Genomic DNA, 144,179 nt, shown 5'->3' with positions numbered 1-144,179 from the left:
CCAGAGACATATTATTTCTGGTGTCTGGATAGCACTGGGGTTGGAATGCAGAATTTCTCTCAAGTCTTATTTTAATAGAATTTTGTACTTACTTATAATTTGCATTAATTACTTACCAGTAAACTCAGATTTTTTTTGCCACGATTTCAACACAAACATGCCTACACCAAGATGTGCCAAGCTAAGCCTGTAACCTCTTTGCACTGTGAACACTCCCACCCCTCCTGTAACCCTGACTGATAAATGAGGAGTTGGGATGTGACCAAAAAAAAAAAAAAAAAAAAAAAAAACGTTTCATGGCAAAAAGCATGCCACAGACAACACAGACAATAACTACTATGGTTGCTCAGGAAAGGTCAAAATATTTAGAAAGACAATGTAGTGCCCCATGTGAAGAGCATTGTTCAAACCACCACCTTGGATATAAGCTCTTTAACAAAGACCATTTTTGCTTTATTTTTTAATTATTTTAAAAATTAGGAAACAAGTCATGTTAAATATAAACATTTCTTAATATAAATGGAAAGTAAATATGCAGTAATACCAAAAATACTCGATCTTCAACTGGGGGCTTTTTTCCAAAGATACAAAATCATTTTTTCAAAAGATACAAGATGCAGATAAATCACATTCACACAAATGTTCAACATGGAACAATTCAAATTCACAATGAAGTCTGAATATTTTCATATTTTTCTCCAGCTTGAAATATAAAAAATGATAATGGAATCATTCATTCTCATAATTTTGAGTAAAAAAAGAACTAATCATGTACGTTAATATTATCATTTTATGTATCACTCAAAAGTACAAATAACCCTACAGATAGAATGCCATGCTTATAGTGAGTGCAGTGTGAAAATACTGAGACATTTATCAGGCATTTGTAAATGAACTGTATTTTAGAATATGTTACACAAACACAAGTCCATCTTTCTCTTTGGTTCAAAAAATAAAAGAGGTAGTTTCAAATAACATAAATACCTATTATATCACTAGATTTTCATGAAAGTGTTGTCAATTTATAACAGAAATTACTAGAAATTAAATGGGCACAGGAACTAAATGAAAAAAGTATTAAAAATAACTTCAACTAATAAATTTTGGTTTTTATCACAAATCAGAAAAGATAGTTGACTACAAAAAAATGGATTTAGTAAGATTTTAGAATGTTACCAATATTATAAATCAATTTTTCTATCATGTTCCTAAAACTATCATGTTCTAAATGAAAATATGGATTTAAATGTTTACAAATTGTGTCTTTCAGTTAAATAAGTATCTCATGTGTAAGATTAATATATATTAATACTAATGTGTACTACACCCTTTTAGCTTTGGGCCACCCAAACTGAGAATGGCTAGTTCAAAAATATTCAACAGTAAGGAAGAAATGAGCATGTCACTCACCCATGATCAACTCACTTCATGTCATTAAGAAATTCCAGATTACTAAGAATTGTCCAAAGGAGCCTTCCTGATTAAACAGAATCTGACTGAAAGTAGGAAACCAAGGAGAAACAAAGTAGAGATGCTCTTCAGAAACGGATATAAGAAAATGCTTTTGTCTCCCTGATGTTTTTCAAAGTTATGACAGAATAAATGGACTCTTTCAAATAAATTGCCTATGTTGATGATTTAACAGTATTATATGACAGTGTATAATCCCAGGAACCAAATAATAGTGTAAGTAAAATGGAAATGTGCCCACTGAAATAAATATTATTTCATTGTTCCTCCTTACAAATTCTGTCACTTATGTCCATTTCTACTCTGATTAAAGAAATATTGGGTTATAAGCCCTATATTTATTTAACTGCTGTAAAATAAACTTTAAGTATGATGATTTTCTATTAATGATTCTATGAGAAAAGTCTATAAAGGCATTTAAAATGTAGAACAATTTAAGTCATAAGATTTTCTGATAATTTTTAAAAGACATTTAGGTATAAAGGAATTGCATAAATTTGAATCAACTAGAATAGAGATTGATTTATTAATTCTACCATGCAAAAAAAATTTAGTTCAAGCAAGTACATTTTCAGTTTTAGGAGTCAGGGCACAGATCTGCAGAAGGACTAATCCGAAAACACAAAGTTCAATTTTGTGACTTTCTTAAAACTTAATAAAACTATGATTTTTAATATTTCTGTATACATAAAATTGAGCCCAAACATCTTAGTAATCACTGATATACTATTGTGAAAAAAATATATGCCACTTCCTTTGCCATAGATTCATCACAATTGTAGAAGTCACTCCAGAGACTGTTGAAAATTTCAATAGGCAAATTTTGCGAAAGCAAAAACTTCAACTTGTCATTTCTGGGTTACTCCTAAAGTTTGCTTCATGTTTTCATACACCACATAACTGATGCCTACAGCAGGGAGCACCTTCATGAAGTTTGGGGTGATGCCTCTGTAAAGTCCTGGTATTCCTTCTTTGGAAATTATTCTTCGAAAGAGGCCAACCATATTCAGCTGTGAGGCTCCTTCAACCATGGCTAGAAAATTACAAAAAGAAACAAAAAACAAACCAGGCTAATTTAGAATATTTAAGCATGTTTAATTGTATTATAATAAACACTAGGATTCAGAATCATATTTAGAAATGAAGGATAAAATATATTCCCAAGGGCCCCAAAAAATACCTTTTTAAATAATTCTTTTTATGACATCTAATAGTGAGTGTTCTGACTATAATAATGATGGCAAAAACAGTTCTTTATTGAAAATTACTATGTGCTAGGTATTGGGTTAATTACTTCCCTTGCTAATTCTACAAGGTAAACATATCCATTTTATAAATGAGCTTGGAAAGATGAAGAAATTTGTACTACAACACTCAGCAAGCAAGTGGTAGAGCCATGGTCTGTTGACTCTGAAGCCATATGCTTTCCACCTCAATACTCTGCCACCTCCTACTCCCTCATTAGCCAACCACTCCATAGCAAACAGTTAAATTTTGTCAAGTGGAGGAAGTATGGAGAAACTTTGAGAATCTTAGGAAAACATAGGGGACTTGGGCCTTGAAAATTATCTCAGTAGAACAGAAAAGGATGCAAGGAAACCTGTTTTGCTGCACAACAAAGACAAGGACAGGAACCAATACATTCTAGGGGACACAGACAATTGTTGGATGTGGTCATTACACAGTTGGTACCAAGAGGCTGAAATGGGCAAGGTTGGGGTAGGAAAATGCAGATGAAACTAAAAGTGGGGCCAAATGACTAAAGGTTTTGGGGTTCCCACTAAGAAATCTGGAATTGACTCTGAAGACATTAAAGAGTTACAAAGATGTCTGAGCAGATGTGAAATGATCAGACCTGACTTTGGAAACCACAAACATGGTAGCCATGCAAAGGTCTGTACTGGAGTTAGCAGACAGGAGGGGTAAGCTCATTAGGCAATGGTGTGAATCAGACTGCCTGGGTTTGAATTCTAGTGCCACTATTTACCAAATGTATAACTTTGTAGAAGTTCCTCATCTGCAGAATGTGGGTAATATCAGTGTCACGCTCTCAAAATTATTACAATGGTTAAATGAGAAAACACACAGAAACATTTAGTTTACTACTTTGCGTTCTTCTCTGAAGTCATACAATGGGCTCTCAGCTCCTCCAAGGTGCTGTCTTTGCTCCTGCCTCATTAACTTTACACATACTTTTCCTCGGGCTGCAATGCTGTTTCTTGATCCACTCCATCTGCCTTTGCCCACCCAAATCCCACGTCTTTCCAGTCTCCAGATGGAGTTAGCTTACAGCCTTCACTCTATACTCCCCTAACAAGGGGAAGTGATTTATTAAGGTTGTTCACTTTCTGGACGTGTTCTGCTCCACTCTACAATGACAGGAACCACATCTTACTTGTTGAGTGCTCTAACCTAGCATCCAGCAATGTCTAGCACCCAGAATTGGCTGAAGAAGCATTTTTCAATTAATGGCCCACTGCTTGTGAAGGAGAAATGGATGCACTTGGAAAAGCGGTTGGGGGTGGAATTGTAGATGCCCAGGATGCACTATTCAAAGAAATTACAGTGGATGAGATCGAACAGGGAAAAAAGTACAAGGAAAAGAAAGGTATCAAATGCATACTTCAATAGAGTGAGTATAGCAATAAAAGCCAGCAAATAGTAAGGAGAGGATAATCAATGAGTGGGCAGAAGAACCAGGACAGTACAGTATAATCCAAGTCAAGGAAGGAGTTAGTAACACAGTGAGGAAGAATCCCAGTTCAAAGGTTGTGAGGTTCAAGCAGCAATAACAACAAACAATTTCAGTCACTATTTACCAAAAATTTAACAAGTGCCATGTGCTTTTCATATATTTCTGCTAATTCTTTTCATTCCCATCCACCAAATAGAAAATGGAAACCCAAAGAGATTTAGGGCAAGGATATAAGCCCAAATCCATCCAAATACTAAAACTTATACTCTTAAAACATGCATTCAACAGAGTAAGAAGAAAAAATCTTATTCTGTTTAAATATGAATCATACATATACATGTAGTTTACATGTGACATTAAAATAGTCCAAAGAAAATAATCTTATTCTGTTTATATATAAATCATACATGTAAAAGTGATATATTTATGGCATTAAAATTTCATGAAGTAGAGATACTAAGAACTTCTAAAATGTAAACTTAAGGAGACAATAATGGGGAAAAATTCAAGAAATTCAATTAAAACTACACTCAGCTGTTTCAATTGAAATTGAAGTTCCAAAAGCATGTTACTGATGCAGCACTTTTATCGGTTTTATCCTTTAATCAAAAACTCAAGAGGTAAAAAACCTCTATAATAAAATTTATGTAACACTGAAGAAAGAAATCAAAAGAGATACTAGAAGATACGAGGACATCCCATGTTTATGGATAGGCAGAACTAATATTATTAAAATGCCCAGAGTATCAAAATATACAGATCAATGCAATTCCCATCAAAATATGATATTCTTAATAGAAGATACAGAAACAAGCCCACACAACTACAATTATCTGATTTTTGATAAAGGTGCCCAAACCATACACTGGAAAAAAGGACAGCCTCTTTAGCAAGCAATGCTTAGAAAACTGGATATCCATATCTAGAAGAATGAAAATAGATTCCCATTTCTTACCCTGTGTAAGTCAACTCAAAATGAATCAAAGACCTAAGTATAAGACCAGAAACTTTGCAACTATTAGAAGAATAGTCAAAACACTTCAAGTAGAACTACCATATGATCCAGCTATACAGCTCCTTGGTATTTGTCCAATAAAATTAAAGTCAGCATACTTTAAAGATACAAGCATGTTACTTCAGCACAATTCAAGTTATGGAATCAGCCTAGATGTCCATCAACAGATAAAGAAATGAACAAATAAAGAAAATGTGGTATATATACACAATGGAGTTTTATTCAGCCATAAAGAAGAATGAAATTATGTCATTTTGTAGAAAATAAATGGAACTACAGAGCAATTTTGAGCAAAATAAGTCAGATTCAAAGAGAAAAGTATTATATGTTTTCCCTCATATGAGGGAAGATGGAAAATATGAAGACAAAAAGGATACCATGAAAGCAGAAAGGTGACCATTAAGGTAGGGAGGAGAAGAGGGTGATGGGATATTGGGTAGTGAAATGTATCATATTGTGTTTTTATGTATGTGCAAAAGTGCCACGATGAAACACGTAAATCTATATAATTGAGATGCACCAGTTTAAAAATAAATAAATAAATAAACTTACCTTGGGCTTGCATGCGAGTCCTCACCAAAGCCAAGGGGTAGCTGGCCAGCTGGCCACAGGTGCTGGATAAGGCACCACATCCCAGCAACACCACAACACCAGGGTTTACAGAATCCTTTGCAAAATTATCAAGCCAGTGGGACTTCAAGAGCTGCCCCAGAAAAGGAGAAAAGAATAAAAATAATGACATGCTTGAGAACCACTTTCACTCTAAGTAAACATTTTCACAACTATCCTCATCCTTATAAGAGACTGCCATTTACGGTGAGAGGGGGGCACGTGTTCCTAGGGGCAGCAGACATGGCAGGAGGCAGTAGTTCTACAGAGAGGTAGAGAAGCAACTAGAGATACAGAACATGAGGGGTATGCCCTGGTTGTTCATCTTCTTTTAAAATAAACACAAAGATCAATAACACACCTACAAAATATTGTAGGATCCAAAGAATATTTCTTATGGAAAATACTAATAAAAACATTGTAACACTAATTATATCTAAGTTTATACTCTCGACACATTTATTATTTCATTTGGTCCTTACAGAAACTCTGACATGGATCTATTATTCTGATTTTAGAAATAAGGGAAATTTATTCTGATAGAGATTTTTTAAAAAGGGCTCAGAATCAGGTGTGCTGGTCCCACCACAGAGCCATCTTCTCTCCCCTGTTATTCTAGGCCCCAGTATTTCATTAGAAGGCAATACATAGGATAAGTTGTATTAAATGTATATGTTAGTTAGCTCTTTAAACATAAAATATTTTAAGTATAAAATTTACACTAGGACTGGGGATATAGCTCAGTTGGTAGAGTGCTTGCCTCACATGCACAAGGCCCTGGTTCAATCCCCAACACCACACACACACAAAAAAAATTTACACTAATATGATCTATAATTAATTCAAGTCATTTGGTTTTTAATCCTATAAGATTATCATAGGATTTCTCAATAGAAACTTTGCAGGCCAGAAAGAAGTGATATGTTATATTCAAGGTGCTAGAATAAAAAGCTGTCAACCAAGATACTATATTGGCAAACCTGTTCTATACATATGAAGCAGAAATTAAGAGTTTCCCAGATGTATGAAAGCTGAGAGAATTTATCACCACTAGAACTGCCCTATAAGAAATGTTAAAGGGAATCCTTCAAGTGGAAACAAAAGGACAATAAACAGCAACACAAAACCATATGAAAATATCAACCCTTGGTAAAGGTAAATATAAATTATAAAATACTGTAGTGTTGTACTATAGGATGTAAATAACTTCATTTCTACACTTCTGGTGTAGAATTTAAAAAATAAAAGCATAAAAAGTAACTATAGGGCTGGAGTCATAGCTCAGTGGTAGAGCGCTTACCTAGCATGTGTGAGGCCCTGGGTTCAGGTCTCAGCACCACATATAAATAAATCAAATAAAGGTCTGTTGACGACTAAAAAAACAATTTTTTTTCAAAGTAACTATAAATCTGTTAATGGGCATACAATATAAAGAGAAGTAATTTGTGTCATCAACAACAAGTAGAGAGAAGAGGTCAGAGTTGTAGAGGAGTGGAACTTTCATGTAAGATTGGAGTTACATTGCAATTAGTTTAAAAGAGATTGTTATAGCCTTAATATGTTTCATGTAATTACAATAGTAACCACTAATATATATAGTATATATACAAAAGGAAATGATGACAGAATTAGAATATGTCACTACAAAAAAGTCAACACAAAAGAAGGTAATAAGAAAGGAAAGGAGGAACAAAAAACTATAAGACAAACAGAAAATGATGAACAAAATGGCAAAAGCAAGCTCTGTCATTAACTGCTTTCCATGTAATAGATTAAAGGTCTTCATTAAAAGACATAAATCACTGAATGGGTAAAACATACAGGATCAACAATATCCTATTTACAGGAGGCTCATGTTAGATATAAGAACACATGTCAGTTAAAAGCAAAAGAATGGAAAAAGATGAAGCTGTGTGCTGCTTAATGACGAGGACACCTGAGAAACACGGCTCAGGTGTTTCATCACCGTGTGAACATCGCAGAGTGCACTTACACAAACCTATGAGGTGCGGCCTACTTCACACCCAGGCCATATGGTGCATACATATGGTGCGGCACATTTCCCCCAGGGCCAAGATGAACTGAACAACATGAGATTAAGTCAAACACAAGAGGAAATGCGGTAGTCAAGAGACTCAATAAACATAAGATGTACAAGACTACTGCTGATATAACACAACACACTTATTATAGTAGACATTTTTTTTGTACCAGGGATTGATCCCAGGGGGGAGCTTAACCACTAAGCCACATCCCCAGTCCTTTTTTATATTTTATTTAGAGACAGGGCCTCACTGAGATGCTTAGAGCCTTGCTAAGTCGCTGAGGCTGGTTTTGTACTTGTTATCCTCCTACCTCCACCTGCAGAGCCACTGCCAGTTCATTAGACATTTTTTTAAAGTAGGAGTACACCATGTATGTATAATATGTCAAAATACACTCAACTGTCATGTATATCTAAAAATAACAAATTAAAAATATTTTTAAAAAGTAGGTATACACTCTAAAGTAACATTAAATAGTACAGTAAATACACAAACCAATGACATAGTCATTTATCACCATTACTGAGTATTACATACTGTACATAATTGTATGTGCTATACTTTCACACAACTGGAAGGAGGATGTGTTTTCACACCAGCATCACTCCAAATCATGAGTAGGGCCATGCACTGATGATGTTAAGGTGCCTGTGATGTCACTAGGCAACAGGAATTTTTCAGCTCCATTATAATCTTGTGGGACCATCATCACATATATGTTCTTCATTGGCACAAACATTGCTATATGGTGCATGATTGTACCATATATACACAATGGAATAGTATTTATCCAGTAAAAAGAATGAAGTTCTGACACATGATACAGCATGAAGGAATCTTGAAGACACGTGCCAAGTGAAATAAGTCACTTATGAAACCTCTAGAATACACAAATTCATAGAGACAGAAAGCAGATTAGAGGTCACCAGGGAGTGAAGGGAAGGTGGAGGAGGGAGTTTACTTCTTAATGATTAAAACTTCCTACTTGGACTGATGAAAAAATTTCAGAAATATGCAGTGGTGAAAGCTGCACAATATTGTGAATGTGACTAATGTCACTAAATTGTACATTTAAAACTGTTGAAATGGTACATTTTATGTCATGTTTCATCATAATTTTTAAAAATTAATAATGTAACATACTAAAAGTCTTCAAATTATATGCTTTAAGTGGGTGAAATATATGGTGTATCTCAATAAAACTATTAAAATTAAGAAGTGGCAAAGTCCTCTAAGAAAGTTTTCTTTACACATCCCATCTGTCCCCTCAGCTATAGGTTGGGTCTCCTCCCAATATGTGCACTGGCTTATATCTGTCATGACAAAACTAACCAACCATGTGCTTTAGCTGTTAGCTTGTCTATGTTCCCCCATCAGACCTATGGTTTGTTTGTTTGTTTGGTTGGTTGTTCGCTTAGTTGTGGTGATGGTGGTACTAGAGATTGGATCCAGAGATGCTCTACCACTAAGCTACATCCCCAGCACTTTCTATTTTTATTTTGAGACAGGATCTCACTAAGCTGCCAAGGCTGGTCTTGAACTTGTGATCCTACTAACTGAGCCTCCTGAGTCACTGGGGTTACAGGTGTGCACCACCACACCTAGCCAGACCTTCAATTTCTGAAAGGCAGACACTGAGTCCCTTCAACCCCCAAGATCCTGTGTCTAACCCAGTGGCCGGTACATGGTATGTACTCAATAAATGTTTGTCAGATTCATAAATGATCAAATGATTTAGGTGGCAGGGCTGATCCAAGGTTTGTATTCTGATTTGTCTCTAGTACAACAAATGCATCTGTATTACCCAAATTGGTCACTTGGCTTCATCAATGTCCCATCTTAACAAATCAAAGAAAATGTGATGTTTTTGCTTATTTTTCTCTCCTCTGCCCCAAGAAAATCTCTTATACTATCTTCTAAGCTGAACAACCATATCTGAATTTGAGGCCACTCTTTTGTAGCAAAAATAATTCACAAGGAAATCTAATATGAAAGTTACCAACACAGGTGGGGTTCATATTCAAGGTACTTGAAAAGAAAGATCAAAGGACACACTCTAAATAGCATAGTCAGGAGCTGTTTTCTGATATATGTCTACTTCTTTATATAAAGTCAAATTCTAGCATTAAGAGCAATAATGATTACATTTGCAGATTCAAAACACTTACGTAAACGTACCTCATACACAGCTAGATCTATGCCTGCATAAGGTATGATGCCTAATAAATTGGGAACGTAGCCTTTGTAAAAAGCTCCAAAGCCTTCATGTTTCAAAATCTTCTTGGCACAGTCATATATTCCAGAGTATTGTCCAGTTTTGCCCACTGCCAGCCTGGTTTTCATAACCTGGACATGAAATAATATAACAAAACATCATTCATAATAACACTAACATCATGGAATTCCAAAGAAGCAACTTCATGGAGAACAAATAAATAGCATGCAATGTTATTCAAATGACTGTTTAATTTGCCAATATGTTCTCCTTTGTGTATTATTTCCATTTAAGAGCTAAGACCACAGCTAGAAAGACCCATTTACTGCAAAGAGGATGAGAATGAGGGCAGGGATAGAGTACATGAAGACAAGATCATAATATGACTGGTATGGATGGCATGGACTGGTATGAAGGGAACAGCATCCTGAAGGCTACTCCAGCTAGCCTGGAGCACAGGAGGGGTGGAAGAGAAGGGGAAGGTGATGCTATTAATTGAGATGGAGGATGTAAGAAGAAAAATAAGTACTAAATTAGGATACCTTTTCTGAGGGGTGTGCAGAGTAATGTGAACAATATACATTGACATACATGCAACAAAGTAGTGGAAGTTAAGGGTCTTATCAATTATTACAAACTCTTTGTTATATCAATAAAGATATCCACATCTACAATATTATTTTTGTTCTAAAGCAGGAGTTGGAAAATATTTTCTGTAAAGGCCGGATAATAAATATTTCAGTCTTTGCAGGCCTAAAATGTCAGTTCTCTGCTGCATATTCTTTGTTTTTCTTTTGCTTTGTTTTTACCTGCCTTTTAAAAATTGTAAAAACCCACTCTTAGCTCAAGGCTACATAAAACAGTCCACAAATCCATGGTTTGGCAGCCCATGGTCTAATGGAAGGAGGGCTAGTTAAGATCACCACCAAGCAATCAATCCTGAGGTTCTGTTATTATGTTATGGTACTCTTTGGAGGGGAATGGGAGTTCTTCTCATCAACACGGGGCAGCCAACCTCTGAGATGACCCCACTGATCCTTGACTCCTGGCAAGCATAGATTTGTGTGATCTCTACAACACTCAACCAGGGTTGGTCTGTGTAATGGTTAATTTGAATTGTTAACTTGATTGGATTAATAAATGCTGATGATGATTAAGAGGCTTCTAGGTGGGTCAATGCAGGCGTGTCTAGGAAAGATTAGAAAGCAGGATACTGAACTGAAGTGGAGACCCTAAATGTGGGCAGTACCACCCAATAGGATGGACTAAAAGTTGGAAGAACAAGGAAGCAGATGCAGATGCAAGCTCAGCTCTTCTTGAACAGGTTCTTGATTGCTGCTTAGATCATCTGAGGATATCAGACTCTTGCTTCTTCATTCTTCCAAAGTGGACTCTGCCAGTGATTCTCCAGGTAGTTTCCAGAAGCCTTGGTCTTGGAGGAGGATAGCACTCTTGACCTTTCTTGTTCTGGGGCTTCTGCATCTTGGGTTGTGTAGTTGCTGGTTCTTCCAGCTCTCCAGCTGCCATTGTGGACTCTCCAACTTCTGGTCGTGTAAACCAATCTAATAAATCCTCTTTTTATAATCATACTTCCTATTGATTCTGTTCCTCTAGAGAATCCTGACTAATCTAATACAGTCTGTGTGACCAACAGGGTACAGCATAAGGGACAAAAGAGAGCAGTTTCCCTCTTAAAGGCACATGCTTGCTCTTGTGAGCATGATCTCTCTCTCTCTCTCTCTCTCTCTCTCTCTCTCTCTCTCTCTCTCTCTCTCTCTCTCTCTCTCCCTGCCCCCTCCTTTCTCATCACTTTCTCTCTCTCACCCATTACTTTCTCATTCCTGTAAGGGAAGCCAGCTACCATGTTGGGAAGATACTTGGGCAGCAAGCAGAAAGGCCTACATGATACAGAACTGAGGCCTCCAGCCAGCGAGGCCTGGCAATAGCGACATGGTGAGCTTGGAAGTGTATTCACCCATAGCCGAGCCTCAAGGTGACTGCAGCTCTGGCTGACACCTTAAAGATAGGCGGTGAAAAACCTAGAGCCAAAGGAGCATAGCCAAGTTGCTCCCTGATTCTCAGTCCATAGAAACTGTGAGATAATAAATACTTGTTGTCTAAAACTGTTACACAACAGATACCAATGCAAACACCATCAAGCAGTCCGACTTCACTATGGCGTACTTACCTCCATGGGGTAAATGAAAGTCTGTGCAGTTGCGCCAGCCATGGAACCAGAAATAAATCTCTCAAAGGTTCCTACTTTTTGTCCTTCCTCAGTAAGCAACTTCTTGTACTATATGAGAAAGTTTTAAAATGAACATTAGTATCTGCTATCGACAGAACCATGCTCCCTAAAACTCACATGTTGAACACTAACCCCCAACATGATGGTAGTAGAAGATAGGGTCTTTGGAGGCAATGAGGTTAGATGAGGTGAAACCTTAATGATAGGATTAGCATCCTCATAAGAAGAGACAACAGAGAGCTTATTCGCACCAAGAAAAGGCCATCTGAGAACATGGAAGAAGGCCACTGTCTGCCAGTAAGGAAGAAGCTCTCACTAGAGATCAAATTGGCTGGCCTCTTGATCTTGGACTTCCCAAACTCCAGAACTATGAGAAATAAATTTCAAATGTTTAAGCCATACAGTTGGCGGTGTTTGTTCTGGCAGCTCAAGCTAATTAAAATAATACCAAAATACAAATCTGCTCCTAGAAACAAATTTGCTGACCATGTGATAATGTGTCTCAAAATGCATATATTGCATTAACAATACTTAGCAGAAAAATAAGGCTGAAATGCTAATACATTCAGTATACTGAACAGAGGTTCTCAAGTTAGATTTCCACAGAACACGAATATTCCACAGGCTGAACCAAGTCATTCCTTTGCTAAAAACAGAATAACAACATTCTTTTCCAGATACAGGAAAAAAAATGGAATAATAAAGTTTTCAAAATTTTTAGGTATTTTCCCCTATATTTTTTTAAAGATGAGTTTATTTCACCAGTACAAATAAAACCAATAAGTGACAACCAAATATTAACAAAACAATGTAGAAAACAGTTTTGTCAATAATACATTTAAGTACACTAACACACCAACCCTAGTACTCCTCTGGCCCAAAGCAATCCAACATGGCTGATTGGACCAAGGGTGGAAATATGACCTACATGAAGCCAAAATATTAATTAGTCAGGATGTTAATGTCATGGGTTCCAGAGTCAGGTGGACCTGGGCTGGAACCTGAGTCATATGGCCCTGAGCAAGTTCATGAACATGTCCAGGTTGCACTCAGGGGGCTGCTGATTGGACTAAATAAAATCACACAGACAATATAGTTAACATTTGTACCAGGCACTTGGCAAATGCTCAGCAGTTGTTGTTGTTATTATTATTAACATAATAATAATTATAAAAACAGAGACAATGGCAATTAACCAGGCAAACCCAATTCCTTCTCAGAAATGTAAGGTATCTAGAGGTGGTAGTGGTAAGTCTACAGAGAGAAGCAGACCCATGGGTGGAGAAGGAGAAGGGTCAGGGAAGTTCCACTTCCAGGGCTTCTCTGAGGATCCTTCCCTCATGGTCACGTACACTCCACAGTGACCCCCCAATCCTGAGCCTGCTTATTGCCGATCCTTGGGATCTAAAAAGCCCAATACACCAAAACAAGATTTCTGCTAGCAAAATTGTGTTTCTCTGCTCACATAAAAATTAAATGTAGTATTATTTCATGAAGTTCCCCAAATAGCAGATATTCCCCCAAAAAAGATATCAAATATTTCCAAAGGCTCTGTTCCCTGAACTACCAGAATATTACATAAAACTCACCTTCTGCATAGGTTCTATTAATTTTCCTTTCAGATTGTCATGATCATTAAATCTAATTTATTTAAACCCTTTCTACATAGGAGCTGTAAAGGCACATTTTGCATCTTGTATCCCCCAAAGCACCAATCAAAAGTACTCACTAAATATTTAGTAAATAACAAATAATACATATTCAAAGGGTAAGTGTTTGGGGGCTTCCATGCCCCAAAACCTGATATATATACAAAGAGAGGAGTGAGGACAGCTTGTGAAGGGTCAGTGGCTTAATAAGTCATAGACCTTAACCCCCAACTTAGAGATGAGGGAACAGTCACAGAGACCTTAGGTAGCTTGCCAACGTCACAGAATTTGACTTTCCTAAAGCAGATCCAACTGGGCTCTGCATGTCTCCCTGGAATCCTGTCTATCTCAGTTCTCTCTCCTATTTGTTCTTACACCTGCTTCAATCTCCCCAACTCCTCCAACCTCTGACACCATCCCCCAGGAGAGAGGCTTTCTTGGGAACTCAAAGAATAACAGAGAGGCCACCAGAAAGAATAATTTGGTATTCCTACCCACCACCACAAAATTATTCACAACCACTCTGTCCTCTTTCTTCCCAGGTTGGCATTAAGAGTCCTTCTTGCAGTCAAAGACTGAGCCTTCTAACGGTCTCTGCTATTACCTGTTTCCCACATCCCCTTCCCACTTCTCAACCCCATTCCCACACACTTCCTCTGAACACCTGCTTTATTAAACAGTCTCTCACACTACATTTTATCTTCTTTCTTTCTATTGGTATGCTTCCTTCGAAAATGGACATATTTAAAAACAAAAAGAAAGAAAGAAAAGCCCTCTCTCCACCCTACATCCAAATCCACCACCCTGTCCCTCTTTTCTTTTCTTCCCTTACCATCAAACTCTCTGAAAAATGTGTCTACATTGTCCAGTTTTCTTCACCTTTCATTCACTTTAGCTCATTTCAGTTTCTCATTTCATTGTGTCACTGAAACATTTATACTAAGCTTACCTATCTCCAGGTTGGTAAGTCAGTAAGTCCTAGAAGACATTTTCCTTATTGCACACACCACAGTGTAGCATGAAACCCTACTCTTCTAGGTCATCACTCTCTCTGAATTTCCTTCTGTCCCTCCTGCCCTTCCTTCTCAGTCTTCCTTACAAGTTTTTCCTGCTGCTCCCATTGGGTTCATTCCCAGGATACTTCTCATTCTATGTTTTTCTGCCCATTCCAACCACATCAACTCATCAAACTTTCTGTCAAAGATCTGTCTCTTCCTTTCCAGATGAGATTCCCACTGGCCTACTGGACAGCTCCCTACACACATCACAGATGTATCTTAAACTCAGAATGTCCAAAATGGAACCTGACACTGTATTCTTTGTGCATATAGTTGATCAAATTAGGAACTAGAATATAATCCTTGACTCTTCTCTCTTTCTTACTTCCATATCAAAGCAGTCAGTGAGTTCTGTTGATTTTATTTCCAAAACATTTTTCAATTAATTCCTTTCTTCTCTAGTCCCTACAGTCATTACTACACTCATCATTTCTTACTTGAATAGCTTAAATATTGTCCTAAATAATCTCCTTCCCTGTAGTCCAGTCTCACTGTCCTCTAATACTTTTGCCATTCTTTTTCCAAGGTGGTCTTCCTTAAATGTTAGTATAAGATTCTTAACTGCATAAGATTCTTCAACAGACCTCCACCACACTCAAAATGAAACCTAGACTCTGACACAGCTATTCCTCCCTAGTTGTCCAGGCTTCTTACATCATTATCCTTCCAGAAAAACACCACACTCCAGTTGAGGCATAGGCAACTGCCTTCTTTTCCCTCGATGAGAGATGTTTTCTTGTGCCTACATTTCTGTCCACATATTGCTCCTATTGCCTGCAATAACCAACTTTCCCTTCATCTTAATGAGCCAGAGACTCAGGTAGACTTGGGTTCAAATTCCAGCCCTGGTAATTTTGTCTTTTCACTCATTCAGTAAAGATTTAGTGGTGCTGGGAATACAAACTTGAAAACAAATAGCCATTGCCTAAGGAAGCTTGCAGTCTCACAAACCAGACAGGATTAAATACAGAAATCATCAGAATTCAACATGAAAGAACTGTAACAGAAGGAAACAAAAGGAACTATAACAATGTAGAATGTTTTCTAGAGGAAATAATTCCTTAATAAAGTCTAAAGGGACATTTACCTCTGCATGACATACAGAAAGAGGAATATTGTGTGTGTGTGTGCTTTACTGGAATAGAGAATGGGTATGAGGAAAAGAGGAAGGAGGACTATTGCATTATGGACGCATTTAGTTTGAGGATGTGCAAGCAGAGATGCAAAGATACCCAGGTACGTACAGGGATGCATAGGTATAGTGAGGAAGAGGAAAATGTTAGAACGGAGGTCAGTACAGATGGTAGCTGAAACCATGAGAACCTACATTGCCATCCTATCAATGATACAATGGCACTGCTGTGATCATGACAACAAAGACAAAATGTAACTTTATCCCAAATTGATGACATGTTTGAGAGAGATGCATACCAGGCTGGATATATCCTTTTCTTAGTTTTCTAAACTACAAGATATTCCATGATCAGAACTTGTACAAATCTGGAGGTGAGATTTCTCACCCACAATAGAAAACTGGATATTCTGCAGTTTGGCATTGTAAGGATGCTGGGTAGGGGTAGCACTGGTCTTTTTTTGGGATATCGAGGAAATGCTTCTCACAGCAAGATGGTCTTAAGAGAGCCCTAAGGGATGAACAGAACTACTGCAGGAGGGGAGAAATTGGAACAGCATCAAGGGCCCAGAGATCATAAGAACACTATGCCACAATACCTAGAGAGCTTTCTCTTTATGTCTAAAAAAAGCTAGCATGCAAATATCAGAATACTCGGACAAGGGCTTAGGGAGGAAACTCGGTGGATAGAAGCCTGTTGGTAATATCCACAGTAAGAAACTGATAAATGGCATAAAGTGTAATGCACCATTTGCTTGCAATAACTATGGACTTTCCAATATACAAAACATCCTGTATTTTGAAATAATGGGATTATTTTTGAACACTTATTTCTTTTAGGTTCTGGCTTTCCTATTATAAAAACAAAGTATGTGGTATCTAAAACACCAGCCCTTACTTAGTCATGATTTGAATGGTCAAATATTCACATAAGGAAAATACCTTTCCCAAAGGTGGGTTCTAATTAAAGTCCTGGAAGCTAGATGTTCTTCAACATTATTTTCTTTGCTTCTCTATTTCCTAATCCAACAGCAACACCACTGGACTTGGTAATCTCCTTGAGTCCGCTGTTGAACAAATCACTCTCCCGAATAATCTAAAATCCATTTAAAATAAAATAAAACAAAAAAATGTAGGGTGGAGTTTAATTTCAAGGCCCTTTATAGTCCATGATAAACAATGATGGAATAAATGATGGAAAAAAAAAAACTTCAAAGACAGTACTGCTAATTACCATAAAAAGAAACCAAACTCACTGTGCTTCCTGTTACTGCGTCATGAGGCTGCAGCAATATCCAAAACAATCAAAGTCAACTACAGTCAACAGAGAAGTGATGTGCTCCATTATTACCTCATTCATTCATTCAACAAATAGCACTTATCACGTATGGGGCTCTGCCTAGATGCTGGAGTACATAGGGAAGCCAAGTCTCTGCCTCAATGGAGCCTTCACTCTAAGTTCAACTCCATTTCACATCAATGTTAAATTACACAAAGGACTTCAACCCAAAAGTTTTCTAACCAGAAATTAGACTGGAATATTTGCATAAAATTTGTGCTAGCATGTTGTCTTTCCCAGGAATTTACAATAAATAAGTTAAAATCCTACCTTTCCTTTAAGAGTTCTTACAAAAGTACACAAAAGTCTTTCTCTATAAAGAATATTACAAAATTCAGAATCCCAGAATTTATTGAGTTTATCTAGAAAATGATCTAGTATCATATATATCTAATATATGATAACTGAGTATATGTGAAAAGTTATCATGCATTAAACAAGAATTCCCAAAGCATTATATGAATCTTTATTCAGTTTACTAACTCCTCTTTGTGAATAATTTCCACAGATGATTACCTGTTCATATGCCCAGAACTTAATAGCTGTCTCAGGAGCAATTTTAATGACATTTGTGCCATTTCCTCTCCAAAGGGAACGGACGCCTCCTTCTTTTATCATCTGTCGAAAGCCTCCAAATATGTTCATTGATTTTGAACCATGAACCTAAAATTAAAAGTGAAATAATGTAAAATGCTACTGGCATATTACTGATATTATTTCTAAAATAACCATACAGTCTCTTTTCAATACTTTTTACAATTGCCATAAGATGTATTTGAAAAAGCATATAGACAGTTGAGAAAATATATAGTGATGGGATGAATTATTATTATATTTTTTTAGACAGAAGTCTATATCTGGCTCAAAAACTAAGAATAGTTGGTATCTTTGACATGGGAAAACAGGACAAGCTCAAAATTTAAATTATTATGTTCAATGTTCCTAAGATAACATGAACCAAATGATGTATTAGGCTAGAGCAAACCCTTTGAAACATGAGAAATAACAAAGTATGCTGCAGGTAACAGATTACTCCCTCCCCCAAAGAAGTAGTACTGTAATATACTATAAATGGGTACAAATGTGATTTGGATAATATGTAAATCAGAGGTGTAGACACTGCAGGACACTGGAATACAGCCTGGCACCAAAAAGAAAAACTACCTTCCAGGGCATATCTTGAGGTCTTTCTAGGCAATAAATTCATGACAACGTGTACCAACAGTCTAACCCAGAAAGTGTTGATGGATTATTTGACTTACACTAGAGAGGTGGTAATCATTTAAGTATATTAGAACTTGTGATTGGTTGTATATGGAAACTGATTAATAAACTAAAAATAATTAAAGAACCCAGCTATTCTTCTGGTTGTTTTAGTTTATACAAAATGAGTGAAAATCATTAAGGGTGGGGGGAAGATGGAAGGGGTTGAAGACTAAAGGTCAACCATGTGACCAGAATGTGATCAGGCCCCCACAAAAACACTGGACCCCAAAGGCTCAGGCGAGCTTCCCTGATTGGCCTGCAATACCCTGTGCTTACTGTATACATCAATGACAGGAAAGCAACCCACTGAGACTCCAGGGAGGGGACAATAGAAGCTCCACCTTGGTACTTCCCAGGACTCAGCCCTCTGCACTTCCTTTTTTTGACTGATTTTAATCTTTATCTTTTTCCTGTAATAAACCATAATCACAACTATAGCAGCTTTCAGTTCTTTTGAGTCCTTCTAGTGAAATATTAAACCTAAAGGTGACTTTAGGAAACAGCCTGAATTTATAGAAACTAAAGTTCTATATATAACTTATAGAACTAAAGTTCTATAAATTCCATTTCGTTTTAAATACATAAACTTCACAATAAAAGATGACAAAGGAAAAGATGAATGCTTAATCAATTTCTGTCAAAATCAATTTGCTGTTGCTCCTAAAGAAAAATACATACATACCAATTCCCTCACACCCCCCACTTTTTTTAAAGTACTATATCTCTAAATATATTTTGGAATTTGGGTGAATTCTGAGGGAATGGTAGTTAAAATATAGTCAAATCTTTTTGTACAGAAATCCAAGGACAAATATAAAAAGTATTGACCTAGGTATCACAAACACTACTTTTGAAAATATTTTTAAGCAACTACTATGTTCCAGTAAGTTATTCCAGTATGTCAGGTGTCTCCACAGTCCTTGCATTGTTTAATTCTTACAGTCACCCTTGTTAGATATTCTTACTCCTATTCCAGAATGAAGGAAAATGAGACCTCAGAGGTTTTATGCAGTTTGAGAACCATAAGTTTTAGAGGTAAAGATACCCTGTTCCTCATCTAGTTTGTTATAAAGGAAAAATAAATTTAATTCTCATAGCTTTATGAGCCCCAAGGGTAAAATGAGGATAAAATACCTACTTCACTAGGCTACTATGAGGACTCAATGAGTTATCATTATGTGTGACAAATAAATATTAATCCTTTTCCTTTCCTTCCTCCTTTCTACTCTGACCAGCTGAAGGCTACACTGTTAGTAAATAGCAAAGCAAGTCCATAAACCAAGGTCTTTTCTGTTAACCTCAACTTTATACTAATTTTTAAAATTACATTCTTATCCTAAGATTTTGATAAAGTACAAAAAAAAAAGAAGCAAAATACAAATAATTTAAAGAGAACCCTTCAAAAATGTCTAGAGGTTTTTTTTTTTTTTTATTATACATTGAACAGACATGGAATGCCATATATTTAAAGTTCATTACATACATGAACCAATAATTTAAGGTTTGGTAAAACACTGCCAATACCTACATGGTCTGAATTTTCGGTTAGTAGCAATTAAATATTTTTTTATTACAGTTTGTTAAGAGGAAGTCATCAGTAGCTTTTGTTTAATGTTTCCTTTTTAAAAAGGAGGCAGGGGAAGCAGGAAGGAGTATGGACAAAACAAAAACCTTAGGCTTAAAAGAAACTTTAGTCTTTCACAAGAGCCTGGTTGAAGGATTCATGTTCTTACAGAAAAGAAATAAAATCCAGATTTCTCTAGAGAACTATTGGAGAAAGACTACTTGGGTAGGGGGAGCTATTTCCAAGGCTCAAAGTGATCTGGGGAGGTGTCACAGTGCTAGGTATCCAGTGCTTGGAAGGGATCTTGCTGTCACACAATGCAGGTGAAAGAGAGTGGGAAAATAAAAAGTCATCAAGGTGCCAATCAACATTCTTGGACCAAGTACTCATCAAAAAGCTACAGGCATAGGCAGTGTTGGGGTAAAGGTGTCACAGAGGCTATCAGTCAGTCACAGCCTACAGCAACTCCCCAAAGCCTTGGCGCTCCTATGGAGTGAAGTCAGCTGTTTGGTTTTCCTCTGTGTGCGTCCCCTGGGGTTAAGAAGGTTAACTTCTTGAACTTCTTCATGAAGTCCCCCCATAGCACAGGGGCTTGCTGAAGCGAAGCCCTTCAGGCAGTGGCACTGCTAGTATCCCAGTCTTACCAGACCCCTGCCTGCACTAGGTACACAGGCTGTTGCCAGCGCAACTGTGTCAAATTCCACCTCCATCACCTGGCCTTCCTGATCATGTTCTCCTCACCAATGCCATAAGAGACTTTGCACAAGCACTGGCTGGAAAGTAGACTCACACCACCATATCCTTCCTTGTCGGAAGAAGCTGACCAGTACTGATGAATAGTCCAGGCAGTTCTTGAAGTTCGGCTAGTAGTTTGTTCTGGCAACTTTTGGTCTCTTGGAGGCACAGGTATCTGGGGCTTCCTCCTTTACCGGTTCTACACCTTTCTTCTTAATCCAGGCTGAAAGCCTATTCACATTCCAGATGCAGGTCTTGAGTGTGGCAGATTTGCCACTGGGCAAAGTTTTCTGATCTAGACGATCTTCATACAGGACTGGGCCCTCTTCTGCCTCTTTTTCATTTTTTCTGCTCCGACCTTATTCTTATTGACCTCTGGCGCTGTGTTGGGCTCTTCTCCATTTCTGCCACCACTTCCTTTTTCCCACACTTTGGCATCCCTGTAAGGAACGCCCTTTGGCACATGCACCACGTCACCCACCCAAGCAGTATATATATATTTTTTAACTTGTCTGCTTCAGTCCAAGGATGGCTCCTTCTTGAGATCTTTTTTAAGGTATTAAAGACTATTACTGAGAAAACTTTAAACTTCTATTTCAAAACACCCACACTGTTCATTAGTTTAGAATATCTACGACATGCTTGGATGAAGCTCACCTGCATCATTACTTTCAGGCGATCCAAAGGGGCGGTGCTTGTTCGCGAGACCGCTCCCGCGATGCCTCCTGCCAGAAGCTGCCTCCACCACTGCCCCGACTTTTTCTCATCTTCTGTGAATTCATCTGGAATAGTTAAACTGTCCCCTATGTCAATTCCCTGCGGAAGTAGAGAAAAGGTTATTGTGTTCCTTCAATTAAAAAGACAATCCCATAAATTCTTTTAAGACTGTCTAGTCATCCTAAACATAGTGTTGGTTCACAAGAAATTAAAATTAACAGTAATTACAAACTCCTAAAGCCAATAATGCAACTTTTTATAGATCCAATGACTTCTATTGGGCTAAACCAGAATGAAAGGGCATTTTATCAGTTACAGTGAATTATTTCTAGTTACAGCCACTTTTTCATAAGACTAGAAAACCCTATCTCCAATTGGTGATGATTTTTTTAAGAATTTAGTTTAGGGGGGCTGCAGTTGTGGCTCAGTGGTAGAGTGCTTGCCTGGCATGTGTGAGGCCCTGGGTTCAATACTCAGCATCACATATAAATAAAGATCCATTGACAACTAAAAATATATTTTAAAAAAATTAGTTGAGGACTGGGGGTGTAGCTTCGTGGAGGAGCATTTGCAAAGCATATGCAAGTTCCTGGGTTTGATCCCTCTCACCACCAAAGAAAAAAATGAAAAAGACAAAAGAGAATTGTTTGTTGCTGGGCATGGTGGCACATGCTTGTAGTTCCAGCCACTCAGGAGTCTGAGGCAAGAGGATCACTGAAGTCCCTGAACTGGAGGCCAACCTGGGCAACAAGGGGAAAAACCGTTTCAGAAATAACATCTACCTTGTACTCCATACCACTATACATGGTTTAAACATGTAAATGAAACTATGTCTGTGAATATCCCTAAACTCCTTTCTCATATTGACTATGAATATTTTTGTATGTCTGACTTGTCAATTAAAGCATGCAACAGAGTCAATTTAAAATTTAGCTAAGAGGAACATATATTTCCAAATGATCACTCACATTGATTCTAAACATTATTGTAAGTTACAAACATAGCTTAAGAGAAACAAAGTTCTATTTTATCTTCATTTCTAAATGATTTTGTTGTAAAAGATTTTATAGGCAGGAGTGTAAGGTGAGGAGCTATGCTACAGTTATAACTCTTTTCCTTTATTTCACTATCAATAAAATGGATACATGATTGTAGCCTCAACTTTTATCATATTTCTCCAAAGATACAACAAAAAAGTCGTGTAAGTATAAAATTTATCTAGGCAACTGAACTACTAATATGGCATTATTTATACTCATATTTGAAAAGGTACTAGCTATCACTAATTTTATAATACTCTACATAAGATTAGGCATTGTTAATGGCAGCAATGTGAACTCAAGGCTGCATTTAGTGCATATTAAATTTATTAAAATTCATGAATAAGTACAGAAGACAAGCCCATTAAGAAAAACAAATTCCAGGGCTGCAGTTGTAGCTCAGTGGTAGAGCACTTGCCTAGCATGTGTGAGGCATTGGGTTTGATCCTTAGCACCACATAAAAATAAATAAATAAAATAAAGGTATAAAAAATAAGAAAACATTATTAAAAAAAAAATTCCTTCAGTGTTCCCAATGGTTTCAGGAACTAAATACACAATAATAGAACTTCATTTGTACCAGCATATTTTTAAAATATTAATCAAAATTAAAATTGCAAAGTTTTGTGGAATACAAACAGATGTGAAATGCTAAGAAGATAAGCCAAAAAGATCTTGTACATTCAATAGTTATTATAAATGCCTTAGGCCAGAGGTAAATAGAGGGAGTCTAACTGAACAAGCCCAAGTTTCAGGAAAAAAAAATCATGAGGTGTTGAGATCATTTAGGCAACATAGTATCTATGAAAAGTAAAGGTCTATGACTTTCAGACTTCCCTGTGGCAGAATACTTAAATGCCATAAAGGCTGGGCACCTTATTTATGAAGATGGTACTTCTTCCAAATTTTGTAAATGACTGTTTCTGCAATCCTAGGATTTTAAAAGATATTCTACAAATCTTTGCTACTGGGATTAGGCATCCTGGTCCCATAAGTATTCAGAGTGCTTCTGGGTGCTGACTATATGGCTTACAGCTCCAAACAAGTACAAAGTGTACTTACAGTAGAATGTTTCCAGAAACGGATGATTTCCTCAATGTCTGTAACAGGGTTAAATAGGAAGTAGTCCCTCCATTCATTCCAGTCCACTGTCATTGTCCCATCAGCATCAATGCTGAAAGTTTTAAAAAGTGATTAAAGAACAAAATGAAATTGTTAAATAAACCTAACATTATTGGTCATTTTACAGAATGACAATTTCTGTTCCAACTTGATATTCTCATTAAATTTTTTAAAAATCTCACTCACAATTATACATTGTTGAAAATAGCAGCAGGCATTTTATGGTCCTTTTAGTTAATTTTAAACTTTCATAGATAAACATGGACCCCCAAATTACAGAGAGCTCATTAAAGACTACCTTCAGTACTCTATCAAACTCTAAGTTAATAAGCTATAAAGCACAAAAAACTAGATGATAAAAATAAAGGGAATGTTATGGTTTGGATATAAGGTGCCCCCCCAAAGCTCCTGTGTTAATACAGGAATATTCAGAGGTGAAATAATTACATTATGGGAGATACAACCCAATCAATACATGCTAGTTTGAATGGACTAACTGGGTGATAACTGTAGACTGGTGGGGCATGGCTGGAAGAGTTGGGTCACTGCAGGGATGTCCTGAAGGGTTCATCTCCCCTGCAGCCCAACCCCCTTCTCCTTCCTGGCCACCTTGAGTGGAACAGTTTTCCTCTGCCACACACTTCCACCATGATATTCTACCTCATCTTGAACCCAGAGCAATGGAGTCAGCCAACCATGCACTGAAACTCTGAAATCAGGAGACAAAATTAACTTTTCCTCCTCTAAGTAGTTCTTGTCAGGTATTTTGGTCACAACAACAAAAAACTGACTAATCACTACCTGACAGGGAGGTAGTACTAAATGGGTTCATGATACATTTTTTCTTGCCCTGGCTCAGGAGATATATATTTTTATTAGTGCATTTAATTATACAGAGTAATGGCTGCCATTATGGCATAATCATATGTTCAAATAACAAACTGTGACCATATTCACCCCCAACTATCTTCCTTTACCTTCCCCTCCACTCCTTCCCACCCCTACAGAAGATATTTCTTAATGTTTTGTTACAACATTTGGTATGATTTTGAAATATACTCAAAATATGTTCTCAATTTCTTTCACAATGTCCACCACGTTAAGAAGATTAGCAATGTTGTAAGAAATCAAACTCTTGGCACCTGGGCCTTTTGAGTCTTAAGGAATCCTGGTACCTCATTTTTTTTGGTGGTGGTGGTGGTAGTGCTGGGGAATCTGGTACCCCATTTTTAACTTTAAAATTAACATTGTAATCCTAAACATTTCTCACAAACTTTTTGCTTGTTTTATAAGCTTCTTGAAATAAGGCCATCTGTATTTGTTTTCTCCTCAGAATAACACCAAATTGTGCCAGGATTTTGACTGTCTTGTCCCCTAAGGTTCCATAGCTCTCAAAGTGGCTGGCAGAGAGACAGTGCTCATTTATTTGTTGAATTAATTGAAGTTTCTGAAAAATAAAGTTTTGGTGTCCCCTCTTATTTTATTCTATAATTTATATGGAAATGATACATAAAGATGGTAGTCTGAAAAATAAAGTTTTGGTGTCCCCTCTTATTTTATTCTATAATTTATATGGAAATGATACATAAAGATGGTAGTCAAATAAAATGCAATTTTGAGATATTTATTATTGTGTTTTTACTACCATTGTGTATTTTGAGCTGCATATGTGAAATTACATTTAAACTTTCACTCGTCTCAAAATGTAAGTATTAACACTCCAAGCCTAATGTAGTGAAACATGCCTGTAATCCCAGGGTATCGGGAGGCTGAGGCAGGAGGATGGTAAAATCAAAGCCAGCCTCAGCAACTTAGTGAGGCAAGGCCCTAAGCAACTGAGTGAGACCCACTTTCAAAATCTGAAAAAAAAATAATTATTTTTTAAAGGGCTGGATATGTGGCTCAGTGGTTAAGCAACCTGGGTTCAATCCCTCCTACCAAAAAGGAAAAAAAAAGCATTAACATTCCGTATGGCATGAAAACCCTAGTCACTATTTAGAACATTGTTCTGGGTTGAAATGTCTGTAGCCCTATTTTTATGACTATTTTCTTCTATAATACAATTATTTGTCTGATCCTACCTCCCAACCTCCCACACATGAGTATCCTCCGCAAAGCAAGAATTTTGTTGATTTTATTCACATATGAAAACAAAATATCTAGAAGAATGCCTTGTACAGAAAATATTTATTGAAAACATAAATGAACTTCAAATTCTGTAGTTTAATGCCACAGAATAGTTAGTGTTAACAAACTTCTTGGGTAAGATGTTCTCACTGTGGGTTGAAGTTGTACTTCTCTTCAAATTACAAATGAGGCTGAGCATCTGTTACCATATTCATTTACTGTTCATGTTTTCCCTGCATGAAATGCCCGTTCATATCTTTGGGCCATTTTTTAATGAGTTTGTCCTTTCCTCATTCACAGTTCTTCATATAGTTGATTCCAGTCTTTCAAGTTATTAACCTGGCAAACACCTTCTCTTTGTCTTTTCACTCTATTTGTGGTACCCAAGTATAGATGCTCTTGATTTTAATGCAGCTGAATTCATCAATCTTTTCATTTTTTACTACTACCTTGCCTAATTTTTGATAAATTCTTCCCTACTCTGAGATAAGGATGATCCTTTTCATCTACCCCTAAAGGTGCAATAGTTTAACTTTCATGTTCCAGTTGATATTTGTGCAGTGCGGGAGGTAGGTATCCAATTTCAGGTTTGTCTGGATAGCCATTCATTGCAGTCTCTCCTTTTCCCAGAGATTTGCAGTTTCTTCTCTCATATGACAAATACAAACTATGGGTGGATCTGTTCCTAGAATTGCCATTATGTTCCTCTTATCAACTTGTCTATTTCAGTAGCAATATCATAATTATACCTTAATAATAGCAATTCTTGATATCTGACAGGTCAGCTACCAGTTCCCTGCGGTTCTTCTAGGTTATTCTTTAGCCTTCTCTTTTTGATATAAATTTTAGACTTAGCTTGACAAATTCTTCCCAAAAAACATGTAGGTTCTGAATATTACCAATTTGGAGGAACACATCTCTGTACTAACTCTTCTTTACTGTCAGCTAATAAAATTTTTATCAGTTGTTCATATAATGTATTGATTGAGGCATATTGATTTTTACTTACAGTCAACTCAGTGTAAATTTTTACATTTATGACATAAATCATAATGTCCCATAATTTCCCTCTCTCATTAACTTGTTTGCTTTTGATATTACAGTTATTATGGTTCACAGAAAGGTCAGGCGAGTGCACTTTTACACTCTGGAGAGGTTTGTAGATCTGTTCTTTTATAGTTTTCAAGGACTATCTGGGACTAAATTTGCTTTATGAAAAAAATTTTAATTACTGATGCAATTTCTTGAATTGTTTAGGTAATTTTGGCTATTTCTTCTTGATACAGTTTTGGTAAGTTATACTTATTTTTCTAGATATTTATTTCATACATTTTCAAATTTATTAACATAAAATTATTCATAGTATTTTATATTTTTAAAATTCCTGATGTATCTATTTGCGATTAAACATATTTAAATCTCATTTTTCTTTTTTGCCTCAGTCTCTCCAGAGATTTCTTTTCCAACAACCAACTTTTGTCTTTTTTGATCCTTTCTATCTAGTTCTACTACTCTTTATTATCTCTTCTTTTTTACCTTTGAGATTATTCTGATTTCTTTCCCCTAACTTAGTATATTAATTTTTAGCCTCTATCCATTTCTAATAAAAGTTTTAAGATTATAAAATTTCCCCTAAGTACTCTTAGAAATATCCTTCAAGTTTTAATGTTTTCAAGTCAGTATATCCTTGAATTTCCACTTAGTTTCCTCTTTGACTTATAAGTTATTGAGAAGTATATATAACTGAGGTATTTTGTTATGGCAGCCCAAGCTAATAAACATTGATCTACTCTGTTGCTTGGACTTAAAATTTGCATTATCCCTGAAGTTATCAAAGGGCATACAGGAATATATTATTTCTATTCTTAGAATAAGAGAAAAATCCTCACTTTTCTTTGCGAATGAGACTTTAGAAGCAGATTTTTTTTTTATTGTAAACAAATGGGATACATGTTGTTTCTCTGTTTGTACATGGCGTAAAGGCATACCATTTATGTAATCACAAATTTACATAGGGTAATGTTGTTTGATTCATTCTGTTATTTTTTCCCCTTCCCCCCCACCCCTCCCACCCCTCTTTTCCCTCTATACAGTCCTTCCTTCCTCCATTCTTGCCCCCCTCCCTAACCCTAACTCTAACCCTAACACTAACCCCTCCCACCCCCCATTATGTGTCATCATCCACTTATTAGCGATATCATTTGTCCATTGGTTTTTTGAGATTGGCTTATCTCACTTAGCATGATATTCTCCAGTTTCATCCATTTGCCTGCAAATGCCATAATTTTATCATTCTTTATGGCTGAGTAATATTCCATTGTATATATATATACCACATTTTCTTTATCCATTCATCAATTGAAGGACATCTAGGTTGGTTCCACAATCTGGCTATTGTGAACTGAGCAGCTATGAACATTGATGTGGCTGTATCTCTGTAATATGTAGAAGCAGATTTTTATATGCTCAATATTCCATGGTCAAAACTCTTTTTATCTCGTTTTCATGTGTTAGTTTTTCATTTATTCAGGAAAGTCTTTCTTATCCAGTGCTAACAAAAATAACTCCATGCTCAACCTTAAGATTTCAACCTTCCTATTGGGCAACTGCTTAGAAAAGAAATTCTAAACAGATTGACAGGAAGAAAATGCTACTGTATTTTCCTGTAAGAAATATTATATTTCTATGAGGCAATACACAGATTCAAAAAGAGATACATTTGATAATAAAGCCATTAAGAAGAAACCTGTAGATAGTGTGAAGACTGAAAACATTCATGAGAATATTAATATAAGAATCTTTTCTTGTTTTCTGTTATCATGAAAAAATTGGTACCTGCAGTGTGTTTATGACAAAAGAGTATTTGAAAGTCCCTATACTTCAGAGGTTATGGCTCCATCCTGTGAAATAAAACATTTGAATCTGTAAAGGTCTCTCTTACTAAATATTTGAACTGACTGCCCTGGACAACAATATTCAAATTAGTATGTCTGTGTTCTGCAAGTTTAAATCAGCACTTCTCTGACAACCAGGAAAGCTTTGGAATCTTCCTCTTATCCAGTCACATGTAGGTTAAATAATCTGAAGAATCTGCTAGGGTACTTATCTTGAAACAGCCAGCTCTATTGTCACGTTAAGAATCAAATGGGGGTGAGAAAAAAAAGAAAAAAGAGAAATGCAACACCCAAGCCCTTGGCTCCTCATCTCTGGATTTAATACCTTATTGCTGTCCTGCTGTCCCTGAGGCCTTGCAAGAGTCTACTCTGAGCATCCCTCTTCCATTCCTTCATCGTAGACACAGTGCATACAAATGAACAGGTAGGAAGAGGAATGATGCGGAGTATACATAATGAGGAACGGTGAGGTGCAGGAAGGTGTTTGAAAACCACACTTACAAATGCAGTATATTAGCATGAAAGTCAAAAATAAATGTCAATGTGGTAAAGAGCTTACCTTCGAAGAATCAACTCTGCTTGTTGTTCAGAAATAGTTAGACCCAATATCTTGAGAGACTGGACAATTTCTGAAGCCTCAATTTTTCCTTTAAAAATATTGAAAAGATCAGAAACTCAGAACTAACAAGGACCTTAGAAACTTTGAATTTCAAATCACTCATTTATGAGAAAGCTTTGAAAAAACAAAGGTAAAACTATGCATTAAGTAAGTCATAGATTTGCTTACATACATATTATAACATTGATATGCAAAAGTTAACAAATACATTGAACAAGTATATTCACACTATTTCATCCAGTAATCACAAAGCCTTGTAGATAATAATGATTTTCCTCTGAAAAAGAAGCCAGGTGCTCAAGTGGTCTTAGCAGGTGAAGTAATCAAGAAATAACAGAACTGAGATTCAAATCAGAATTTCTAACTCTCAGATAAATTCAGTTAAACTAGAATTCATTTACAAAGTGTCCATATCCACTTTTTAATAAATGACTACACATTTATTATGCATAAAGTTGTATTATATGAATGAGTTAAAGACAAGTAGAAAATGGAGTATTTTTTGAGAAATCCAGCAGTAAAAATAAAGAGAGAAATGGGAAAGAAAAGTTTTAGCGTTAGGGAAATCAGACCTATTTATGGGCAGGAGAACAATCAGAAGAGAGAAAACAAAGTATAAGCAATACACATAAGCAGGACTGAATTTCCCTTCAACAGCTCAGACCGAGGATCTGGAGACAGATCTGTATGAACTCAGACAAAACAAAACAGAGGTGCTGCTGTCAAAGCAGCATTAGCAGCAAACTTCTCAAGAAGAGAGGAAGACGAAAATCATTGTTAGTGGTGTTAGTGGTGGAAGACTTCATCTAAGACAGGGACCCTGAAGGAATGACAGGATTCTGAGAGAATTCTCCTCGAGAGAGGAATCTGGACAATAAAAGGGCCATAGAAGTCATCAACTGTAGCAGTGAAATTCTTCAAATATCACTCTGATCATTCTCTCTGACAACCACGTTATTGAAGATTTACATTCAATTCTTGTTATTCCCAGTAGTCACTGGTGAATGCTGAATTAGCAACTATTGAACGGTTGTTCCTGTAGGAAGTTCAGGGTTAAGCTCCTATCAGCCCGGATCACATCTTCATCAACTGACCAATACTAACCTTGTCTCATGTGTGTTTCTGTTTAAAGACACCCCATTTAATGGGAAGGAACCCAGGGGCACTTAACCACTGAGCCACATCCCCAGGACTTTTTTATTTTTTATTTTGAGACAGAGTCTCACTAAGTTGCTTAGGGTTTTGTTAGGTTCTGAGGCTGACCTGAACGTGTGATTCCCCTGCCTCAGCCTCCTGAGCCATTGGGATCACAGGCACATGCCATCATGCCCCAGTTACACTGAACTCTTGGAGAAATTTATCTAATATTCATTCTCTCCATAAAGCCTACCACGGCCTTCTGGCAGTTAAGCGCTTCAGCACTACTTTTGGAAAACATTTTGAAAAGCAAAAATATCCCCCTAAAAAGTATAAAAACATAAAATACATTATCCAAAATAGACTTTGAAAAGGACATGTTTACAGTCTGAATTAAAATAAGAAGGTAGATGTCACCTTACTCTACCTTAACTAGGAATGTGCATATTGAAGAGCTCAAAACAATAGTCCACTGCTTTGCGCATGTGCTCAAATGGCTGGGAGTGCTGTGAGTATACATTTCGAGGTTACTTTTGAGGTTAAACTTTAGCAATAGGCAAATTTACAAATACAGAGTTCATGAATAATGAGGAGCCACTAGATGTGCTTTGCTTTAGGAAGTCTAATAAATTAAAATATGAATCTATCATGAGAAATTGTTTCAAAATATACCAAAAAAAGATAAGTTAAGGGACCCTTCACATTTACTACAATTGTATTGTTAAAATTTCATCTTTATTTTCTCTGGTTGACTTAGAATTTTCTGAAATAGACAACTGATGTGTGTATAACTTATATACTGGGATGACTGACTGTGGATTCTCAGAAGGTTGATCCTACAGAAGCTCCATCTCCCTCTGGGTTCTTACTCTACATAAAGAAGCCATAAGGTTTACCAAAAGGTGCTTACCTAAAGGCCTACATGCTATTTTTCTTTGTAATTTTCAGTATTGGAGAGCATCTTCTCTAAATTTTTTCTTCCAAAATGACTATCAAATGTAAGATGATCCAAAAGTTTTTCAAATTTAGAATATTCAATGCTCACGTCTACATATGAACAAAACTAATTCTCTACTATTGAGAAGACAGAAATCTTATTATTTTAACCCATACTTTTAAATAAAATTAGCATAAAGTTCTGTAGTTAACATTATACATCAATAGACAAAGTTATCCACAAGTTTTCATCAGTAAAAATATGAGCTCTACATAAAAGTCACATTATGAAAATAAATATTTACACAGGTAATAATTGATATCTTAAAAGAAGAGAGGCTAAATATGTATCATTTTAGACTCTTGGAAGCCTGAGAAGTAGTTGGTGAAGAATAGAAGAAAAAGACACACCATCATTATTCTTGTCCAAACTCTTAAATGCCAATTTCATTTTTTTCTCATGGTCTTTAAGGTACTTCATAAATTCTTCAAAATCCAGCTTCCCATCCTTGTTGATATCTCCAGTAACAAAAATTTTCTACAAGAAAAAATTAAGAGATATTTTATTGCCAATATGAATTAAAGTACTAAATTAATTATATACATACTTCAAGCAGATTGGTTCTTTTCCTACAAGACTTAAGTAAGAATTTTTTGTCATCTATGTCATTATCCATTATGGCATAGCCTGTAACAAAAGCAATTATTCCACTTGATTTGAAATTTAACATGGAATTTAAATATGTAACATAGTATTTTTCCCTTTGCTTACCAAAATTACTCTTTTCCTAAAGATGATCTTTATAAAAGTTGTCAAATCAAGCTGTCCACTTCTATGTTAATAGAAATCATTGTTTTTGATTAAAAAAATAAGACCTTATGCTATCTGGTATCACATGTATACCCTCCTTACAACCAATTAAGATATTCACAACTGACCACACAGAGATTTCAAATTTTGTTGTACTGATAGTCATGTTCTTCTTGGCAAATAATGTTGCATTTGGCGAGATAGTATAATGGTCAGAATCATAACCCTAGACTCAGAAAGATCTGAACTTGGGAGCTACAACAAAGCTATGCTTACAGGGAGTTTTATAGTTTAAAATGCATAATTAGGAAAGAAGAAAGGCTTCCAAGCAATGATTGATCATTGATGCTCATCTCAATCTCAAGAAACTATAAAAAATAAATTAAAATAAAATAAAAAGAAGGTGAAGCAATGGAATATTATTCAACCTTAAATAAAAATGAAATCATGGCATTTGCAAGTAAATGGATGGAACTGGAGACTATCACACTAAATGAAACAAGTCAACCCCAAAAAACCAAAGGCCAAGTGTTCTCTCTGATATGCAGATGCTAACACACAAGTGGGGGAGGAAAGAATAGAAGTTCATTGGATTAGACAAAGAGGAATGAAGGGAAAGGGGGATGGGAATGGGAAAGACAGTAGAATGAAACAGACATAACTTTCCTATGTTCATATATGAATACATGACCAGTGTAACTCCACATCATGCACAACCACAAGAATGGGATCCTAATTAGAATAAGTTATACTCCATGTATGTATAATATGTCAAAATACACTCTACTGTCATGTAGAGCTAAAAAAAAAAAATTAAAAAAAAATCAAACTAAAAGAAAAGGTAAAGGAAAAAATTAAGAATGAAAAGATCACAATACCCAAAGGACTTAAAATCAGCATACTACAGAGATACAGCCACATCAATGTTCATTGCTGCTCAATTCACCATAGCCAGATTGTGGAACCAACCTAGATGCCCTTCAGTTGATGAATGGATAAAGAAACTGTGGCATATATATACAATGGAATATTACTCAGCCATAAAGAATGATAAAATTATGGCATTTGCAAGCAAATGGACGAAATTGGAGAATATCATGCTAAGTGAGATAAGCCAATCTCAAAAAACCAAAGGAAGAATGATCTCGCTGATAAGTGGATGATGATACATAATGGGGCGTGGGAGGGGTTAGTTTTAGGGTTAGAGTGAGGGTTAGGGAGGGGGGCAAGAATGGGGGAAGGAAGGACTGTATAGAGGGAAAAGAGGGATGGGAGGGGTGGGGGGAAGGGGAAAAAAATAACAGAATGAATCAACCAACATCACCCTATGTAAATGTATGATTACACAAATGGTATGCCTTTACTCTATGTACAAACAGAGAAAGAACATGTATCCCATTTGTTCACAATAAAAAAAAAAAAAAAAAAAAAAAAAAAAAAAGAAGACAATGTGAAGTGTAAGATAGTCCCTTTTGTAACCCCCTCAGTAAAATTCTCTTGGTTTTTACTCCTACTTATCTGGTGTTTGTTGGTGTGTTAAAATTTTATTAATACTTGTACATATTTAATATTAGCACATGTATCAATTAAACAATGCAAGATATAATATCATATAATATCAGTGTGTATAATAATATAGTATACAATATATATATAACATAAAATATATTAGGTACAATAGGTACAATATATATTACATTGTATAGTATTATTTGTGGTGCTTTTAAATTTTATTTAAAATAAATTTTATTAGGTATAATGTAAAAAAAAAAAAAAAAAAAGATCACAATAGCTAAACTATGGAATCAACCTAGGTGGCCTTCAACAGATAAATAGATAAAAATGTGATACATATACAAAATGGAATATTACTCAACCTTAAAGAAGAATAAAATCGTGGCATTTGCCTGTAAATGGATGGAACTAGAGAATATCATGCTAAACGAAATAAGCCAATCCAAAGACCAAAGGCCAAATGTTTTCCCTGATAAGTGGATGCTAATTCACAATAAGGGGGGGAAGGAGTGACAGTAGAATGAATAAGACATTATTACCCTATGTGCATATATGATTACATGACCTGCGTAACTCTACATCATGTACAACCAGAAGAATGGGAAGTTATACTCCATTTATGTAAGTTGTATCAAAATGCAGTGTCATGTATAACTAATTAGAACAAAAGAAAAAAGAAAAAATATTTCTTTCAATTTTAGGTTGCCCCATCCTCTAGGTGCCCCTTATTTTGAGCATTGGCAGTCCTCCTAGGACAGCAGAAAAACAAAGTGAAAAATCTCTTTAGCAACTGTGGAGTATCACCAAAATCTCATCACCTCCTTCATGGTCTCACTACTAGTTTGACATTTTCTAGGCTATCATTCACAGTGTAGCCTGTGTGATTTGCTTGAAATACAAATTTGACAACATCAGAAAAAAAAATACTACTGCAAGGGTCACCAAGGTCAGAAGGTAAGCTCTCTGAAAAGATCAATAAAGTCAACAAACTCTTGATATTGGCAAATAATCAGTGTCAGAAAATAAAGATAGAAATTCCTAGACATGAGAGACACTAGAGTCACTAAAAATATGATGAACAGCTTTATATCAAAGAAAATATAAATGAAATAAGAGAAAAATGCCTAGAAAAAAAAAAAAACTTATTAAAAACTGACCTAAACTAGGCTTGGTGGCATATACCTGCAATCCCAGCAGCTGAGGATCACAAGTTCAAGGCCAGCCTCAGCAACTTAGCAAGGACCTTATCAACTTGATGAGACCCTGTCTCAAAAATTTTAAAAAGGGCTGGGGATGTGATTCAGTGGTTAAACCCCCCTGGGTTCAATCCTCAAAACACACACACACACACACACACACACACACGCACAAAATCAACCTAAGACAATAGGAAATTTGAGTAATCCTATAAATATTAAAATAATTTAACCTATAATTCTAAAGTATTCCCATGATGAAAAATTCAGGCCCACATGTTTTGAACAATAAAACCAATGTCTACCAAACTTTCAAGAAAGAAAGAAAAACACCAATTTTCCAAGAATTGAAAAGGTGGGAATATTTTCAAATCCATTTTATGAGGCAGGTATACCCTTGATAATGATTCTAAAACCTAATGGGGAATCACAAACACACAAAAAAAGAATCAAAAGAAAATTTAAAGCAACATCACTATTAAAATAGATGCAAAGTTCCTAAAAATATGTTAGCAAATCAAACCTAACAATAAATAAAATGGAAAATACATCATATATGTATGTGTGTATACATGCATACATATATTTTTATAGTAGATAGATAATGAACAAGGTAAATATATTCTAGTAAAACCAGGTAGAGTTAATGTTTTTAAAGTTTATCACATTAACAGAAAAAGAAAAAAGTCATATGATCATCTTAATAAGCATCTCATGAATTCAACATCATTCCTTGTTAAAAACTCTAAGCAAACTAGGCTGTTTCCTTAGTCTGATAAGGATATCTACAAAGAATTCTAACCTTTTTTGATTACGCTGTTTGGGGTTCTCTTATCTACATCCTAAATACCCCTGATTAAAATAACATCAATTACTACTAACAGTCTTAAAAGCAAATTCATTTCTATTATGTCAATGGAAAGTAATTATTACAAGTTAATTCATTTTACAAATTAGATTGAGAATGAATATTCATCTAGAAATTTTTTCCTGATTACTTAAAACATATTATAAGATCTATATCATCCAAAAGAAAATGTCACAGCATTTAGGAATCCCACCTGTGTATTTAAGTTTCATCTAAGAAGTTTATAATTTGGTCAAGGGAAATATTAGTGAACACCTATCATTTGGAAAGGGGATTGAAACTGCAACCCTTCTTATGGTAAGTAGACTTTCGGAGTTACAAACACCTGATGACTCTAATTTAACAATACTGTGAAATGTGTTTCAAATAATTGAATTTGTTTATGGCATAATTCAGAATTTCTTATGAAAGGCTATTCTATATCAAATAAGCAAATACAAGTCATATTTTGCAAATCTAAACACAAGAGTGGTTTTAAACAAAACATGAAGAACATTCAACTTTAAAAAGAAAATGAAAAATACTTCAGAGTTTTGTTTTGTTAGGAATTGGGAAACCCAAGTGAACTTTATAGAGAAAATGTTCTGGACACTGAACTGTTCCAGAGAAAGCATCCACTCCAGGCCTCTGTGATCACAGAAGTATTAATCAGTTATCAGCACTGTGACAAAATACCTGAAATGGCCAAGGTGGAACAGTTTATTTTGGCTCAGTTTCGGTCCACGGTCCCTTAGCCCTGTTGCCTTTGGCCTGTGGTGAAGCAGCACATCATCAAGGTGTGTATAGCAGAGTAAAGCTGCTTACCTCCTGATGGCTAGAAAGCAAAGAAAGAGGAGGGACCAGGATCCAAATATCCCCATCCCCATATGGGGGCACACCCCCATATGACTGGAAAACTTCCCAAAAGGTATCACCTTTGAATGGTTCCTCCACATCTCCCAATAGCACCACAGGCCAAGACAAAGTCTTTAACACACAGGCCTTTGAGGGATACTTATCTAAACCATAGCAAAAACTGAAGAAACCAGGATGCAGTGCTTGGTGTATGGAATGTGCTCAAAATACAACTGGTAACAATTAAATGGATGTTTAAAATAAAGACTCCCAAAGTTCACACAGTTAATAGGAAGAGTTTTACTAAATCTTAACATGACAGAACTCAAAAGATACTTTTGTGATCACAAAGTACCAGTTGTCTGAAATAAGTTTGCAGTCTTTAGCCTCATGGATCACCAAGTCTACTTGGTCAAATATCAAAAGAAAAATATAATCAGACAGTAATATAGACAATAATCATTTCCAAAGAGAAAATAAGTTGGAAATACTGTGATAGAATGATCCATAAGGCTGTACATATTGAGGAAGAGACTATAACTTAGCCGGTTAGAAAGAGAAGGGTTCACAAAGGAAATGATGTCCAAGCTCAGTCTTGATAATTAAGGTCTGATCATTAAGGCATGATGTGGTGAAACCCCCAAGAACATAGTCAATCAGACTGTTCGCCTTCCAGGAATAGAAACCAAAACCTAACATAAGAGAACTTCCAGCAACCACTCCACCCACAAAGGTAGAATGATTCTTCCAGTTCCCAAGCCCCAAAGGGAGCATCTTGGGACTAAATGCCCACCTAGGCTACCAAAGTTAGGTGACCACATGGAACAAGTTGATAGCCAACAACTGGAAAGTAATCCCAAACTAGAAATTTTAGTATAGCCAGGGAGGAAACTGAGAAAGATGCCTGAGAAAAGTATTGGCTGCACTGGGTTATTCTTAATAAACAGTAACTTTGATAAACCCAAGGAACACTAAAGGCTCTGGTCAAGCTTGGGAACATGGAAATTTGGCTTTACCACTCTGCCAGAGGCCCCCTCCAGGGCTCCCAGCCACAGAATCTCTCTGATCAAAACCCCAATGAAGCCCACCTCCTCCTCCTCCAGGGATTGAATGACCCCTGGATCCTCCAGGCCCTTCTTAAGTTCAAGGATGTCCAGGGTCCCATTTTCATTGTAGTCCAAGTACCCAAAGAGATCACCATGGAAGCATCCATCTGCTGTGCCTCAGGTGGCAGAATGGTCCACACTTCAGCTTCTGAATCCCCCAGAGGCAGAAGTTCCCAGGAGCGGGACAAGGAGGATGTCTTTCCACCTGGAGACCTAAGGTAGCAGCCTCCTGGGAGGTGCCAAAGACAAAGCACCTCTGCATGTTCCTGCAAGGCATGTGCAAGGCTGGAGTCCACCAGCCAGTGCCAAGGACCAACAGGAAGGGAGGCCATGGGAGTTTGGGCCACATTACCAGGTGAGCTGACCACATGCTCTCTTTCCACTCCAGGTAGAGCTGAGAGCTGAGAGGGTTCAACTCAGTCCCCTCCTTCAGAAACTTCCAGGACCCCAGCACAGAACTGTCTGAAAGTAGAGCTTACTTTTATGAAAAGTGGGGATGAGTGTTGAGACTGGCTGGTGGTGGAAGTTTGCCAACATTTTTTTTTTTTTTTTTTTTTTTTTTTTTTTTTTAGTCAGTAGGTTGCAACTGTCTAGAAATCCTTTTAGGGTTGAGGCACTGGAGAATTGCTGTCAAAAGATTGGGAACTGAATAAAAATCTGCCCTTGTGGGCCTTTCCTTCTGTGATTCCCCCACTCTCCTGTCCCCCACTTCCCACCTCCCACCCCAAAGAGTGGTGGTGTATTTTCTTCTTTCTTTCATCTTCACCCAGTACCTACAATGGTTTCAGGCAAAGTCACTCTGTCCTGAACAGCTGTTAGAGCACACTCGGGGATAATCTCAGAATGGGCAGAAGTTAAGTAAACTGGGGTCCAACACAGTAGGCAGAGATACTCATAAACCACATCTGTGGCTTTTCAACCCCCACCCTTCAGAATCACAGGAGCCCTGGCTTCCTCTACACGTTCCCTTTGCATGCTCCCTCATCCTGTTCCACTGGAAGTGTGGGGGTGCAGAGTTCACTGTAAAAACTCCCCACTTTTTGTATAATTTATTTTCCTAAATAGAATATACTCTTTTAAAAGCTGAATATTAAAATTCATAAGGAAAATTTAAGTCAGCTATTCTCTGTTAGTTCTGGCTCTTTATCACATATCATGTCAAGTATTGGGAACACAAAGAGGACCACTAGTGTCCTTGAAATACTGGTGGGTTTCCCTTTAGGAGAAGGTTGCTCTGTGGTTAGTCGTAAGTATCACTGTAGGCTGCGCAATAAACACTTCTCCCAGAACTGTGAGCAAATGGCTAGTTGTTTCAGAAGATGCGCTGTGGCCCAATCAAGAGCCGATTCTTCCACAAAAGAGGAGCGTATGGTCCACAGGGAACTCTCCTTCCCTGTGCTCTGCAGGGGATGCAGTCAGTGACCAAGAGTTAAGATGACATGTTCAGACAGAGAATAAGCCTCTCAAGGACCAACAAGAAAACACAGAAGTCATGGCCAAGGTAACAAGGAAAACAGACTGACGGCATTTTCAGAATTGATAGGAGAGAACAACCATAAGGCTCACAGTCTCATCCAATAATAAGCGAGTATTTTTGTTGACTACCTCTTCCCACTTTTTGAAATTACCCTGTCCATTATTTGTTTATTATTCTTTAGTCTCCATTTGACCAACTAATACATAGAGACCTAGTATAGGGAGAATTTCAAGAATACAATGGTGGACTCCCTTGGTCTTGTTCACCACTACACCCCCAGTGTATTGAATACTGTCTGGCACTATTAAAAAACATTAATTGAATGAATTGAATATTTGCACTATGTTATTGGGTGAGTTATATGTGGAGCTTCCAGGCATCAAATAACCATTCCTAGTTTATATGTGGACTTTCCAGGCATTAAATAACTTGTCCAAGGCCACGCATGAGTGATACAAATACTGGGATCGTTCTAACTGTGCAGCCTATAATATAACCACCATATATACTGCAACAGTTAATGTGTAGTAAACATGATGATCCATGTTTCAAGGCTTCAAACTCTCTCAACAAATCTTTTTGTTTTTTTCATAAATCCTGTCAAACAGACTCTGGACTCTATTTCAACCTTAAAAAGATAAGATTTCTGAACTCATAGTAATCAAAGGAAGTCAAACAGCACCTTCCAGAATGTTTTCTTGTGGAAACTTATTTATTTGTAAATGTCATAACTGGAATACTGATAAAGGAGATAACTCTGAATGGGCTAGGGTAAAATTATAAAAGTGACACGAGGCCTTAAACAATGATAAAAATCTACTAGGCAGAATGAGAGAAAGCCCAGGCAGAGAAAAGAAAATAAAGGGTAAATGTACACAGTTGTGGCCCTGACAGGGAACACAGAATGTTGGAAAATGGACTGAAAGGTTTAGAATACTGTCAAGACAGAAAGGGCAGAATGCCTTAATATTGAATTCTTCCCCTTTTTATCTTTTTCTTTTTTTCATTTTTTTCAGAAACTTTACTTCCACAAGGAAAAAAAAATCAGATTTTAGAATATAAATCAGGAGAAAAAGGAAAAGACACAGATTTTATATATTCAGAACATCTGACATACATGTAGTTGGAATTCCATTGTTTTTCTTGTACCATAATCCCCCTGCTAGGAAGCCCTAAAATGCACCTCTATGACTTCTGTATCCGGTTCCTTAGTATCATGCCAGAAACTAAAAAGGTTCTGACAGTTGATATATTAATGGATCAAATCCTCCTTTCATGGAATGAAATGCTGGACAGAATTTCCATTCAAAGCAATACATATTTGCTAAGTTGCTGTTTGTGTACATGATTCTATTCCATTTGTGGTTGTAAAATATCTCTTCTTCAGACAGATAATCAAAACTTGTAGAATATAAGAATTAGAAGAGCTCCTAGATCAAAGTACCCAGTACAGCTACTCTGCTGACACTGCCTAATCATTGGGCACATACCATCCCCACGAGAACCCAGAGTCCTCAGGGAGTTTATTGTCTAGTACATGTGATACCACATTTTTTCAAAAAATTTTAAATATTTTTTAATTGTTGATAGACCTTTATTTTATTCATTTATTTATATGTGGTGCTTAGGATCAAACGCAGTGTTTCACACGTGCTAGGCAAGCCCTCTACCACTGAGCAACAATCCCAGCCCTGATACCACATTTTTGAGGGTTTTTTGTTTTGTTTTGTTTTGTTATGTGAACTTTCATACCCCGTCACGTGTGCTTTTGTTAAAAGCTCTGTCCAGGAGGTAGGGGTGATATCAGCATTTTAAGAAAAAGAAAAATAAAGCCTGAGCAAAGTTTAAATTTGACTATGGCTACATGGTCAGTTCACAAAAAGTATGGAACTCTTTGAGCAAGCTACTCCCATTCTTGCTCTTGGCATCGATCTTAGTCCATTTGGACTACTATAACCATATACTTGCTCAGACATTATTGGTCACAGTTCCAAAGGCTGAAGTCCTAGGATCAAGACAATGTCAGATTCAGTATTTGCTGAGGGCATGGTAGAAGAGGCAAGGGAGCACTCCTGGGTCTCTTATAAGAGTTCAAATGCCATTCATGAGGGCTCTATCCTCAGAACCTACTCACCTACCTAGAACCTGTGAGGACCATTACCTCAGGGGTTAGCATTTCAACACACGAATGGGTAGATACAAATATTCAGCCCATTATAGTTATATTCTCAGTTCAAGCATCCTCTGCCTCCTACATCTGCATCTCCCAAGAAAGTCACAGTAAAAATGGTGACCATGAAAATAAGGCAAACAACTTAGTTTTAAAATTGCATAGAATTTCCCAAGCTAATTGAACACATTTTTTAACTAACAAGTACGAACTTGAGTAAAATGATCAGTTGTTCACCATTATTTTATGTTCCTCATGATTTCCCATTTTGGTACATTAAAATTCAGATTATTTCCTCCAACTTAAATATCCTAAACTATGACTTTTTTTTCATCAGAGTACTTCAAATGTTACCTAAAAATTGGGACCATCTTTTAGAATGTTCAAATGTGGTGTTTGATTAAAAAAAAGAAAGAAAGAAAGAAAAATGAAGACTCTCAAAAGGATAATTAGATAATTAAAGAAAAATTGGTAGTGGCCGAATACTGATGTCCTTGTTCCTTATACTACATTGTACTCATTCCATGTTCTTATATTCCTGCATCCTAGGAGAAGTTAATGTGTATTTTCTCTCTTTTATACATTAATTTCACAGTAAGGAGAATTGGAAACACACAGAAAAGAGGGGTCATATCAGCAGAAACTTTAATGAGTTTACTTCCTGCTAGTTCTTAATTTTGTCTCAGGACTTGCCATGAAGTCTTTCCCCTGGACAATCTTGGAACACTTAATAATGGTTAGCTATTTCTTCCTTTTGCTATTTTCTACATTCTTACTCTTAATGAAATATATTCATTTCATCTAAGGTCTAAAGAAACTTAAACAGAAACTTGTGCTCTTTTAAAGGCTAAATTCATTACAAAATCTTGGAAACAGGGAGAGGAGATCAAATCAAACAGAAATTTATAGGGATTTCATCTGAAGTATTTGTCTTAGATGCAAACTATTATCTTGAAGCCTTCTGTTGAAGAGTCATCCCATAGTTCTCACTTTTTTATATTTGATTAGACAACATCATCAATCCTTGACTTTACACAAACCCTTGAACTGTGCCTTGAAAAATTTTTCCCACAAATATTGACTGTGTAATCAAATTGAAGTATTTGATTAGTTACTGTTTCCCAGGCATGAAGGTTAATTTTATGTGTCGATTTAAAGGATGCCCAGCTGGCTGGTAAAACTTTATTTCTGGCTGTGTCTATCAGTGTTTCTTTGGAAGAGATTAGATTTTTAATCAGTAGACTGAGTATAGATTGCCCTCACCAATGTGGGTAGGCATCATCAAGGCCAATGGAAGTCCTAAATAGAACAAAAACATGAAGGAAATTAAAAGAAATTTTACTTTCAAAATAGAAGACTTCATAAAGATTGATATCCTAAATGGATGGAGTGGTGGAAAAGCAGACTGTCAGTCAACAGAGAGTTGATGGTAAAATTTCTTGCAAGGCAATACAAATCTCTATTTAAAGTATGTAACCCTCAGACTCAGCAATTTCCACTCTCCAAAATTTGTGCTATAAGCAGGCCAAAATGGAAAAAAAAAAAAAAATGAATCCCTGTGTAGGGATTCCACTGCAATTTCACTTATAATTACTTTGGAACTATCAATAAAATGATAAACAATAGAGAATTGGTAATACATGATACAACCATGAAATGGAATATCCCAAAAATCAATCCAAAATTCTCAAAATTTTGGTATCAAGATAGTTTTACTATCTTAAAAATTATTAAGGACTCCAAAGAGCTTCTGCATGTTATAGGAACCATGAAGCCATAACCCACAGATCTTCCTTCAAGGCGTCCTTCTCTGGAGAACACAGTTGACTGACATCCTCTAGTCTCTTGCCTTGGCTCCTTCAAATGCACCACTGTGAGTTCCATGGCTATCCTTTCCCTGGGTTGCTTCCAGCCAGTGAGTGAACATGGTGAGAACTTAAGCCGGACCATTTCTGGACTTCCTCACAAATAACTTTTGGCTGGCTCCCTATCAACCTGGTCTAAACTTTCTCAGAACTTCTCTGTTATTTGAAGTTCTTCTTACACAGTCCTTCAGGAAGGAGATCTCTCCTAAAGCTATGCAAAGAAGCATATCTCTTTAGCACAAGGAGTGGTCATGGTGGCCAGGGACATGAGTGGCTCAGCAAACTTTCCAGAAAACCTGGCTGTGGAAGCAGAGTTGATGGACAGCCTACCCCTGCCACATCTTTGAACCTGCAGTATTCATGCTAATTTCACACTTTCCCTGAGCTCCTCCAACAGATGTCTAGGCACACCCTGGGCACACTAGTGCCCACTAGCACTGGGCAATGCAGGACTGCCATAACTGCATTTCTTTAATCACTATCCATTAACCTACTTGAGACTTTCTAACAACTACGCTTGGGTCTGGAGTTCTTCCTAAATTAATTCTTTCTCACATCCTTTTCCTAAATTTGCATCATAGGCCTGGTGAAACAGCTCATTGGTAGAGCACTTGCCTAGCATGCCTGAGACCCTGGGTTCAATCACAGTTCTTTTTAAAAAAACAAACAAAACAAAAAACTTGCATCATGGCCTAAAGTCTAAAGACTCCCCCCTTGTCTTACTATGGTTCCCTCTTATCCTTCACAGGCACAGGCATTTCTCCCAATAAATCTTTTGCACACCCAATCCCATTTTGGTTCCTGTTCCTTGGAGAGTAAGAACTGATGCAGTTAGTACCAGGAGAGATCAAAGACAGAGGCAGTGACAAGGACTTGGGGACTGGTTCACTCATTGCCCTCAGGCAAAGAAATCCCACCCTGAATAGAGTATGGTACACATACCATCCTTTGCACAAAGTGGGACCCAACTGCTAAAGTTTCACCAGAATGAAAATGGCTAAGAGAAAATGGCTAAGAGAAACACTCTGGTTCATGCAGATTCAGGCATATTAAAAATATGGGGGAACTATGCTCTGAGGGTAGGAAAATGATATAATGATAAAAGGAACAATTCACTAGGGAGAGGTAACAATGCCATATTTGACTACACCAGCAGCATAGCCTATAGAAGGAAAAATTGGTAGAATTGTAAAGAAAAGTTGATAAACCCATATAGAGGAAGATGCACACCTGTGTTTCAGTAGGTAATACAGTAACAGAATCAGATAAAGGCTCACAGTTATTGAATATTTATGAGATAACAGGTGTTATTCTCAGTACTTTGTGTATTTTAATTTATTTATTCTTAATTATAACACTGTGAGGTGGTATTATTATTAAGAAAATTGCCACAAGTTAACTAGTAGAAGTAACCATCATAATGAATTTTCCTTATTTTCTTACCAGCTTGGTTATGCATGTAAAAGGATGTTTATCTTATTTTACCCAAACATTCTAGTGATCATACAACATGTTTGGCTATATTATCCTACCTATGCTGGACACAGAAACTCTAATAACTGATTTAAACTTTTCTTTTATATTTTCAAAAATGGGCCACTGCTTTGTTAGTCAGGGTATTTCAAATTATAGCCTTAAATCTTTTTGTATTACTTTGATTAGATGAATAAGACAGGATCCTTACCCATCCTCAAGAGGGTTGATCTCAATGGAAGCCACAATATCGAATAAAAATAAAACCACTTGAAATTTACAGCAACGGAGATATGTAAGACTAAGGACCTACACAAAGCAGCAAGTGACCAACTCTTCTCTGGAGGGTGGCCCAAAGGCACATCAAAGAGGAAATGATATTTACCCAAATAAAAACAATTTTTACCTAATTATAAAAATCGCATTGCAATCATTTTTCTAAATTGAAATAGTACAAAAGTTGTAAAGAAATAAAGTAGAAAAAAGTAACCTAACTCCTATAATCCAGAAATATCCATGAACCTTTGATGGGAATACATACCATAAGAACTCTGGGAATGGCTAGTAATGCCTGGCATGCGCACAAAGAGTGATCAATGTATGAATAAAATACATTTTTTGCCTCTACATTAATTATACACATATAGTACGGTGATAAATATGTGTCATTCTAATCCCTATGGCTGCATATACATAGTTTTATATAACTTATTTTGTAATATGCTATAAACTTTGGGAAATTTAACTTTTTTTCCTGATTTCAAGTTCACTTAATCAATCTTGCCAGAGATTTGCTATTTTTATTCACAGTTTCAAGGAACCAACCCCAAAACATATATTAGGAAATTAAAAGCACACTAAATAATTTGTGAGTCAAAGATGAAGTCATGGGCTGGGGAGATAGCTCAGTCGGTAGAGTGTTTGCCTTGCAAGCACAAGAACCTGGGTTCAATCCCCAGCCCGCAAAAAAAAAAAAAAAAAAAGATGAAGTCATGTTGGAAATCAAAAAGTACCTGAAACTAAATAACAAAAATAAGTAATTCCAAAAAACCTTGTGGGACCCAGCAAAATAAGCGAGTAAAGGGATATAATATCTCAAAATTCATGAGTATTCATTCAATTCAAGAAATTAGAAAACAGGCAAATGAGTAAGCCCAAAGAAAGCAGAAGGAAATAAATGGAAATTAATCAAAGAAAATAATCAGAGTCAGTCAGCAAAAAGGATCAAAAGTTGTTTCTTTCAAAGTGTGAATAAAATAGCCAAATCTATGGTGAGATTGAAGGGGGTGGAGGAGGACAGACATCAGGAATTAAATAACCCATCTACAGATATAGTCACGAATTTTATAAAATCATGGTTAATAGGAACCTTGGGCAAAATGGGCAGTTTAAAAAAAAAGTTTGTAAATAAATGTAAGTCAAGAAGAAATGGAAAACTGAGAGTTCTATAACCACTAAAGATATTGAGAGAGGTGTTTAAAATACGAGTACAGAACAGTTGTTGGCCCTCGAAGTAACCCAATCACTTTCCCTCTTTGGGTAGGGAATGCCACAGTATCCTCTTGCACTCTGGAGGGGCTGGAGAAGTTCCAAACATTGTATCTCCACCCAGCTAAGGGGACTGAACTTCAGGAACACGATTAAAATGACTCAGAGGTGAAACTACTCAGCCACAGGCCAATCCTTCAGAACTATCCATATACTCAGGGGATTAATTCAAGAATGTCTTAAATAATGGAATGTCGCCATTCCTCCTCAACAAGTGGGGAGAACGACTGCTTTCCAAACAGATTTGAAACAGTAAATATCACTGGCTATGTAACAAAGCTGCATCGAGGAGACACAGTGTATCTTTTAACTGAACTAGGGGCCCACTTAAGTCTGATGGCTGGAAAATGATTTTAAAGTTTGCAAAAGTACGACAGGCAACTAAAGAACCTGGGATGCATTCAGAACAAACGTGTGGTGGGACTGGGTTTAAATGTAACAGCGCCCATGGGTCAGAGTATTCAAAACACTAAAGTTTTCAGGAAAAATACTCGAAGTCTTTCGATCCAGACCTGCTTCTGCTCTAGGGCTCACAGGCTGTGCGCCTCTTACGAGTCTCTGAACCCATCCGCGGGCTGCAAGCCACGGTGCAACCTTCTTCCTGGCAGAGCCTCAGGCCGCCGCCCTCCTAGATTCTGGCAGCGTCCCCAGAGTGCCTGCAGCCCTCCCTGCGCTCGGGCAGCGCCCCATCAGGGACCCACCTCCTCGGCGTCCTGGCCCAGCGGGATGCCCAGGCTCTTGAGACCCTGCTGCAGCTCGCCGATGTCCACTACGCCGTCCCCATTGCGGTCCAGTGCCTGGAAAAGGGTCTCGTAGCGCGTCGGCGGCTCCGCGTCCTGGCAAGCCGCCACGGGCAGCACAAAGCCCCTCAGCCAACGCAGCATGGTCCTGGAGGCTTGGGGAGGCCCAGCCCAGGAAAGTCACAGGAGGCCGAGGGCTTCCCGGTTGCGACCAGAACCAGCGCGCGAGGCCTGGCTGGGAGGGGCCCGCGGCCGAACAGCCTTTGGGGCGTCGTCGGGGGCGAGGCTTCGGCGCGGCACCCAGGGCGCAGGAACCCGAAGGCTGCCCGAGCAGGCTCGACGCGCAGGGAGTGGCCGGCCAGCTGCTGCTCGGGGAGGAGCTCGCCTCGCGCGGGCCTCGACCAGAGACGCCCAGGGACAAGGCTGGGCTGGGCTGCAGGCAGGCAGGAAGTGAGAGCGCTGCGGGGTGGGGCGGTTGGGGGAAAGGTGTCCTGCTGTGCTCTGAGTCCAGCCGTAAGGGAGGAAGCGCCACAAAGTCACGGGCTTTCTCGTGAGCGTTTTAACAGCTCGAGGGTAGCAGGGTGGCTTTAAGTGCAGGTTACTCATCTTAAAGTTCCCCTCCGACTTGGAGGCTTGACAAACAACTGCCCAAAGGGGGCTCTCTGCCTGGAAAATGGGCCACGTTGGTCTCGTCTCACATGGATCTCTAACTTGTAACACATCTCTTAACACGTCTCGTGGCCTGTCTTCCATTCACAAAAACAATAAAGTGGCCGCATACCCGGGATGGGAAATCTGCGTTAGAAAGCAGAGGAATCAAATCCGAAAACGTCTTTAAAAAAAAAAAAAAAAAAAAAAAAAAAAAAAAAAAAAAGCACATGCAAAGTCTTTGGCAGAAAAGACAGGCATCCATCCACAGGTGAGCAGTGGTGAAGAGAGGCTGCTTTAGTAAACAGCTTGGTTACTAAGTAACCACGGGTGACCTGCCCGTGATAATGCATGGAGAAGTTGCCCAGGGTCTGTATCAGAAAATCCCAGGTCCCTCCCTTTCAAGATGGGTGTGGTTCTGAGGTTTGGCATTTACTACCCAGGTTGAGTCACAGCTTCCTACTACATAACAGTGGATTTAGAGACAATACCAGAGTCCTAGTCCTTCAGCTGTGTGAACTGGGAGATGTGGCATGGCTTCTCTGAGCGGCCTCTCATCAGGAAAATAAGAATATGAAAAGCTGCCTCACCACAACACGGTTATATAGAGTAAGTGAAAGATCTTATACTCTAAACCACCAACAGTGACATGCCCTTAATGGTAATAATTCTCCAATCACAGATGCTTAATAGAAACTGTGGTTGTATTCCTCGTCTGCAGGAGTGAAAACAAATCTGTACTTGAGGATTAGACTCTCCCACATCCTTTGAATCACTGAACAAAAACCAGTTTTTCCGCAAAAGTCAGGAAAGCAGACCCTGACTTTTACTCCCCTCACACCATTTTGTACATTAAAGACATATTCTTCTTGAATCTAGCATTTGTAGTTAAGGACTGCCAAAATCGTCCTGAAACCAGTTTATCTGCTTATGTTGTTTCCAACTTGTATTGAGGATGAAAGTGAGGCTTGCTGTCAGAGAAGTGAGTTACAAATATGGAAAGTATTTAGCTACAATAAACCTGTAGGGATTGTAATTAGTGATGTTGGTGTGAGTTCATGGTTTTAAGTATTTTCAGATATAAAATACGAAGTTAGGGTGTGTGTGTGTGTGTGTGTGTGTGTGTATACACACACACCAGCTCCGCCCACTAACAGGACCTAGGAGTAGTAAATTCATGTAACACTGAGCACATTTAGCACCAGACTATTCTTTCTAAATACTTTTCTCCAAAAGGAACTAGAGGACTTAGGGAAAATAACTGATTTTATAGTAGGGGCAACAAAGGTAGCAATAAGCCTGGAACATCTTGTTTTACCAGAATGTAAGTGCTCACAGAACAGAGATGTGTTAAAAGAACACAGGGTCAGCTTAAAGGGGCTCTCCTTGGTCAAATCTGTGACAATTTGAGCATCAAAATAAATGGTGTTAGCAGATGATATCCCATTAAATAAAACAGGTATCCATTAGTCCACACAGATGTTCATATAAGTGAGATGAGGGAATTATTTTCTATGATTGAACACCAACCAATAAATGTTGATGGAATGATAAAAGTAGAATGTCACCCATGGCGACAATGATTAATTCAGGCAAGAAATATCAATAACACCACTGGATGAAAGGTGGATGAGAAATGTGATATTTACCTTGTTTCAAACTATCTCCTGATAAAATATTAGAAATGGAAAATGAATAAATTTTGGTAGAGAAATCTTACAAACACTACCTTATTCAAATTATCAGTGAATGCCATTAGTGACAGACATATTACAATCATGGACCACATGATGGGATGAAGAGAGAACATGGCATCTCTTCTATGCTGCTCCCAACAGAATGATCTTAATCTGAGTTCAATCATGAGGAAATAAATAAGCCAAAATTGGAGATTTTCTTCAGAATAACCAGCCTGTCACCTTCAAATATGTAAAGATAATGAAGATCAAGAGATGACTGAGAAATTATTCTGAGTTGAAGGAGACTGAAGAAATATGACAAGGAAGTGCAATATCCAAAGGGTAGTATTTGGACAGTTGTTAACAGAGGAACCTTTACAGGCTTATGGGCTTCACTGAATTGTGCTTACAACTTTTTTAAAATTGTTTTTTTAAGTAGACAAAGTCCTGACACCCTTAAAAAGCCCTTCCTGTCTTCCTCAGATGGTGAGCTCCTTGGATACCCACAATACATTTTTCCCTTTCATGAGCAAACTAAACTGACTCTGCCATAATCAAAACAATAACAAAACAAACTTTATAATATTTTATTTTATTTGATCATCAATGCAATATAGTAAAAGTGGTCCAGATAATGCTGGCCAGAAAGAAAAAAAGTCACTGCTGCCCAGCTTGATGGCCAGAAACAAAGCTACAGCAGGTAACTTGGCTCCCTGCATTCCCTCCACCGTGGAGTTTTCTATGACACTGCCAGCATCACAGAGGAGAGGTTAGGATTTAGTTAAGCAGCTGGCATAGGGTGGCAAGAGTGAGTGAAAGCAATAGTTGTCCCATACCCACAAAATCTGTTAGGAAAAAAGAAATAGCATAGTGGGGCAAAGCATATGACCTACCCTTAGCCTGAGAGGATCACAGGGTAATACCATCAGCATTGGGTTGGAAATGTCTCTGCATCATAGCTTCATGAATCTTCTACCACACACGAAGGATAAAACAGATTCCCCTAATACCCACATTCCTTCCTGTTTATGTAGGAATGCATACAATGGGGACTGAGTTTAACCAGTGTTATTTTCTTACCTACCCACAGGATATATTCCACTGAAAAAGTTCGTTAAGATTCCAAACTTACTCAACTTTCATTTTTACAACATCCTATGCCATGAGAAAACTTGATTTATTCTACTGGTTGGGTGGTATTAAAGGAAAACAACCCCTATATATGAAGGTGGTATTCTCAATACTTAAACCAAGATTTTTGGTCCTTATTCAGAGACAAGTTCAATTTTGTTTAATATCCAGTTCTTGTCATATTTGTTTCCCTCTTTTCCAGAAGAGAACAAAATCAAAGCAGAAAAGTCCAATTGATAGTCAGGGAGTGGTTAACAATGTCTGAGCCATGCACAATGACAGAAATGACCAGTGGGTGGAGGAAAAACTAAAATTCAAGTTAGAATTTTATTATAGTACAGGGCAATAATAAATGTCAAAACAAACAAAAAGAAAGCGTGGTTCCTAGAGAGGGCTAATACCCACATTCTTTACTTGACAACACAGGGGTATACATTAACCACATGTAATACAGAATTATTTAAAGGACAGAGAAACTACAGTTACATTAACACATTACTCCCTACAATCATACTAGATAGAGTATTACTAGAAGTAAAGAGATCCAAACATTGTAGCATTAGATGCCATAATATAATGATGATGATCACAGTTCTAAGAACAGGGTTATAATTAAAATGGAACTAAAAAGACTAATAAGAAGTTCTGTAAAAAACTCTTTTGTGCTTTACGAAATATAAAGAGGGTATGAATACATATTTCTTCCCATATAGTTTGTTCATTCAACTATTAAATATTTATTGGGTACTTGCTAAGGGCCATAATTAGGCCTCCATTTAGGGAAGAGAGTTGTGAAGGAAAACAACTAACGTCTTATCCTCATGGAGCAGGGAGATAAGGAATAACTGAATCATACCTAATCATACCTAAATATGGGTGGGGGAGCACTGAGGATTTAACCCAGGTGTGCTTTACCACTGTGCCACATCCCCGACCCTTTTTATTTTATTTTATTTATTTTTTATTTTGAGACAGGCCCTCACTAAGTTGCTTAGGGTCTCACTAAATTGCTGAGTCTGGCCTCCAACTTGTGATCCTCCTGCCTCAGCCTCCCAAGCCACTGGAATTATAGGTGTGTGCCACTGCCCCTGGCTACAAAAAGTTTTATAAGCAATAAAACCAAGAACCTATAAAACTATAATTATTCCAACATTCATTTTTACATTTACTCTGTGCAGACAGAAATTTCCAATGCACATTTCTTACTTTTTCAAAGTTCTTATTTTACATATATTTTTCATATTTCTTATTTTCTTAGTTCTTTCATACTTCTTATTTTAAAGAGTTATCACTCATTTTAAAAATAGAACTTTTGGGTCTTTACTGTATTTCATTTCATGTCTTATATACACATGCTCAAAACTGAAAAGTTTTGAGTTCTTTAAAGTTTATTTTATTCTATCTTTGCAGTACCTTCAAACTCATGAGACTACTTGTATCTTCGTAGTATATGGATGTACTTGTATATTTTTAATAAGTTTTAAATTGAAAACAACTCAGTTTGACGTTTCAAAGTGTTTATTTCTGAAGGCAAAGCAGTCTAATAGAAAAAGGACATACTGTAATGTTGCTAGCATCTCAGTAGAGGGCGCCTTAACTTAAAAATGAAGAATGATTTGGGAATAAATTGTAGAAGCTAAGAAAGGAGTGCATGAAGGTGGGATAAGAGGAAAGAAGGATGATAGGTGGATCTTTTTTTTTTTTTTAGTTATCCACATTAATAGTTACATATCTTTAAAATACACTAACAAATGATAGAAGAGCCAAACTATGATTTAAAACCTGAGTGTTACACTTTTGTTTTTTAAAAATATTCTGTCCATATTCATTCTCTGTGCACTTTAGTATATGAATCAATGGAAGAAATGTAATATATTAAACTTTTTAAACTATTTTATATAATTCTAAATTATCATATCAGCATCCTTCCACCAATAACAAAGTTAAAGTTTCATGAGTCTGGACTTTTATAATCCTTATAAATGATTTCTCAGTGACTCAGTCATCCATTTAAGCCCTGAAGTATATAATGTAACTTTATGCTGCATAAAAAGGACATGGGATAAAGTTATTCCTTTAATTTAGTTTATAATTGTGCTAAGATGTACATAACCTAAAATTTACTATCTTAACCATTTTTACATGTTCAGTTTGGTGGCATTAAGTACATTTACATTATTGTGCAAACAACTCCACAATTCACCTTGCAAAACTGAAACTTCACCTTGCAAAACTATTTACCCATTAAATACTAACTCCCCATTCCTCCCTTTCCCCATCCTTTGGCAACCACCACTCTATGAATTTGATTGCTCTAGGCACCTCATATAAATGAATCATACATTATTTGTCCTTTTGTAACTAGTTTATTTCACTTAGCATTAATATCCTCAAAGTTCATCCCCATTGTAACAAGTATCCATGTCCTTCCCTTTTTAAGGATGAACACTATTCACTGTGTGTACATACGATAGCTTGATTATCCTTTCATCTATATCTGAACATATGGGTTACTTCCACCTTTTAATTATTATGAATTCATGCTGATATGAACAAAGATCTCTTTGAGACCCTTTGAATTTTTTTAGAAATATACCTAGAAATGGAATTGCTTTTTTTTAGTAACTGCCATACTGTTTTCAGTAGCAGTTGTACCATGCTATATCCCCATCAACAGTACACCAAGGTTCCAATTTCTCCACATCCTCACTGACACTTCCTATTTTGTTTTTCATTTATATTTGATAGCAGTTATTATGGTTTTAATTTTGAGGGTTTTATTTGCATTTCCCTAATGATTAGTGTTGTGGAACAGCTTTTAGTGTGTTTTTTGGTCATTCATATATTTTCTTTGGAGAAAGGGCAAGACCTTTGCCCATTTTTTAATTCTTTCTCTTACATTGTTGAATTTTAGTTCTTTGTATATTCTGAAAATGAACTCATCAGATATATTTTCTTCCATTTCATGGGTTGCCTTCTCACTCTGTTGTGCTTTTAATGCACAGGGTTTTTTTTAGTTGATATAGTCCAATTTATCTTTTTTTTTTTCTTTTGGTGACTAACAACTAGTTGTGTAACCCTTGAAACATTGTCGTCAAAATGTGCCATTTTTAAAGTTGTTTAATCTTGGTTTTTCTTCATTACTGTTGTTACTAATTAGTCATCCCTGTTAATGTCTATGCATGTTCAAGTGTCTTCCACATGTTGATTCTGTAGGGATCATTATGCAGATATATACAGTAAACTATAGTCATATAATATTAATAATTTTATATTTTAAAAATATTTTTAGTTGTAGATGGACACAATACCTTTATTTTATTTATTTATTTTTATGTGGTGCTGAGGATAGAACCCAGTGTCTCACAAATGTGAGGCAAGCACTCTGTCACTGAGCCACAAGCCCAGCCCTACATTATATATTTTATTTTCAAGTAAACCTTTCAAGTAATTTTAGTAGGCTATAAAGAGAAGGTGTTTTACAGGGCCAAGTACCATAAACTCAATTTGAGTGAGCCTGTGCAGAAAATAAAGGACTTGTAGCTGGGACCTGGGAAAAACAAGAACCATGAACTGGAACTGTCTCAAGAGTCTTTATCTTTTATCTCTACTCCTTCTGTGCTCCTGCTTCCATACTGTCTACAGTGCTCAGTTTTATTCACATACTTGGAACAGCTCTCAGTTTTATATTTTACAACTTCAAGCACCAGAGAGTGCTGAGCCTTTCTTAACACTGTCTCTAGTACCACCAAGTTCTCCAAATCCTTACAAAAGACTCACTGACCTACCTGAGGGGTTCATCACTGAAGTGATTAAAAATGTCCAGGTGCCCAGGGTTATGGCAAAGCATTGCAGTTTTCAGTGTAATCAAGAAAAGGAAAAGGGGAAAAGAGGTGTACTTGTACAGATAGGTTTTCCTTATTCATTTTAATTGACTTTAGTTTCAATATATCAGATTATATTTAATTACTCAAATGTTCAAAATTAGAACAAGAAAGAATGAAGTATCTCTGAAATTATTTAAGGCAATGGCAAAATGGGATTCAGTTTTAAAAAAACTGTCTATAAGCAATTTTGGAGAAGCACAGATTTTTTTGTTAAGTAATATAGAACTAACAGACTGTTAACAGAAGTTTAGACAATAGATAGCCTATAAAACATGAAATGCAAAAGAATGCAGAATTTGCAAAATGTCTAAGTCATTTTGTGACTTGAAACCCTCACTCACACTGTAATTTTAAAAAATGTTGGATTAGAAGAGGATGTCTGGGATTCCTGCTGCTCTGAGTCTGCCCACCTTCTCCTTCCCACGAGGGAAGGGATATCTGCCCTTCACCTCCAGCCTTGTGCAAGAAACTTCAGTAAGACTACCTGAAAAGTTTGAGATAGGTCTCATGAGTTTTAAGAACAAAATAAACACAATTAAGAAACGTTAGGCAGCTGTTTTCACAACAAAGTGAAAAAGAAGCTTCTACCTTGAGCAAATTAACTCTCCCAGAGTTTGTGGGAAAAGAATTCACAATTTTTTCTGTTCCACAGGTAAACTTTGTAAGAGAGAAGCAGGGCAGGGTTTTATGAGAGCTTGTCTACAAGAGATGCCTAGAGGGTTAAACAGACTTCAGCAGGAGAAAAAGGGGGTTTCCAAAGAACCCACCAAAGATCTCCAGAAGTGAGCTTTGAAAGCTGTCGGGGAGAGAATCCAGTGCTATAGGCAACAATACGGGTCTAGTAAGAACAATTTTCTCATACTAGACAAAGGTTCCAAAAATATGCAATGGAGAAAAGATAGCCTCTTCAACAAATGGTGCTGGGAAAACTGGAAAACCATATGCAATAGAATGAAATTAAACCCCTATCTCTCACCCTGCACAAAACTTAACTCAAAATGGATCAAGGTCCTCGGAATCAGACCAGAGACCCTGCATCTTACAGAAGAAAAAGTAGGTCCAAATCTTCAACTTGTTGGCTTAGGATCAGACTTCCTTAACAGGACTCCCATAGCACAAGAAATAAAAGCAAGAATCAACAACTGGGATAGATTCAAACTAAAAAGCTTTCTCTCAGCAAAGGAAACTATCAGAAATGTGAAGAGAGAGCCTACAGAGTGGGAGAAAATCTTTGCCACTCATACTTCAGATAGAGCGCTAATTTCCAGAATCTATAAAGAACTCAAAAAACTCTACACGAAGAATACAAATAATCCAATCAACAAATGGGCTAAGGAAATGAACAGACACTTCACAGAAGAAGATGTACAAGTAATCGACAGATATATGAAAAAATGTTCAACATCCCTAGTAATAAGGGAAATGCAAATCAAAACTACCCTAAGATTTCATCTCACCCCAATTAGAATGGCGATTATCAAGAACACAAGCAACAATAGGTGTTGGCGAGGATGTGGTGAAAAAGGAACACTCTTACATTGCTGGTGGGGTTGCAAATTAGTGCAGCCACTCTGGAAAGCAGTGTGGAGATTCCTCAGAAAGCTTGGAATGGAAACACCATTTGACCCAGCTATCCCACTCCTTGGCCTATACCCAAAGGACTTAAAATCAGCATACTACACAGATACAGCCACATCAATGTTCATTGCTGCTCAATTCACCATAGCCAGATTGTGGAACCAACCTAGATGCCCTTCAGTTGATGAATGGATAAAGAAACTGTGGCATATTTATACAATGGAATATTACTCCGCAATGAAGAATGATAAAATTATGGCATTTGTAGGCAAATGGACGAAATTGGAGAATATCATGCTAAGTGAGATAAGCCAATCTCAAAAAACTAAAGGACGAATGATCTCGCTGATAAGTGGATGAGGACATATAATGGGGGTTGGGAGGGGTTAGCATTAGGTTTAGGGTTAGGTTTAGAGTTAGGCTAAGGAGAGCGGTAAGAATGAAGGAAAGAAGGACTGTATAGAGGGAAAAGAGGGGTGGGAGGGGTGGGAGGGGTGGGGGGGAAGGGAAAAAAAATAAACATCATTACCCTATGTAAACGTTAAAAATAAATAAATAAACAAAATAAATAAAGAAAGAAAGAAAGAAAGAAAGAAAGAAAGAACCTGCCTACCGGCCCTTTTACCTCCTCTCTACTCTGTTGTGACTCTGAGGTGCTTAGCCAGCTGGAGAAAGACTCCTAGAAGGAAAAAAGCAAAAGCCCACAAACATGCTCACCTCTCACTGCAAACTTTTAGTCTACAGCAGGCCTGAGCAGAGGGAAAGAAAGAAGTTTTAGCTTTAAATTGAAGTTGAAGTTTTGATGACTACACTGGGCCAAAAATGCTACTTTTTAAAAGAATCTTTTATTAACTGAAAGTGATAGGAAAAACCATGGGACTTGCCCTAACTTTCATCTACAGCAATGGAAGTATTAGTCCCAAAGAATAAATTCAGAGTGACACTGGGAAATAGTTAACATTGTCTAGGAATTTCATCTCCCAGATCAATAAATTTGTCATTTCCAAACATCACCTCAGTTCCCATTTCTTCCTCTTAGACATCTTTAACTTCCAGCAAATTAACAAAATAAATATCTCTAAGCTTCCATTTCTTTGTGTATAAGGTTGGATTAATGCCTTTCCTGCCTTTCTCTAGGGTTACTGGAAGAATTTTGAGACATATACCCTAATGCATATTAGCTCAAAAAACTGTTTTAAATGTTTAAAATATTCTATAACACTAAATGTCATATGTCTTCAAAAAATTCAAAATTGAACTTCTTAAAAACAAGTCTATTGGTCTAAAAATATTAACATTGCTACCAAAAAACAAGGTAAAAAGACCACTTTTGTTATTTTTATCATTAAATTAAAAAAAATTATTTGAATTACTAAATCATTACCAGTCTAATTATGACTTGGCTACAGTAATCTGGATTGTACATGAATGAGTTGAAGTAAGGTTGGCCACTACTGCACCTGTTAGAATTTTCTTTGGCCAGTTGTATTGGTAAAGCACAGAAGAATTTCCTGCTGCCCACAGAAATGCTCAGACTTCCTGGCAGTCTTTTGAGACCTGACAGAGTGAGTAAATAAACATTAGAGACAACAGTTTGCTTTGAAACAATACATCCTCTCCCTAGGAGAACAAAAAAGGTGATGACTAAGAGAATCAACGAATACAAAATTACTGTTTTAAAAATAAATTAAAATACACCTATTTTATCCTAAAAATGCAGTTATAATTAAAAGTTGTCAAAGACAGTTACTCTTATAAAGAGGAGGCTTTATTAGCTAGCTGCATTATATGAAAATGAGTTTTTTCATTCACCTTAAATTTTTTCCTTTGTATCAATTTCTTTTGATGGTTTAGCAAGATCTAGTTTAAAAGTTCTTTTTTGTGTGTAGTGGGGGGCTAGGGTTGTGGCTCAGTGGTAATGTGCTTGCCTAGCATGGGTGAGGCACTGGGTTCCAGTCTCAGCACTACATAAAAATAAATAAAGGCATTGTGTCCATCCACAATTAAAGAATTTTTTAAAATTCTTTTTTTCTTGCAGTACAGGGGGTGGGGGGGTTAGCTTGAACTCAGGGGCACTTTACCACTGAGCCACACCTCTATCCCTTTATTTATTTATTTATTTATTTATTTATTTATTTATTTATTTATTTTTACAGACTGCATTTTGATTCATTGTACACAAATGGGGTACATCATTTCGTTTCTATGGTTGTAAAGATTCATACCATTGTGTAATCATACATGTACATAGGGTAATGATGTCTGTCTCATTCCCTTTTATTATTTTGAGACAGGGTCTTACTAAGTTGCTGAGGCTGGACTGGAATTTGCAATCCTCTGTCTCAGCCCTATGACTGCTGGATTACAGGTGCACCACTGCGCCTGTCTTTTGATATTTTATTGTGATCTGTGTAGTTTTATTTATGATTATAAAAACTGACACATTTATCATATTGTGAAAAATACAAAAAAATCATAGAGGAAAAAACACTCATGGTTCCACTGTCCAGAGATTTAATTTAGGCATATAAACTTTCACTCTTTTGCCTGTGTAAAATATGTGCATGTTATGATTTCCCTCTGTCTCTCCTCCCTCCCTCCCCCACTCTCTCTCACTGTCTTTATCATATAATTCCTTTATTGCATATTTATCTTTCCACTAAAATAATCTGAAATTAAATATACTATTTGGAATACTGCTTTTCCCAGCTGGTTTAACACTATCCTGTTACTTTATATTTTCCTATAGCATCATTTCAAAGAACTGTTTAATATTACACTGTTGGACTTAAACTAGTATTTTGTTAAACATATTAGTTATTATAATTCTTTGCTATTTTGAACAATGGAAAAGATAAACTTCTACTATCTTCACTCTAACTTCTGATTCTAACCCAGAAAATTCATCTCATTCAACTATGATTAACAAAAATGAATAAATCAGCATTTAGGCTAAAGTATTATAAGAAGAAAGCAATAGTAACCAATTTCCTATAAATGTACAAAAAGTGCCTACTACAGGTAAATGAAAATTGTAACATTCCTTCACATATTTTTATGAAGAAAAAATGTAATGAATCCTATTGAAACCAAAAAGACCACAAAATAAACAGTAAAAAACTTGAGAAAGAGATGTTCAAATAACAGGAGGTTTTGACTGGACAACATGAAAATGTGAAGTATAACTTAGAGACTCAAGAAAATAGCAGAGGAAAAGAACCAGGTTGGAATTTTAAGTTGATTGGAATCTTATCTTTGGATTTCAGTAGTTTTACTTTTATGTGTTCGGTTATGATTTGCTTTTATCTTGCTTAAAGTTTACTGAGTACCTTTAATCTGTAAACTTTTCTTCCGCCAAATTGAGTATATTTTGAACCATTATTTATTTAAGTACTTTTTATACTTTATTTTTTCATTCCTCATCTTCTTGGCTCTAATTAAATGTATTCAACCTGTCAATATTGTATCACAGATCACTGAAACTCTTTTTTTCCCCAATCTATTTTCACTTGTTTTGTTGTTTGTTCGGGTTGCTTTGTTGTGTTTGTTTTGTTTGTTCAGTACTTGGGATTGAACCGGGGATGCTTTACCACTGAGCTACATCCCCAGTTCTTTTTATATTTTTGCTTTGAGACAGGGTCTTGCAAAGTTGCTAAGGCTGGCCTCGAACTTGTGATCCTCCTGCCTCAGCCTCCTAAATTGCTGTTATTAAAGGTATACACCACAACTCTTGGTTATTTTCACATGTTCTTCAAATGAGATCATTTTTATTGATCTGTCTTTAAGTTCATTGACTCTTCAGCCTTCACTAATTGTTATTAGCTATATTCAGGAGTTTTTTCAGATATTTTTTCAATTCTAGTATTTCTACTTGGTTCTTTTATGGTTTTCATTTCTCTGCCAGAATTCCCCATCTTTTGACCCATTCTATTTTCCCCTTAAATCCTCTAACCTATTTCTGGTAGCTATCTAATGTCCTTCTCTGCTAATTCCAACACTCAGATTACCTGTGAATCTATTAATATATGATGTTTTTCTCTTGGTTATGAATGATGTTTTCCTACTTTTTCATCTATAATTTTTTAAAATTCTGGACATTATTGATAACTTACTGTAGAGGTTCTAAATTTTGTTGTAGTCACTAACGGCTTTTGTTGTTGTTGTTGTTGTTGTTGTTGTTGTTGTTTTTCTGATGTGTTAAAACCTCTGGCAGATATTTTAATTGTATGGAGGCTAGGATTTAGGATTTGTTAGGGCATGTTTATTTTAGCCCATGATCCTGAACTTACTTCTAAAACATGACCCTTCCAGGGTTTTCAGTGGAAATTGCAAGGAATTACCCATGCCCCAGTAACTTGGCAGGATTTGAACTTCAAACTTTATCTGCTCAGAATCAGGCAGCTGCTGAAATCCCTTTGTCACTTTCTGTTTTACTCACTGGAATATTACCCTCTTATACACAGGTTAGGAATCAATCAAGTATTTAAGAGTAATTTGTGTATAGATTTTGGATCTTCTCACTCTACTTTCTGGATTTTCCTAATTTCCAGCTGGTGTTTAAGTCCCAAGTGCCAACACCTGTCTCTTCAGCCCTGTCTCTCTTGGCACACTCTGCCAGATGCTTGTTGAGTGGTACTAGAAAGAGCCCTTGGCGCAACAATATGCTTTAGAGAAGAGATGATAGTACTTTGGTTAATAATAAGTATTAAGCTCCACTCTAAGTTAGTGACTTTGCATTCTGATCTATATCTCAGTCTTTTGAATTATTGTTAACCTAGCACCAAGAAACTGATAATTTTGAGGAAATTAAGTCAAATGTTTTGGATAACCAAGGCTAAGGATCAAAACCTGGACTTTAATTAGCCTAGCTTAACAATACTTCATTCCATTAGTGGTCAAACAGCCCATTACCACCTTCTCATACTTCAGTGCAATTTCACAGAGATTGTGATTTTTTTTTAAATAAAAGGTAGAAGCAAATATTTAGGATATCAAGGAGTTAGTTCAACCAACTCTTAAGTAAGAATTGCTTCAGTAAGTATTAAAGAATGGATTTAATTTTTTTAATTCTTTTTTTAAAAATGTTTTCAAGGCCGCTGTTGCATGAGGCTTTCCCTAATAACCTGGGTGACAGCTGAAGAGCGTGCTCTACTCTCTCTAAGCAAAAACCTGGCAAACCAAGGCATAATGGAAGGAGTTCTTGGAAATAAGAGCCCAGGACCTACCATCAGAGTGGATATTCACAAGAATTGTCTTCAGTCATGACTTTGGGATTAAAGTTCTTCTGCTTGATCCATCCTGCCTTTTGCAATTACCTTGCGGGCTTGACCAGACCTGTTTCAGGTATTACACTAAATACAGTGAGTGGAAGACAACATAACCATAGGCAATATCCAGCTACAGCAGTTCACCACTTTGCAACCATGGCCTATCCATCTATAGCAGTTCACCACTTTGCAACCATGGCCTATCCAGTTATAGCAGTTCACCACTTTGCAACCAAGAAAGCCAAAGATTTTGTAGAGATGATCTAATGGAAAGTTGGATTTAAAATTAGGCAGATTTGGGACCAAATCTTGACTTTTATCATTTCCTGACCTGTGATATTAGCTAAAGGAAAAGGAGAGTCTCAAACCAGAGTGAATATTAACATTACCTTGATTGAGGATATAATCAACTTGGAAGAGGTGGATGAAGAAATGAAGACTGTGATAGAGCACTCAAGGATAATTTCAATAAGACTCTCAATATAAGGACCTCACCAGGATCCCTTGATCACATTACTGTGGTAACTGCTGATGGAAAGCTTACTGTAAACCAGATTAGCCAGATCTCCATGAAGTCACCACAGTTCATTTTGGTGAATATGGCCAGCTTCCCAGAGTGTTTGGCTGCAGCTATCAATGCTATAAGAGAAAGTGGAATGAATCTGAACCCAGAAGTGGAAGGGCCACTAATTCGGGAACCAATTCCCATAGTAACCAGGGAGCACAGGGAAATGCTGGTGAAACTAGCCAAACAGAATACCAACGAGGCAAAGGACTCTCTACTGAGGGTTCGCACCAATGCGATGAATAAGCTGAAGAAATCAAAGGACAAGACCTCGGAAGATACCATTAGGCTCATAGAGAAGCAGATCAGCCAAATGGCTGATGACACAGTTGCAAAGCTAGACAGGCAACTGGCAGTGAAGACCAAAAAACTCCTTGGATCAAAGTCCATCAGCACCCAGCCACACTCCAGCCTGTTTCTGATGGATCTCATAGGTGGCAAATTGGCCCTCCTGCCCCTATCTCCACCCACATGGAAGTCTGTCACTGTGGTGTCAGTTCAGGGAAGGCTCTACCATCCAGTGGGACACTCAGATTTGCTCATTCTCTTCCTCCTTCCACCTGCTCATTCTACTCTGAGTCTTCTGGCATGGTTACCTTCAGAGAACATCTGCTGCTGGAAAAGGGTCTTTATGGGGCATTTGCCTTGACCATGATGTCACCAAGAGATGGGGATCATTGGCAAGCTTTGCACTACCTGCTTCTCATCTCAGGAGCCTCCTTTTTTAAACAGTAAGTCAGGCCCTGTTTCTAATTTTAAACTCTGTTCAGTCTGATGTGGGCCTCCCTTTGCTAGAAGCCCAATTCCACAAAATGAAAAAATCTAAATAAATTAGAAAGAATAACAGCTACAAAGAAAGGACAGAGTTGGCTGGGGTGGATGGTCTCTAAGTACCTGTATTTAAAGCAACAAGAACAGTGTTTTTGCTGTGGATCAACTTCATACATGCTCCATCTCTGCCTGGACCACTTTTCTACTCCTCACCAACAGGCCAGGCCTATTCACCTTTCTTATCAGGTCCTCTGGAACCCTTCCTTAACTCTAACCTAAAACCTCCAGTATTGATTCTCAGTTCAATCTAATGCTTTTATTTTAAGCCTAAGTATTATTATTATTATTTTGCTGATTAGTTTGTGACTGGCATAATACCTGGAACATAGAAGACATTTGTATTTTTGCATTGTAAATAAATTGCACATAGTAGCTACCTAAAAAAAAAATGTTTTCAACTAGAAGATAAAATTTTTCCAATGCTTTTTCTCATGCCAACTTGCTTATATAAGCTAAAAATATCAAGAAATGAGCCATCAATATTTATATTTACAAACTAAAGTGACTAGGGTAGTAAATAATGTTATCATTATTCTATTTACAATATGATAGAAGAAATTGTGAAAGAGACTTTCCATTTTGCTTAAAGAGAAACAGAGACTCCAGTGATTAACAGAAACATCAATTTTAAATGCACTGATATTTTTTAAAGCTCAGCTTTAAAAAAAGTTTTTAAATACAAAAAGGCTAACATAAACTCTTACAACTGACCAAATGTTTTATGTTATTCTATGATATATTCCAATCAAAAATAAGTCTTGAGTTAGGAATCAAGAGAGAGTGGCAGGAAATGTAAAAAGAATTTGGATTTAAAATTATTAAATTAAGGATTTAAAATTATTAAAGAACTTTACCAAAATTATTGTTTAATTTATATATTTTATAATAGATAAAATAAAGAGAAAATATTTTAAGTTATTTGATACTTCTTTCCTTTTAGAAAAAAGGTTATGGTCTCTTATAACCCAGACATTATCTTATAATTCAGTGATTTTGACAACGACAATAATTTGATATTTCACTTCTAGGTTACTCCCAAAATTGGTTTCACTCTTTCATAAACCACACAGCCGATGACTACTGCAGGAAGCAACTTTATGATGTTAGGGGTGATACCCCTGTAAAATCCTCTTATTCCTTCTCTTTTATATATTTCTTGAATGAGCTGAATCATAGTTGGTGTTTCTTTTCCCACCGGGGCTATAAATTTAAAAAGATCAGCATAATTCAGTATTTAATCTTTACACATTAAGATAGTTCAATGACAAATTAGGATTTACAGAAGTTAAAATTACTTCAGAGTACGCTTCTCTTCCTACATATAGAATAGTCCTGTGCTGTTCAATATGGTATCTACTAAACACATATGACTATTGAGATTTAATTAAAATTTTAAAAAACTACAAACTCAGCTCCTTGGTCACATTAGTAACATTTCAAGTGCTGGAGAGCCAGCCACACATGTTTAATGGCCACTGTAGTAGACAGTACAGATAGAAAATATTTCCATGACTTCAGAAAGTTCTATCAAAGAAGTTGAAAGTCTTTCACAAGGGACCTCCAAGAAGCATTTGGAATTGCATATGACACAGGTAGTTGGATAGATGAATGGATGTAAGGTGGAAGGGATAGGGAAATTCTCCACCTCAGCTGCAATATAAATCAAATCCCAAGGTCTAACTAAAAAAAGAGGAAGAAAGAGAATGTAAAAGAATATCACTTTCCACATAACCCTTTAAATGGTTCACTCAAGAAGATTATAGGATTATGTTAAAAGTTATAAAGGTATTTTCTTAAAATCCAAATCCCTAAATTTCACTCCGAGAGGAACGAAGCAAATACCATCCTTCTGTTTAATAACCTCTCCTTAAGAACACTGAAATACAATGTAACTGAGTTCAATTCCACAAATATATTAAGTTCCTGATGTGGAACATGATGGTGATAGCAGAACCAAGAAAAAACTGTATGTTCCTATGGGGCAACCTTTGATTCAGTTTGAAGTGACAAAACCTTTTCTATTGTTCTACACGGTATTTTTTAATTAAAAAAAGAAAATTCCTCAATAAGATCATCAGTTGCCGAAGAAAATGTGAAGAGTTCCAAACAGAGTTTTGGAGAAGAAATAAAACCTACAACTCACAAAAGCTACTAGTCAATAAAATGATTAATTCAGTATTTATGCTTTAAATCAGAGTTAACTTTTGCTTTATTCATCAGTTCTACAGTTATTCTGTTTTGGAAATCATTAATTTATACTTATTTAAAACATACTTCTTAGTTATTACTTCATCAAAAAGAGAAAACTTACCTTCGGCCTGCATGCGAGTTCTAACAAGATACAGAGGGAAGCTGACTAACTGACCACAAGTGTGAGACAGCGTACTACAGCCCAGCAAAATTATTATCCCAGGGTTTACAGAGTCTCCTGCATTCTGCTCCAGCCAATAATTCTTCAAAAACTGGCAGAGAGAGAATAATAAATATCCTTTAAATACTATGTAACTCTAAGTTGAATAAAACTTTAGTACAGTGGCTCCGGTTGTAGTTCAGTGGTGGAGCGCTTGCTTAGCATGTGTGAGGCACTGGGTTCAATTCTCAGGACCACATAAAAATAAAGAAAATAAAGGTCCACTGACAACTTAAAAAAATTAAAAACAAAAAAACTTTAATATAGAGGGTTACTGCACTGTCATATCAGGAACATGATGCACAAATGTTTTCAAATAAATAACCTGAATTTTGAGTTCTCCTTTGTGTGTGTTTCTCTGTGTTTTATTTTTGTTTTGTTTTGGGGGGGTATTTTGTTTTGTTTTCCTTTGCTTATTTATTTTGGTTTTAAAGATAGAGACTAGAACAAAGTCCTGAAGATTCTCAGGAATTAACAAAATATTGTAGAGAGGAAGACTGCAAAATCTACTACAGGTTAACACAACCACACTTTCTCAGCTTTTAAGAGAGACTACTCTTTTCAAATTCGCTTTCCCTTGAATAAAAGTGGCTAGAAAAATATTATTTAGAAATAATAGGTTTAAAACATCACTGTTTTTCGAATGTTCATTTATTAAAGCATATACCAATAAAAAAAGAAGTGGTACACTAGTATGAAAGCCACAGATATTACACCATAGATGTAAAAGAATGGAGAAAACCCAACATAAACAATAGCAATACACTTATTTTAAGAAAAATCACAGAAACCAGGAAACAAAAAGAAAAGGAAAATATGTGCCATAATATTCAATACTTTAAACATCTACAAAAATATAATTGTATTTGTTAAAGTGATAAATGAGATTAGCTATTTTTCACATGATGGAGGTACTACTTGTCAAAAATACCACAGGCCTATACCTAGACAGCTATTCTTACCATATTGACAATGAATCTGAGTTATTCTAATCATTCACTCCCACCTTGTTCTTATGACCAAATGGTGAATGTTGTTAAGATGATCTTCCTGAGACAAATATAGGAAATGTCTGGCTGAAAGTGGGGTACCCTGGAATCCTGCCTCATCAGGACAGCACTGTCGGGATTTCTGCCCTATCTCCATGCTAGCTCTCATCTCCAACCCTGTTATTTCTCTCCTTACGTCTAATCTTCCCAGCTGGCAATAATATTTTGATTTTCTGAATCTTAGCTGCATATCAGATTCTTTCAGGCAGTTAAAAAACCTGAATCCCAGACCTCTTCCTAGGATAATTAAATCAGAATGTCTCAGGAAATAGTTCAAGAATCTTATTTTTTAAAAGATGTACATGTAGACAATTTCAATTATGCATCCAGGGTTGAAAACCACCATATTATCAGAATATTGATCTATAATCACTGCCAAGAACTAATTCACCAAAAACAAACAACTAAAATTATTAGAATACATATAAAACAAAATAAAAACATTGAATTCACTCCTCAGTCAAAGCTGCTTCATGAAAAGTCATTTATAATCATATTTTTAGAATAAAAAACTGTTGTTGTGCATAGTTTCAAATTTAACCCATAATGTCACATTTTGAGAATGAACTCACCTCATAAACAGCAAGATCTAAGCCTGCATATGGTACAATGCCCAGCAAGTTAGGAACATGGCCTTTAAAAAAAGTTCGGAAACCCTCTTGTTTCAGAAGCTTCTTGCAACAATCCATAATCCCTGAATACTCTCCAGTGTTAGCTACAGTCAGTCTGGTCTTTATTACCTACATGTAAAAGAACATAATGAAAATATATTGATTAGATTCACCCTGGTCATTTGGCAATCCAGTGAGGTTTACTGTACCATGATGTTCGCAAACTTTTATAGAAACCAAAAAAGAAAACAACCATAAGTAATAACTGTAACTTTCAACAGTTAGGTATTAATTAGCAACAACAAATAGAGTATAAAGTTTTTTAAAATATTCAAATAAGAAAATTAAGCAGTATGTTTTTAATGTGCTATAAGGCAACATGTTCTGAAACAAATTCATTTGAAATAAATGTTGTTGGTATAAAATAAAGCAAACATAGCCAAAACTCAGGTTAAAAAATAATGTGGTCATGTTAAAGTGAAGAACTAATATGAAAAATGAATTCTATATATGCTTAAAATGCACACTCAGGGAAACGGTAAGACTTCTAAGCTATAACAATATAACTTGGGTCCATTCTGTGCTCATAAAGTAGTGACATCAACAGAAGCTATGAAGGCAACAGCAGGCTCCAGCTGCTTCTATATGATCAATATTCCCAAGCCAGATACAATTGTAATAGTCTCACTCTTTGTCTTAATTTCCATTAACTTAATTTAAGGGCACTCTACATATGCTTGGAGAAATGGCTCTCCCAAACAGGGAAGACAAAAAAGAACAAATCTTATCTTGATTGGGCAAACTGTGTAACTTGGTGGGGCTACCTCTGTGCAGTCAATAGGAAGTCTTTTGCTTCATGAATCTTTCTACAGGACCCATTCTTAAAATTTTCTGTCCTCTTCAAGGCAGTGTGCTTTCCTCTTACCAAGTAAATCTTCACTGTCATGTTTTTATTTTCTCTTCTTACTCCCTAAATTAAGATCTCAAAAGTTTTCTTCTCAGCATTAAAAAAAAAAAAAAAGCATTTTCCTTAGGGAATATCTCATGACTTCAATTAACATCTCTCTCTGCAGGTGATATACTATGATTTGAATCTCAACTCTTGGTATCACATTTGCATCTTGCCTGTTAAAAATCATAACATGGTTGTCCCACAACGGCTAAAATTAAATATATGCAAATCTGATCTCATTACCTCTCAAGAGTCTGGTTCCCTTTCTCCATCCTCTACCTCTATTAGGAATCTAACCTAGTTGGAACTCTCCTTAACACTCAGACACAGAGCCCATAGAGAGCTTTGCTTTCTTCCTTCCCTGTTCCCTATTTTCCATTTTTCAAGTTGTCCATTCTCACAAGAACTCTAAGAGCCAATTTTTCCTATCATTTGAGCTCTTATTATCATTTCTCTAACTGAGGACAATATCTTGTCTTCTCATCTCTGTATTCTCTTCTCAAAAAACAAGGCAAGACAAGAAAGAAAAAAAGACAATAACAAAGATCATACTGCAGGCTCCAAAGTCATTAATGGCTTCTTATTTTTTGAGGAACTGAAGTTAAATTCAAGAGACTTTCTGATTGTACCCCAACCTTTCACCTATACTATGTCCAGTCCAAAATTAATACTGACTTTTTTTAACTTCTATTCCTTTGCTCAAGCTGTTATTTCTGCCTAAAATGCCCTTCCTCATAATCCCTCCATATCCAAATTCTAAGCCAAGCTCATACATTTTATTCCTGGCTTTCATGAAATTCCTAGTTAGAAATTATTTCTCCCCTTTGAGTTTCCATAACATGGTATATGAATTTCTCTCCTAGAATTTACTTTTTCTATTTTGAATCATCATTACTGATGTATTCATTTTCCCTTCTAGACTATAAATTACATGATCAAAATCCCTGTCTGACTCTTCTCTGGATCCTGCATAATAGCTAGCTAAGTACCTTAAACCTAGTGGGTATGCTATCCAAATTTGCCTGATTACTAAACAAGTGATTCTATCCTTCCATCAATCAAATAATTAATAAAACTGTTTATCTTCTTGTCCATCTACAATACTAAAGTAGATGTCTTAAAAAAACACCTACTAAGATCAAGAGACATAAGGTTTAAAACCTGTAGCTTGAAAATTATTTATTATATTATTATATAAAATGCTGATCTGGAATTCATTCATAAGAAGTTAAAATTTCCATTAAAACATGGATTTAGTTAAAATTTTATAATAATACATACCTCCATAGGATAAATACAGGTCTGGGCAGTTGCTCCAGCCAATGAACCAGCTATAAATCTTTCAAAAACTCCTGTATAAGAACCTTCGAAACTAAGCCATTTCTTATACTGCACAAACAAAAGCATTAAAAATGTGTAGTATTAATGAAATGTAATACAGTGTTTCTAAATTTATAACATTAAGAGCATAAATTTATATTAAAACATATACCAGATACATGATACTAGCACAACCCAGTAGAATACCTGATTCCAATTATTTGTATCCCAAAGTTAAGAAAAAGTCCTCTGTTCAGCCTCCTTTTTCCTTTTCCTTTTCAGAATAAACTAATAGCAGTGTTAAAGTACTTAAGCGTATTCATGAATGTGATATTTCATAAGTGGCATGCAAATGACACAAAGGGGACAGGGATTGTATCCTCCCCCCTCACCCCCAGTACTGAGAATTGAACCCAGGGAAATTCTACCATTGAGTTACATCTCCAGACCATTGTTGTTGGTTTTTTTTTTTTTTTTTTTTTTTTTTTTGAGACAGGATCTCACTACATTGCCCAGGCTGACCCTGAACTTGTGATCCTTCTGCCTCAGCCTTCTGAGTAGCTGGGATTACAGGCAGACCACCACGGCGCCCAACAGGATTGATTGTGCCTTTTATCTCTTTTTAGCATTATGCCTTCCATGTAGAAGACACTTAACATTGTTTGGTTACTGGATAATCAGGAACAGTAAAAACATGAGAGGTTCTTTTTAGTTATAAGGCACAGTTTATTCCAGTTAGCTCAAGTAATGGGTAAACTCTTTAAGAACATGTAGAAAAAAGGAAAACAGAAATCTAAGGCTAAAAGTGAAGCTTCAACAAGAACTAATGTAAATCATAACACATGAATGGAATATGTAATTTAAATGAGAAATGAACCATGAACAAAGCCCACCCCCTTTCACGTCCTTACAAATATGTCTTCAGAATATCAATCAAATGTATTAAAATTCTCATGTCCTGGGAGTCCCCCTATCTTCATAGAACCAAGCAATCATTAGAGGTTAGGGCATGAAGGGAAAAGGGAATGGCTGAACTTTCCTGACAAAGGAAGAGGGCTTTCAGTGGGTGACTAAAAGAAAAAGTCTCTGAAGGGGTTGAAGGGAAAGTCTGAAGATAAGCTTAAATGCCTGACTTTACCACCTACTCTAAAAGAGCCACTTCATCCAACTGAAAACTAAAATGAATTACCAGTAGCTGTTAAGGAACCATCTAACAAAAAAAATTCTACAACTGACCTCTGGGTACCCTTAAGTCTGCAGCCCTTCCAAACAGATTAACACCAGAGTAAATATAGTCAAGAAGAACCTAACCTTTACATTTATGGTTTTATTTCAATATTTCATATATTTTAATAAACCTACTTATGTGAATATAATTTAATTTTAAAGTATTTGGGAAATATATTTAGTAAAGTTTTGCCTGAGAAAAGTAAAGAAGTAATTTTCCAGTTTTACAGATGCTTCCAGAATTCTGCCTAAAGATGAATTAATCTATAGTTACTCAGCCACAAAATATTATTTCTGATCCCCAGACTTTGTATATGAACTATTAAACCCATTAGATTGACAGCAATTCCTCCCATCTACTTTCTAAATTTTTTTCCACATTTTTTATTGGTGCATTATAGTTGTACATATTGATAGGAACTGTTGTTACATATTTGTACATGCACATAATATAACAATATAATTTGGCCAATATCACTCCCCAGCACTTCCACGCTCCTTTCCTGCCTACCACCTCTTGGTCCCTCTACTGATATCCCTTTGATTCTCATGAGATCTGCCCCCACCTTTCTTTTCCTTTTCTTCTCTAGTTTCCACATATGAAAGAAAACATAGGACCCTTAACTGACTGAGTTTGACTTATTTTGTTAAAATGATAGCCTCTAGTTTCATCCATTTCCTGCAAATGACATAATTTCATTTTTTCTTTATGACTAAATAAATCTCTCTTGTGTATGTATACCATATTGTCTTTATCCATTCATCTATGGATACCTAGGTTGGTTCCATAGTTTGACTATTGTGAATTGTGCTGCTATAAACATGGGTATGCATGTATTACTGTAGTATGATGACTTTAATTCTCAGGATAAATACTGAGGAGAGGTACAGTTGGGTCACATAGTGGTTCTTTTGAGGAGCCCCCATACTGACTTGCACAGTGGTTGTACTAATTTATAATCCCACCAACAATGTATAAGGGTTCCTTTTCCTCCACATCCTCTCCAGTGTTTATTATTTTTTTGTATTTTTTCCCCATATTTTTATTTGTTCTTTTTAGATATACATGATAGTAGAGTATATTTTGACCTATTATACATACATGGAGTATAACTTATTCTAATTAGGATCCCATTCTTGTGGTTGTACATGATGGGAGGTTACACTGGTCATGCATTCATATATGGCGTATTTTTTGTTTGTTTGTTTGTTTTTGCAGTGCTAGGGATTGAATCCAGGACCTTGTGCTTGCGAGGCAAGCACTCGACCAACTGAGCTATATCCCAAGCTCCCAAATGCATTCATATATGAATATAGGAATTTCTTGTATTCTTGATGACTGCCATTCTGACTGGTGTAATTTTGATGCAATTCCCTAATTGCTAATGATGTTGAACTTTTTTTCATATATTTATTGACCATTTATGTTTCTTCTTTTGAGAATGTCTGATTCATTTGCCCATTTAATAATTGGGTTATTTGATTTTTGGTATAAAGGGTTTTTTTAGTTCTTTATGTATTCTATATATTAATCCTCTGTAGAAGAGTAGCTAGCAAAGATTTTTTTCCATCCTGTAGGTTCTCTCTTCTCATTCCTAATTATTTCCTTTGCTGTACAGAAGTTTTTTAATTTGATGCCATCCCATTGATTAACTCTTCTGCCACCTACTCTAAAAGAGTTGATTTAATGAGATCATTTTCTTATTCAAGAATTTATGTTTTAAGAAAACATAGTCATATGTGAAAGCAGTCAACATTTCCTCTGACATGACAACATGACTCAAATATTTTGTTATAGTAACAAGAAGCTGACTAAAGCAGAAAATAAGTACTGAGAAACAAGACTACTGTTGTGACTATATCAACTAATGTAGATGAGCCTTTTGAATTTATTTATGGGAAAAGTTTGGAAGAGCTTAAAGAAGCAGGCTAGAGAAAGACTAGTATATTGTAAGTAGAGTCTAATAGGGGATTCTGGTGAGGGCTCAGAATGCTGAGAGAAATGTGGAATATAAAGTAATACTGATGAGGTTTGCAATGGAAATGAAGACTCTGTTCGGAATTGAATTAAAGGCCACTGTTGTTAACTGTGAAAAATAATCTGGTTGCATGTTGCCCATGCCCTTGGACTTTGTGGGAGGTCAAGTTTAAAGGTGATGAACTAGTTCACCCGATGGCAAAATGTTCAAAGAAAGCTTAATGGACTGCTTTTAGCCAAATTTGCAGTGAGACTTGGAATCAAAAAGGAGCAGAGTGGAAATATTTTTAAAATTTACAGATTGGCCAGAAAAAGGAGTACATAAAATAGTGTGGCCAAGGAGGCACATTGCTAAAGAGATTATTGCCATTAACAAATATAAATTTCATATAGTAAAACTTTATTTCCTGAGTTTAAAAAAAAAGAAGCCAGCTAGCCTGCCTATAATATAAGCTACTTGGGAGGCTGAGTAGGAGGATGGCAAGTTAGAGGCCAACCTGAGTAACTTAGTAAGACTCTGTCCAAAATAGAATTTAAAAGACTGGAGACATTTCTCAGTGGTAGAGCTCTTGTCTAGCATGTGCAAGGACCTAGGTTCAGTCCCCAGTACTGAAAGGAGAAAAAGTAGGAGGAAAAGAAGGAAGAGAAATAGAAAACCTGACAGACCAATCATAAATAAGGAAACTGCATCATCAATCAAAAACCTCCCAACAAAGAACAGACAATGACCAGATGGATTTTGGGATGATTTCTACCAAACATGTAAGGAATTAATGTCAATCTTTCTCAAAACTTTTTTTTAAATAGAAGAGGAATACTCCCAAATTCACTTTATGAGGCAAGCATCACACTGATTCCAAAGCAGACAAGGATGCCAAAAAGAGAGAAAACTACAGACCAATATCCCAAATAAACATGTATGTAAAAATCCTCACTCAATAAAACACAAGAAAGCCAAATTCAACTGCTCATTTAAAGTATAACACATTATGATCAAGTGTTATTTATCCCTGGGATTCAAAGATGGTTTGACATACTCAAATCCATCACTGTGATATAACACATTAACAAAACAAAACTTAAGGGCGGTTTCAAGATGGCGGACTAGACGGTGGCTGCATTTCATGTTGCTCCAGGACTCAGGATTCAAAAGAGGAGATATTGAGAGACTTGGGACCAACTCAAAGTCACTGGGTGAGTCTCTCCCGTTGGGGAGGCATCCTGGATGGGGCGGTAGTCCCGGAACACAGGGAACTTTGTGAAGTAGAGTTGCTCGGAGAGACGCCCCTCCCCCTGCTGGAGCAGTAAACACGGGCAACTGGGAGCATCGTGGGGGAGGCAACTCAGCACAGCACTGGGACTCGGAGCAACCACTGGGGCTCCGGGAGGCTGCCTAGAGGAGGAGCTGCATGGCGAGCTGTTTGGACTCAGAGCAACCACTCCTGAACACCCGGGGGCTGCCCGGAGGAAGAGGAGGAGCGTGGGGGGTCGCTTGGTCTAGGAGTGACTGCACCAGAGCTCCGGGGGCTGCTCAGAGGAGGAGGCGAGTGGTGAGTTGTTTGGACTCAAAGCGACTGCTCCTGAACACCAGGGGCCTGCCCGGAGGAGGAGCGTGGTGGGTCGCTTGGTCTCGGGGCAACTGTTCCTGAACACCCGGGGGGCTACCCTGAGGAGGAGGAGGAACAGGGAGGGTCACTTGGACTCGGAGTGACTGCCTAGGGCTACGGGTGCTTGGTGGGAGGAGGAGACGTGAAGTGAGTTGCTTGGACTTCTAGTGACCGCGTCGGAACACCGGGCGGCTATCCGGAGGAAAAGGTGTGTGGCGGGTCGCTGGATCTCGGAGCAACTGTACGGGGCTCCAGGTGGCGGCTCAGAGAAGGGGCCGCATAGCCAGGTGATTAGGTGCAGAGCAGGGTCCCAGGACCTAGGTGGCTTCTTAGTGGAAGAGCCGCATTGAGACACGCTTAGGGCAGAGCAAAGTTTCCAGGACTGTGGGCAGATTCTCTGAGGACAGGCAGCCTAAGGAGACTTGGCTGCAAAGGGTGAGGCTCCCATGCCCAGGAGGTAGGTCTGGGCCCCTGGGAACATTGCAGAGGAACAACAGCCCAGGCGGTTGTTGTAGATTGAGGGGAACTGACCAGCGAGACCTCCCCACCAGGCGAGTCTTCCCTGCTGGGTGAGGTATTCCCACAAGGTCAGTAAAACCAGAGACACAGGCACAAACAGGCCTTGCCTCAGCCTGCAGCCTAGTTCCCCTTTAGATTACCATTGGTCAACAAGTGGAAGCACCTCTGCCCACTATCAGGGAATATACCCCACCTGAAGGTCACTACCCCTATAGAGGCAGCTTCCTTGTGGAGCACCGCATTACCAACTTCCTCCAAGACTTCGGGCTACTGAAGGATAAGAGGGGATATACTAGCAATTTTCAGGGACATTATAAGTCAATAGAAGAAATCTGCAATATCTTAATGGTTCACTGATTCCTGATCAATATGAGAAAACAAGGGAAGAAACTGCCCCAAACAAATCTAGATGTTTCATCAATAAAATCCAATGACAGCATGGCAGAAGAAATGACAGAAAGGGAGTTCAGAATGTACATAATTAAAATGATCAGGGAAGCAAACGATGAGATGAAAGCAAATGCAGGCATTGAATGATGAGATGAAAGAGCAAATGCAGGCATTGAATGATCACACCAATCGACAGTTAAAAGAGCAAATACAGGAAGCAAAAGACCATTTCAATAAAGAGTTAGAGATATTGAAAAAAACCAAACAGAAATCCTTGAAATGAAGGAAACAATAAACCAAATTAAGAACTCCATAGAAAGCATAACCAATAGGATAGAACACCTGGAAGACAGAACCTCAGATATTGAAGACAAAATATTTATCCTTGAAAACAAAGTTGACCAAAAAGAGAAGATGGTAAGAAATCATGAATAGAATCTCCAAGAACTATGGGATATCATGAAAAGGCCAAATTTGAGAATTATTGGGATTGAGGAAGGCTTAGAGAAACAAACCAAAGGAATGAACAATCTATTCAATGAAATAATATCAGAAAATTTCCCAAATCTGAAGAATGAAATAGAAAACCAAGTACAAGAGGCTTATAGGACTCCAAATACACAAAATTACAACAGACCCACACCAAGGCACATTATTATGAAAATACCTAACATACAAAATAAAGACAGAATTTTAAAGGTCGCGAGAGAAAAGAATCAAATTACATTCAGAGGGAAACCAATAAGAATATCAGCAGATTTTTCAATCCAGACCCTAAAAGCTAGAAGGGCCTGGAACAACATATACCAAGCCCTGAAAGAAAACGGATGCCAACCAAGAATCTTATACCCAGCAAAACTTACCTTCAAATTTGACGATGAAATAAGATCCTTCCATGATAAACAAAAGCTAAAGGAATTTACAAAAAGAAAGCCAGCATTACAGAACATTCTCAGCAAAGTATTCCATGAGGAAGAGATGAAAAACAACGATGCAAATCAGCAACAGGAGGCGCTAGCCTAAAGGAATAGCCAAATAAAGGAGAAACCAAATCATGTCAAAAACAAATATGAGTCAATTGACTGGGAATACAAATCATATCACAATAATAACCTTGAACGTTAATGGCCTGAATTCATCAATCAAAAGACACAGACTGGCAGATTGGATTAAAAAGAAAAATCCAACAATATGCTGCCTGCAAGAGACTCATCTCATAGAAAGAGACACCCATAGACTAAAGGTGAAAGGATGGGGAAAAACATACCATGCACACGGACACAGCAAAAAAGCTGGAGTATCCATCCTCATCTCAGATAATGTGGACTTCAAACCAAAACTAGTCAGAAGGGATAAAGAAGGACATTACATGCTGCTTAAGGGAAGCACAAATCAGCAAGACATAACAATCATAAATATCTATGCCCCGAACATTGGCTCATCCACGTACGTCAAACAAATCCTTCTCAATTCCAGAAATCAAATAGACCACAACACAATAATACTAGGCGATTTTAACACACCTCTCTCACCACTGGATAGATCGTCCAAACAAAAATTGAATAAAGAAACTATAGATCTCAACAACACAATCAGCAATTTAGACTTAACGGACATATATAGAATATACCATCCAACAAAGAACGTATACACTTTCTTCTCAGCAGCACATGGATCCTTCTCTAAAATAGACCATATTTGATGCCACAAAGCTACTGTTAGCAAATACAAGATAGAGATACTACCTTGTACTCTATCAGATCATAATGGATTGAAATTAGAAATAAATGACAGAATAAAAAACAGAAACTTCTCCAATACCTGGAGACTAAATAATACACTATTATATGATGAATGGATAACAGAAGACATCAGGAGGGAAATAAAAAAATTCTTAGAAGTAAATGAGAACAAAGACACATCATATCAAAATCTCTGGGACACTATGAAAGTAGTACTTAGAGGAAGATTTATTTCATGGGGTGCATTCAAAAAAAGAAGTAGAAATCAACAAATAAACGACCTAACACTACAGCTCAAAGCCCTAGAAAAAGAAGAACAGACCAACACCAAAAGTAGTAGAAGACAGGAAATAGTTAAACTCAGAGCTGAAATCAACGAAATTGAAACAAAAGAAGCAATACAAAAAATTGACAAAATAAATAGTTGGTTCTTCGAAAAAATCAACAAAATTGATAAACCTTTAGCCACACTAACAAAGAGAAGACGAAAGAAAACCCAAATCACTAAAATTCGGAATGAACAAGGAAATATCACAACAGACACGACTGAAATACAAAACATAATTAGAAGCTATTTTGAAAATCTATACTCCAACAAAATAGAAAATCTCAAAGACATCAACAAGTTTCCAGAGACATATGAATTGCCTAAACTGAACGAGGAGGACATGCACAATTTAAATAGACCAATTTCAAGTAATGAAATAGAAGAAGTCATCAAAAGCCTACCAACAAAAAAAAGTCCAGGACCAGATGGGTTCTCAGCCGAGTTCTACAAAACCTTTAGAGAAGAGCTCATTCTGATACTTCTCAAAGTATTTCATGAAATAGAAGAGGAGGGAAACCTCCCAAACTCATTTTATGAAGCCAATATTACCCTGATACCTAAACCAGACAGAGACACGTTGAGGAAAGAAAATTTCAGACCAATATCCTTAATGAACATTGACGCAAAAATTCTCAACAAAATTTTAGCAAATCGCATACAAAAACATATTAAAAAGATAGTGCACCATGATCAAGTGGGTTTCATCCCAGGGATGCAAGGTTGGTTCAACATCAGGAAATCAATAAATGTCATTCACCATATCAATAGACTTAAAGTCAAGAATCACATGATTATTTTAATAGATGCAGAAAAAGCATTTGATAAAATACAGCACCCCTTCATGCTCAAAACACTAGAAAAAATAGGAATAGTGGGAACATTTCTTAACATTGTAAAGGCCGTCTATGCTAAGCCCATGACTAATATCATTCTAAATGGTGAAAAACTGAAAGCATTCCCCCTAAAAACTGGAACAAGGCAGGGATGCCCTCTTTCACCACTTCTATTCAATATCGTCCTTGAAACTCTAGCCAGAGCAATTAGACAGACCAAAGAAATTAAAGGGATACGAATTGGAAAAGAAGAACTCAAACTATCCCTATTTGCTGATGATATGATTATATACTTAGAGGAACCAGGAAATTCCAACAGAAAACTTTTAGAACTCATACAGTAAAGTAGCAGGATATAAGATCAAGGCACATAAATCTAATGCCTTTTTATACATAAGTGATGAATCTTCAGAAAGAGAAATTAGGAAAACTACCCCATTCACAATAGCATCAAAAAAAATAAAATACTAGGGAATCAATCTCACAAAAGAGGTGAAAGACCTCTACAATGAGAACTACAGAACACTAAAGAAAGAAATTCAAGAAAACCTTAGAAGATGGAAAGATCTCCCATGTTCTTGGATAGGAAGAATTAATATTGTCAAAATGGCCATGCTACCTAAAGTGCTATACAGATTCAATGCAATTCCAATTAAAATCCCAATGATGTACCTTACAGAAATAGAGTAAGCAATTATGAAATTCATCTGGAAGAATAAAAAAACCCAGAATAGCTAAAGCAATCCTCAGTAGTAAGAGCAAAGCAGGGGGTATCGCAATACCAGATCTTCAACTCTACTACAAAGCAATAGTAACAAAAACAGCATGGTATTGGTACCAAAATAGACAGGTAGATCAATGGTACAGAATAGAGGACATGGACACAAACCCAAATAAATACAATTTTCTCATACTAGACAAAGGGGCCAAAAATATGCAATGGAGACAAGATAGTCTCTTCAACAAATGGTGCTGGGAAAACTGGAAAACCATATGCGACAGAATGAAATTAAACCCCTATCTCTCACCCTGCACAAAACTCAACTCAAAATGGATCAAGGACCTCGGAATCAGACCAGAGACCCTGCATCTTATAGAAGAAAAAGTAGGTCCAAACCTTCAACTTGTTGGTTTAGGATCAGACTTCCTTAACAGGACTCCCATGGCCCAAGAAATAAAAGCAAGAATCAACAACTGGGATAGATTCAAACTAAAAAGCTTTCTCTCAGCAAAGGAAACTATCAGTAATGTGAAGAGAGAGCCTACAGAGTAGGAGAATATCTTTGCCACTCATACTTCAGATAGAGTGCTAATTTCCAGAATCTATAAAGAACTCAAAAAATTCTACACCAAGAATACAAATAATCCAATCAACAAATGGGCTAAGGAAATGAACAGACACTTCACAGAAGAAGATCTACAAGCAATCAACAGATATATGAAAAAATGTTCAACATCTCTAGTAATAAGAGAAATGCAAATCAAAACCACCCTAAGATTCCATCTCACCCCAATTAGAATGGCGATTATCAAGAACACAAGCAACAATAGGTGTTGGCGAGGATGTGGGGAGAAAGGTACACTCATACATTGCTGGTGGTGTTGCAAATTAGTGCAGCCACTCTAGAAAGCAGTATGGAGATTCCTCTGAAAGCTTGGAATGGAACAACCATTTGACCCAGCTATCCCACTCCTTGGCCTATACCCAAAGGACTTACAATCAGCATACTAAAGAGATACAGCCACATCAATGTTCATTGCTGCTCAATTCACCATAGCCAGATTGTGGAACCAACCTAGATGTCCTTCAATTGATGAATGGATAAAGAAACTGTGGCATATATATACAATGGAATATTACTCCACCATGAAGAATGATAAAATTATGGCATTTGCAGGCAAATGGATGAAATTGGAGAATATCATCCTAAGTGAGATAAGTCAATCTCAAAAAACTAAAGGACGAATGATCTCGCTGATAAGCGGATGAGGACATACAGTGGGGGGTGGGAGGGGTTAGTGTTAGGGTTAGGGTTAGGTTTAGGTTTAGGGATAAGGAGGGTGGTAAGAATGGAAGAAGGAAGGACTGTATAGAGGGAAAAGAGGGGTGGGAGGGGTGGGGGGAAGGGAAAAAAAATAACAGAATGAATCAAACAACATTTCCCTATGTAAATTTATGATTCCACAAATGGTATGCCTTGACTCCATGTACAAATAGAGAAATAACATGTATCCCATTTGTTTACAATAATTAAAAAATAAATAAATAAGTAAAAAGAATGGCATACTGATGACTGAAGGTCTAGGTCATTTTTCCCCACCTGTCCCTGATCTCACAAATAACAACATTTATGTTCCTGGTAACAATAAGGAATATACAGATTTCCCTGCTTCTTTTGAACTTTTACAACATGCTAGTTTTGTACGCTAAATTGATAGTTTCATTTGGATGAACCCTCCTTAAATTTCAACATCTAATTTTGATAGAAGTAAAGTCTAGAAGAGCAGAGCAACCATTTCTATCTTGTTTATTCATGTAGCCCCAGACTACAGCATAAGACCTAGTTCATGGTAACCACAGAATAAATATTGGAATCCAGGAAATTGCCAAAATTCAAAATCTATTGTAAGCAAGATTTTCTACATCTTCATGCTTCTTGATATCACTTTATATTCAGGACTACTAACTTCAAGTGGATTCTTTGCAGCCAGCAATCTTATTTCCTCAGTCCATCTGCTTTCCAGCTCTCCTAGGAGACAGTTTCAAATCTTATCCTCTTTCCTCAAACTTCCAACATGTTCTTGCTTCCACTTCACCAAAAAAATTAAAGTACTAGGAAGAAAGCTTCAACAAACCTGTACCCACTGAGCAGAGCTGCTCCTGGGACTATGGATGAAGTGCCTAACCCAGGACCAGTTCCCATCTCTACTCATCATCCAAGGACAAACCCCTAGCAAAATTCCTTTCTCTTTCCTGTTTAATCAATGGTTTCTCTCTACTGGATCAGTTCCCTAAGCATACACATCATATTGCTTCTTCCATTTTTAGAAAAGATACTTTTGTTCCTCTTCCCACTCTACCACTCCATTTCCCTTCTCCTCTCACAGTAAAACTTCTTGAAAGAGTTGATCTCTACCCTCTATTTTCCTAGTAGCCATTGTCACCACCTGACATACCAAATATTTTGTTTATTGTCTCCAACAAATATTCCAATATATATTTCATAAAGACAGTGCATTTTCTTGTTTGGTTGATTTGGTTCATTTGCTTGCTTCTGTTATACTTGCTGTCACATCTCCATGACCTAGAAAAGGGTCTGGAACACATCAGTTCTCAAGAAACCAAGAAAATCAGTATTGCCGATGAAAGCAAAACTTGTTAAACAAAGTAAATCCTTTGCTTACCTGTTTAACAAGTTTTGCTTTCATCGGCAACACCGATGTTCTCAGTAAGAGGCAACTGTTTTAAAGATGTGTATTGCTGCTAAGTCCAGTGTCCTATTCATCTATCGGTTTGCTTTTCAACTGTTTGAATTGAGATAGGATATCATCTATCTTTCAAATTTTCTTAAAATTTTGAAGTCCTTTGACCATGTGAACAAGATCCTACAAAAAATGTTTTTTTAAAAGAATTACTACAAGATTTATAGTTAAGATGAAAAACTTGAGTCACATTTAAAGCATTCTTGGACACTTATGTGACACAAATAACATATAATATTCAAAAATAAATATAGCTCATCTCAAATTATCTAAGCCCCTGAAGTAAAATTCTAAATCAGATTAAAAATTTTTATATTCAATGTATATTTCTCATCTGTTAGTCACTTGACTTAATTGAGATTAACCCTTTACTTAGTAATAAATGAACTGAAATATTCAACTCCATAAAACATTCAAATTATTTAAAGTAAAAACCAATTATGAAATGTTTTTAAGTCATGTTGTGACATTAAAATTAGAAGAATTTCAAATATCAGTTTGATGATATAATATATCCATGAAACTTTTTGTAAATCTTAGCAATATGAAATCAAAAAGTCATCAAATGAAAATAAAATTAATGTTTACATTGACAACTATTTCTTATGTACATTCCAGTTTTCTCTTTCATGAAAATCTAAATTGTTATATTACATTAAAATCTAATCTTCATTTAAAATTCCTTAGCCAATAACATTTACCTGTTCATAGGCCCCAATCTTGAGTGCTGTCTCTGGTGCAATTTTGAGAACATTAATACCATTTCCTCGCCAAAGAGAAAAAATTCCTCCTTCTTTTACTAGATGCTCAAACACACTCATCAACCTCATTCTCCTTGTCTTTAAACTATGAACCTAGAAATGATCAGAAAATCTATTCTTCAGCTTATTTTGCTGGCAATATGGCATTGGTATTGCTAAAGACATAAGCATACATATATGTATAAATTCATAATTTTCAACCCCAATTTAATTTTCCTTCAGTGACACATAAAATTGATATATTAATATTTTGTCTACAGACACATATTTTAATCATAGCAGTCCCCCCATATCCATTGTTTTGCATTCCATGGTTTCCATGGTCCAAATATATTAAATGGAAAATAACAAAAAATAAATAATTTATATGTTTTAAATTGCATATCATTCTATGTAGCATGATGAAATCATGCTGTCCAGCTCCACACTGTCCTCCAGGGTCATGAATCCCCACTTGGTCCAGTATATCCACTCTGTATATACTACCCACGCATTAATCACTTAGGTTTCACACCTACTATTCTGGTATTACCATGATTCTTATGTTCAAGTAACTCTTATTTCACTTAATAATGTCCCCAAAGTGTAAGAGTAATGATGTTTGCAATTTGGATATACCAAAGAAATACTGTAAAATGCTTCCTAAGTGAAAGTCACATAACTTTCATTAGAGTATATTATTGTAATTGTTATACTTTATTATTATCAGTTGTTGTTAATCTCTTACTTTACCCAATTTTAAAATTAAACTTTATCCTGGGCATATTACATAGGATATATCATAGTATACAGTATATAGGTTTTGGAACTATCTGCAGTTTTAGGCAACCACTGAAGGTATTGGAATATTTCCTCCTCAGACAAAGGGGGACTACTATAATCTAAGACATCAAAGAGAAGAATAACTTATGGAAGACAAAAATAAATTAACATTATAAGATTGTAAAAGTACATAAAAATATGCACTGAAAAATGAATGAAAATGTATTGAGCTTTTCAATAGTGTATACTTTGGGGTATCACAGTATTATGAATTGAATTGTACCCCTCAAAATTCATATGTTCAGGTCCTAACTCCTATTCCCTCAAAATGTAACCTTATTAGGAGATCGTATCTTTACCGATATAATCAAGTTATAATGAGATCATCATGATAGGCTGTGATTTTTATAACTGGTATCCTTACAAAAAGGAGAAATTTGAATACAAAGATATAACAGATCAGGAGAAGATGGCCATCTGCATGTCACAGAGCAACCCAGATCAGACTCTCCCTCATATCCCTCAGAAAGACCCAATCCTGATAACGCTTTGATTTTGGACTTTAAGCCTCCAGAATTATGAGACAATAGATTTCTGTTGTTTAATCCTATTGTGGTACTTTGTTAAGAATTTCTAGCAAAGGAACACATGAGAATTACAGATCATTTTAATGTCTGCCTTTATGATTTTCTGTATTTTCCTATTTTTCTAATATATTATTTTATAAGAAGAATGTTATTTTTAAGTGAAAGTTATAATAGTAGTAAAGCACTCCCTAAGAGAACAATAATGGGAAAGCAAGGTAAAACGGGCATTCTCATCTTCTGTTAGAACAAATCTGAAAAATAATTTAGCTGTATGTGTGTGTGCATGTACACACGATGCACACAGTCTCAAATATGTTCATCATTAAACTTTCAAGAATTTTTCTGAACAAATAATCCTAAAATGAAAAGGGGTTCATGGACAATGATGTTCTGTCCATCACAAAATTATGAATAACAGTTTTAAAAGAGGGGAATTTAGGTCCATCTACATGTCTAAGAATTTTTTTTTTTTTTTTTTTTTTTTTTTTTTGCGGTGCTGGGGATTGAACCCAGGGCCTTATGCTTGCAAGGCAAGCACTCTAACAACTGAGCTATATCCCCAGCCCTTGTCTAAGAATTTTTTAAAACAACAAAATAAGGTATGAAATCACTTGAAAATCCACTTGAAATAGTGCCTAGTCATTAAAAACTGTATTTGAAGAACATGAAGTAATGTGAACATGTTCATATTACACTATTAATCACAAAAATAACTATAAATTATTTAAAAAATAATTACTATTCTGCAAAAAACATTAAGAAGACAAGAGGTAATGCACTAAGGCATTAAAAATAACCATTTTGAATGATGAGAAGATAGACAATTTCATTCTATTTTTCTATTTTCCAGATTTTTTGTAGGCATATATTTATTTTGTTTTGAAAACAATATATTTAAAGCTCAAAACAAGTAGCTAAATAAAATTTAAAGTAGCTTTGATGAAACAATAATAGTACTATTTTATCATCTTTTTTCTCTACAAAAAATGACAGCCTTCATTTTTTGTGACTATGTGACAGGCATCATGCTAAACACTTCATAAAATCTAATTTATTTTTTCCCTCATTTCTGTGTGTAGGGAGTGAAGAGTGAGAGGGATCCAACCCAAGCCCTCATGCATGCTAGGCCAAGCTCTCTACCACCAAGCTGCCCACCCCCTAGCCAAATCCAACTACCCCTTACATTAAAATAACTCTGGTATGATGATTCTCATTTTATAACCCTAACAGGGAGTGGTCAAATAACTTGCCCACAGATAAAAAGTATCCAAGTCTGAATTCAAACCCAGGACTCTCTAACTGTAAATCCTTGCAAATACGCTGTTTTAGACATGTGTCCTATATTTCAAAGTATTCCTTTTCAGATGCATGAAGTTCAATTAGTAAGAGGGCAAGTTTAATGAACCTATTTCAGTGCCCAATATGTTTACAAATGAAAGCCTAGAGAAACAATCAGAATAGTGTAAAAGGACAGACTTCTTCCTTCCCCCACTTCCTTACCTTCCCCTCCTCTTCCCTTCCTCTCTTCCTTTGCCTCTTATATTACTCTTTTCTCCCCATTTCTAACTCATTTTTCTGCTGTCACCTTCCCTCCTTTTATCCTATTTACTCTCCACTTTCATTTTCTTTTCTATCTCCCATCCTCCTCCTACTCCTGTCTATCCAGCTTCCATATTTCCTTTTCTTTTTTCATTCTTTCCACACCCCCTCTATTTGGTACACAACTTTTCACTCTCCCTAATCCAACCCATTTTCTTCTCAGAGAACTGATCATCACTACTTTGTCTCTATTCTACCCATATATAATTTTCTATTTCACAGAACAAAAACTTAGAAGTGATAATTATTATTTTAAATATCACCATACCACCACCACCACCACCATCATCATCATCATCATCACATAGATATATTGTAGATTATCTCTATCAGGTTCTGGAGGATAAGAAATGTGCTTTTTCTCTTGGCATTTCTAGCACCTAGCATATGATGGGCACATAACAAAAGTATCATTGCTTCTCCTCCTTGGTCCCCCTTATCATCTTTGTCATCTCCCAATATGTCTCAGTTTCTGTGTAGTACTGCACTGTATCTGTATCCATTTACAGCTCATTTTTTTAATTTTCTGATTGGTCAAGTTACTGAGGAAACCAGGATTTTGATTTTTATATGTAATAGAGAATTTTGGAGTCTTGCTCTTTCCTAACAATGGACTGAATTTAGTCACTGACTGAGTAGAATATAGGTTATTGGGAAATCAAATGCTCAGAAGGATGATAGGTTGTCTTACTACCTTACACCATTCAAAGTGTGGTCCCTACACTTAGTCTGTTGAAGTAAAGTTTGTTATTTCTATTGGATACATTAACCAAGATATCATTATATATTTATGTGAGAATCATTATATCAGTATATATTTATATAAGCATAGGGAAAATGGTATTTACGCCCTTTTGATGTTCCCACAGTACTATGTGTATTCTCTAGATATAGAATAACATATACATCACATTTCATTACTTACTTGCCTAATTACTGCCTTTTATCATTACTTGCCTAATTATATATTTTCCCCTATATTCTCTAATTCTTTAATTCTAAACACTATATCTAACTTACTACTGCAGTCCTAATGCCTAATAAGTATCCAGTACACAATAAGTCCTAATAAATATATGTGAAATGAATATTTGAAGACTTTTTTCCCCAAAAGTTATCCTTTGAACAGCCTTTATTTCCTAAAAATGATATATTTATATAAATGTAGTTCTTGAAATGTCAACAAATCTTTGAAATAGGCATAAGTATAAAATAAATTACTTAGCTCTTACTTACATATCATTATAGTTTTTACACAATTCGCATTGTATAATAATAACCATTCATAATCCATAACCAAAATGTTATCAATATTACCAAAAAAAAGAAGACAGTAAAATACCCAGGTATGTAAATTTAATTACAAATTTAAATTCACTAGATTCTGTATTATTTATTTTTGTATCTTTGAAGAGAAAGTATGCACCAAATATTAAATTTAAATTATGGATTTTAATTATGACTTACTAGATTAAATCACACACTATTTCATAACTTCTGCTGATAATATATTACTCATTAAAATAAAGGTAATTAGACAACATATAATAATATTTTATAATTCTTAGAAATATTCTCAGTACTTTTTCATAGGAAAGTATAATCATACACTGTATGGGGAGAGATACAACAAATAAATAGACTAATAGTGTCTTGTCATTTTTCTCATGGATTTAGTTATGTTTCTGAAAAAATCAATCTAATAAGGTGATTCTATTATTTCAAATAAAAATTAAATCTTAGAAGCATCTTCAAGAAAATTAAGAAATATTCTAATATTGAAAATATGAGAATCTATATTTTAAATAAAGCATAAAACCTTAACAATAAGTAGTGTGAAATTTGCCAAAACATTTAAAATATTTCTTGTGAAAATAATCAAGAACTATTCCAGTTACTTTGACTCCGACAGGATAGGAAAAGCATGCAAGCTACCTGCATCATGACTTTCAAGCGGTCAAAAGGTGCTGTGCACGTCCGTGCCACTGCACTACCTATTCCTGCTGCCACCAAACGTTTCCACCAATCTCCAGACTGCCTTTCTTGTTCAGTAAATTCATCTGGAATTGCTATACTCTCTCCTATATCAATTATCTGATAAATGCAAAAAATAGAAAGAAATTGTGAATACTTGATAAATTAAAAGGACAACTTTTTATAAAGACCAAGAATAAATTTTCACAAGGACCAAAAATTCCAGTTTTCTTTTATGTTACCTCCTGTTACTCAAGATTGACAATTTGCTTAGTACTTGTACTAGACCAAATGATTATGAATAACACACCCTACAGATTTAATTTAAAATTATTTCCATTAAATTAGAGTTTTCAACTTAAAATTCTCAAGTCATTTGGATAATCTCTTCCATGAAAAATATAAACCCTGATAGGGCTGGGGATATAGCTCAGTTGGTAGAGTGCTTGCCTTGCAAGCACAAGGCCCTGGGTTCAATCCCCAGCACCACAAAAAAAATATATATATATAAACCCTGAGAGCAGGAATCATGTCCTAGTCACCACAGTTCCTGTCACACCCTAGGGAAGTAATAAATGCTTAATAAATTTCCCATTTTTTTTTTCAAATTCTCTCACACTCCATTGTACAATTAAACCTAAGTCAGAATTCAAGAATAGTATTTTATTCTAAACAGAATAAATTTTTAAAAATTTAAAAAATAATAATAATCCCAAAGGGCATGGGGGAAGAAGAAAGCATCTTATATGCTTCCTTATTATTTACACTGATTTTCTCTTCAAAATCAGTCATTTTTCTTTTTAAAAATCTGCACTATAATGAGTTTTGCATTTCACTTTAATTTTAGTAACCATACCTGATTTTGCTAAGACTGTTTTTTTCTTCTAAATGTTACAGCAATATGTTTCAGTGGGAAGACTACGAACTGGACTCAGGATACAGGTTCCATTACTTTTCAATCATGGTAGATAAGTTACTTCGCTGCTTCTTAGCTTTTCCACCTTCATTTATTCATTCAATTAGTGCCCTCCTTTGTAAATACCTTTCCAACTCAGATCCTTTGTTAAGTAACTTGAGTTTTCCTCTGCCTAGAACATTTCTCCCTGACTCTTTCTGTAACTTTCTCTCCAATATGTAGTACAATCTAAACTGATCCATTCATTTATGTTTATTGCTTAATTACTGCATTAGAAAGTAACCCAGGAAGGGCAGCAATCTGATCTCCTGTGTTCGCTGTTGTAGAACAAGTATCTTGGCCCATGAAGGTAATGATTCTTAACAAATATTTATAGATTAATAAATTAATGTGCTAGGCCCTGGTCTATATATAAGTGACAAAATGATTCAGAAGTTAGTTTCTGCCCCCAGGAGCTTACAGAGTTCTATTACTATTGTTATCTCTGTAATAAAAGAGGAAAATAAACAAATCATAACAAAAATTAATAAATACAATAACAAGGGCAGCAAATAAAGTCTTCTTAAGAACATAATACAGAGGCATTTAATTTCTAGAACATAAGCCTGATTTTTTGCGGGGAGAGATGAACACTTTCTACTTAAAGTAACTTAGAAGTAGCTAACCCTCAATCTAAACCCAGGCATTTTTGACCTCACAGGCTACTTTCCTGTCCATCACACTATACTATCTCCCTGTAGAAGTAGGAACTAATTACCTGGCATGGTGGGACACACCTGTAATCCCAGTACCTCAGGAGGCCAAGGCAGGAGGATTACAAATTCAAAGCCAGCTTCAGCAATTTAGTGAGGCCCTAAGCAACTTAACAATACTTTGTCTCAAAGTAAAATATAGAAAGGTCTGGGGATGTGGCTCAGTGGTTGAGCACCCCTGACTTCAATTTGGTACAAAAAAATAAAAGTAGGGATTTACCAAGGGAACATTCAGGCAAAGGAAATAGTGTGCTCAAACATATTCTAAGAGCCACAAGATTGTATGTGACATGAAAGGAAGGTAAAGAAGTGCAAGACCTAAGAATAATGTTGAGGTACCTGACTTGGGCAACTAGGGAGATGATGAAAAGTGAAAAAGAAAAGGTCAGAGGGAACAATGATGTGTAAAGTTTGCACATGTTGTGCTTGTGGTGTCTCAACTGGTTTCCAATAAATACTTGCATATGCTGCTGGGCACAGTGATGCATGCCTGTAATCCCCGCAATTCAGGAGACTGAGGTAGGAAGACTATAAATTCCAGGCCAGCCTCAACAACTTTGTGAGATCCTATCTCGATATTTAAAAATTTGTTAAAAGGACTGAGGATGTAGTTCAGTGACAAAGCACCACCGGTTCAATCCCCAGTACCAACAAACAAACAAGCCAAAAAAAAAAAAAAATTGCATTATACAAAAGGAAAGTATAGTCTAACAACAAAATGTGGAATTCTCAAACAACCTATATTTGATCATTCAACCTGGGAAAATATGTTGAATTGCCTAGGAAAAAATGTACAGATTGAAAGGAAAAAGAGAGAGAGAGAGAGAGAGAGTGCTAAAAGTAGAACACAGAAGAAAACAAACATAAAGGCAGACTGAGAAAGAAGATACTTGGGAGGAGACAGAAAAGCAATGACTAGCAAGGTGGGAATAAAACCAGGAGGATACAGTGCCAAGGAAGCTGGAGGACAAGAACATTTAAAAAGCTAGACAGTGGAAAGATCAGAAACGCCCATTAAACCTAACAAGAGGGAGGTGGACTTGGTTAGAATCCCTACAGAGTGAGAAAAAGTCATACTCTAGTTGGTTGAGAAGTAAATGGCAAGTTTAGCTGTAAGGAAAAAAAAAAGATAAGGTAGCAGGGAGACATGACAGAGGACTATATTTTATTTTAATGGTACTAACTTAACTATGTAAAATGTTGTGTTTAAATGCATATACTTACATACAGGAAATAAGAGTATAATGGAGAGAATAAATCCTCAGATAAAGAGAGAAAATAGATTCAAGGCATAAGGACAGAATGTAGTTTTAAAAGTAGAAATATCTATTTGTTATAACAAAGAAGGAAAGAAGGATCATAGGGACAGGTACAGAACTTTTACATTTTGAAAAGATCATTTGGTCACTGGGTGAAAAGAGATTATAACCTGGCAAGAGTAGAAGTAGGCAAACTACTTAGGAGGCTACTGTGACAGTTCAAGAGAAAGAAGACAGTGGCTTGAAGGAGGAGAACAGAAGCAGAAATGGCAAAATGATCAGGTTCAGGATAACTTTACCAGCTATAGGATTCCTGACAGCTATGGATATCACGACTATCAAGAAAGTAGCAAGCATAATTCCTAGGCTTTTTGGTCTGTTAAACTGTGTGATCATTGAATTGGAAAAAAATAGATAGCAGTGGATTATTGGAATGAATAATTTTTCTAGTCATTCATGGTGGTGCATGTCTGTAATCCCAGCAACTCAGGAGGCTAAGGCAGAAGGATCTCAAATTTGGGTCCAACCTCAGCAACTCAGGGAGACCCTCAGTAACTTAGTGAGACTCTGTCTCAAAATAGAAAACAAAAAAGGGCTGGAGATATGGCTCAGTGGTAAAGCACCTCTGGGTTTAATACCCAGTTCCCCCAAAAAAAAAAAATCCATCCTTTACTTGCATTCCAGGTTCCTATTTTGGTAGAACAAACTACAAACAATATTTCTTAAGGAGGAATGACAGACTTGGCCATTAACTAGAGACCAAGGTCTCCTTCAAAATTTAATGAATGAAGGCTGGGATGGAACTCAGAGCACAAGGCCCTGGCTTTCTGCCTTCATGTTTATAACTGAATTTCTCTAAGGGAAAAGCATCATTTCATTCTGCCATAAACATCAAAATAATCAAAGTACATTATTCTACTATATTTAACAATGTGGCTGTTCTCATTTCCCATAGAAGAAGGTGCACAATGAAGACAAGCAACATACACCAGATGAGTTTCATGACAAGAACAGCAGGACCAGGCAGCAGAGGTCAAGAAACATCAGGCTGCACAATTGGCAGAAACCGATTTTTCAGAAGATACAAATTATAAACAACAGGAGGATTTACCCTAAGATGGTGCTGTCTCCCAAATGAACACATGCAAAATGATTACAATTTTACCTCAAATACTGATACCCTTGATGTCATTCCAGTAACATAAGCCTCAAGTAAAGGCTGCACATTTTGAGACATAAAGATACAACCCTGGCCATGATATGGGATAAAATTACTACAAATGCTGCCAACAAAAAGTGTGATAAAGAGAATCAATGCACCATGACTCTTCATGTTTCAGCTAATAAAGGAGCTACTTCAAAGCTAGTAGGTGGCAGTTGTGGGATTGGAACCCAAACATTCTCACCCCAGAGTTTATGCTCTTTTTCTTCCCCTATACTGTCTATGGAGAAGAGGTGGAACCCCATGAGGGTGGGTGAGAATAGTAAGTCATGAACAAATTATTAACTTAACCCCTCACACCTGAGAGTGAAAAAGATCTAAAAAGTCCTCAATTATAAGATTTTCTTTGCTCCTTACAACTCCAAGTGTTTGTTTTCCAAAAAATTAGGAGGCTAAATTATATATTTCATTCTGACTCTATGATTTTGAAATTGTAATATTTGACTTTTACATTTCCTACGACAGAAGACCAGACAGTAACATCATACCTATGAAAAAAGAAATACATATTATTTTTTACTTCTCAGGGTAGGCCAACTATTGCAGTAACTGATTCTTAACACAAAGTATGCCCGTTTCATAAGCATCTATTTTGAGATCCAGGTTTCAGCAAACAAAGAAATCTGTGGTTGCTGTGCCTATAGAATACTAAACACCTCCCCCCACCTTACTAAATTAGTAGAACATTATTATGAGGGAATACTGTAACTTTAGCCACTAAGGCAACAAATGTTGTAGGGACTATAAAATGATAATAAGAGCTATGATATTTAGAGAAAAATGAAAACAGTAAAATACAAAGTAATCTTACAGTGGAACGTTTCCAGAAATGAATAATCTCATTGATATTTTTTGCAGGATGTAGTAAAAAGTAGTCTCTCCATTCATCCCAGTCTACTGTCATTGTTCCATCAGTATCAATGCTGAAATAAATTTAAAAATATTGCTTATAACATTTAAAATAAAGTTAGCACCATTATAAAAACTAATCAAATGCTTCCTAAATATTTATTATTGAAGCCACTCCTTTGAACTCCACAAATATCACTGTATTTTCACATTTTAAAAAAAAAGATTTTATTTTTTAGGACAGTTTCAGATTTTTATAAACATTGAGAAGATGATTTGCGGTTCCCATATATCCCCACATTCAGTTTCCCCTATTGGTAACATCTTACATTTTTATGGTACCTTTGTTATAATTAATGAACCAATATTGATAAGTCATTATTAATTAAATTTCATATTTTATTCAAACTTTCTTTTTTCCCCAGGATTCCATTTGAAATACTACATTCTATGTATTTGTCATATCTCCTTAAGATAATCTTGGCTTACAATAAGTTTCTCAGGTTTTCCTTGTTTTTGATAATCTTGACAGTTTGAAGGAGTACCAAACTCAACTGTAATCCATTTTACATTGTTTTTCAATTTTTTACTTGTTTGTATTTCTCTCATATTATCCTGTTATCCCTCAAATAATAAGACTATTTCCTAAATCGCCTGTATATATCTAGTACTGAGCAGTCAATAAATGTTTGTTGTATTAATGAATGTTTGTTGGATACACGAATAAAACTGAAGAGTGACCTTTAACCTTTTGGATCTTCTAATATTTTTCCTCTCACCTTTTTTTCCCTATTTATAGGTTTCTGATAGGCCTTAAAATAAGTTTTTATTTATGAACTTAAGACTCACTTTTATCATACAAAAATCAGCATTTACTCAATTTTTAAATAACTCAAATTTTAAAATGGAATTTGTGTCTGAATAGAAAGTAAAATTTTTTTCAATAGCTTTTTTCAAAGTGGAAATTCTAAAAAACAAAACCTATTCTGCCAACAAAAAGTTTAGTATAATTTCCAATTCCAGCCAAGAAAAAATAATGGGTATAGAACTTATACTTTCATCATCAGCAATTATGAAACTAGACACAACATAAGAAATAACTGTTTTTAGGCATTGGTCTCAGAGTAGTTCTTGAGAAAAGGAAAACACATGAGATGAGCTGCCCATGCACTCTGGTTTCTGGCTGGGGACAATCTGCAAACTGTAACATAGAGGAGTAGGAGCCTAAATACAGAGCAAGTAGGTAGAATAAAACAGAAGTTGGGGTTCAGGGATGGTAATTACAGGACAAATTTTCTAGATAGGTATCCCTTTCAGTCTTTGAACAAATACTAAACTATTGTATGATACCTTTAGCCTGATTAAAATAGCTAAACTGGAGGACTGTGAGTTTAATGGGAATTCCATAGCTGAGCAATGTTTGAGTTCAAAACAGGAAGAAAGCAAGGGAAGGGAAGGAAGGAAAGAAAGGAAAAGAGGGCAAAAAATATATTATATATAGGAGGAATGAAAAAAAGCAACTATTGATTTTTCATCAGAATTTTATTGAATTTTTATCATTAAAGATGTCTGATAACATCTTTAATAATAATTTCAAAGTGTTGAAAGGAAAAAAAAGTCTCCATAGAATTCTGTATACAGGGTTAGGGATATAGCTCAGTTGGTAGAGTGCTTGCCTCGCAAGCACAAGGCCCAGGGTTCAAATCCCCAGCACCGCAAAAAAAAAAAAAAAAAAAAAAAAGAATTCTGTATACAACAAAATAACCACCAAAAAAATGAAAATGAAGACATTTTCAGATAAAAAAATTACTACCAGGGCTGGGGATATAGCTCAGTTGGTAGAGTGCTTGCCTTATGAGCACAAGGCCCTGGGTTTAATTCCCAGCACCAAAAAAAAAAAAAAAAAAATTTACTATCAGACTCTCCAGTGGGCAATATTACCACTTTTGATTATGCTGCTCTATGTAATCACCTGGCATTTTCTCCCTACTGGCTTGAACCCTGAAGCAGAAACTTTGGCTTGTTCACAGCTGCATTCTTTGCACCTAGAGCTATAACTAATGCTTACTCAAATAAATTCTTCTTTTTTTTTTTTTTGGTGGTGCTGGGGATTGAACCCAGGGCCTTGTGCATGCTAGGCAAGCACCCTACCAACTGAGCTATATCCCCAGCCCCCTCCAAATAAAATCTTAATAAATCAATGCTATTGGCAGTTTGTAATTTATCTTAGAATATGATTTAAAAGCATATTTCCAATATACCAAACAGTACAGTAACATATGATTTTCTGAGTAATGGTTTATAAAATACTCCTTGTCATATCATTTAAAAAAAATCCATAGACTGATAAAACTACCAAGTCTCTATCATGTTTGTCCTATTAAATCTTTTTGATAAAAAATTATAAGAAATCTTATTTCTTGTTGAATTGCATTGTGAATAGAGAATATATTCTATATTCCAAATCTTTTTAATTTTTTACATTTCTTTATGAGACAGCAGACAATTCTTTTTTGTGTGTGCTGGGTGGGAGTGAGGACAGGGTGGGTACTGGAGATTGAACCCTTGGACACTCTATCACTAAGTTTTATCTCCAGACCTTTTGCTTTTTTATCTTGGGTCAAGGTCAGGTTAAGTTGCCCAGGTTGGCCTCAAACTTGTGATCCTTCTGCCTTAGCTATGGAGTAGCTGTGATTATAGGTATGCATCACAGCACCCCACTCAGAGTTAATTATTACAAGTTTCTATATGTGCTTTAATATATGTGCGTGTTATATATATATATATATATATATATATATATACATACACACATGTGTACATATATATAAAAGTATCATCATATATTTTATATATATAGTAAAGATAATCTAGCCACAAGGGTTAATGATGGTACTGTTCAAATATTCTATCCTTAATGACATTTTGTTTGCTTGTTCCATTACTGAGAAATATGTGTTAAACTTCCTTGCTATAATCATCCATCAAATCTTTCTTGTAGTCCCATCAATTCTTACTTTACAAATCTGGGGCTATATTATTAGATCCATAAAACTCTAGAATTGTTAGCTCTTCTGGGTAAAATAAGCCTCTAATCATTATAAAATACAATTATGTTAGAAATTAATAACAAAAAACTTAAAATCCCAATATGTTTTGAAAATTAAATACCTACTTTTAAATATCTGGTGTGAAAAGAAAAAGTATGTACAGGTATTTAAATTTAGACCTAAATAAGAATGAAAATACCAATCACATATCAGAATTTGTATGACATATCAAAAGTACTTATAAAGGTAATTGGAGATAATTGCTCTTGGTTATAATAGAAATCTGGAAATTAGTGAACTAATCATCCAATTTAGCAAAAATAATAATTAAAAAGAACAGAACAGTTGTACTATTTTTAGTCTTATGTGCTTTGAGGTTCTCTCATGTTCAAACAATTTCATAAATACAATAGTGTTGGAAGCCGAGAATGAACTATGGGCACATCTGAGGCAAGCGGATGTAGGCCACTCTGAGAACTCTCTCACCCATCTGAGACTGCTTCCTTGCTTTAGCAGACGTCGGACTCAAAGCTGTGATACCGCGGTAATTTATTGGCTCAGACAGCCCTAGGTTCCAACACAACTCCTCAGAGGTGGAAGAGGTATCAGTGCCCCAACTAGCCTTATAGTGCCCACTGCCTGGAGGTGGAAGAATCACTGTGCAAGTGATAAGTCCCCAGTCAGGCCAATTTCCACACAGGCTCTGGCTTCTTATTTACCTGGAAGAACCCCTCCTCACCATAAATTCCTTTGGTGTGTTTCACTATAAATAAAGCATTTCCAGGCTTTTTCTGTTAGGATCAGACCCATCAGGTCTCTTCCACCCTTCAAGCACCCAATCAAACTATATTTCTTGTGGTCTTTGTCTTTATTTCTTCATACTACTTTTTCAGACTTTTTATTTCCAGTCAGTGCACACCTCACACCTCCGAGGGTTAGAAGGCTACCTATTCCCTCCCCACACAGGCTGTGGCCAAGACAATAGGAAGATATGTGAGAGAAGTCAGAAGTTGATTATTTGAAATAATTCATAATACAATGAGAAAAAATTTCAGTGAAATTGTCGATTGCTTACAGAGAATGGGAAAAGGGAAACTAATCTTCAACTCACTCCATGAGGTCAATTTACCCTAAAAATCAAAATTAAATTAGGACAGTGAAGCAAAGAAAAGAACAGAATGATCTCTCCCACAGCATAAAATGTAAACGTTACTAACAAATTTTTGGCAAAGGGAATTCATCAGAATATTTGGGTTTTTTTGTTTTGTTTTGTTTTGTTAAATGTTTTGTTGGTGGTGGAACCTGGGATTTGACCTAGGGTTGTTTAACCACTGAGCCACATCCTCAGTCCGTTTTTGAGAGAGAGTCTTGTTAAGATGCTTAGGGCCTCACTAGTTGCTGAGGCTGGCTTTGAACTTGCAATCCTCCTGCCTCAGCCTCCCAGACTTCTGGGAGAATGTATTGTTAAAAGATGCATACATCTCAGGAATGCAAGGATAAGTTAACAAGGAGAAAAATCTATAAAATAATTTGCATATTAACATGTTAAAGAAAGATACATGAGCATCTCACAAATATAATCCCATTTGTAATTTTTTAAAATCACTTTACAAAACAAAAGAAAGAAGATTATAAGCCATTCTTAATGATAAAATATCAAACTATTCCCTTTAAAATCAGGAGACAGAATGACCATCATTACCACTTTTATTCAACACCATTCTAGCAAGAAAAGTTGATTAATCAAAGGTATAAGGATTGGAAAAGAAATAAAATTGCCAGAATTAAAAGCATTATCTTTGAAGTAATAATATCTTATGTGGCAAATACAGGTTCTGTTCCCCCAACTTCCCCACATTACAATTTATTTAGTTCTTCTCAAGCTTTAAACACATCTCTCATCCTTGCTATAAGCCACAAGACCACAGCTTGAGGCCATTTAAAGTCACATATGCCATCACACATGCCATTCTAATACAGTAAGATTCTCCTCTACACAAAGGATATATCAAAGCACCAGACACTTGGAAGCCTTATAGGCAAATCCAAACTGATATAATTTAAGGAATGGACTGAACAAGTGGATTTGGGAATACATATACTACCTGAAGAGAACTCAAGAGTTCTCAATATGTGTACTTTGCTGTGCTTACTTCTCAAACCCGGGGAAGTTTGAGAATGAGCATACTACCATCAAGCTTCTCTGGGCCTGTGAAAGCAATCCTCTAACAGTTTGTTTTGTGGGGAGAAAATATAGCAGCATAGTAAAGGTGAGTAGGAGGATCCAGTCAACATTAGGTCTCCCTTTCATCTCTCAGACTTCCCCTTTCCTCCTTAAAATAAATTATCTCTGTCCCTTTGGATAAGTCACAGCAGTTTCAACCACAGAATTCCTTCTTCAAAAGAAATCTTCCAGAAAGCTTAAGATGCGGAACAAATAAAGGTGCAACTTTTTGATTCAAGCAATAATGGGAGGCCAGGAGCTCATTCTGACATCTCCCCATTCCTCTTCCCATATATAAACATGCATGTAACACACACATACACACACACACACAGGGCCGGGATAAGTACAGCCTGTGAACTGTTACACTGAGACTATATGAGAGTTCACTTGGTTCCCACTGCTTAAATGGTCAAGCACTCACTGGAATGCCTTTGCAAGTTGCTTTCAGAGGAATATATTCAAAGCAAGACAGAATTAAGCAAATACAAAGTTACAGAGTAAGGGTAGAAATATCACTGTATAATAGTTTTTGACATAAATAATAAAACACAATTTTAAGTAGATAATACAATGTTAAAAACTATTAAGTGAGAATAAGTGCTCACCTTTTCAGAATCTCTTTTGCCTGAACTTCAGAAATATGTATACCCAGTGATTTCACAGTAGCAACAATATCTGAAGCTTCTATTTTTCCTTTAAAAAGTGAAAAAAAATCACATTAAAGTATCTGAAAAGATAACAAAGCAAACTATACTTAGGATACAAGTCTTTTAAAAGGTTCATGGATCTTATAGGTCTATAGTCACAAATCCATAACCCTATGCTTAAGAAACTCTAAAATATCAAAAACTATTTGTAAATTTGGAATCAAAGTTCATTTTGATGACAAGATCTGCTTAAAACTGATGTGAGGTTAACTTTGGTCAATTATTTATCTAATTTAGTGTGAACATTCATGTTTCGCTGCAAAAATATTCATGAATATAATTGCATGGTGGTGATCCAGATCCCACTTGTATTATTACATAATATGTATATACACACTGTGTTACTTTTCTAAAATCCGAATTCTACATTTCAAAATACAGCTGACACCCAAGTAGATCTGTAACAGATTCTTGATTATTATACCTACTTGGAAAGAATTGAAAAAGCTAGTTCTGAAGATCTGATTCAGGGGCATGAAAATAAGGCCACTCAATAAGGACAAAATACTTAAAATACATCTTTCTTAAAACACAACACCAAACAATTTTAAATAACCATACCTCATGTTAAATAACTCAAATCAAAAATATGCTTATTACACATTCACCATGCTGTTCATTCTCACATGGCTGGATGTCAGGAAGGGAAAATTAAATATTCCATATATGACTCAAATTCTAAAACACAAACCTAATCATCATTCCCAAAATCCAAAATATCTTTGATTCTTCTTTCATATAAAGATAATTGAGGCTGTCTGATCTTTTTAAATATGTGTACAATTTTTTGTATGAAGAAAAGTCTTTAGTGTCTCCTAGTTGAAAAATAGGTAATACAAAAAAGCTACCACAAATTCAACCACACTTTTCATTTGTATTTTATGAACAAGGGCTGTTTATGCATACATTCATAAATAATAGTCTACATATATATGCATATGTAGCTCAAGACCTTTATTCAGACACAGAATCTCAGATTCCTTGCAGTGACTCCAAGGCCCTAAGTGTTCCAAGGATGAAATGGACGGAATTTACTGACTATTCCTCAGTCCAGAAATCAAAGTTTCTTCAACTGGGAAAGTTTGAATCCTCTACCTTCTATTTCATTTTAGTCTTCAAACACAATATTTATGAATTCAATTCAGTAATTTTTAAAAATTCAACAACCTACTCTGCAAATCTCTATATTAAATGTGAAAGAATTCAAAGATTAATAAAAACCCCAATGAGTTTATAAATTTGTATTAATGCTCTATTTTTAAAATATATTACACTGTGCTAACTGTATGTTAACAGAAGAATTATAAATAAAATGTAATGGAAGGGTAAATAAAGGAGTAAGAAACGAGAGTCATATATAAAGTATTAGAAAGGATAAACAAGAGACCATCAAAGAAAAAAACACTTCCATAAAAGAAGCAAGGTGAATTATGAGCAAGACACATTTATTTAATAAAGATTTATTGCAAACTTACATATAGTATTAGAAATCATGACAATAGGTACTTTGGCAAGGGGTAGTGATTTGTAGGAGGTACAAAAGAAATGCTTCTGTGATGCTAGTAATATTTTGCTTTCTGTTCTAGATGCTGTTTTCTTATTATATGTTGACCTTATGAAAGTTCATGCAGCTTATATGTATAATTTATAATTTATTATACTTATAATTTATGCACTTTGCTAAATCTGTTATCTATCAATGAAATTTTTCTCAAAAATATTATGTTGGGACCAAACTTGAAATGGGCTTTAACCAGCTCTGACCTTGTAAGGTAACTTCCCAACATGCCTTTGTTCAAGTGATTACCTCTTCTCAAGAACCCCTTTTATTTGTTTATATACTGACCCAGAAAAATCTAAATTTCTTTCATTGCAATGACAGACTTAAAAATGAATTCAATGAAACAACAGTATTTAGATGGATGAAGAGGACTCCAACCTTTCCAGCACTGTAATTCCAGGGAGACCTGCAAATTATTCCATTCCTAAACAAGTAATCCATTGCTATAATGTATCACCTTAATATTTCATGGTTTAAAAAGAATGTATGATCATGAGTATAAAATCTGAACTTAAAATCTGAGCTTGGTTCAACTGGTTGGCTCTTGTATTGGTATTGCCTAGGTTTTCATGTGAATTCACTCATCTGAAGGTCCAACTGTAGCTGGCAGCTGGATGGTTTCAATCACATACCTGTCTGATGAGAATGCAGAACAGCGATGATTAAGTGAGCATCTCTACAGATGGGTAGCTAGACTTCTTTTCTGGTGCCTCAGGATGGTTAAGAGGCAGTACTCCAAAATAGCAAGTTACAATGTACAAGTACTTATCAAACCTTGTTCATGTCTCAATGGCTAAGCAAGTCAAATGATAAAGCCCAGATCAATATGGGATAAAGGGGCATAAATCCTGGCATTAGAACAGTCAATGTAAAGCAAAATTATTTAACCTTCCTAAGGCTTAGTTCTCAGACTGCAAGGACTGTGTGAAATATAAAATGAAATGTAGTAGGTAAAGTAGCTAGAACAAACATAGCAGATAGAAGAGTCCAATAAATGTTAATTCCTTTTCCTCCATTTCCTCAATCCCCACAAAACTCCCCTTAAGAAAGAAAACTTAATGATGAAATTGTTTAATAATTTCTTTATGCACATATTTGCAACAGCAATCCATGAACATTTTGGCTGAACACAGCAGGAATGCAGATGCTTCAAATTAAGCATAACACAGAGGGGAAAGTATATTCATTTCCTAAGGCTACAGTAACAAATTACCATAAACTGGTGGCTTAGTTCACAATTTTGGAAGCCAGAAGTCCAAAATCAAGTTGTATGCAGTCATGCACCTCTGGCATGTAGATGAATCATTCCAATCCTGTGTTCCTCTCTTTTCTACCTAAATTTCCCTTTCATAAGGGCACCAGTCAGAATACGGCCTAGCTATGCTAATGACCTCATTTTAACTTGACTGCTTCTACAAAGATCCTATTTCCAAATAAGGTCACACTGAGATACTAGGAACTGAGGTTTCAAGTATCTAAGCAAGAGAGACAATTCAGCTTGTAACATATGTATTCTCCTTTAATCCTTCAATAAGCAGTCTGGTCAAGGTAAACTGGTTGAACTCTACACAAAGTTGGTTACTGTGACATCAGCAATAACAGCAACTCAGCAACAGAGAGCAGCTCAGAGAGCAGTGCTTCTGCAGGGCTGCTGGAACCTGACCTCTGTAGTCCAGGTGGGCAGCAGCCTGCTGGCAACAGTAGAGATTCAACTCTACCTATGTTACACTTCAAATGCTCAAAACAATGACGCTAATACACTAGAAAAGGTAACTCTCCCAGAATGGTACCTCTGCAGGACTCTGAGGGCTGAGCTGTGATGTTCCACTTTGACTTGTCAAGACCCTATTACTTGGGTCTTACCATATCACTTTGAGATTTTCTCATTGCTGTATAACTTATTCACTTCTGAAAGAGTACTCTCTACTACAATATCCACAAGCACTGATACACAGTTTTATCAGGAACGGTGTGTGTTATATTTTTCTAATGGCATTCTATTTTCACTGATTACCAGACAGGATTTTCAGCTTCACGAATGATGATCAAGGTGGTAACAACAACAGAGTAAAATTCCAGAACAGCATTATAATAGATTTGTCAATCTTAGATCAGCAGATGACCAGGACTAATTCACAGATGTCTGTTAGAACTTCTAAAGTTTTTGAGTATTATTTTAGTTGAAGGGTTCAGAAATGTCTAAACTTTCTTCCAGAAAGTGAATTGAAAGTGGACCACTGAGATTTGGGAAATGAAGGGAAAATTAGTCACTTTTGTATTCACCCGTCTCTAAAGCCTGAGACATTCAGGTTACATCCTGTTTCATTCAAAAATCCATCAGTAGAATTCTTTAAGTAGCTTTACACGACCAAGTAGATTTTTCAGTCAACAAAAATTAGATTTCATAAAACTTAAAACTTAATATGTATTTCTTAAGTAGGGTATAATTAGGTTCTAATTACCCAGGGAGGTTTAACTACATATGAATGCATAAGTAGAATTTTACCTTTTTATTTAGTCTCTCTAAGGATCTGTACAAAATACAATAGAGCAGTGCTTCCCTCTGCAAATCACATGGATATTGATTATACTATTATTTATAAAAGATTTTAAACATTCTAAATATCTAACAATATGGGAATGATTGAATAATATTTATAAATGGAATATTTCACAGTAATTAAAATTTGTTTGCAAAAAATGTTAAATGAAGTGAAAATGCTTACAGTATAACATTAAACATACAAGGTAGAACATAACACTACATATGTGACTGCAATTTTATTTAAAGAGAGGTAAGCAGAAAGAAAAATGAAGAAAAAACACAGAAAATCTTGAAGAAAATGAAAAACATAACCAATGTGAAAATTCAACTCTAAATTGCAGGGTTATAAGAAATTTTTACTTTCTTTCAGGAGCTTGTCTGTTTTATCTAAATCTCCTGCAACAGATTTATTTTCACAATCAGAAAAAAAAATCATTTTCTAAATTACCTTATAGTTTCAGCTCATATGTTACAAAAAAAAAAAAGAGGAAGTACTCCTCTTTTTAAAGCAAAGAAACTTTAAATTCAGAAGACATAAACTTCCACAAAAATTGTTATTAAAAAGACAGAAACCACATAGGAATATGACTAATAAGTATAGTTTTGTGTTATTCCTAGAATGTTAAAAATTACTGCTAGACAATTAGCAGAAATAATGTGTATCATTGACAGCAGGAATAAATTAAAGGCTAGTGAATGTACCCTTTACTACTGACACTTATTCACATTAAGCTGTGAATGAAGCACACACACACCATCATTATTTTTGTCCAGACTCTTAAATGCCAGCTTCATTTTTTTCTCATGGTCTTGAAGGTACCGCACAAATTCTTCGAAGTCCAATCCTGCACTGTGATTGGTATCTCCAGCCTGAAGAATATCCTACAATAGTGAAAAAACTCATTGTAGAAGTGTATTATAAGTAAAGTCACTATACCATGCTAACATTAGCACATTTCACTTACACTAATTATGATTGCCATAAGCATCCACTATCTATTTTTTTCTGTCACAGCTACAAAGTACATTAAGAGATTTTTAAATCTGTACATCAAGAGATATTTTTAAAATTTGTGCAATAGTAGAGTCAATAGCCATTGTGTCATTATGAACTTATTAATAAGTAAGTATTTACCTGAGGTAAACAATGAATGCCAAGTACTTCACAGGAATAAAGATACTAAGATACATAGCTTTTGCCATCAGGGATAAAATGTGAACTAAATGTGAAAAAATATGTGAAATTCTAGTATGTTCCCAGCTTAATGATTTGAGACCTAGCTTTGTAAAGTAAGAATGGGAGGTAGATACTGATAGTGTCTATCATAAAGTATGGCATCCATAGGCCCTTAATTTTAAAAATTAGATAATTCATAATTAATTTTTATTGAATTGAAAAATACCATGAGCTGAGAACTGAATCTGTGCTAGGACAAGACAACACAGTCTCTGCCCTGAGGCAAGTTACAGACTAAAATAAACAACTCCATAATCAAAGACAATATGTTAGGTGACATAATGGGAATATATTCAAGGTACAGAAAGGTTTGAAGAGACTCTGAATAGCCTTCACAGAGGTAAGATTGCTTGAGCCAATACTTGCAAAGAAAAATAGGCATTAGTTGGATAGAATAATAAAAGAGAACAATCCAAGAGTATGTGATAGTACTTGTATGGAGGCAAAACAGATGATAGTTAGAAAATGGAATAATAACAACAGTGATAATAATAGCTAATATTTGTTGAGCATTCACTTCTAAGCACATTATATGTATAAACTCATTTAATATTCCTAACAATTCTAAATAGTTTCAATTTGCTAAGGACAAAATACATAGAAGAAAAATAGATCAGGAAAGGATTTCAAATTAATTCTCCAGGTTAGTAATTCCGAATAAGTAAAACGCATATGGTACACATGAAAATAGTGTTAAATTGCACTAAATCACAGGGTAATAAAATTATTCCTCTTTCAACTATCATTCAATCCTTGTGATTATCTCAGATTTGTTCTAATACGCCTCAAAACTTGACAACTTTTTACAGAAAAAAATCAGAGGGGAAGCCTCCATTTCATTAGACAATATAGTATTTCATCACAATTTAAGAATACTAATTTATTTTGTTTATTTTATGCTTACTTTTGATCTACTAACTTTCTACTTATGCCAGTGACATAAAGTTTTGTGTTAAAATTAATTTGTGAGTGATGTCATGAAGAAATAAAAAGCCTCAGGTTCCCCTCTCCACCACCAGAAATTTCAGTTAGCAACTAGCCACAGATAAGAACATTTTTTTGAAATCCCTACTACTTGAAAGCAAGCTTGAGACGCCTTCATGGTTGAATGAAAACTGAATTAGGAAGTAAAAAGAATAGTCTCACTTCAGTTATCCTACCTCTTCCCCCTCCCCCAAGTTGGCACAATTCGTGATAGAATTCCATTTCTGCAGGAAGAAAAGAGAACCAGAAGCAGTCATCCAGCTTCCCTAGCATTCCAAGACGCTTACCAGGAAGCCCACTCACGGAACATTGTAGAGCAGCAAGACTAGACTATCGAGGGCCAGGTAGGAGAAAAAGGAGGCTGGTACCATAGGAATCAGTGTGTGATTCTTCATGGTATCTCCATATTCCTGTCAGCTACGGCATCTGATCAAAGACACCAGCCAACTTTGTGGCCCATCTGAAAAGCTGAGTTGGATGCCTTCAGAAACACAGTGGGAAATTCAACCTAGTTTGAGATAGCTAGCCCCCATGCCCAGCCTCAGAGCCCACTCCAACAATACCACCCATCAAGGGAGATGCTTGCCCCCACCCATTTTGGACCTGATGGACACAGGAAGTCAAGCAGTAGTTCCACACAGCCAAAAAGCCTCCCCTGCCAGGTGCAGTGGTACATGCCTATAATCCCAGAAACTCAGGAGGCTGAGGCAGGAGCATTGCAAGTTCAAGGCCAACCTCAGTAACTTAGTGAAACCCTCAGTAACTTAGCAAGACCCTGTCTCAAAACAAAAAGGGCTGGGGATGTAGTTCAGTGGTAAAGCACCCCTGGGTTCAACCCCCAGTACAAGGGGGAAAAAATGGTCTCTCCTAAAACACCGCAGGGAGAATCCTCCTTCATGCATTTTGGAGAAGCATTAGGGGCTATACTTGCATATCCTAAGACGTCAAACAGCCACTAACTCAGCCAAAAGCCCACCCCATGGCTCCACCCTGACAGGAAGTCAATACTCAATGGTATATTTTCTAAGGAGCATAGCCTCACCTGTCCCAAGTGATGATTCCTAAATTTGGAGCTCATCATGCAGCCCTGGCCAACTACAGATCCCAAATAGTGGAATTTCCTAGTCAAGGAATACATACTGTGACTGTTATTGCAGTACCCAGCCAGGAGCACCACCCCACATTAAAGTAAAGCCTGCACAGCCAATCAGAACCTGCAACAAGCTCTGCCTGCCTAGGGTAATCACCACCTGGTCCCTTCAAAATCACAGGCTAAAGTAAATAGTGAAGATCTAGTCCCCGACAGAAAACCAGATAAAGGAGGTTATCTCCTCAAATTCACAAACAGCAATGCAAGGACAGAAGAATTACAAAGAATTAGGTAATCATGATACCTCGAAAGAAACTAGCAAGGCTCCAATAATAGATTCTGTGGAAGTATAGATCTACGAAGAGCTATTAGTCACCTTTGCATTACTACAACAAAATACCCGAAGCAGCCAATTTATGAAGAGACAGGTTTATTTAGCTCATAGTTTTGAAGGTTCAAACTCCAAGATTGGGCAGCTACATTGGTTTGGCCTCTAGTGAGGGTGGCAGATGTCAGCACATCACGGCAGAAATGTGTAGAAGCAGTCATATCTTAAAACAGCACAAAGAAAGAGAGGACTGGGGTCCCACAGTCCTTTTTAAGGGAGTTTCCACAATGACATAAGGACCTCCCACAAGGTCTCATCTCTTAAAGGTCCATGGTACCTCCTAATACCTCTATCCTAGGGACCAAATTTTTAATGTGTGGACCCTTAGAGGACATTCAAACCACATCCAAATCATAGGAATAACTGACAAAAAAAAATAGATTAATCCTCTTAAAGAAGTTCAGTAAACCACTAGAATATATTCAATGAAATAAGAAAAACAACATACAAAAAAGCAAGCAATTTGACAAAGAAATAGAAACAAGAAAAAAGAACCAAAGAGAATTCCTAGAAATGAAGAATACAATGATAGAACTGAAAATTTCAATAGAAAACTTTTACAGTCAATTCAAGCAGAAGAATCAATGAACTGTAAAACAGAATATTTTACATTAACCAATCAGAGGAGCAAAAAAGCAAACAATAAGGAAAGAATACAGGAATTATAGGAAATTAACAGGAGACCACAAAGCTTCACATGATAGGAGCTGTAGAAGGTGAAGGGATGAGGAAACAGAAAGTACATGTAAAGAAATAATGGCTTCTGGAGATTAGTGCTCTATCTGAAGTATGATTGGCAAAGATTTTCTCCCACTCTGTAGGCTCTTTCTTCGCATTGCTGATAGTTTCCTTTGCTGAGAGAAAGCTTTTTAGTTTGAATCTATCCCAGTTATTAATTCTTGCTTTTATTTCTTGTGCTACGGGAGTCCTGTTAAGGAAGTCTGGTCCTAAGCCGACATGTTGAAGCTCTGGACCTACTTTTTCTTCTATAATATGCAAGGTCTCTGGTCTGATTCCGAGATCCTTAATCGATTTTGAGTTTAGTTTCATGCATGGTGAGAGATATGGGTTTAGTTTCATTCTGTTGCATATGGATTTCCAATTCTCCCAGCACCATTTGTTGAAGAGGCTACCTTTTCTCCATTGCATATTTTTGGCCCCTTTGTCTAGTGTGAGAAAATTGTATTTATTTGGGTTTGTGTCTGTGTCCTCTATTCTGTACCATTGATCCACCTTTCTATTTTGGTACCAATACCATGCCGTTTTTGTTACTATTGCTTTGTAGTAGAGTTGAAGATCTGGTATTGCGATACCCCCTGCTTCACTCTTTCTGCCAAGGATTGCTTTAGCTATTCTGGGTTTTTTATTCTTCCAGATGAATTTCATAATTGCTTGCTCTATTTCTGTAAGGTACATCATTGGGATTTTAATTGGAATTGCATTGAATCTGTATAGAACTTTAGGTAGTATGGCCATTTTGACAATATTAATTCTGCCTATCCAAGAACATGGGAGATCTTTCCATCTTCTAAGGTTTTCTTTAATTTCTTTCTTTAGTGTTCTGTAGTTCTCATTGTAGAGGTCTTTCACCTCTTTTGTGAGATTGATTCCCAAGTATTTTATTTTTTTTGAAGCTATTGTGAATGGGGTAGTTTTCCTAATTTCTCTTTCTGAAGATTCATCGCTTATGTATAAAAATGCTTTAGATTTATGTGCATTGATCTTATATCCCGCTACTTTACTGAATTCACTAATGAGATCTAAAAGTTTTCTGGTGGAATTTCCTGGTTCCTCTAAGTATACAATCATATCATCAGCAAATAGGGATAGTTTGAGTTCTTCTTTTCCTATTCGTATCCCTTTAATTTCTTTGGTCTGTCTAATTGCTCTGGCTAGAGTTTCAAGGACAATATTGAAAAGAAGTGCATGAAACTAAACTCAAAATGGATTAAGGATCTCGGAATCAGACCAGAGACCTTGCATCTTATAGAAGAAAAAGTAGGTCCAGAGCTTCAACATGTCGGATTAGGACCAGACTTCCTCAACAGGACTCCCATAGCACAAGAAATAAAAGCAAGAATTAATAACTGGGATAGATTCAAGCTAAAAAGCTTTCTCTCAGCAAAGGAAACTATCAGCAATGCAAAGAAAGAGTCTACAGAGTGGGAGAAAATCTTTGCCAATCATACTTCAGATAGAGCACTAATCTCCAGAATCTATAAAGAACTCAAAAAACTCTACACCAAGAATGCAAATAATCCAATCGACAAATGGACTAAGGAAATGAATAGACACTTCACAGAAGAAGATCTACAAGCAATCAACAAACATATGGAAAAATGTTCAACATTTCTAGTAATAGGAGAAATGCAAATCAAAACCACCCTAAGATTCCATCTCACCCCAATTAGAATGGGGATTATCAAGAATACAAGCAACAACAGGTGTTGGCGAGGATGTGGGGAGAAAGGTACACTCATACATTGCTGGTGGGGCTGCAAATTAGTGCAGCCACTCTGGAAAGCAGTGTGGAGACTCCTTAGAAAACTTGGAATGGAACTACCATTTGACCCAGCTATCCCACTCCTTGGCCTATACCCAAAGGACTTAAAATCAGCATATTACAGAGATACAGCCACATCAATGTTCATAGCTGCTCAGTTCACAATAGCCAGACTGTGGAACCAACCTAGATGTCCTTCAATTGATGAATGGATAAATAAAATGTGGTATATATATACAATGGAATATTACTCAGCCATAAAGAATGATAAAATTATGCCATTTGCAGGCAAATGGATGAAACTGGAGAATATCATGCTAAGTGAGATAAGCCAATCTCAAAAAACCAAAGGATGAATGATATCGCTAATAAGCGGATGATGACACATAATGGGGGGGAGGGGTTAGTGTTAGGGTTAGAGTTAGGGTTAGGGAGGGGGGCAAGAATGGAGGAAGGAAGGACTGTATAAAGGGAAAAGAGGGGTGGGAGGGGTGGGGGGGAAGGGAAAAAAATAACAGAATGAATCAAACAACATTACCCTATGTAAATTTATGATTACACAAATGATATGCCTTTACGCCATGTACAAACAGAGAAACAACATGTATCCCATTTGTTTACAATAAAAAAAAAGTGGGCCAAAAATAAAATAGTCTCACAAAAAGAAAAAAAAAATATATATATATATGTGTGTGTATACATATATATATATAATGATTACACACACACATACACACACACACACACACACACACACTTTCACACACTGATAGAGGTGGCTAAAATCATGGAGAGATAGGCATCACTTTCACTCACTTCATCTTACTACCAAAGCCTAAGGTACTCAAGTGTCAATATTTGCCATAAATCCTTTGGTAATTTAATAAAGGAGAAAATGAGCTTATTGTAAAAAAAAAAAAAAGAATTATCTCCTCTGAAAATTTCTTTGTAATACCCTTACCTGAATTAGATTTATTAAACACAGCACATTGCAAAAAAAAAAAAAAAAGAAAGAAATAATGGCTAAGACTTCACAAATCTGTGAGTAGATTCCAACATCCAGGTACAGGAAGCTCAGAGATCTCCAATTAAATTCAAGCCAAAGGAACATAATAATCAAACTATCAAAAATCAAAAATAAAGAAAAAATTCCGAGAATAGTAAGAGGTAAGAAACATAATGTATACAAAGAAGTGCCAAAACAGCTATCAGAATATTTATTAGCAGGCCAGCAGAGAGTGGTATGATATATTCAAAGAACTGAAAGAAAAAAATGCCAACCAAGACAGCAAAGCTGTCTTTAGGAAATGAGGGAGAGACAGGTGCAGTGGCACAGGCCTGTGATCCCAGCAGCTCAGGAGACTGAGACAAGGATCATAAATTCAAAGTCAGCCTCAGCAACTTCAAAACCAGTCTTAGCAACTTAGCAAGGTCCTAAATAAGTTAATGGGATCCTGTCTCAAAATTTAAAAATTGAAAAAAAGGGCTGCAGATGTAGCTCAGTGGTAAATTGCCTCAGGGTTCAATCCCCAGTATCAAAAAGAAAAAAAGAAGAAGAAATAGAAACTTCCCTAAGCAAAAGCTAAGGAAGTTCGTCACCACTAGAACTACCTTATAGGAATTTCTAAAGGAAGTTCTTTAAGCTGCAACAAAAGGCTGCTAATTGATAATACAAAACAAGAAAAACAACTCAATGGTATAAATGAAAAAGAGCCATATTCAGAATATTCTAGGACTCTAATGATGGTATATAAGGCAACTTTGACTCTATTACAAGGGTTAAAAGATAAAACTAATAACCACCATAGCTGAAATAAATTATCAAAGGGTACACATTATGAAATTCTGATATCAAAAACATGTTTGTGAATGGTGGAGAAAAACTGCAGAGTTGTGTGCAATCAATGTTAAATTACTATCAGCTTGACCTATTGTTAAGATATTCTGTCAGCCCCATGTTAAGCACAAAACAAAAATAGAAAGAATTCAAAGCATACCAGTACAGAAACAAACTGCAAAGGAAGACAGCAAGAGAGAAACAAGGTATTAAACAACCAGGAAACAACAAACAAAATGACATTAGTATGTATTGCCTATTAATAATGTAAGTGTATTAAATTCTCTAATAAAGACACAGAGCATCTGACTGGATTTTTTAAAGCTTTTATTAGTGTATTGTAGTTATACATAATATTTGGGTTCATGTTTACCTAATTATACATGTATGGAACTTGATTTGCTCCATTTCAGTCCCCAGTGCATTTTCTTACCCTCTCTTCCTCTCTCCCCCTAGTTACCCATCTTCTACTCAACTGGTCTTCATATTTATCTATTCATTCTTAAATGGTGCTTTATAGTTACATAAAGGTGGAATTCACTGTCGTATATTTATTCATACACATAGCATATTTTTGTCAAATTCATTCCATACTTCCTCTCCTTTCCCACCTTCCTCCCTTCCCCTCAGTCTCCTACTCCACTAGTCTTCCCTCTATTCTTATGATATCTGCTCTCCCCTTTATTTCCCTTGCTTTGTTCTAGTTTCCGCATATGAGAGAAAGCATTTGAGCCTTGATTTACTGAGTGGGGCTTATTTCCCTTAGCATGATTTTCTCCATTTCCATCAATTAACTGGCAAATGCCATAATTTCATTCTTCTTTATAGTTGAATAGAACTCCACTGCGTATATATACCACATTTTCTTAATCCATGTGCCTACTGAAGGGAACCTAGGCTGATTCCATATCTTGGGAGGAATTGTGCTGCTATGAACACTGATGTAGTTGTTCCACTACAGTATGCTGGTTTTAGTACTTTTGAATAAATACCAAGAAGTGAAATAGCTGGGTCATATGGTGGTTCCATATCTAGTTCTTTGAGGAATCTCCATTCTGCTTTCCACAGTGACTGTACTAATTTGTAGTCCCACAACAATGTATCAGTGTACCTTTTCCCCCACATCTTCACCAGCATTTATTATTGTATTCCTGATCACTGCTATTCTGATTGGCATAAGATGAAATCTTAGTGTAGTTTTGATTTGCATTTCCCCAATTGTTGGGAAAATTGAACATTTTTTCATACATTCATTGGTCATTTGTGTTTCTCCTTTTGAGAAGTGTCTGTTTAGTTCTTTTGTCCACTTATTGATTGGGTTTTTTTTGTATTAAACTTTTTGAGTTCTTTATATTCAGGATGTTAATCCCCTCTAAGAGGAACAGTTGGCAAAGAATTTCTCCCATTCTGTAGGCTCTCTCTTTGTGTTCTTACTCATTTCTTTGGCTGTGCAGAAGTTTTTTAATTTGATGCTATCCCACTAATCAATTCTTGGTTTTATTTCTTGAGCTTTAGGAGTCTTGTTAAAGAAGTCAGTGCCTGCATCAACATGTTGAAGTGTTGACTTTATGTTTCCTTCTAGAAGATGCAAAGTTTCTGGTCTAATTCCTAAGTCTTTGATTCACTTTATTTGACTTTTGTGCAGGATCAGAAATAGGGACCTAGTTTTGTAATTTTTTTAAACCCAACTTTTTGTTGTCTATATAAGATACTCCACTTTTAAGGGAATACCCATAGACTAAAAGTGAAAGAATGGAAAAAGATAGTCAATGTAAACAAAAATAAAACAGAAAGAAAGCAAGGATATCTATCACCATCAGATGACACAGACTTTAAGTCAAAAACTATAAAAAGACACAAAGATATTAAGTAACAACAAAGAAGGCAATCAATTAAGAGGATTAAAATATATTCACACAATAATGGAGCACCTAAATATATAAAACAAATATCAAAGGATCTGAAGGGAGAGAGAAAGTACAACAATGATAGAGTATTTCAATACCCCACTTTCTATGTTGGATAGATTAGCCAGACAGATAATAAGTAAACATTGAGTTTGAACAACACTTTCAACCAAATGGACCTAACAGACATAGGTAGAACATTTCATTCAACAGCAACAAAATACACATTCTTCTCAAATAAACTGAAACATTCTCAAGGATAGATTCACATGTTAAGGCACAAATAAGTCTTAGCAAATTTAAGAAGACTGAAATAATATCAAGTATTTTTCCCAGCCACAACAACATGAAACCAGATATCAATAACAGAAGGAATTTCAGAAAATTCACAAAACAGGGAAAGTTAAACTAACATACCTTTACCTAGACTAAGAAAGAAGACAGAAATAAATAAAATCAGAAATGTCAGAGAAGAAATTATAACTGTACCACAAAAATACAAATGATCATGAGACTATTATGAACATTATATGCCAACAAACTGGGTAACCCAAAAGAAATAGATAAATTCCTACACAATCTACCAAGATTGAATTATAAAGAAACTGAAAATCTGAATAGACCAATAATAAAGCAGATTTAATTTGTATTAGACAGTAGACCCTGATGACTTCACTTTTAAAACATTTTTCATTGGTCCTGAGGATTAAATCCAGTGGTGTTCTACCACTACATTGCTAATCCTTCTTTCTTTTTATTTTGAGAAGGGTCTTACCAAATTGCTTAGGTTGAACTTGAACTTGTGATCTTCCTGCTTCATACTCCCAAGACACTGAGAACATTATCAGCATGTGTCATCACACCCAGCTTCTACCAAACTTTTAAGGAACTAATACAAGTTCTTTTCAACCTCTTATATAAAATTGGGACCTATCTTACTCACACCATGTACAAAAACCAACTCAAGTTCGCAGGGAGGAACTTGCTACAACTGGCACCATGCCCTACCAATATCCAGCACTGACCCCGGAGCAGAAGGAGCTGTCTGACATCACTCACTGCATTGTGGCTCCAGGCAAGGGCATCCTGGCTGCAGATGAGTCCACAGGAAGCATTGCCAAGGGGCTGCAGTCCATTGGCACTGAGAACACGGAGGAGAATCGGCATTTCTACCGCCAGCTGCTGCTGACTGCAGAAGACAGTATGAATCCCTGCATTGGGGTGTCATCCTCTTCCATGAAACACTCTACCAGAAGGCAGATGATGGGCGCCCCTTCCCCCAAGTTATCAAATCCAAGGGTGGTGTTGTAGGCATCAAGATAGACAAGGGCATGGTGCCCCTGGCAGGAAAAAACGGCAAGACCACCATCCAAGGACTGGATGGGCTGTCTGAGCGCTGTGCCCAGTACAAGAAGGATGGAGCTGACTTTGCCAAGTGGCGTCGTGTAATGAAGATTGGGGAACATACCGCCTCAGTCCTTGCCATCCGCCTCAGTCCTTGCCATCATGGAAAATGCCAACGTTCTGGCCCATTATGCCAGCATCTGCCAGCAGAATGTCATCATTCCCATTGTACAGCCTGAGATCCTTCCTGATGGGGACCATGACTTGAAGTGCTGTCAGTATGTAACTGAGAAGGTTCTGGCTGCTGTCTACAAGGCTCTGAGTGACCACCACATTTACCTGGAAGGCACCTTACTGAAGCCCAACATGGTCACCCCAGGTCATGCTTACACCCAAAAGTATTCCCACGAGGAAAGTGCCATGGACAACTGTCACAGCTCTGCCTTGCACAGTGCCTCCTGCTGTCCCTGGAATCACCTTTCTGTCTGGAGGGCAGAGTGAGGAGGCATCTATCAATCTCAACACCATCGACAAGTGCCCCCCTGCTGAAGTCTTGGGCCCTGACCTTCTCCTATGGTTGGGCCTTGCAGGCCTCTGCTCTGAAGACCTGGGGCGGGAAGAAGGAAAATCTGAAGACTGCCCAGGAGGAGTATATCAAGAAAGCATTGGCCAACAGCCTCGCCTGTCAAGGCAAGCACACCCCAAGTGGTCAGGATGGGGCTGCAACCAGCGAGTCCCTCTTCGTCTCTAACTATGCCTACTAAGCTGAGGTGTTCTCAGGCTGCTGCCACAACACTCTAGGCCCCTGCCCACACTCACTTTTCAAGAGGGGCCACATCAGAGCTCCAGGCTCTTTCCCTTCACTCTTGCCTCCCTCATGATTTTGGTGTGTGGTGTTTGTGTGCACTAACTCCATCACCCCTTCCAACTCACTGCCAACAAACAACTATTTAAGTTGGGGGGGGGGGGGGATGGGGAAAACCAACTCAAAATAAAGACTCAAACATCAGACCTTAAGCTATTAAACTACAGAAGAAAACACAATAAAACTATATGACGTTGGACAATGATTTCTTAGATTTGGTCCCAAATTACCACAGAAATTACCATTGATCCAATAATTCTGCTTCTGCAAAAACACCAGAAAGAACTAAAGGAAGGATCTCAAAGAGATCCTTATACCCCTATGTTCACAGCAGCATTAGTCATAATAATATATATTTAAATATATATAGTGTTATGTATAGTATATAGTGGTATGGATAAAACTAAAAAAGAAAAGATCAACAAAACACCAAATAACCTAACTAAAATTGATCAAAGGACTTGAATAGACCTTTCTTCAAAGAATAGACACTTCTCCAAAGAAGATAAACAAATGACTAGTAAGCACGTGAAAAGAAACAACATCATTAACCATTAAGGAAATGCACACCTGAAGTACAATTAAATACCACCTCATACCCATTTGGGTGACTACTACTTAAAAAATAATGTTAGCAAGCATATGAAAATGGAACACTTTTGCACCACTGGTGGAAATGTAACATGGTATAGCTACTACAGAAAACTGTTTGCCAGTTCCTCAAAAATATTAAATGCAGAATTACTATTGATCAGCAATTCCATTTCTGGGCACATAAGTGAAAGAATTAAAAGCAGGATCTAAAAGATATTTATACACCTAGGTTCACAGCAGTATTAGCCACAATAACCACAACATGAAATAACACAAGTGTTCATCAATAAATAAATAGGTAAAATGTGGTATATATATTTATATACAATAGAACATTACTAATCCTTAAAAAAAGAAAGAAATTCTGAGATATGCTACAACATGGATGAACCGTGAAGATATTATAGTAAGTGAAATTAGCCAGTCACAAAAAGACAAATATGTATGATTTACACTGATACAAGATACTTAAAACTAGTCAAAATTATAGAGGCAAAGAGTAGAAGTGCTGGTGGCCAGATATGGGGGAGGGAAAATTGAGGAGTTAATGTTTAATAGATATAGAGTTCTAGTTTTATAAGATGAAAAGAATTCTAGAAATGGATGGTGGTGATTATTGTACAATATGAATTACTTAATGTCATTGCACTATATGCTTAAAAATGGTTAAGATGGTAAATTTCGTGTTATGTGTATTTTACCACAATACAAAATTGAAAAAATATAATTAGCACAAAATGAATATTAAACAAATTACAAGGCTCCATAGATTTCTTCCCCAAATATAAACATCAGAGTAAAAGAAAAAAATTATTTTAAGAACTTGCTACTTGCTTGTGAATTTAAGTTTTCTATTAAGACCTAGGTAAGGACCTGATAAAAGTACACGGTAATTGTTTCAAAGATGAGGGATTGTGATGTTCTGACCTTCCTCACCTTTGAAATAAATCTCCTTCATGTGAAGGCAAATTTCCTTCCTGAGTTTGGCCCCAAAACTAAATAGGGGTCTAGATGGTTTGGACTTCTAAACAAAACAAATGCCTCACTGAGAACGAGCTAAATGGATAGGAGTAACATCTGAAGGCTGTTAAACATTGATGGAGGGGAAACAAATTTTTCTCCCTTGATATTCTGAAACGTCCACCTAAATAGTTGTTAAATTATCAAGTCAAGACATCCATACTTTAGGCAACATAATAAAACAATCGGCTGAAGTGTAAACCCTTTGATTAAGGTCTGACTCCCCTTCAACCTTTGGTGTGGATGTCAGAAAAGAGCAGCTCTGGGGCACCCATTGTGCCTGTCGTCTGGAGAAGACTCTGAAGCTGAGAACCTCTTGAGAATTCTTGACTTTTCACTTAAGCACTCAAAATGACCGACACCGCCTGAGATGTTATGTGCAGGTTCAGTAAAAGTTCAATGAGTCGCCAGAAACTCACTCGCCATCAACAACAACAAAAAAATAAATAAATAAAATAAAACCAGAGGCTTTCGTCCTTCTGTCACTGTGTTAAGGCTAAGTGATTCTTTTGAAAAGGGTGAGAATCCACTTCACAGAGCTGCTTATTCCTCAATGCTCACAGAGAAACCCACCCTTACTTCTTGGGCCTTTGAAAGAAGCTCTGGAAAGGGCGGCAAGTCGGGCATCAACCCCAGAGTCTCTCCGGACTCCCAGAGCCAGGTAGTCTTGGTCGCTCACCTTCTCCGAGTTCAGGCCAAACGAGGAGCTCCAGTTTTTCAGGCCCTCCTTGAGCTCCATGATGTCCACCACGCCGTCCCCATTGCGGTCCAGGTCTTCGAAGAGGATCTGGTAGCGGAAGTAATCATCCTCACTCAGGCAGGCCGCCGTGGGCAGCACGAAGCCCCGCAGCCAGCGCAGCATGGCGGGTCCGGTGGCTGCCCGGACCCCTCCGCGGCCTCGCCCCGCCCCCCGGCTCCGCGCCACCTGCCGCCGCCTCCACGACGCCGGCCTGCTGCGGGCGGCGAATCCGCGCCGGGGCCGCGCCGCCTGCAACCGCCTGGCGGAGCCGCGGCGGTTCGGAGCTGCCTCGGGCCAGCGAGCCCGCGCCGGCCGTCCCCCGGGCGCCGCTGAGAAGACCCCCGCGGAACCTGGAGAGCGCCGCGGGTGGGACGCCGGGCCCAGGCCCCATGCGAGAGTCGTCCCGCCCCGGAAGTTGGAAGTGGACGCTCCCAAGGCTGCGGCAAGCGATTCCCAGAATGGTGGGCAGGGTAGCGGACGCCCAGCGAAGTTTGGGGAAGAAGAGCGCATTCCCCAGGTGGGACCTTGAAAGAACTCTTGGGAGATCTGCAATCTCCTGGCCCAAACTCAGTGCTTCAGCCAAGTGACTGTAACGAGAGGTGAGTAGCGCGGACCAGCACCTAAGGGTCTGGACCCCGCTGCCCCTCCCGCACAGGTCTGAAGACGAGAAAGGAGCCTGCACCCCTGTTCCTCTCCTCTGTTGGTGTTTTTCCTCTTCTTCACCTGACACTTCCTTCTTAAGACTACTGTCTCATTTCAGCCACCACCACCTGCCTTAGGCAACTTCCATATCCTTAAATCCAAAGGACACCGTAAAACCCTTGACTTCATTAATCCGGGTCCTTTATAGGCCCTGCTGACCGCACCCTGCACCCTGAAACACCTCCTCTGTCTTCTAGGACACCACACACCTCTGCCACTCCTCGACCTCTCTTAGCTCATTCTCAGGTTCCTTTGTGGGCCTGAGAGTTTCTAAAGTTGAGGCCCTTGAGAACTGTGGTAGAGGGGCTTGAGGGTTTGTGTAGAAAGCTGGTTCTGCAATGTTTCTCTGAATTTTGTGCTTTTGGTCTTCCTCACATCCTTAGAAAACTAGTGATACAGGGTAATGAGGATCCCAGACTAGTGCTTTTAAATGAATTTTTTTTCTTTAAAAAAATCTCAAATTTTAGACCATAGACTAAAAAGGTCACTTATTTCTTGAAATAACAGATGTATTTTTGACATTACTTATTTCATATATATCTTTTTTATACCAGACATTTTCCTAAATGCTGATGATATAAAAATAACATTGAACCTGCTCTCATAGAAGCCTACCATCTAGTGTACTATGGATTTGCTAACAATGAAATACAACTTAAGTGCTACTAATATAAATGTGACCAAGAACTGGGGGTGTAGCTTAAGTAGCATAGCACTTGCCTGGCATGCATGAGGCCTGGTTCCATCCCAACCATGCAAAAAGAAAGAAAAGATTAAAAAGTGACCAACTACCATAAAATACATATTAATTCATTTGAATAAGTTTAGAAATTAACAGTAGAATGGAAAGCTATTAATAAAGTTTTGGAAAATGTAAGTGCTGGATATTTATAATTATAAAAGAAGAGCTTTTTTTCTTAAAAAAGATAAATAACTCAAACATACTATATTGTGGAGCTTGTAACATGTAGAAGTAAAATGTATGACTTAGGACGATGAGAAGGGGAACAAGGAATTATATGTTAAGAATTATTTATATTATGTGGAATAGTCTACATTTCTAAAATGTATATAAACTCTAGGGCAAGGGTAAAGGTAAGTTAAAAGTAAAGAGAAAAAGAAATGCTATGCTAAGACTAATCAAGGGAAAGCCTGAATTGGCTATATTAATATCAGTCAAAGAAGATTTCAAGACAAGGAAGACATTTTATGTTAGGAGGGTTGACTAATAAAGATAAAGTAACAATCAAAATTTCTATGTACCTAATGGCAAAGTTTCAAAGTACATGAAGCGAAAATTGATAAACTGAAAAGAGAAGTGATAAAGTCACAATTAGAGATGTCAATATCCTTCTCACAGCAACTGATAGAACAAACAAAGTAACAAGGATATATGAGACTTTAATAACAAGATCAACCAATTGACTTACAGAACACTACATGCATCTGCAGCAGAATACTTATTATTACAGTTGCACATGTAAAAATCAGTAAGATCATTTACTAGCATATAAAACAAGTCAGTGAATTTTAAATGACTGAATTCATACAGAGAATAGTCTCTGACCACAATGGATTAAATTCAGAATCAATTACAAGTATCTACTGAGAAATACCCAAATGTGCGGAAATTAAATATTTTTTAATACACAGATCAAAGAAGAAATGTCACAGGAAATCAGAAAATATTTTTAACTGAATGATTATGAAAGTATGTCAAAATATAAAGGCTGTAGCTAAAGTAATGACTAGAATTGATTTTATAGCCTTAGATGTTTGTATTAGAAAATAAGAAGGCTTAAAATCCATGATCTAATGTTCCATTTTAAGAAACTAGAAAAGTAGCAAGTAAATCCCAAATAAACAAAAAGAAGCAATAATAAAGATTTGAAATCAACGAAATAAAAGACAAACTTGGAGAAACCAAGGGAAACTTGAGAAAAACTTGTTAAAACCAAAAAATATTGCTTTGACTAAATTGGTCAACCTATAACTAAATCCAAGTAAAAGGCTTGGATATGGCTCAGTGGTAGAATACTTTCCTAGCATGCTCAAGGCACTGAGTTTGATCCCAGCACTGCAAAAGAAAAGAAAAAACACAAGACCTTAAACTGCCAATATTAAGGTGACATCACTACAAACTCTACACATGTACATTACAAATGCCATTATGCCAATAAATTTGACAACTTAGATGGAATGGAGACCTTCCTTGAAATACAGTAACAAAGATAACAGCTCTCTCCAATTTGATCTAAAGATTCATTATTCAGCAAATACACTTTCTTCTCAGCAGCACATGAATCCTTCTCTAAAGTAAACCATATGTTAGGCCCCAAAGCAACTTTTAGCAAATACAAAAAAAATAGAAATACTACCCTGTATTCTATCAGATAATAACAATTAAACTAGAAATCAATGATAAAATAAAAAAATAGAAGCTACTGTAAGACCTGGAGAATAAAATTGCATGCTACTGAATAATCAATGGATAGTAGTAGAAATCAGGGAGGAAATAAAAAAATACTGAGAGGTAAATGAGAACACCAAAACAACATATCAAAATCTCTGGTGCTATGAAGGCAGTGCTAAGAGAACAGTTCATTGCATTGAGCACAATCATTAAAAGAATAAAAAGCCAACAAATAAATGACCTAACATTACATCTCAAAGTCCTAGAAAAAGAACAAATCAGCACCAAAAGCAGAAGTCAGAAAATAATTTTTAAAAAACTGATATCAATGAATTTGAAATAAAAGAAACAATTGAAAAAACTGACAAAACAAAAAGTTGGTTCTTTGAAAAAATTTTTAAAAATTGATAAGCCCTTAGCTACACTAACAAAGAGGGAAAACCCAAATAACTAATATTTGTGTTGGAAAAGGAAATATCATAGCGGAGATCCAAGATGGTGGACTGGAGGGAGGCTGCGTTCCTTGTCGCTCCATAACTCCAGTTTCAAGCAGAGGATATCTGTTTCTTGGTAAGGCAGTTTTTGCTGCTTATTGATCCCCTGCTGTTTACCCCCTTGGTCTGCTGTGATCACCTGCAGTCTGCCAGCATATCGACGTGTTTTTTTGAGTGCAGATTGCTCACTGTCAGGCGCCTATCATCTGCCATTTGCCTGCCTCTCGCCTGTCCATCGCCTGCCTTACACCTATCCATCACCCAACGCACAAGGTTCACCCCCCGATCGTCTGACAACAGTCAGCAAACTGATTACCCACCGCCAGTGGAGCACCAGCTGTCTGCCGTTGCCTGGAAGTTCACTGTCACAGTACCTGCAGGTTTGATTACACGTGGCTGCCGCCATTTTGAGACAACAGGCAGGCCCCATAGGACCCCTGGCCGGACTGACTGAGCCCTGTCTCCTGGATCTCTCAGCCCAACCTATTACTCCCTGCCTCTGGGGCCCTCACATCGACTGACTGCTCCCTGCCACCAGGACCCCCACACCAACTGACTGCGCCCTATCACGAGGACCCCAGACTGACTGATTGCAACTGGCCTCCAGGATCCCCCGACTACCAAACACACCCGACCTCCAGGACCCATGCCTGACCAACCGCATCCCGCCTCCAGGACCTCCAGCTGACCACGTCCACACCCTGAGCTGCAGCTCCCCATTTGCTAACACATTTCAAAGCCAGAGCAGCCATCTTGGATAATCCTGGAAGCCTTAGTTCCGATCTTTAGGTGGGGCAAATCCCATCCTGAGACGCCTGCTGGAGGCTTGAAGCTCATTGTCAGGTACCTCTCATGCATCAGGCTACTGAAGACTGGGAGGTTTCATTACTATATGACTGTTACACTGTAGATTTTCTTTTTTCTCCTTATTGAAAAATTTTAAGTTTTTATTTCTTTACTTTTCTTGCTCTCTTTTCCTTTTGTTTACCTGTTCCCTCAGAGTCTCTCTCTCCCTTTTTTGCATGCTAACATCCAATTTCTTTTGATTGCACTCTCACCCTATTATCTAGAACTTCTGTATATTCTTTTCTTTTCCCATTAACAGCTACATTCTACATCCCTCTGCATCCTCTTTGTCCTCCATTTGAAACTGCTGACCTTATTGCAAATCTGTTTGTTTTACTGAAGATAATATTTGAACTCATTCTGTTTATTATGACAATTTTGTTATTGTTCTCATAGGTGCTATTTGGTCTAGGATTGCATAGTGTCTGAATTGGGCACTGCTAATATTGATCTCCCCATAAAGAAATGGTTTGGGGAACCTATAGGGCCACTATAAGCCTATAGGGGGAAATCTGCAATACCCCAGATCTGTACTGCTAGAGGGGAAGATAAACGAACAACATGAAAAAAACAAGGGAAGAAAATGATCCAAACAAATCTAGATTCTATATTAATAGAATCCAATGACAGTATGTTAGAAAAAATGTCAGAAAAGGACTTCAGATTATACATGATTAAGATGATTCGTGAAGCAAAGGATGAGATAAGAGAGCAACTGCAGGCAATGAATGATAATACCAATAAGCTGAAAGAGCAAGTGCAGGAAGCAAAAGATCATTTCAACAAAGAGATAGAGATTTCAAAAAAAAAAAAAACCAGAAATCCTTGAAATGAAGGAAACAATAAACCAAATAAAAAACTCAATGGAAAGCATCACCAAAAGACTAGACCACTGGGAAGACAGAACCTCAGACAATGAAGATAAAATATTTAATCTTGAAAATAAAGTGGCCCAAACAGAGAAGATGGTAAGAAATCATGAACAGAATCTCCAAGAACTATGGGACATCATGAAAAGACCAAATTTAAGAATTATTGGGATTGAGGAAGGCACAGAGATACAAACCAAAGGAATGAACAACCTTTTCAATGAAATAATATCAGAAAATTTCCCAAACCTGAAGAATGAAATGGAAAATCAAATACAAGAGGCTTACAGAACACCAAATGCACAAAATCACAACAGGTCCACACCAAGGCACATTATAATGAAAATGCCTAACATTCAAAATAAAGATAGGATTTTGAAGGCCACGAGAGAAAAGAATCAGACTACATATAGGGGGAGACCAATATGGATAGCAGCTGACTTCTCAACCCAGACTCTAAAAGCTAGAGGGGCCTGGAACAATGTATTTCAAGCTCTGAAAGAACATGGTTGCCAACCAAGAATCCTATACCCAGCAAAACTAACCTTCAGATTTGAAAATGAAATAAAATCCTTCCATGATAAACAAGAGTTAAAAGAATTTACAAATAGAAAGCCTGCACTACAGAATGTTCTCAGCAGAATATTCCATGAGGAGGAAATGAAAAACAACAATGTAGGTCAGCAAAGGGAGGAACTACCTTAGAGAAAAACCACTCAAAGGAGAAACCAAGCCAACTTAAAAACCAAAAGTAAGCCAAATGACTGGGAATAAAATTATATCTCAATAATAACCCTGAATGTTAATGGCCTAAACTCATCAATCAAAAGACATAGACTGGCAGAATGGATTAAAAAGAAAGACCCAACAATATGCTGCCTGCAAGTAACACATCTCATAGAAAAAGACATCCACAGACTAAAGGTGAAAGGATGGGAAAAAACCTACCATGCACATGGACTCAGTAAGAGAGCAGGAGTTTCCATCCTTACATCAGATAAAGTGTATTTCAAGCCAAAGTTAGTCAGAAGGGATAAAGAAGGACATTTCATACTGCTTAAGGGAACCATAAATCAGGAAGACATAACGATAGTAAATATTTATGCCCCAAACAATGGTGCATCCCTGTACATCAAACAAATCCTTCTCAATTTCAGGAATCACATAGACCACAACACAATAATTCTGGGTGACTTTAACACATCGCTGTCACCACTAGATAGATCTTCCAAACAAAAATCAACCAAAGAAACCATAGAACTCAATAACACAATCAATAACTTAGACTTAATAGACATATATAGAATATTCCATCCATCAACGAGTGGATTCACTTTCTTCTCAGCAGCACATGGAACCTTCTCAAAAATAGACCATATGTTATGCCACAAAGCAGCCCTTAGGAAATGCAAAAAAATAGAGATACTGCCTTGTGTTCTATCAGATCTTAATGGACTGAGAATAGAAATCAATGACAAAATAAAAAAGAGAAATTACTCCAACACCTGGAGACTAAATAATATGTTATTGAATGAAACATGGATAATGAAAAACATCAGGGAGGAGATAAAAAAATTCTTAGAGGTCAATGAGAACGACAATACAACATATCAAAATCTCTGGGACATTATGAAAGTGGTACTAAAAGGAAAATTCATTGAAGGGAGCGCATTCCAGAAAAGGCTGAAAAGTCAACAACTAAATGACCTAACATTACAGCTCAAAGCCCTTGAAAAAGAATAACAGAATAACAGCAAAAGTAGTAGAAGACAGGAAATAATTAAAATCAGAGCTGAAATCAATGAAATTGAAACAAAAGAAACAATTCAAAAAACTGACAAAACAAAAAGTTGGTTCTTTGAGAAAGTAAACAAAATAGACAAACTCTTAGCCACACTAACAAAGAGAAGGAGAGAGAAAACTCAAATTACTAAAATTCGTATGAAAAAGGAAATATCACGACACCACTAAGATACAGAACATAATGAGAAGCTACTTTGAAAATCTGTATTCCAACAAAATAGAAACTACCGAAGACATTGACAAATTTCTAGAGACATATGCTCCTCCCAAACTGAAGCAGGAGGACATACACAATTTAAACAGATCAATATCAAACAATGAAATAGAAGCCATTAAAAATCCACCATCCAAGAAAAGCCCAGGACCAGATGGATTCTCAGCCGAGTTCTACAAGAACTTCAAAGAAGAACTCATTCCAATATTTCTCAAAGTATTCCAGGAAATAGAAGAGGAGGGTACCCTACCAAACTCATTCTATGAAGCTAATATCACCCTCATACCCAAACCAGGCAAAGACACATCAAGGAAAGAAAACTTGAGACCAATATCCCTGATGAATATAGATGCAAAGATCCTTAACAAAATATTGGCAAACCGTATCCAAAAACATATTAAGAAAATTGTGCACCACGATCAAGTGGGGTTCATCCTGGAATACAAGGATGGTTTAACATCCATAAATCAATAAACATATTCCATCATGTCAATAGACTTAAGGATAAGAATCATATGGTTATTTCAATTGACGCAGAAAAAGCGTTAGACAAAAAACAACACCCCTTCATGCTCAAAACACTAGAAAAAATAGGGATAGTAAGAACATACCTGAACATTGTAAAGGCTATTTATGCTAAGCCCATGGCCAAAATCATTCTTAATGGAGAAAAACTGAAACCATTCCCTTTTAAAATGAGAACAAGACAGGGATGTCCTCTTTCACCACTTCTATTCAACATTGTCCTCGAAACTCTAACCAGAGCAGTTAGGCAGACTAAAGACATTAAAGGGATATGAATAGGAAAAGAAGAACTTAAGCTGTCACTATTTGCTGATGACATGATTCTATATTTAGAGGATTCAAAAACCTCCCCCAGAAAACTTCTACCTCATCGATGAATTCAGCAAAATAGCAGGCTATCAAATCAACTTGCATAAATCTAAAGCATTTTTATACGCAAGAGATAAAACAGCTGAAAGGGAAATGAGGAAAAAACTTCATTTGCCTCAAAAAAAAAATAAAATACTTGGGAATCAATCTAACCAAAGAGGTAAAAGATCTCTACAATGAAAACTACAAAACATTGAAGAAAGAAATTGAGGAAGACCTTAGAAGATGGAAAGATCTCCCATGTTCTTGGATAGGCAGAACTAATATTGTCAAAATGGCCATACTACCAAAAGTGCTATACAGATTCAATACAATTCCAGTTAAAATCCCAATGACGTACCTTACAGAAATAGAGCAAGCAATTATGAAATTCATCTGGAAGAATAAGAAACCCAGAATAGCAATCCTTACCAGGAAGCGTGAAACAGGGGGTATGGCAATACCAGAACTTCAACTATACTACAAAGCAATAGTAACAAAAATGGCATGATACTGGCACCAAAATAGACAGGTAGATCAATGGTACAGAATAGAAGATATGGACACAAACCCAAATAAATACAATTTTCTCATACTAGACAAAGGGGCCAAAAATATGCAATGGAGAAAAGATAGCCTCTTCAACAAATGGTGCTGGGAAAACTGGAAAACCATATGCAACAGAATGAAATTAAACCCCTATCTCTCATCCTGCACAAAAATCAACTCACAATGGATCAAGGACCTCAGAATCAGACCAGAGACTGTGCATCTTATAGAAGAAAAAGTAGGTCCAAATCTTCAACATGTCAGCTTAGGATCAGACTTCCTTAACAGGACTCCCATAGCACAAGAAATAAAAGCAAGAATCAATAAGTGGGATAGATTCAAACTAAATAGCTTTCTCTCAGCAAAGGAAACTATCAGTAATGTGAAGATAGAGCCTACGGAGTGGGAGAAAATCTTTGCCACTCATACTTCAGATAGAGCACTAATTTCCAGAAAAATATATAAAGAACTCAAAAAACTCTACACCAAGAATACAAATAACCCAATCAACAAATGGGTTAAGGAAATGAACAGACACTTCACAGAAGAAGCTGTACCAGCAATCAACAGATATATGAAAGAGAAATGCAAATCAAAACTACCCTAAGATTCCATCTAACCCCAATTATAATGGCGATTATCAAGAATACAAGCGACATTAGGTGTTGGAGAGGATGTGGAGAAAAAGGTAGTCTCATACATTGCTGGTGGGGCTACAAATTAGTGCAGCCACTCTGGAAAGCAGTGTGGAGATTCCTTAGAAAACTTGGAATGGACCCACCATTTGACCCAGCTATCCCACTCCTTGGCCTATACCCAAAGGACTTAAAATCAGCATACTACAGAGATATAGCCACAACAATGTTCATAGCTGCTCAATTCACAATAGCCAGACTGTGGAACCAACCTAGATGTCCTTCAATTGATGAATGGATAAAGAAACTGTGGTATATATATACAATGGAATACAACTCAGCTATAAAGAATAATAAAATTATGGCATTTGCAGGCAAATGGATGAAATTGGAGAGTATCATGCTAAGTGAGATAAGCCAATCTCAAAAAACCAAAGGACAAATGATCTCACTGATAAGCGGATGATGACACATAATGGGGGGTGGGAGGGGGGCAAGAATGGAGGAAGGAGGGACTGTATAGAGGGAAAAGAGGGGTGGGAGGGGTGGGGGGGAAGGAAAAAATAACAGAATGAATCCAACATCATTACCCTATGTAAATCTATGATTATGCAAATGGTATGCTGTTACTCCATGTACAAACAGAAACATGTATCCCATTTGTTTACAATAAAAATAAATTTAAAAAAAAAGGAAATACCATGACAGACACTACTGAAATACAGAAGATATTAAGAAAATATTTTGAAAATTTACACTCCAATGAAATAGAAAATCTCAAAGACATCAACAAATTTCTAGGGACAAATGAACTATCCAAACTGAATCAAGAGGACATACGTAATGTAAACAAACCAATTTCAAGCAATAAAATTGAAGACACCATCAAAAGCTTACCAACCATGAAAAGCCCAAGACTAGACAGATTCAGTCGAATTCTACCAGACCTTCAGAGAAGAATTAACACTAATACTCCTGAAATTATTCCATGATATAGAAAAGGAGGGAATTCTTCCAAACTCATTCTAGGAAGCTAGTATCACCCTGATACCAAAACCAGACAAAGACACATCAAGGAAAGTAAACTTCAGACCAATATCCCTGATGAACATAGATGCAAAAAATTCTCAGTGGAATTCTGGCAAATCGCATACAAAAACATATTTAAAAGATAGTACACCATGATCAAGTGGGGTTCATCCCAGGGATGCAAAGTTGATTCAACATACAGAAATCAATAAACATAATTCACATCAAAGAATTAAAGACAAGAATTATGTGATCATCTCAATAGAGGCAAAGAAAGCATTTGACAAAATACAGCACCTCTTCATGTTCAAAACGCTAAAAAACTTGGGATAGTAGAAACATACCTCAACATTGTAAAAGCTACATATGTTAAACCCAAGGCCAACATCATTCTAAATGGGGAAAAATTGAAAGCATTCCCTCCAGAAACTGGAAGAAGACAGGGATACCCTCTTTCAGCACTTCTATTCAACACAGTCCTTGAAACCCTAGACAGAGCAATTAGACAAAAGAAATTAAAGGGATACAAATAGGAAAAGAAGAACACAAAACTATCACTTTGCTTTGACATGATTCTATATCTAGAAGATCCAAAAAACTCCACCAGAAAATTTCTAGAACTAATAAATGAATTCAGCAGAGTAGCAGGAATAAAATCAATACCCATAAATCAAATGCATTTCTATACATCAGTGATGAATCAATTGAAAGAGAAATTAGGAAAACTACCCCATTCACAGTAGCCTCAAAAACATAAAATAAAATACTTAGTAATCAACCTAACAAAAGAGGTGAAAGACCTCTACAATGAAAATTACAGAACACTAAAAAAGGAAATTGAGGAAGACCTTAGAAGATGAAAAGATCTCCCATGCTCTTCGATAGGTAGAATTAATATTGTCAGAATGGCCATACTACCAAAACTGTTATACAGATTTAATGCAATTCTTATTAAAATCCCAATGACATTCTTCATAGAACTAGAAAAAGCAATCATGAAGTTCATTTGGAAAAACAAGAGACCCAGAAGAGTCAAAGCAATCCTCAGCAAGAAGAGTGAAGCAGGAAGCATCACAAAACCAGACTTTATGCTACAGAACAGTAGTAACAAAAACAGCATGGTATTGGCACCAAAATAGAAAGGTAGACCAATTGTACATAATAGAAGACACAGAAACAAACCCACATAAATACGGTTGTCTCCTACTATACAAAGGTGCCAAAAACAACATTGAAAAAGGATAGCCTATTCAACAGATGACACTGAGAAAACTGGAAATCCATAAGTAGCAAAATGAAATTATCTGTGTCTCTCACCCTGCAGAAAAATCAACTCAAAAGTGAATTAAAGACTTAGGCATTAGAACAGAGACCCTGCACTTAATAGAAGAAAAAGTGAGACCAAATCTCTACCATGTTGACTTAGGAACAGACTTCCTTAGCCAGACTCCTAAAGTGCAAGAAGTTAAATCAAGAATCAACAAGTGGGATGAACTCAAACTAAAAAACTTCTTCTCAGAAGAGGAAACAATAACGTGAAGAGAAAGACTACAGAATGAGAGAAAATCTTTACCACATGCACTTCAGATACAGCATTATCTCCAGGATATATAAAGAACTCAAAAACTTAACACTAAGAAACAAACAACCCAATCAATAAATGGGCTAAGTAACGGGACAGACACTTCACAGAAGAATACAGTCATTCAACAACTATATGAAAAAATATTCATCATCTCTAGTGATTAGATAATATAAATCAAAACTACTCTTAAGATTTCATTTCACTCCAGTCAGAATGGCAGTTATCAAGAAAATAAGCAATTATAAGTGTTGGTAAGGATGTGGGGGAAAAGATATACTCATACATTGCTCATGGGACTGAAAATTGGCGCAACCACTATGGAAAGCAGTATGAAGATTCCTCAAAACTTGGACTGGAGCCACCATTTGACCCAGTTATCCCACTCCTCAGTTTGTACCCAAAGGAATTAAAATTAGCATTCTACAGTGATGCAGCAGCATCAATGTTTATAGCAGCTCAATTCACAGTCACTAAACTGTGAGACCAATCTAGATACCCTTCAACAGATGAATGGATAAAGAAAATGTAGTACATATATACAATGGGATATTACTCAGCCTTAAAGAAGAATGAAATTATGGCATTTGCAGGTAAATGAATGGAGCTGGAGAATATCATGGTATGTGAAATAAGCCAAACTCCAAAAAACAAAGTCCAAATATTTTCTCTTATAAGCAGTGCTCATCTGTAACAGGGGGTGGAGAATGAAGGGACTTTGGATTGTGCAGAAGTGGGGGAGGGGAGGGGAAGGGGTGTGGGGATAGGAAGGACGGTAGAATGAGATGGACCTTATTACCTGTATACATGTATGATTATACTACTGGTGTAACTCTGCACCATGTTCAGCCAGAGGAAGGAGAGGTTATGCTTCATTTGTGTACAATGGGTCTAAATGCATTCTACTGTCATGTAAACTAATTAGAACAAATTTTCAAAAATAAATGAATTTTAAAAACAAAATGACAGGGAATAAAAGTCATGTCTCAATAATAACCTTGAATGTAAATGGTCTAAACTCATCAATCAAAAGACATAGACTAGCAGATTGGGTTAAAAAACAAGACCCAACAATATGCAGTCCCCAAGAGACTCACCTCATAGGCAAATACATCAAAAGACATAAGGTAAAAGGATGGGGAAAAACTTATCATTTACATGGATCTGGTAAACAAGTAGACTATCCTCATATCTGATAAAGTGGACTTCAAGTCAAAATTAATCAGAAGAGACAAAGAAGGACATTTAATAGTGCTTAAGGGAAATAAACATCAACAAGATATAACAATCTCTTAACTATTTATACTCCAAACAATGGAGTATCTGCATACATCAGACAAACCCTTCACAATCTCAAGAATCAAATAGATCACAACACAGTGATACTGGGTGACTTCAACACACCTCTCTCACCAAATGATAGATCTACAAAACTAAAACTAAAACTATAGAATTAAAAATACAATTATAATTTAGACTTAATAGACATTTATAGAATATTTCATCCATCAATGACTGAATATCTCTCTTCTCAGGAGCACATGGATCCTTTTCTAAAACATACCATGTCTTAAGACCACAAAATAACTCGGAGCTAATACAAAAAAGAGATAATGCCTTGCATTTTATCAGATCATAATGGAATGAAATTAGAAATCCATGATCAAATAAAAAATAGAAGCTACTCTAACACCTTGAGACTAAATAATATGCTTTGAATGACCAAAGGATAGCAGAAGAAAAAAGGAATGAAAAAATACTGAGAGGTAAATGAGAATAGTGAAACATATCAAAATCTCTGGGACTGGGGTTCTGGCTCAGTGGTAGAGCACTCACCTAGCATGCATTGGGCCTTGGGTCTTATCCTCAGTACCCCATAAAAATAAAATGAAGGTATTGTATCCACATACAACTAAAACAATTTTTTTTTAAAAAAAACATCTCTGGAATGCTATGAAGGCAGTTGTAAGAGGAACATTCATTGCATTGAGCTCATTCATTAAAAGAATAGAAAATCACCAACTAAATAACCTAACTTTACATCTCAAAGCCCTAGAAAAGAACTGACCAACACCGAAAGCAGAAGATAGGAAATAATTAAAAACAGAGCTGAAATTAATGAAATTGAAAAAAAATGACAAAACAAAAAGTTGGTTTCTTGAAAAAATAAACAAAATTGTTAAACCCTTACCAAATCTAATGAACAAAAAGAGAAAACTAAAATTACTAAAATTTGTGATGAAAAAGGAAATATTACCACAGACAACACTGAAGTAATAAATGATAATCAGAAGCTACCCTGAAAATCTGTACTCCAATAAAATAGAAAATCATGAAGACATCAAAAAATTTCTAGTAGAAAACATATGACCTACCCAAAATGAATCAAGAGGGCATAGCAAGAATTATGTAATCATCTCAATAGATACAAAGAAAGCATTTGACAAGATACAGTGCCCCTCTTCATGTTCAAAACACTAGAAAAACTTGGGATAATAGGAACATACCTCAACATTATAAAAGCTACATATGTTAAACCCAAGGCCAATATCATTCTAAATGGAGAAAAATTGAAAGCATTCCCTCTAAAAACTAGAACAAGACAGGGATGCCCTCATTCACCACTCCTAGTCAAAATAGTCCTTGAAACCCTAGGCAGAGTAATTAGATGAAAGAAATTAAAGGGATACAAATATTTGCCCATGATATGATTCTATATTTAGAAGACCCAAAACACTCTTACCAGAAAACTTCTAGAACTCAAAAACAAATTCAGCAAAGTAGCAGGGTATAAAATCAACACCCATAAGTCTATTGCTTTCCTATACACCAAAGACCTATCAGCTAAAAGAGAAATCAGGAAAACTATCCCATTCACAATAGCCTCAAAAAAAAATAAAATAAAATACTTAGGAATAAATCTAACAAAAGAGGTGAGAGACTTCTTTTTAATTAGACAAAGGAGAATGAAGGGAAAGGAGGCGATATGGGAATAGGAAAGATAGTAGAATGAATCAGACATAACTTTCCTGTGTTCATATGTGAATACACAACCGGTGTAACTCCACATCATGCACATCCACAAGAATGGGAAGTTATACTCCATGTATGTGTAGTATGTCAAAATACATTCTGCTGTCATGTATAACTAAAAAGAACAAATAAAAATGTAGAAATAAAGTACATATATATTAAATTATTTAAAAATAATTTGGGAATCTATATGGGAATAAGTTCAGGATATCAGTTCTAGTAAGAGAGGAAAATGGATTTAGAGGAGAATATAATAAAAACGTAGACTATCTATATTAGTATTTATTTCTAAAAATCTGAACTGTTATGTTACAATGTTAACTATGACAAATCCAATGATGGGCATGGCTGTTTCTTGTATTATTATTATTTTTATTGTTTTGAATATGTTCCTGTATAAAATAGTACATATCAAGTTATTCCAGAAATGTGTGTGTTTGTTTGCTTTGAAGTATTAGGGGTTGAACTTAGTGCCTTGCACACACTAGTACTTGCCACATGACCAGCCCTTATTTCAGAAATTTTCAATATCAGAATATCTGTTAAAATTTCCTAGATTTAATAACAAGAAGTATAGTTCAATAAAATTCAGCACTCTTTCCTGTTGGCTACTCTTCTTTAATGTAGTTGTATATATTCCTGTTATAACCTTTGATACACACACAAACACACACACACACACACACACACACACACACACACACACATCAAACTGTTAGTTCTGCAAGGGGAGGCATAAAGACCATCTCATTTACCACGGCACCTTCTTTGACTAGTAAATGTCCAAACAAAAGGACCCATCAACCTGACTGATTGATTCATAACAAAAGCATATGCTCTTACAAAAAGCAATAAACATATGCACTACAGTTAGACTAATGGGTTAATATCTGGGCAATGTACGATGGTTATCTTGGGCAAGTTACCTCATCTCATTATTCATCTGTGATATGAGGAAAATAATAGACTGTGCCTCTTAAAGTCTTATGTAAAGATTAAATGAGATAATATAGGTAAAGCTCTTAGAAGAATGGTAGCAGACATGTTAATTGTAAGCTCATACCTCCTTTTTTTGTAGTTGTTGTAGATGGACAGTATACTTTTATTTTATTTATTTATTTTTATGCAGTGCTAAGGATCGAACCCAGTGCCTCACATCTGCTAGGCAAGCACTCTACCCCTGAGCTACAGCCCCAGCCCTACTCATAACCTTTTTAAGTTTCTATAGTTGTTACTTTTATTACTTAAAAGTCTAAAGTAAATAAATGGAAATGTCCATACTTATGAGCCAACCTTTTAATAATTTTTACTACATCTTTTTCAGAAATATTTATACATGTTGACTTGAAAGCCTCAATGACTTCTGCAGTATCAATCACTCCTTTAAAGAAATAAAGAAAATAAGGATCAACTGGAAAGTGTGAAAAGATACAAAGACAATAATATTTGGTGCATTATTGGAATAGTTCATAAAACATCAATATCTCAGTCATTTCTTCTATTTTCCAAGACAAAGATGAAACTAGAGAGCTTACAAGATATTTCTTGTATCAGTAAATACCACCACCCTCCCATATTGCTCAAGCCAGTCATTCTAGCCTCTTTTCCTCATCCTCCACATTCAGTCATGAATATATTCCGTGCCTAGATATCTTTGCAATATCTCACAAATCATCATTTCCAGCAACACAGTTCCATTTTAACTCACACAACTCCATGCTCCACACAAATCTAGTGATACTATTTCCCCTACTAAAAACTTCCTTAGCTTCCCTCCTCATTATCCTTTAGGATCAAATCAGGAAACCTTCTCAGGTCTCAAGGCCTTATAAAATCTTGCCTGTACTGCTTCACAGGCCTCATCTTTGACTCTGCTTTCACTTGCTCTGGGTTTCTGACTCCCTGGTCTTCCCCTAGTTCCTCAAATAGGACCAAAACCTCCCCGTGAGCTATTTCCTCTGTCTAGAATACACATAACTCTTGAAATACAGTTTAACCACCATTGCCATGTGGATCTTTATTCACGTAAAAACTTTACCAAAAGTTATAAATGTCCCTCAGATCCTTAGCTAAAGAACATATCATTCAAAGGGTACAGGTTTTCCTGGTGTTTTATGTTTTTGAAAGACAGTATTAAATAAAAACTACCATACTTAAAAATATTCCTTACAAGCATAACAGCAAAACAAATGACAGAATGAGATTTGTATAAGCTTTCCAGGAAGCAAAATATCTAATAATCAACTTTTATTAAAACATGATCTATTCTTGGATATAGATATTTACTAACTGTAGAAAATAAACCATCATCATTTGTATCCAAACTGTTAAAAGCCAATTTTAGTTTTCTCATAGTATCTCTAAGGTAGTCCATAAATGTGCAAAAGCTCAGCAGTCTGTGTGTGTCACTATCTATAGATTTTTAAATTACCTATAAGAAAGAAAAAATGATATCAGAGATAGATTTGGGCAAAGTAGATTATAATTACAGTGTTTAAACATTTGTACATTTACATCAGGTAAATTAGATATTCTGCCATAATCACTGGTACCTTAGTTTTAGAATAAAATTTCTAACACACAAATCAGAATCTTTTGAATATCAAAACTTTAAAGAATTTTAGAAATTGAGGGGCTGGACATGTAACTCAGTGGTGGAGTGTTTGCTTAGCACATGAGGCACTGGGTTCAATCCCCAGCCCTCCAAAAACAAACAAAAAGAAATGAAATTGATTAGACTGCTCTTCTACCCAAGAATCATGTATTTATTCACTGTTATGGTTTAGTTACGAGATGTCCCCCAAAAGTTCATGTGTGAGACAATGCAAGGCTTTTCATAGGTGAAATGATTGAGAAGTGGAAACTATTCAGTGAATTAATTCACTGATAGGGATTAACTGGGTGGTAACTATAGGAAGGTAGATGGTAGGAACAAGATATGGAAGTATGCCTCTGGGGTTTATATTTTTGTCCCCAGTAAGTGCATCTCTTTCTTTCTCTCCCCTTCATGATTGTTTTGAGCTGCTTTCCTCCACTATACTTTCCCACCATGATGTTCTGCCTCACTCTGGACCCAGAACTATGGAACTGGCTGTCTATGAACTGAAACTGTGAGCCCAAATAAACTTTTCCTTCTTTATCTCATTCTCGTTGGGTTTTTTGGTCATAGCAATAAAATTACTCAGTAAATGTGTAAAGCACTTCTTTAACTACTTGGAAAATAGAAATTAATCAGTCATAGTCCCTACCCTTAAGAAGCTTATAGCTAATAAGGAAGATAGACATGTACACAAATATATAAGCAAATTGGTGAAACAATGTTCCAAAACCACTAAGAAAATAGTGGAGAACAAAGATGTGAGTGGTAAACTCTAAAGGAGAGAGATGAATGAAGGAAATCTTCACAGGAGAGGTGACTCAAGTTAAATACTGAAAAGCAAATAACAAAAAGTGAGAAAACAAAGGTGTGTGGTATCAGAGATGTGAGAACACAGATACTAGTGTCTATTGAAATTCCTTCTCAACTTCCTTAGACACCCATTTGTGCCTTCCTTGGAATTTCATGTCTCAGTCTCCCTTGCAGTTACGTATAGATGTGTGAACAAGATCTCTTTCAGTGAAGTATGAATAAAACTAATGTGTGTCACTTCTGGGCCTGGCCAATGATATCCTCTTACACAGATTTCCTCATGCTCATTTCTCTTTCACCAGCTGAATGCAGAGAATGGCAGAGCCACAGAAGGGAAAAACGGTCTGGGTCCCCAAAGTATTGCAAGGTGGAAAACTTGCCCACCAAACCCAACACCCACCAAGAAGTCATGAAGAGTCTTGTATACAAAACTAAGGGGCTTATACTTTCCTTACTGATAATGTCAAACCCCTAAATAATTTTAGTCAGGAGCATGAAATAATCAAGTACTTTTCAGAAGTGTCATATGGTTGCAGTGCAGAAGTAAAGGCAAAAAGTAAGGGCAAAAAGATTCATTATAAGATTATAACTTATTATGACTTAAGTGAGAAAGATAGTGGAGGCCAGGGCTTACCAGGATGAGATGAAGAGGGAGGCACTAATATTATGAATCGTGCAGTACCCTGTGATTAACTGGATGTTAGGATGAGGAAGAGGGAAGAGTCTAGAATGCCTGAGTGGTGGTACACCCATACTCCAATCACAGAGGGAAGTATAGAGACCCAGAAGATGAGGATAACTGTCAATTTGTGAATCACTCATGCTAAAATGATAGTTTGGGCCTTGAAAAGTGATCTTGCAGGCAACTGGAGTAAGAGAAATCAGACAAAGTATAGGCCTTGCTCTGTCAAAGACCTTGACTGAGAGTGGAGGAGAGAATGGGAAAAGGGAGAGATGGGAAATCCAGGGTCAAGGGAGTATCATTATTATGAGAGAGAAAGAATTTGAAAATATGGGATAAGGAAAAGAAAGTTGGCCAGGCACCATGGAGCACACCTGTAATCCCAGCAAGACTAAAGCAGGAAAATCAGAAGTTTGAAGTCAGCCTGGGGAACTTTAGTGAGACCCTGTCTCAAAATTTAAAAAAAGAAAAGAAAAAAAAAAGAAAAGGACTTGGAATGTAGCTCAGTGGTTGAGAGCTCCTAGGTGTAATCCTCAGCAGTGTTAAAAAAAAAAAAAAAGAAGCATTTAAAAAAGAAAGAAAGTTGTACCTTTCTTCTTATTAAAGAAAGTAAGAGGACATGAGGTCAAGAAGAACCAACCTTGAAAAGGAGAAGAAACAATTCACTCCTGAGACTAAAGAAAAGAAAATGAGCATGGGCACAAATAAAGGTAAGCTAATACTTGATATATTTAATATATTGAGGTTAATTGACTGCTTAAAGCTCAGTAGGCAATTTTAAGCATTTTCCATGTGTTTGCTCATTAATCATCAAAATAATCCTAAGAGGTAAGTACCATTATTGTTCCCATTTTACAATTGAGGAAACTATGAGAGGACCAAAAGTTTATGTTGGCCACCTCCATTTAGCCAGTGAAGAAGTGGCATGTTCATCTATTGGCAGGGAGGAGCAAGGAACACTAGGGGTTTGCAGTTGGGATTTAAGTCCCGGTATCTCAAACTCAACACTATTAACATTTGGGATCAGGTAATTCTTTGTTGTTCTGTGCACTATGGCATATTTAGCAGCATTCCTGGCCCTTTGCACACACATGTGCATGCACACACACAGGATCTCCAAAAATGTCAAAAAAAAAAAAAAAATATGCCAAATGTCCCTGGGGAACCAAGTCATCCCTGAAGTAGAGGTACAGAAGACAACTGACTCTGGACAGTCTGACAAAGAGGAGAGGAACCAGCTCTTACTGAAAAGAGAAATGATATCATAAGATTCTGGGGCTAAATTCAGATGAGAAGAATAATGTCACCAGTTTGGGGAGGTTATATTACTATTGTTACTTGTTTGTTTTGATTTGTATAATGAAAGGTGAATGCAGAAAAATTTTTTTAAAAACTTGGACACATAGAATCCAGTATAACCAATTCATACTATTATCAAGACTGCCATGTGTGGTTGGATAGACCTCATGGAACAAACCATCAATTTCTACAACTAAAATGTGATATAGATTGTTCATACTATGTAATTATCTCATTTCTCTGGTATGCACTTTGTAAATCCTAAGAATGATACATTTAAAATTGACATTACTGTGCTAACATGTTTTTCTGGACTCAGAAACCCTTGCCTTCACAGTCATTCTTTAATTCAAGCCTGCCAGGTAGAAATTTATTACACATTATTTCTTTTCTCTTTCTGAATTTTATTGTTTCTTAACCAGAAAAAAGATTTCTACAAAATCTGGAGTCAGAGTCCTTTTTTAAACATATGCGTACCCCCACAAACCCTCCCATGCTGCTGATTGGGCCATGTAGTCTCTTTGATAAGCATAAAGTAGAACAAAGTTTGGTTATTTCTTTTTTACTCTAGTGAGTCAAGTGGTTAAATACTCAGCTATAGAAATGAGGAACCTCTGAAAATACAGTAGTAATTGTCATTTGTTTATGACAATTCTGTACCATAGTGTACAGTATAGTATTACAGTATATTAAAGTATAGATATGTCTTCAGTGTATGGTTGAGCTGAAAATGGTGGTTGTAATTAATGCCCCCTCCCTACATCAGCCAAATGGCGATTGCACACTGGAAAGCCCCAAGACTTGCAACTCCTGTGCAGGTGAGCAGGCCACATTTTCCAAGCTAGGATGCCCTTGAGAGCAGCTCTTGACTGAACCATCATCAGCCACCAAGGGGGACCCTCAACTGGCTTACTTGGTGAGGATGGGGAGGGGTGTTAGTTGCCTTTTATGTATTTGGGTGGTGTGGGCCCCACTCAGGTAAAACAATAGTTTACCGTTTATTTCACCAAAGCAGCTTACTAATAGTAAATTAATTTGCACAGCCCTGTGGGCTGGCAGGGAGCCAAAGGGTGGGCTTGGTATGCCTGGAGAAAAACAGGAAGCTATTACAATTGGCTACATGTATGCTTGAGCTCGTGATTGCTTGACCTTTAACAGGATTGGGTGGACATATCTGATCGAAATTGCTTATGCATGAGACTGCTTATATATAGAGGGTGTTATCTGAATAAAAGAAAAGCTCCTTCATGACAATCAGGTGTACGTGTCTTTATGTCCCGCTGGACAATGACATTTGGTGGCCCTTACGGGGAATGGTGAGCACTCAGGTAAGTAATAAAGGAGAAAAATTTTTACTACCACAGTTAACTAGCAGGTTTCCCTATTCAAGGAAACAGTGGCCTTAAGGTACTAATGGAAGGCTCCCCTAGTGAGGGAACTTAAAAGAAGGCTGTCCCAAGAGACAGCAAAGGACATCCTGTAGTAAATGAATGCATGTAAGGTGTTAGTTGTGTTAATATTTTTGTTACTTTTTCTTGTTTGGTTTCTGTTTGTTGTGGTGGTGGTGATCAGAGAGGCCATATTATAGCCATGGGATCAGAAATTTCACGGATTCGCATGGAAGGTTCTCTTAAGGCATTGTTAAGAGAAAATGGAACTCCGTTAAAGTCTAAAACTGTGCAGACATTCCTTAAAACTATAGAAGAAGCCTGTCCTTGGTTCTTAGAAGAAGGGCTCCTTACTGTCCCTCAGTGGGAGCGTTTGGGAAAGGACCTCCGTAAACAAAATGAAAAAATGCCTCTCCCTCTTGGTACTTTGCCTATATTAGTTTGTTTCTGTCTGACTTCCAAAAAACCAAAATTTCAAGAACAGCTAAGAGAAGGGGAAGAGATATTAGAAACTGTAAAAGAAGAAAAATCAAGTCGAGCTTCTGAAAGAGAAAGTAGATGTTCAGACTCAGAACAGGGATGTGACTCTGAAGAACAGGAACTATCTGAGACAGAGCTAGAAAAGAAGTTCTCTCAGTGGCATTTAGCCCCTACCGCAGTGTGCCCTCCGGCATATAATCCAGGTCACCACTCTTTTCCAAGTTGTAGGGGCACATGTACTTGCTGCACAGGGGTGGCCCCCAGACAGTGGGCTGATGTAGAATCTCAATCAGTGTTCCCAATATTCCCGGTATTTGAAGATCAAAACAATCAAAGATATCATCAAATATTAGATATAAAATTAGTGAAACAGTTAAAAGGGGCAGTTATGTCCTATAGAGTACAAGCTGCATTTACCATTTCTTTATTAGAGAATGTTGCAAGTCAAAATCTTAGTCCGACTGATTGGGGTAATTTAGCAAAAGCATGTTTATCTGGGGGACAATATCTTATGTGGAAGGTGGCCAACCAGGAGTTATGTTCTGATACTGCCCGACATAATGCAGTTGCGGGCAATCCTCAATGGAATCTAGACATGCTGACAGGCCAACGACCATATGAAGGGCAAGGTAATCAGATTAATTTCCACCCCAGTGTGTATCAACAAATTAGTGCTGCTGCCACCAGAGCTTGGAAAATGCTGTCAGGTGCTGGCGATCTTCAAGGACAGTTATCTAAGGTTATTCAAGGCAACAATGAACCCTATGCCAATTTTGTAGACAGATTGATTCAAACAGCAAGACGTATATTTGGAGATGTAGACCAGGCTATGCCTTTAGTCAAACAGCTTGCATATGATCAAGGAAATAAATGGTGTAAAGAAGCAATAAGACCTTGGAAAAACAAAGACCTTGGAGCCTATTTAAAGGCTTGTAGGGATATTAATGAGCTTTTTATTCAAGGTCAGGTGATGGCTTCAGCGCTTGCACAGGGTCTTAGAGTCAATGCCAACTCCCACCCAGGCCAACAGTGTTATCAGTGTACACAATATGGACACATAAAAAAGGACTGCCCCCAGGGTCCTGTGCCAAAATTATGTCCCCAATGTAAAAAAGGGAAACACTGGGCAAGTGACTGTAAATCAACTAGAGACAAAGATGGTAACCATTTACCTCCAAAAAACGGGAATCAGGGCACCTGGCCTCGGGGCCAAAAATATACGGGACTATCCAGTCCATACCTCAGACCCATTACCCCTTGACTCCCCAACTAGACAAACAAGAGGAAGCACAGGATTGGACCGTTGTGTCTCCGCCAGAGCAGTATTAACTCCAGAGACGGGAGTACAACCAATACCAACTTCGGTTGTCAGCCCATTACCTAAAGGAACAGTGGAACTAGTTCTGGGGAGGAGTTCTTCTGCTTTAAAAGGATTAAATATTGTCCCTGGAGTTATAGACCCTGATTTTAGAGGAGAAATAAAAATCCTTGCTTCTTCACCAAGAGGTGTAGCAATAATAGCTCAGGGTGAGCACATAGCACAATTGTTGATCTTACCCAGCTGCCATGATCAATATCCATCAAAGAATATTATTATGGAAAATAAAGGATTAGGTTCTACTGGCCAAAATATGGTCATGTTAACATTGTATTTAAAAGATAGACCTGGGGGCAATCCAAGATGGCGGACTAGAGGGTGACTGCATCTCCAGTCGCTCCAGAACCCAGGATTCAAGAAGGGGAGGCATTGAGAGACTCGGACTAAAATAGAGTCATGGGGTGAGTCTCCCCCACCGGGTGAAGCTCGGCCTGGGCGGCAGGCACGGATAGGGGCGGCTTATCAGAGCAGGGCAGGGCAGCTAGAGTCTTCCCCAGGTAGTCTTGCACACTCCGGCAGTGGGCCCCTCCCACATGGCCAGCTGTGCGGTGCAGGCCCCCCAGTGAGAGCCTTTCCGCACAGAGCCAGTTCCAAGCCCTGGAACCAGTAGGGGGCTAGGGGCAGCTTTCATCGGAAGCACTGCATTATCAAGTTCCTCCAAGACTTCAGGTTACTGAAGGCTGGGAGGTGATACACTGGAAATCTACCGGGACACTATAAGCCAATAGAAGAAATCTGCAATATTTCAGGGTCCCACTGACATCCGACCAATATGAGAAAACAAGGGAAGAAAATGTCCCAAACAAACCTAGATACTATATCAATAAACCCAATGACAGCACAGCAGAAGAAATGTCAGAAAGGGAGTTCAGAATGTACATAATTAAAACAATCAGGGAAGCAAATGAGGAGATGAAAGAGCAAATGCAGGCATTGAAGGAGGAGATGAAAGAGCAAATGCAGGCATTAAATGATCGCACCAATCAACAGTTAAAAGACCAAATAAAGGAAGCAAGAGATCATTTCAATAAAGAGTTAGAGATACTAAAAAAAAAAAAAAAAAAAAAAAAACAGAAATCCTTGAAATGAAGGAAACAATAAACCGAGTTAAAAACTCCATAGAAAGCATAACCAATAGGATAGAACACCTGGAAGACAGAACCTAAGACATTGAAGACAAAATATTTAATCTTGAAAACAAAGTTGAACAAACAGAGAAGATGGTAAGAAATCATGAACAGAATCTCCAAGAACTATGGGATATCATGAAAAGGCCAAATTTAAGAATTATTGGGATTGAGGATGGTTTAGAGAAACAAACCAAAGGAATGAACAATCTATTGAATGAAATAATATCAGAAAATTTACCAAATCTGAAGAGTGAAATGGAAAACCAAGTACAAGAGGCTTATAGGACTCCAAATATACAAAATTACAACAGACTCACACCAAGGCACATTATTATGAAAATACCTAACATACAAAATAAAGACAGAATTTTAAAGGCCACAAGAAAAAAGAATCAAATTACATTCAGGGGGAAACCAATAAAAATATCAACAGATTTTTCAATCCAGACCCTAAAAGCTAGAAGGGCCTGGAACAACATTTACCAAACCCTGAAAGAAAACGGATGCCAACCAAGAATCTTATACCCAGCAAAACTTACTTTCAGATTTGACGACGAAATAAGATCCTTCCATGATAAACAAAAGCTAAAAGAATTTACAAAAGAAAGCCGGGATTACAGAACATTCTCAGCAAAATATTCCATGAGGAAGAGATGAAAAACAACGATGCAAATCAGCAACGGGAGGAACTAGTCTAAAGGAATAGCCAAATAAAGGAGAAACCAAATCATGTCAAAAAACAAAAATGAGTCAAATGACTGGGAATACAAATCATATCACAATAATAACCCTGAATGTTAATGGCCTGAACTCATCAACCAAAAGACACAGACTGACAGATTGGATTAAAAAGAAAAATCCAACAATATGCTGCCTGCAAGAGACTCATCTCATAGAAAGAGATACCCATAGACTAAAGGTGAAAGGATGGGAAAAAACATACCATGCACACGGACACAGCAAAAAAGCTGGAGTATCCATCCTCATCTCAGATAATGTGGACTTCAAACCAAAACTAGTCAGAAGGGATAAAGAAGGACATTACATGCTGCTTAAGGGAAGCATAAATCAGCAAGACATAACAACCATAAATATCTATGCCCCGAACATTGGCTCATCCACGTACGTCAAACAAATCCTTCTCAATTCCAGAATTCAAATAGACCACAACACAATAATACTAGGCGATTTTAACACCCCTCTCTCACCACTGAATAGATCTTCCAAACAAAAATTGAATAAAGAAACCATAGATCTCAATAACACAATCAACAATTTAGACTTAACGGACATATATAGAATATTCCATCCAACAAAGAATGAATACACTTTCTTCTCAGCAGCACATGGATCCTTCTCTAAAATAGACCATATTTGATGCCACAAAGCTACTGTTAGCAAATACAAGAAGATAGAGATACTACCTTGTACTCTATCAGATCATAATGGATTGAAATCAGAAATAAATGACAGAATAAAAACCAGAAACTTCTCCATTACCTGGAGATTAAATAATACACTATTATATCATGAATGGATAACAGAGGACATCAGGAGGGAAATTAAAAATTCTTAGAAGTAAACGAGAACAAAGACACATCATATCAAAATCTCTGGGACACTATGAAAGCAGTACTTAGAGGAAGATTTATTTCATGGGACGCATTCAACAAAAGAAGTAGAAATCAACAAATAAATGACTTAACACTACAGCTCAAAGCCCTAGAAAAAGAAGAGCAGACCAACACCAAAAGTAGTAGAAGACAGGAAATAGTTAAAATCAGAGCTGAAATCAACAAAATTGAAACAAAAGAAACAATTGAAAAAATTAGCAAAATAAATAGTTGGTTCTTTGAAAAAATAAAGAAAATTTATAAACCCTTAGCCACACTAACAAAGAGAAGGAGAGAGAAAACTCAAATTACTAAAATTTGGAATGAACAAGGAAATATCACAACAGACACGAGTGAAAAACAAAACATAATTAGAAGCTATTTTGAAAATATATACTCCAACAAAACAGAAAACCTCGAAGACATCAACAAGTTTCTAGAGACATATGAATTACCTAAACTGAACAAGGAGGACATACACAACTTAAATAAATCAATTTCAAGCAATGAAATAGAAGAGGTCATCAAAAGCCTACCAACAAAGAAAAGTCCGGGACCAGATGGGTTCTCAGCCGAGTTCTACAAAACCTTTAAAGAAGAGCTCATTCCAATACTCCTCAAAGTATTCCATGAAATGGAAGAGGACGGAACCCTCCCAAACTCGTTCTATGAAGCCAATATCACCCTGATACCAAAACCAGATAGAATCACATCGAGGAAAGAAAATTTCAGACCAATATCCTTAATGAACATTGATGCAAAAATTCTCAACAAAATTTTAGCAAATTGCATACAAAAACATATTAAAAAGATAGTGCACCACGATCAAGTGGGTTTTATCCCAGGAATGCAAGGTTGGTTCACCATCCGGAAATCAATAAATGTCATTCACCATATCAACAGACTTAAAGTTAAGAATCACATGATTATTTTGATAGATGCAGAAAAAGCATTCGATAAAATACAGCACCCCTTCATGCTCTAAACACTAGAAAAAATTGGGGTAGTGGGAACATTCCTTAACTTTTAAAGGCCATCTACGCTAAGCCCATGGCCAATATCATTCTAAATGGTGAATAACTGAAAGCTTTCCCCCTAAACACTGGAACAAGGCAGGGATGCCCTCTTTCACTACTTCTATTCAACATCGTCCTTGAGACTCTAGCCAGAGCAATTAAACCAAAGAAATTAAAGGGATACGAATTGGAA

The 144,179-nt window shown here is 36.6% G+C and overlaps 2 protein-coding genes, 1 non-coding gene and 2 pseudogenes across 3 annotated transcripts; 2 read left to right on the top strand and 3 right to left on the bottom strand.

Moving 5' to 3' along the window:
• Positions 1-424: 424 nt before the first annotated feature.
• On the bottom strand, positions 425-47,616 carry LOC124961288 (calcium-binding mitochondrial carrier protein SCaMC-1). Its single transcript, XM_047519930.1, has 10 exons — positions 47,197-47,616; positions 32,044-32,170; positions 29,500-29,587; positions 23,860-23,971; positions 21,698-21,856; positions 17,992-18,138; positions 12,238-12,345; positions 10,013-10,180; positions 5,733-5,883; positions 425-2,503 (listed from the first exon to the last, which is right to left on the bottom strand). Exons 1-10 carry the CDS (start codon positions 47,377-47,379, stop codon positions 2,319-2,321), a joined length of 1,428 nt encoding a protein of 475 aa, XP_047375886.1. The 5' UTR covers positions 47,380-47,616; the 3' UTR covers positions 425-2,318.
• Positions 47,617-61,419: 13,803 nt separating this feature from the next.
• Positions 61,420-62,349, top strand: LOC124964764 (ribosome-recycling factor, mitochondrial-like; annotated as a pseudogene).
• Positions 62,350-63,708: 1,359 nt separating this feature from the next.
• LOC124991086 (calcium-binding mitochondrial carrier protein SCaMC-1-like) lies at positions 63,709-116,687 on the bottom strand. The gene is made up of 10 exons (XM_047561802.1): positions 116,490-116,687; positions 102,797-102,923; positions 97,834-97,921; positions 91,914-92,025; positions 86,915-87,073; positions 81,972-82,124; positions 69,125-69,232; positions 66,853-67,020; positions 65,133-65,283; positions 63,709-64,021 (listed from the first exon to the last, which is right to left on the bottom strand). Exons 1-10 carry the CDS (start codon positions 116,670-116,672, stop codon positions 63,846-63,848), a joined length of 1,425 nt encoding a protein of 474 aa, XP_047417758.1. The 5' UTR covers positions 116,673-116,687; the 3' UTR covers positions 63,709-63,845.
• Positions 94,048-94,120, bottom strand: Trnaa-agc (transfer RNA alanine (anticodon AGC)). The gene has a single exon. It is a non-coding gene; the product is annotated as a tRNA-Ala (tRNA).
• Positions 112,987-114,095, top strand: LOC124991088 (fructose-bisphosphate aldolase A-like; annotated as a pseudogene).
• Positions 116,688-144,179: the final 27,492 nt, after the last annotated feature.

Source organism: Sciurus carolinensis, chromosome 1 (assembly GCF_902686445.1).
Source record: "Sciurus carolinensis chromosome 1, mSciCar1.2, whole genome shotgun sequence".
NCBI classification, from domain to species: domain Eukaryota; kingdom Metazoa; phylum Chordata; class Mammalia; order Rodentia; family Sciuridae; genus Sciurus; species Sciurus carolinensis.
Note: the sequence above shows the minus strand (reverse complement) of the source record. Positions and strands in the feature narration are given on the sequence as shown.

Coding starts and splice junctions, on each gene's coding strand:
- LOC124961288 (XM_047519930.1), bottom strand. CDS start 47,379: ATGCTGCGTTGGCTGAGGGGCTTTGTGCTGCCCGTGGCGGCTTGCCAG. Junction 21,857..23,859: donor GTTTCTGGAAACATTCTACT/GTAAGTACACTT, acceptor CTACTTCCGCAG/GGAATTGACATAGGGGACAG. Junction 12,346..17,991: donor AGTTCTGGGCATATGAACAG/GTAATCATCTGT, acceptor TTTCTCATATAG/TACAAGAAGTTGCTTACTGA.
- LOC124991086 (XM_047561802.1), bottom strand. CDS start 116,672: ATGCTGCGCTGGCTGCGGGGCTTCGTGCTGCCCACGGCGGCCTGCCTG. Junction 102,924..116,489: donor TTGGCCTGAACTCGGAGAAG/GTGAGCGACCAA, acceptor TCACTATTGTAG/GATATTCTTCAGGCTGGAGA. Junction 92,026..97,833: donor GCAAAAGAGATTCTGAAAAG/GTGAGCACTTAT, acceptor AATTTATTTCAG/CATTGATACTGATGGAACAA.